Source organism: Uloborus diversus, unplaced genomic scaffold (genome assembly GCF_026930045.1).
Source record: "Uloborus diversus isolate 005 unplaced genomic scaffold, Udiv.v.3.1 scaffold_614, whole genome shotgun sequence".
In the NCBI taxonomy this organism is placed as follows: domain Eukaryota; kingdom Metazoa; phylum Arthropoda; class Arachnida; order Araneae; family Uloboridae; genus Uloborus; species Uloborus diversus.
Genome location: NW_026558807.1, coordinates 1 through 116,679, shown reverse-complemented (window position 1 = coordinate 116,679; position 116,679 = coordinate 1). Strand labels below are relative to the sequence as shown.

The following is a 116,679-nucleotide window of genomic DNA, read 5'->3' as shown; positions in this document are numbered from 1 at the left end:
ACAACTAGAGGTGATCGTCTGTCCCAAGAAATCGCTCCTTACACTGTCACACCTTGTGAAATTGCTGTATAACGCTCGACAACAAATGCAGGATCGAAGCGTTGGCCGGTGCGGCTTCACACACGTGTATGGTGATCATTAGCACTGAGATTGAATCGGGATTCAGCGCTGAAGATCACACACCTCCAGTCTGTCACGCTCCAAGCTGCCCGAGGTCGGCAAAAATCCAGTCGACACTGCCTGTGATCTGGGGTCAGTGGCAAGCGTCTTAATGGACGTCGGCTCCTTAAGCCAACTTCGGCCAGTCGCCTCCTAATGTTTTCCCTTGATACCACCGGATGCTTGGAAGGAGGTAAGTCGCGTTGAATCGATTCTAGCGACGTTGTCGGTCCCGACGTGGCCGCTTTTCTGATTGCGCGATACTCGCATTCATTTGTGTCCCTGGGACGCCCTGACCTTCCGCGACGGTAGACTCTCCCTTCCGTGATCCACTGTTGCCAATACCGAGCAACTACCATATCACTCCGACCGAGGTGGTGGCCGATACTCCTGTTTGACCAACCTGCTTCTCTGAAGCCTATTATACGGTCCCTATCAAACTCCGTCAGCTGTCCGTACTGCCGCCGGTTACGTCTTAGAGGCATCTTAAGTCACAATACAGTCTACCGAAGTCAACAGATTCGATTGCAAAGCACTACGGCACAAGTACTCATGCTTTTAAACTCTCCCACCTGTGAAACTCACATGCTCATAGCGCGCTTAGCCTTGTTTCATTGGCGCTGAAATTTAAATCATTTGCATATCAGCTACCAAACTGCATTTGTGCCGGGTTTCATGATTGTGGCTCCAATTCTTCTAGGTGCATATATTTTTTTGCGACAGAGTGTATATATATATATATATATATATATATATATATATATATATATATAGAGAGAGAGAGAGAGAGAGAGAGAGAGAGAGAGTATAAACCCGATTTAACAATTATCAAGGGACTGGAAAAAGTTATCTATCGTTAAATCGAGGAGCATATACATTCAATGCAGTTTAATCTGGACCAGTGAAATGTATCATTAAAATGAGAAAATCGTTAAATCGGGTATCGTTAAATTGAAGTTATTCTGCATATGTCTTAAAACAGTTTCAGTAAATTTTTTATGGTGTTAGGATAAGTAGGGGAGGGATGGTTTCATTCCCCTGGAGAAATTTTCAAAATTGACGTCAAAAGTTATAATTTTAGGCAATTTTTCGTCTCATTCTGGAAAAGAGAGAAGGGGGTGCCTTTCCAATTTTTTCCTCAACTGAAATCAATTTCAGACTACCTGTGGTGAAGTTAGGGGGTCTGGAGCTCTTCCCAGAAACTATCCGAAATAGAAGTTTTAAAGAAGCAATTTTAGGCCACCTTGAGAGACGTTATATGAGATAGCGGGTGGGAGGTAATGAAAGTTGTCTCTTGGAAAACTTTCGAAATTAAAATCTTAAAGACGCAATCTCGGGCTATCTTTTTGGTAGAAACGTTAAGGAATGGGTGGAGGTTCGATGACCTTTCCTTGTGAATTTATTGAAATTGACGTTCTAAAAACGCATTTTATTCTATCTTTGATGACGTTTGGTAGTAGGTCAGGGTTCGGGATATGTCTCTAGAATTTTTTTCAATCTTTATTGGTAAGTGTAACATTGTCCCACAATAAACCAATCGGTCTTTGGTCTACAAATGTTCAACACAGGATTAATAACAATATGCGTCGAGTCTTCTTCGAACTAGTACTTCTTGATATTGTTATTTTCACTCATTCCTTTTATCTTTCCTTATGAAATGCTCCGAGATTCCAGAAAATAATTCGTTTTAGGTCATAAAACCGGTTCTAGAGCCTTGAAAACGCAACGGGAAGCTGCACGGAACGCGATACAAGTCTTCTAATAACTTCCTAATTGTTTGATCAAATTGTTTTCAATTTAAGGAAACTTTGGCATAAATAGTATCAAAGATTTTAATTTTTATGTCTGCTCCTTTGTTATTATGCTAACGTATCTTTGATTGTAGAGCTCGAAAGAATTTTTATATAAAAATGGCAGTATGCTTGTTTATGTGTATGTGTAATCCTTATACAAATCTAGTTTACGATGGATCTTTGTCAAACTTGGCAAGAGGTCCTTGGATGATCAAGAATTGACTTAGGGAGGGGGGAGGGGGAGGTTCTTCCCCCATGGGAGCGAATAATTCTTCCCCTATGAAGGGTTTTCACCAAAAATCGGTGGAATGTGATGCTTACTCTTATAAGAAACAATGACTGAACTTCTGGAATCAAAAAATAAATAAAGAAAGAAGTCTCATCTTGAGTGATGATATTGCTCTTTTCAACACGTTGACGGGAAATTGTATGCTATTTTTTTTTCTTTTATTGAATCATAATTCTCAAACATTTGTTACTTGACACAATTTTCATTTTCAAGGTAGACCGTGCAACATCGGGTAACGCAGTAAATATATTATAAATCCTGGTCAGCCTGGAAAATAAAAGCGATGTCAAGTGATATATGTTCAATCCTCAGACTCGAATAAAAGAGGAGAAATTTAGGTTAAAATTTCCCTTCACAATAATAACACTTCCTATAAACCTTATTGCAGTAAGAACATTTTTCCATAAAACTTGCCATCGAATAAGAGCATCATTCCCTAAAAATTACCCGTCGAATACGGAGATTAGTCACTAAAAATTGCTCTTCGAATTAAGAAATTAGTCCCTAAAAATTGTCTGTCGAATTAGGTTATTAGTCACTAAAAGAATGAGGTCAACAGCTCTAAAATAAAATCACAGCTGTCTTTAAAGATCCCAATCCCTATCAAAAAATGCTCAGTACTGCGTGGCTACCTCAATTGTTACACCGTTTCTTGGTGGAGAATAGAACTGAAGTCGCGTGACGCATGTCTAGAGATGTAAAGTTTCCGGAAATTTTGAAGTGGTGGGGAAAAAAAACGTTTTTTTACCAGTTTTTTTCGGGAAAAATTGGAAAAATGGAAAATTTGATTTTTTTATGAATAAAAATAGGGTTTTAAAATAGCTCTCTGTTTTTTGGAACATTTCAAGGGTTAAGCATTAAAAATATATATGCAATCCACACATCTTATTTTTCTGCTTGACAGAAATACACATAAGGTAAGTTTAATTGGAAAAAAAAAACTTTTTTGTTTTGTAACTGAGAGCTTTCTTGGTCAAACACCAGAAATAAGTCAAGTTGTCGTTCAACCAATAATATTGGGTAAGGTGTGTCTAGTCATAACAATTACATTTTCTATTTTAGATTGCCTTTGAAACTTGAAATAATAATTGTAATTTTTGACTTTCAAACATGATTGATATTGTTTGAAAGAAAAATAAGCATGATTTCCCTTAATTACAATGTAACTTTACTGTCTGAAAATGAAAGCTATTGAGTTTTGATTTTTTTTCCAATCTAAGATTTTCGTCTAAGTCCAAATCAAAACTAAATTGGTTTTTCTTTTCCTAACAGAAACCTCAAATCAAAACTGCGTAATGGTTTCTAAAGCTGAAATAAAACCAAAACTGTAGTTTCAGTTTATTCATACAGCCGTGCTAAGCACAGAAATAAAAGTAGTCATATCTGCACTTTTGAACAAAACTGAGTTATTATAACCAAGTTTTTCTCTATTTTACTTAATGAATAAAATGCTTTAGGGTCATTTTATCAGAAACTATTTTATTTTTTAATTTTGAAAAAGAAAACGACATCTGAATCAAATAGCCAAACTTTAAACACAATATCTCAGCTTGAGTTCAACTGCAGATTTCACTTTTTTGCTTAGCGGGGTAGTATACAGGGAGCGGCAAAAAAAAAAAAAAACACCTCAGACAAAGATTACATCATCGAATCGAAGTAAAGTAGTTTCATTTTAATGTGTGTTGTATTTATTTTTGTTTCTCCCTCTTTATTAGAAAGTAATTCACTATATCTCTTAGTTTATGTATTGTTTTACGGTTTTCTTGCAATTTTAAGCAAAAGAACTGCTATTTTAAAGTTGTTCGATGTCCGGAAAGCGTACAAAAACGAACCGGGAACATTGCAGTTAATCGTCAGGTCATCCAAAAATGAGTTCAATGAATTCCTTGGTTTCCACGAGAAACGTCGTTTCGGGAATTTGCCCGATAAGTCCGACTAATGGCAAAAACAGCTTAAACAAAAGTTTTACGAGTTCCAAAAAGTTCAGAAATTCGTATGACTCCAAACAGGGCCGGCTCTAGTAGTTCTACCCCCCCTAGGTGATATTGACAAATGCCCCCCCTCCCCCATTGAATAATAATAATAAAAATAATGATATTTTAATAAAATAAAAATTATAGTAAAGTGTTCACAATTAGGGAGTGTCTAGTTAAATTCCAAACTGAGTTTTGAATATCCAAGCACTGGGACCCCCCCCCCCACACACTTTAAATAACATTTTTATCTATATACAGGGTGGTTATAAAATAATGTGAGGTGTTCTGAGTCCTCTAGCAAGTGAAGTATTGGACGAAACATCGCCAAATTTCATGGGCGTACATAGCAGAACATGGGATTTTGATTTCTACAATAAAAAAATAGTACCAAAAGTCACCACCAGGGGAATTTTGGTGCTTCAAAGTGTATTACTTGCGAATACTGAAGAATTAAATGCCAAAAAATGCCAATTAAAAGCACACATCAAGTGTTTGGCTACAAATAATTGTTGCTTACAAAATGAGGTTCAATAAAACCAACAAGAAATTTCAATTTGTAACAAGAGAAGAATTATAACCATAAGTCGCCAGGAAGAAATTTTGGCGTGGCAAGGATTTCTTTCTGAATAATAGTCATGTAAGATGGTGCACCACCTCATGTTGGGCTTTAGGTACTGAGTGTATGGCGGAAACATTTCTTTGATAGCAGTTTTATTAGTCATGCATTTCCTACGGTAGGGAGACCGTGGTCGCCCAATCTTTCACCTTGTAATTTTTAACCATGGGGATTTCGTAATTGCGTTGTGTATCTGCGACATGTTCCCGATATCTCAACTTTCAAAACTAGAAAATGTTACAGGTAAGCGAAATTAATCCCCCCCCCCCCAGAGGTGTGGAAAAAATTTTGCATTGTATGCAGTACCTGGAAAATCTCGATGTTGGTCATATTGAACCTCACTTGTTGGTAAAAATCATATTTTGTGAATAAAATTGATACATATTTTACCATTTAGCATTTAATGCTTCAACAGTCACAGTAATACACCTTTTCAACGCCAAAATTTCCCCCTGGTGGCGATTTTTGGTACTATCTTTTTTAATTTCAGAAATTGAAATCCCATGGTCTACTGTGTATGTCCATGAAATTTGGCAATGTTTCGTCCACTACTTCGCTGGCTAGAGGGCTCCGAACATCTCACGTTGTTTTATAACGACCCTGTATACAGGGTGTTTCGTTTTAACCTGCAAGACCTTTATTTTCGCTACCGTTTGGTCCTAGATGCATACTTCCAATTGCAAAAATGTTCAAAATCAGATGCGGAGTTCAGACATTGAAAGTTTGAAGCAAAAATAAAAATTAGTCAGGAAATAAAAAAAAATTAACTTTTTATTTGGGCCCCAGGTCCCCTAACTCATATTTAGGGAAATATTCTCCATTAAAAAATAATTCCAAAACAAAAAGGTTGAAATTAGTAAGACCAATAGTCACCGAGATATGAAACGCAGCGTTTTGTGACTTACACTACCTTTCACTCGCCGTCAATAATACCTTTTGGGGGAAAATATAGCAATTAACAAGTGTTTAAAATTATATGTGTGCATAGAGTGTGGATTTTCAAAATGTTCGAGGTTTTTCAGTGTGGTTTTGCGTATCACGGCATAACATTTGCGTTTATTGTTAAAAAATATAAATTTTTACTTTGACAACCTGTCATTCTTCTGAAAGGGCGATAAGTTCCAATGTCTTCTTCTGTATGGTCCCTTAAAATTTGAACTGGAATATCACCTTGAATTTTGGTCGCACAAATGTCAAGTTTTTGTGTCAGTTTTTAATGGAGATTATTTCTTTAAACATAAGTTAGGGGACCTGAGTCCCGTATAAAAAGTTATTATTTTATTTTTTGACTCATTTTAATTTTTGCTTTAAACTTTCAATATCTTAACCCCGCATCTGATTTTGAACATTTTTGCAATTGGAAGTATGCATCTAGGACTAACGGTTGCGAAAATAGATGCTTTTGCAGGTTAAAACGGAACACCCTTTATAAGAGTGACGGTGTTTCTTTCTTCGTTTTGTACTCGATTGCCAGAAGCCCCCATAGCACCTACAGCTCTGAAACTTGGCACAAAAATCGAACGTACACCGAGGGCGTGCAACTCGAACCAGAAATTCTTAATTTCTAATTAGTTTTTTCTTAATTCAATGTTTTATAACATTTTAGCTCTTTTTTTTTTGTGTTTTCAATTCGTCACAGATCCCCCAACCAATCGCGCCAGGAAAATATTTTTGTATCATAGTGCAGGGAATTTAATTTCAAGTATGACGACCAAAAAATTTGAAAATTGACCGATTTTTGAATTTTTTATGAATTTTTGAAGAAACCTTTATTTTGCGGTTTTTCCCCGGGTTTAACTTTTTTTATAAACCCATCCCCCAAAAAGTATTAGATATTTCTTTCTGAAAATTTAGTATGTTGTAGTCAAAACATGTGTCCCTCTTCAGATTTTTTTTTTTTTTTCAAAAATATGCGATGGGTTTTTTTTTTTTTTTTTTGAAAAATTTTTATGAAATTTTGAAAAACCTTTATTTTTCACTTTTTCCTGGGTTTAATTCTTTCTAATCTTATCCTACAAAATGTATGAGAACTTTCTTTCTGAAAATTTAGTATATAGTAAACAAGACATTTCAGCTTCTTCAGAAATATTTTTTTTAAATAAATATGCAATAGCTTTTTTTCACATTTTTTAAAAATTTAAAGTGACACATTTTTCCCGGTAGCGGGAAATTTTTTTTCTTCATTCTGTGACGTCATGATAGGGCTTCGGTTGCAGTTGAATAATAGAACCGGTGGTTTCTTGATTTGGGTATTGCGCCGTTGTCATATTTGCTTACGGATGTTCATTGTGCGAATGTTAATTGATTTTCTTTTTTATTTGAAAGTCGCTTGGTAAATTTGGCGATAAACATTTTTTTCTTTTTTTTTGTTATATGCGCTTGAGCAGCGATCACCACATCCATGTTTTTTAGTAACTTAATTATTACTTAAATATTCTAAAAACACCTTCTTGTGAAATTTATTTTGGAATATTTTATCATTATTAAAATAAAATTTAACAATTACAAAAATATCGCTAAATCTATAAAACTGCACTAATAAAAGAAAAACCCTTAATTTAATTTAGCCTTTTGCAGAGTAGTATTTAATTGACAAATTGTGGGAAAAAATGTTTCTTCATTGTGTTCCCGATTGCGTTTTCATTGGCTACTATTGACGCTATCGCAGTAAATTACGATGAGTGGAAATTATACATGTTAGCAATATTCGACTAAATTATTGCACCCCCACCCCTCTGTTGTCATAAAAAATTTCGATATTAATTATTGTAAACTCATAATTCACTTTTCAGTTGTCATGTCATTCTTTCTTTTATAGCGCAAACGGTCAAGGTAAAAGAAATTCAAAGAAAAAAATTGCCCTCATTGTGCGTTAATTGAATTTCATTTAAGCGTAATTCAGACATCGTCTGCACATCACGTTCGCCACGTAAAGCGGACGTTTTCCGAAAAAGGAGAAACATTCATACATTGCAAACGCGAGTAAAGCACATGTCAGTACTCTCACCCAATAGAGAGAGCGCGCTCATCTCATGGAGATCAATGAAATGCGACTCCCAACTCTACGGACGTTAGAGACGTCAGATATCTAGCTTCTCGTCACGTTGACAGATCCCGTACGATACGTCTTGCTGTCATGGTAACGCCGACCAAAAACTGGTTTTAGGGAAAAAAAACGGAGTTCACGTGCCGTACGGAAGACGTATGAATGTTGCTTGACTCTTAAATTAAAAACTACTTTTCATGAAATAAATATAAGCTTAGTTGTGCCCTGTTTGTCTTCAATTTATCTCACCTCCCCCCCCCCCCAAAAAAATAGTGATTAAGACCAGTTCTATCGAAGTTGTTCCTTTCTTTGCTCCGATAGGAATGTATTTTTTTCCTTTTACCATATTTAAAACGTACTAAACATTTCGGTTTTTCTGCCAGAGTTTCAATTATCTCGTGCAAAGGGAGAGATTAAACTTCCACGGAATTGGCCATTGAATAATGAACGTATTTTAGCTTTCTAGAACGGAAATACACGAGCAGGAGCGGATGCAGACTATTATTTTAGGGGGATCATGCTGAAATATATGGAGTTTTCGGAACGAAAAATTTGTCACTGTTTAAGTGTCAATAAAAAGAACCAAATAGGCGAGGAATAAGGCGCCTAGTATGCACAAGCGTTTTTAATTAATATCTAAAGCAATGAAACTAAGCAATAGTTTAAATATTTACTTAAACCAAAACCCATTAATATATCAAAAATTTTACGAAAACACTTATACTTTGTTCATAAAGTATTTAACACAATGTGTAATGATACATTTGCATGATATTTTACATTCATCCATCCTCGTATGCAATTCTTAAATTATGATCATATACAATAATGATGGATGGATAATATTGTCGACAGTTTAGGGGAGGGGGTTGTGACCCTCCCTCCTGTATCCGTTCCTGAATACGATAATATCTGTTCAACTATTCCTCTCTGTTTCAAGCGTATGTTGATCTAATTCAGGAATAACTCATTATTTTTAATAGTTTATAGAGAACTCAAAGACCTTCTCCACAATGCACCTGTGAATTTATTTATTTTAGCTTTAAGAAACCTGTTTCACCAAATTTTACACCCTGTGACCACATTATCATATTCTTTGATTTAAAAAATGTAAAGCATAGCCTGCAGTGTTTCCAAAAAGTTTATTATATAGCGACCGAGTTGAAAAGAAACATGAATGAACTGCAAAGTGCAACATTGATGATTATGGGGGAAAAGGTTTAAAAGAGTTTCCATGTAAATTATGTGGAATTCGTAGACAGAAAAATTTATGTCACGCAGATACTTAAGTCTAATTGCGTAGAAAAAGCTGTGTTGAACTACGTGAACGATAAAAACCTTCTTTTTCACTTAGTAAATCTCCGCTTAGTTTTAGTGAAAAAGATAACAAGATTAAAAAGTGTTCCCGTATTTTTTTTTTTTTTTTATTTTCAGCTCAAATGTTTAAGTTTTGGGGAAAATAAAAATCTGTACGTCACAAAAAAAACTGTCTTGAAATAAATTCCTACTACTTAGTATAAAACTATAAAACAGTGTTTTAATTCTGCTTAATATATTATGTCACTGAGTATGACCAAGATTTTTTTTTCTAGCAAATTCATGTTTGTCGGCTTTTCTTTCTTTCTTTTTTTTTTTTTTGCTGACTATTACCTTCCACCAAATCGTCTAATTTCGCTATTGCTTGGACCACTTATATCGAGTTTTTTCAAATTTGTATTTCTTTCTTTTTGTCTAACAAAATGACAACGAAACTAAGCAAAAAAGATTCGAAGGATAAAAATTTCTTCAACTTCACAATATTGGCGATTTTATGCAGTTTCTCACTCCAACCACATAATTTTGAGGATTTCATTCAACATCTCACTCCAATCCCACAATTTTGAGGATTGTACAAAGGCTGTTTAATCGGAGGAAAAATAACCGGCTCCGATTCCGACTCCGGAAATTTTAGAGCCTTCACGTCTGACTCCTTTACCCCAAAATCAGTCCAACTCCGCAAGCACTGGTAGAGTTCTGGACTTCGAGAGATAATGACCGACTCCGAAACTTCAAATTTTAAATTTTCGAATCTTGACTCCAGCTCCTTTACACCCCAAAGCAGCCCGACTCTGACTCATCGACTCCGACTCCGCAGCCCTATTTACAGCACCTCATCTCTTAGTATCTAAACTTTTTTGTTGTTGTTTATAACTTCAGGGGCCTGCCTCGAAGTTTGCACGACTGTCACTGAAATCAATCCGAAACCTCCTAAGCAATGAAGCCTTAGACCTTTTACGTCAAAAGAAAAAGAATTAAGTCACCATACTGTTATGCCTCACTTTTGGTTTTATTTATTGAGAAGGAAAAGCTTTTTCTTGTTTGTTCTTTCCTCGTTTTAGTGAGAAAATTTTAAAGTTTGGAATAATAAGTATTACAATTGATACTGTTTTTTTTTAAATAAAAAGACAAAAGTTTTTGCAGTGAAAGTCTATTGTCAATTACTTGTGTTTACACGATTGCAATAATGAAAAGCTAATTTCAGTTTTGCTCAGTTGCAGTCATAATTCGCTTCTTTGGAAGTTAAAAAAAAATGGTTGCCATAACAGCTTCAGATTTTATCAATCTCCATAATTTGCGTCAGTCTCTTTTGAAGTTAAGAAAATCACCGATGATCAAATAATTTTCTTAATATGGAGTATTTTCTTTCTTGTTTTTTCTTTTAAAGAGATTATATGAAGCTCAGAGAATTTGATTTTTTTATCATATTGGGAAGAAAGCAATGTTAATAATCAAGAAACTGGCAAAATTAAGAGTAGTTTTTTTTTCTTTCTTTTGATTCCTCAACAAAATAAAATGTGGTAGTAAAAACCTTGATTGTCTTTCTCGTTTTTACCTTTTCTATATCTCTCGTTTTTTACTTAAACCCTTTTAGGATACTGTTTAAATAAAAATAATGAAGTACATTTATCCTTCCAAAGCGGTGAAACTAAAGGAAATGTAGTATATTTCAGAGATGCTTTTATTATGATTGTGATATTGCTGAAGTCATGTAGAGAATATATAATATTCAAATGTTTTACTATAAATGTTTTACCTCAGAGAAATCTTTTCAAATCTAGAAATCTTCAGTTTGTTTGCATTTTCAGCATTTCGTGGTAGACATTAGAGGGTCTGACATATCGTAGGAGGCATTAACAATTTTTAGGAATCACTTGTGCCAGTTTTTCTCTCAATTAGAACAAAATTCAGTTTGACATGACTAGTTGCATGCATCATTTTGCAAAGAACAACTTAACATTCCTATTTTAAAAAAATGTCAAATTAGTATTATTTTATTAATTTCATATTTTGGTTAAAGCTAAAAATAAACACCAAAGCTGTAAATAATATTTCTTATCTAATTAAAATTATTTGGTATTTTCTGAAAGCTTAAATAATGAAAAACATATTTGATCTTAAACTTCAGAAAAAAAACTCTTATTCATTTAAATATTCTCCAGTCTTGCAATGTACGATTTTTTTATTCTTTCTCACGATGGTTTCCGCTGTATAAATGCATTTAGTGGAATTGAAACAAAGTCATGACATTCTACTTATGATAGTTGGTAGCCAAATTCCTGTGATACTTTGTGACAACTTACTTATTACCCACTGCTCATAGTAAAAGCTCTTTTGATCTTTTTCTGTAATAAAGTTGCCATAAAAAGCTTTGAAAAACATTTAATGTTTAACTGTTGAGTAAAATTCCAACCGATGCCTGAATATCTTTTTACGCGCAATAAAATGCAATGTTGTGTATTTCTTCCATAATAGCTGGGATATTTTTTATATGAATGAATTTTTACTCATTTTTCCTGCTGTTCAGAAGGGATTGTTTTGTCGGAGAATTATTTCTTCTAAAGTTGCAATTGCATACTGTTTAAATGCATTGCATCAACAATACCGGAAAAGATAACAAAATTATATTTTATGGTATTTTATTTTAAAAATACTAATTCCCTATTTCTGCGTGCATTGGGACATGACATTATTTACTGCATTTCACAAAAATATCGCTGGCGAAATATTTTCGGCGTAAATTCCAGCTGTTCCTTACATTGTTATCTGAGTATATATCGAATTTTGATAACTTAAAATTTTTCTCAAACAAATAGTGCTTAAATATATATTGATGTATTTCTCAGGGGGAGTAAAAGTTTGACTTGCCATTTCCATAATCGGTAAGCTGACTTTGTCACACAAGCAAAGAACTAAGTAAAATATTACACATTCGAAATAATATAAAATACAAAATTTATATGAATATGAAATTGGGATTAATTTATCATAAAATTCTCCGACAAAAGTATTTGACTACATTAAGAGAAAAGCTTAAAAAATGGAACTAAGCACTAGGGGAAATGAGTTACGAGTGATGTGTTTTGTTTCTAGCATCATCATTATTACCTTCGTAAACATCATTTTTATCAAAAATCGGGCTAAATTTCTCTTGTTCGAATGATCTTATCCTCGACATCTCAACTCCGTGTCTTATTTTTGTTTTGAACGTCTGAAGTTTTCTTATAGGTCGGTTAATAGGCATGCCCATATTTGGAGTATAAGAAATGTTTGTAATTTTAAACCGCTACAAAATAATCTTTATTGATAATTTGAATACGCTGCACCTGGGCAGTAAAAGCTGCTGATTTTTTTAAAAAAATCTGCAACCTTTGCTCTTTCAAACTTTTCAGCTACATTCAGCGTAATTTTTGACCAAATTGAAAATTGCTCGCTGAGTGGCTGGTGGAGCATAAGAAACATGATAACATTTCAAATTTCATCAAATTTCCTGTAAGACAAAGCAGTTCTATAAGAAGTATCAGAAAAATAATGTTTACTGTAAATGAATAATAATGATATTAAAGAGCTATTGAAACTGGAATGTTTAGCTTTCTGCCATTATTTATTGATTTAGTGCAAAAAAAAAATCATTTAAAAAAAATATTTGTAAATGCGCATTTTTCAGTTTCATCACTGAATATTTATAATATTTATTTTATTTTAGTTTTGAAACGCATGAGTTAATTTCTATTCCAGCTAGCCTATCAGTTGTTGATGTTTTGTTTTTTCTTTATTTCTTATTCATTTTTTTTTTTTTGTGATATGGTTTACATTTACTGTTTTTACTCTCATGACTGGAGAGTATATCTATTAAAACGTCTTGCATAGTTCGCCGTAACACGTTGATAATAAATAGTTAAAACCCATGGTTTAGCGTTAAAGAGATCATGAGCATCGACTGTTCAAAGCTTCAAACACAGACGGGGGAAAAACAGAAGAGGAAAAAGAAAGAAGAGAAAATAAATGAAAAATTGAAAAAGAAAGATAACGGAAAGAAAAGGGAAACAGAGACGTACATAAACAAAGAAAGAGAAAATACATAGAAGAAAAGAAAGTTAAAAAAAATAAGAACATACCAGCAAATTTTTGTTTTAATTTTAATTCGACAAAATTTTTTTGTTGTTTAAAGATCCAATTTTTGTACTATCCTTTCTTCATCTTAGCCGTGAATTTGAAGCCCCAACTTCCGAAAAATGAATGATCTCTTCAAATACTGAAATCATAAAACTACCGACTATTTTGTTGCGTAATTCAGATGAAAATTGAACTGGCAGTGAGGAACATTATTCCTAAATAGATACGAATACTAGATGCACATAATAAAAATAACAAATTAAACTCTATAGCTTCTCACTTCTTGTGAACGAACTGGTGTTGTACACATAGAATGAAAAAACCAAAGCTCAGTGGTTTCTTTTTTTTACACCCCTTCGGATCCCCTTTCCTCATTTTTATGGCTTTTAAAGAGGAAGGAGTGGTTGTTTCGACTTCTGAATTTTCTGTCGCATTTTTCATTTCTTTAAGTACGTTTTCCTCTTTCTTCTGATAGATATTTAGTACATTTTTGACGATAGGTTTCGATTTTATTAACTGCTCTAAATTTTCAGCCATTTTGGCTCGCATTTCTTTTCCCATGCATAAAGACGTGAAATTTGACTGAAATTCGTTTGCACCTTGAGGGTGTGCGCCTCACAACGGTTTTATTTATTTATTTCTTTTATTATTATTTAATTATTTTATTTATTTATTTTTTTATTTTGTAGCTTCACTTTTTTGAACTTTTTTGGCGAAATTTTCACCTTATTTCCCTATTTTGAGGGAAAAAATCTTTCTTTAAAAACTTAGATTAGCAGTAGTTGCAAAATTTTATCTATTATAAAATTTTTTATTCGTTGTTATTTCAAAATGTAAAATCCTGCATTTTTGTCTAAAAGTAAACAGAAAATATATTTGTAACGTTCTTTCAAGAAAAACGCGAGCGATTAAAAAAAAAAAAAACCGAGAGATTAGAGCCTGTAAACACACTTTGTTTTTTGCCGTTGTTCTTTTTAAATTGTGAAATCTTAGATTTTTGTCTAAAAGTAAACAGAAAATATATTTCTGCCGTTCCTTCAAAAAGAACACGACTGAATGGAAAAAAGATATGAGATTCTAACACACTTAGTCGAATTTCAATCATTTGCGACTTAAAAATATTCTTCTTGTGCATTGTACACTACGTTTGGATCCTCTCACTGCAAAAAAGAAAAGAAAAAGGAAAGGAGGCTTTATTTCAGCAACATTTAAACAATGTCTTTCTTTTTCCCTTTTTTTGCGGTTTTAATTAATCTCGAAACACAAAACTAAATCATAATTTAGATACCTGCGTTCGGAATATGGCACCAAGCAAGACTTTAAGAATGAAATCTCAAATCGGAGCATATTTTTTTTAGATTTCATAAGTTGTTCTCCACTTGCCAGTTGCCAACGCTTTCTTCTTAAATGAATTCTGTGCTTATTATCTGTGATTATAGAGCTTTAGTTTGTAAAATAGTAAACAATTGACTCTTGTCTTCATTCATGGATGCATCTGAAAGTAATACGATTTTCTTAAGTTATCACATTGACTGAACTCGACTGAAAGAAGTCGGAATTCATAAGTTATTTGATATGACACTATATATACTTCTGAAGAATTATTTTATTACGGATATATTATTATCCCTGATAAAGCAGTGAAAAACCTTAGAAACATGAAAATGATTTCATTCTTTTGAGTGTGTTGTGTTCTTAAACAGCTGAAAGATAATAGTGTTTTATAAATCGCTCGCAGCGTGTTTGCATTTTCAAGCTTCCTAAAATAGTGCTTTATGTGATACTAGTGCAATTAATGCCGATGTATCATTTCAGAGCAAGCATAAATTTAGTTTGCTTAAATATCTAAGATTGCACTTAGAAAATAATGATGAACGCTTATACTTGATTTCTTTTTCTCATCTTGATATATTTTCAAAAATGCAATTAAAATATCGTGTGCGAGCACAATATTTGCTCAGGTGTTTTCTTCCCCTGAATGCGTAGCGATTTACCATGTCGCAATTGTGAGCGACCTCTACGACACACTCCAGCCCAAAGGGGATCCAAAAAAGCGCAAGAAAAGTATTTTACGTGGTTCTGTTCATCTCTATAAGAGGCCCCCAAAGATGTATCACGAATGACTTCCAAATCTGTAAATCCTCTTTTTATAGTATTTTGAAATAAATAATGAAGCGTCTGTCATCCAACAACAGTCGTATGTAAAAGTTGTGTGCATCAAGACTCAATATTTTTTTTCAATCACGTTTTTTTTTTCTTTTCTTTTCTTTTTTTCAAACTATTCATTTGAAAAATGTCAACTTTCACCGGTGATTCACCGAAAATATTTGGTCTTTCGCTGATATCTTATTCATGTAAACTTTCATATTCATCGGCTAATGTCGACATTTTCCAGATTTCGGACTTTCTCAGTAACACACACACGGATTTTACTGTGCATTACAAAAATAAGCAAAGACTTTATTATGAGTTTCACGTTTTTCTGCTGAAAATTTATATTGATCTATGTTTCTTTATTATGCGATAGAAATAGTCTGATTAGTTTTGATTTTATTTTAGAGGTTCTTGAAAAGTTGGAAACAGCATTGCAAAATGAAGATGTCGTTAATAGGAATGTTCGACTTGCCTTGCATATTTGTGATACCGTGACAAATGTGAGTATGAAATGCTTCCTCTCACATTTTTGTGTATAAATGTTTTATTTTCCTTTTTAAAGCAATTTTATGTTTAAAAGATAATGGATTTGTTTCTGCCATAATTTTAGTGTAATTTTTAAATTGATCATGCGTGGGGGAACTATTGAAGTTTCGCAATCTCGCAGCAGACCGTTTTGCCTTGATCCCCTCCCCCACCCCCGCCATAAGTACAAACTTCAACATTGTATTGTAAAGTTAAGAATTTTTGCTTTTTCTTTTTTTATTAAGGTATTTTTTAAATAAGTTATTGGTTTAAGTATAGGTTTTTTTTTTTGGAATGGATGTTCTTGTTTAAAAATGTGAAATTAAGGAAATATTCAATTTTTCGTGTCCGTGTATTTGTTTAATTATTTTATTTTTAAAGTTATATTTAGAATTAAAATTTTAAAATTCACATTTGTTTTAACGATACTATACATTTAAGTCAATTGCATTAATTTAGATTAGTAAAATTTCGAAAATGTATAATTTTGTTTTTAAGTGACAAATATGTTGTGATATAGAATCAGAAAAATGAATGAGGAATTGGAAGTACTAAAACAAGTAAATTTTGAATTTAAGAAACCTTTAATAATCTTAATTGAAGCGTAAGTATTATTTTAAGTAGCTATTTTAACTTGTGGCGGGTTCTGTGTTGTTAACGTAATGAAATTTGATGGCATTACCAGTGAGAAGTTGCATAGTGCACGTTTATTGCGAAAAAGTGAAAGTGGATTATAAATAAACACTGCAATATACGAAAAAAAATATATATATATATGACGGGATTTAGTTAATTTCACGAAACTTGACAGCTTATGCGAGAACTGAAAACTGTTAAGGAATGTAAATAATTTTAAAGATTTGTGGAAAGAGTTTTATGAAAGAAATCGTTTAAAATATCTCAGAAAAAAAGGAATTATCTGTATTTTAATTTTAAATATTTGAAATGTACCCATTTTTTAACTTCTTTTTCCTCAAATTTTGAAGCTCATGCACGATCTGAAGACATAAATATTTTTTTATTTATTATTTTTTTCATAGTTCAGGTGCCAATGCATAACTTTTTTTTTTACTTTTAGAAGTCACATATCTAAAATATCCATTCTTTTCCCCAACCTAATATGTATGCTAACTTGCTAACCAATTAAATTCCGCTGCAGGCCGTAAGCAACTACTTCAAATTTTTTAACACGAATTGCTCGTGGTGGAAACAGCTAGTAGTACAGCAATATTCTTATTAATCCTACTGATAACAATTAATTGAATTTCTTTTTCTTTCTTTGTTGAACAGATTATGAACAAATTTTCTGTTTTAAATGTTATGTTTGAAGCATTAACTCAAAAGAACGTAAACTATAACTTTCCCTTGTTATTTCTTTTTAAATTCTTTCGCTACTTCAAGAACATGTATTCTCTGCAGCCATTTTTAAATGGCCGAATGGGATAATCAAGTGCGGGGTTTGTTTGAGTTCATGGTCGTCTAGTTTATCGCCAAATATTCCTTTTCCTCCAAGTGACATATTTCCCCCAATTTATGATCGTTATTTATTTTCTGATTTATTTTGAAGTTCGTATTTTCGTAGATTTCATTAAAGAGCTTTTTGACAGAAAAGATTAGTAGGGCGGGAGTTACTTTATTTATGCTTAGAATGATAAGATTCTCCAAGTCGCAGATAAAAATATCTTCGGTTGTTATGTAACGGTTAAGAGCTCACGAGATTTGAACACGTGAATTTTGCTTTTTTTTTTTTTTGTTTTTTAATCTCCGACTTCGTTTTTCTTATACGTTTTGTGAAGCAAAACTGATTTTCTAGTTTTTCTTTTTTTTTTATGAAACCGAATTCAATGAAGTGGTCAAGAAAATGTGTACATTTATGGGAAAAAAAAGTGCTTCAGGCAGCGTTAAATCTGTAGTGCATTTTCAAATTGCATTAATCTGATTTTCAAATTAAATTAATTTTTTAATAAAATTTTCAAAAAATGTAAAATGTTAACAAAAGTTCAAAAAAATTTTGACAGATTAAATACTTTTCAATTAAGGATTGCTTTCTAAAAAGAAAAAAAAGTTATCTTCCATTAACACGATTGGAATAAAAGAATCGACGCGGGGCGCAAAAGTCGTCTTATAAACATTCTATCCGCACACATAGAAAATATTTTTTATTTCAATTAATTTTTTTCCGATTCCCCAAGTGCTTAAATATTAGCCGAAAAAAAATCTATTTTTACGAATTTCGAATTTCAAATTGGAAATAAGTAATAAGTTGAAGAATCGATTTTACAGTGTAAGAAGAGACAGAGAATGAAAAGTTTTTAAAAAGTGCACAAACACTAATATTCAAATTTCTACAGCTCTTCTTTTTTACATTTACACTATTACACGGTTTTACCCTTCGAAGACGGTGTCTCTCAATCTCGACTCTTCGGAAACAAAAACGCATTATTGTAGGAAAATTAAACAAATGTGTATGATTTTATTTCGCCACACCTTATTGATTTAATCAGTTAAGTTTTGACTCTGACTATTCGGATAAGGTAATTTTTCCGTCATTGCACCAAGGCAAGAGAAACTTAGATTTTCCATAGCATGCTTTGCTTAAAGGAATATGGCGCTTTTTATTTCTGATATACCCCTAGAGGGTGTCCGAAAAGTTCTTGACACATTTTAATACTTTATAAATAAGCAACAAATTGTTGTATCAACATATGGTTTGTGCCATATAATACTTCACAGGTTCAAGACTTTTTTATGGCATCGTAAAAAAAAAAGAAAAAGAAAGTAATTATATTACATTAGTAACATTCACGGCTGTATCGCCACAGTTAGAAAAACAGTGAGTTTGTTTTTCTTACTATGACGATCAGGGCTGTGAAGTCGGAGTCGAAGGGTCGGACTAATTTTGGGGTAAAGGAGTCGGAGTGGTTGGAAAAACATGCCTACTCCGACTCTGGACTTTTTTTTTCTAATTTTCCTTACATTAAAAAAAAAACTGACTACGAATAGGTTCAATTTATGTATGAGCACTTACTAATAAGAAAATAAGTGTCATTGGTATTTAGCTGGCTTCTTTATTTATCGAACTTTCACTTTCTGTAATAGCTACCTCCGCCGATCCGCTAGTTTCCTTGTTTTAATAACATTCTTCGACTAATAGCAACTGTCAGCAAAGGTTTCGCTCCCTAATATTTTAAAGGTAGAAGCAGTTTTTGAATCGCAAGTAATTCACTTTTAAATAACATTTTTTTTTACTTTGATTTCAGCTATAAAATACTAAAAAAAATGTATCTCTGGAGCAAGGCGGGGCCAGTAGCCTGGGTGGAAACTTCTGAGGACGGCAAGTTCAAACGAGTTTTGGCACAAAATCATTAATCCAAAAGATCCAATAAAATACAACAAATGTTTTTTTTATTATTATTTTTTAATCTCAAGACTATTCTATAAACTTGGTTCTCATTAAAAGGCATGAAATTCAATCCGTGTATGATTTCTTGATTACAACGCTCAATACAAGTTAATCTTAAATATCTCTATATTAAGGTTATTCTAAAACAGCCAATGAAATTCAAATTCAAAAATCTAGCGAAGGTGAAATATAGGTATCGTTTCAAAGATATTTGTACAAAGCTGTATACCGCCGGATTTGATGTATAATTTGCTTCAGACGCATATATACCCATCCTCTTCCAGCAACACTATCGTTGAAATTTTATAGAAGAAATATTATATAAGATTTATTGGGGAAAACTCTCAGAATCAAAGTATTAAAATTTTTATAAATTCTTAAACTACCCGCCCCCCCCCCTCCCACCTCCGATGGGTGTCACCCGAGGGCTTTGCAAAAAAGCTTCTTTTTCTAAAGTTACAGCTTTCAAAAATTGAATTCACTTGACTTGATCAACATTAATTTGATAAACATTAAAAGGAGAGCAAATTAATCCTTCTCATTATTTCATAAAATGGGGGTTTTGAGTAATCTCTCTTTAAAAATCGCAACTATTGGAATATCCAACTTCGTATGCATCTAACGTTTGCAATAAAACATGACGCGAAAATTTCAGAAAAAGGAACTAATATTTCAATCACTAGGGTTCCCCCCCCCCTTCCCCTGAGAGAGAAAAATTGAAAAATATAAAGAAAAAAAGCCGGAGTCGGACGTTTCAAAATCCAGGAGTCGGAATCGGCGATTTTCCTTCCGACTCTGCAGCCCTGGTGATGATACAGCCGTCAGTGTAAATTACGCACAATTACTTTTTTCCCTTTTTCTTTACGATGTCATAAAAAAATCTTGAACCTGTGAAGTATTATGGCCCAAAACGCATGTTCATACAATTTGATGATTTTCTATGAATTTTTAAAATTTGTCAAGGACTTTTCAAAACACCCTGTATTTCAGCGCATTTCGTAAAACACACTCTATTACAAAAAAAAAAAAAAAAAAAAAAAAATCGACGCACCAAGAACCAATCATTCGATTGCTTTGAAATTTTGTATGCATGAGTGTTTTGAGCAGATATGCAAATGATTAAAATTTGGCGTCCAATGAATGAAAAGTTTGACCTCCAGCGCATCGAAACTGCGCATTCAACAGATGTATATAAAGAGCAGTTCTTCAACAGTTGTTAAAACTTTCGGTTTGATTGCGATTCAGATTACCTTTCAACAACTTAAAAATGTCTTGCCGCATGGTTCGTGCTCATTGCGAGCAACTGTCACAGTTTAAAAGAGGTCGTATCATTGGATTGAATGAGGCCGGTTGGTCTAATCGGATAATCGTTTATCATTTGAGTCGAAGCCATACGGCGATTCGAAGATGACGGCAAGGATGGGTGGAAAGTGGCTGATTTCAGCGTCAGGATGGTGGCGGTCGACCTAGGGTCAAAACTGATGTGATGACAGAGTGATTGTCCGATCAGCTGTCACAGCGCTTTCTTCATCTCTATGAAGCATCAGACGTTCAACCCAAACCCCAGTGTTCATCATGACCATTTACAGACGGTTGGGACAGCGAAATCTACGCTCGCGCCGACCGTTACTCCACCTGCCACTGACGCATACACACTGCTGAGCTAGATAACAGTGGCGCATGGCTCGATCAGGTTGAAATGATGCCGACTGGGGACGTATAGTCTTTAGCAAAAAATCCTGCTTCCAACTGTGTCTTGACGATCATCGAAGACGCGTTTAGGGACACCCAGGGTAGGTTTGACTTTTGCACGTCACACTGGCCCTCAACAAGGCATCAAGGTCTGGGGTGCCATTTCCTTTGGTAGCTGGACCCCTTTGGCCGTAATTAGAGGTACACTTACTGCACAGCGGTACGTCGACGACGTCTTAAGACCTGTTTTGCTGCCGTTCTTTTTGCAGTATTCTAGGTTCGTTTTCAGCAGGACAATGCCAGATAACATAAGGCACGTGTTGCTGTGAACTGTCTGCAAGCTTGTCAAACTCTTCCGTGGCCAGAACTCTCTCCCATCGAGCATGTCTGGGATATGTTGGGATGGCGATTGCATCTGGCAATGAATGTTGATAACCTCGTTTGACAATTGGAGCAAATTTGGCAGGAAATACAGCAGGACACACTCCGGGAGCTTTATCGATCTTTCCACGCCTTGATTCAGCTTGTATCCAGGCTAGAGGCAGGTCAACAACTTGTTGAATTTGTTAGTGTAACTCCGACATAAAATATTCAATTGTTCTGAGAATTTAATCATTTACTATTCTGTGCATTGTCTTCCTATCCACCAATTTTCGTCTCAATCGAACCACTCCTTCTTGGTGCGTCGATTTTTTTGTTATAAAGTGTAGTTAGTACTCACTAATATTTAGTTAAAAGAGCACATATCAAACATTAACTCCAGCGACCAAAAGAAACGTCCAAAAAAAAAATAGGAAATAGGGAACATTACAAGGCAGATGGCTACGTGTCCAATCTTTGGACCGAACCCGCACTTAGTTTACGTACTAAACGTCTGTTATTAACAGTTTCTGAAAGTATTAGATCTACTAATATAATATATATATATATATATATATATATATATATATATATATATATATATATATATATATATATATATATATATATATATTAATGTCCTCAAAAATGAAATGGACGGCGCTATGTGAAAAAACAATAGCTCCAATTTCTGAAATGTTTTTTTTAATTAATATTATTTGAATTAAAATGTCTATTCCCGTATAATAGAGTTATTGGTATTGAAAAAGTAAGAAAATGTTACGATAGCTATTGAAATATTTTAGAATCAAGAAATTATTTTTTGAAATACCATCCCGAAATGGAAAACTACTGTATTGAAACAGCTTTTTTTATATTTTTTAATCTTGCATTTTGTAAGTGCACGAATAATACATGTAAATATGCAGAAACTTTAAAATTTCACTTACTAATTAACTGCTAATGTAAAAATCAAAAGATTAGAGAAAAAATGCCCATAGACTTGATGTAATTTCGACCAAAACAGAAATGGAAAACAGAAAACAAATGAAAAACGAAAGTATAAAACGTGTATTGCCTTTAAAATAATGCGCATCCTGAAACTCACGAACAGTCACCTGCCTCAAGTAGCGTCCCTTTATACTCAGAGTCGCGACACAGGCTGAAATACAGTTGGCTCTCTGTTTAACGACGCTCTATTTAACGACTTTCTCAATTTAAGGACGGCTTTTCACGGTCCCTGATGGTGCACTACAGTGTTAAAAGCATTCTATTTAAAGACGCTTTCTACTTAAGAACGATTTTTTGTGGTCCCTTGAAAGTCGTTAAACAGAGAGCCAACTGTATCGTTTCTGCGCATACTTCCGAGTTCATGTTGAATTATTTGTAGTCTTCTCTACATAATCGGCTTCAAATACGGAAAGATGTAATTACAACGTAGAATTAATAAAAAATCGTTCAAATTAGTATACCTTATCAATGGAACGTGAAACGAATAGAATTTCAGACTGATTGATTGGCAATGTATTCAAGCGTGAATACAAAGAGTACGTCCTGAAACTGAGTTTTGGGGACTTCAGTTACAAGGAATGACCGAGGAAGAGACACAGAGCCCCTATTTTTTGCCTCGAATATAGGGGTGGGTGGTCCAAAGCGGGTAGGTCTTCGTATGGCCAACCATGGTGTGTAAGCGGCGATGCATACGTATGTCGTGTTTATATGAACACCCCCGAGTTTTAATCAGTCCCAGCGCAGCAGCAGTGACGCGGCATGGAACAACCAGGCTTAAAATTTAAAAAATAATACATTTCTAAAAAAAATAATGTTTTGTAACTAGTGATTAGTCAAAGACCAGCTTATTTTTTTGACTGTCAAAAAATATTACGTTATTTTAACAATAATATTACGTTATTTTGACACCATCCACCTACAAACTACGATAGTCATTTCGTTTGGTTCTTTTTTAAATTTAAGGTTATGGTTATTGAAATAAAAAACGTGCCTTCGGGCAAAGGCGGGTATAGGATTTAATTATATATATTTATTTACAATTTTTTGACTCGTGTGCTGACTTAGATTTTTCTATTTCAATAGGATAAGTACAACTTTAAAAAGTTATTTTTTAGGATGGCAATTAATTTGTCTATTAATTTAATCGGTTATTTCTTTATGTTTTATAAACAAATCTGATGACTTTAAATTATATAAGTACAACTTTTTTATATTTTTTTACAACTGCAGGTAGCTAGTCAATTATTTAAATCAATTATAACTTCGTGTTTGATTGACAAATGTACCAAATCACAATTAGTTAAGCTTACCCGCTTTGGGTTCCCTGGTATGGCAAAGCGGGTTTTTCAAATGTTTGTAAAGTTTGATAGTAAATAAATATTGGGTTTGAAATAATGCAAAAATCACTTTTTATTCTGAAGTTCAAGAGAGCCCTGCTAGGAAATAAAACCGAAATTTTTGCGATAAAAATCCAAAAACTACAATTTTCGAGCTTTCTTCGAAAACCAATCCGCTTTGGGCCACCCTACCCTAACACTTATAACCGCACTTCTGATTTGCTAGATGATACAATTTAACAATGACCGGCTCCAAAATCAGAAACTGGATCCCGGAATTTACCTCTTGTAGAATTAAACGAGGTAACACTAATAGAATGCGGCAGAACCAATGTCAATACTTAGTAATTCTGTCACATTTCATGAGTAGTTAAAATTAATTTACACGTCTATTAACGTTTTGATAAACATTAACATGCGGGGGGGGGGGGGGAGAAAGGAGACCGGAAGATATGAATGGATTTTTATTTTTAAAATTACATAAATTACCATACCTCTCATACTACTTTCCCACCCCGTGTCAAAATAATTTCCGATTTTTCATTTTCCTTTATTTTTCTTTCTTAATTTTATAAAATTATCAATTTTTAAGTGTGGAGCACTGGAAGATATTAATGGATCCCAACGGTAAAAAAATATGAAAACTTATATACACAACTTTCCCACCCGCGCAAAATGCAATTTTGGATTTTTTTTTTTTTTTGTAATTTGAAAAAAAAATGATAATTTTTAACTAAATTTGAGGCATTTGCGGTAATAGAAGTTATTAATGGATTTCAATGGGAAAAAAAGTGCAAAACATATACCTAAAACAGAACATGCCCTGCCGGCTCTTCGAGTGTTTCGAAAAAAAAAAAAAAAAAATCCTGTACTTTTCGCTCCACCCTATAGTACTTGTTAAACGGTTACAGTTCTGAAGCATTAGAGTCTGCTAAAATTGTTTCCAACTGAGGAAAATTAAAAAAAAAATTGGGCTTTTATATAAAAAGTTTTCTTTCAGCTCAGTTAAATTCTAAACGCAATTTCATTCAGCATCATTTTTCCTCGATGTTGTCATCTCGAAAATTCAGAGCGGTTGAAAAAACACGTTGCTAAAAATTATTTTGCTTTTCTAAACAATAAAATATGAAAATATGGAAAAAAGGAAGAATCCTTCAAGTTTTCAAATATTCTGAAAATCACTTGGACTAATAAGGCGTCTCAACTTACGCAGTATTAGAAATCTGAAAAGATCTTATTCAATATTTTCAACAAGACTTAGTATTTTTTTCATTTTTATTTTATTGAGTTTTTTCATTAAAATATTTATTTATTTATTTCTGTACTGAAAATTTATTTATTTTATTTATAGTTTTATTTTTATTTTTCATAATTTGTATTTATTTTATTTATTTATTTATCTATTTATTTATTTATTTATTTTGTTTACAGTTTTATTTTTCATCTTCATATTTTTTATTAATTTTTATTTATTTATATTTGTAGTTTTATTTTTTCATTTTCATATTTTTTTATTTATTTTTATTCATTTATTTATTTATATTTGTTTGTTATTTTTATTTATTTATTTACACTTTTTTATTTACTTACTTATGTATTTATTTTTTGTTCAATGGCTGGTTTATTGTTGAATTACATAAATGATATATTATTGACCCCCATAAATATTTGTAAAACCGTTTGTTCTTTTTTCTTCAACTTTTAGGATTTGGTTCCGATTATCATTTATGAAAAAGATCCCAAAATTCGTGCAATAGGTATTAGGTAAGTAAAGATTTTTGCTTTGTTATTCTTGGCCAAATCCATGTTGATAATGAACTGTTACTCTACTCTTTAATTCTATCGATCCTTTCTTCCAATTTAGTATTGAAATGGAAACTGATAGTTCTCTTACTTGTTTGGACGTCTTTATTATTAAAAATAATAACGAATTTATGACTAGGTGTTTCATAAGCCTTTTGCAGTTACACCACCTCCTCACAATTACTCTTCTCCCTCTTCCAAATCCTAAGTTGGCCTCATTTAAGGCTTTTGTGTTAGGTGCTTTGAACATCTGCTCTTCTTCCAATTCTTAAGATGCTAAGCATATCTTAAAGCAGTTACCTTCGATCGTGTTTACTCTCCTTGCATTATTGATTCGATTTATAATAAGCAAATTAAGCCATCTCATTCTGGCAAGGTTTCTGCTTTCAAAGCTGCCAACAATATTGTTTTGCCTTGTTATCCAAAAGTCAGTCATCAAGTTGCAAAGGTTTTGAAGAAGTTAGTTTCGATACTGCTTTTTCTCCTGTTAATAAGATTTAGTTTACAAACTTGCAGTATCCCATTGATTTCCATAACAACTGGGGTATTTATAGCATCTCCTATGTGGGGATGGTTACGTTGGAGTTGGTTACATAGTCTGAACTTACGTTGGTCAGACTGAACATGCTCTCAAGCACCGTCTGAAAAAGCATGAAAATTATGTTAAACGTAAAGAACTTGCTCGTTATTCCATCGCTTAGCATTGTTGGGCTTTTTGGTTTCTATTTTGATTTTTCATCTGCCAGAAATTTTTGTGAATGTTCTTCGGTCTATGACTTCAATTTTTAGGAAGTTTACTATACTTTTAAAAAAAATCTCATTCTCATTGTCTTTGTCTTTTCCAGAACTCATTTTTTTCTTGATATTTTGAAGCAATTTTTGTAATTGCTTTTTCGAGTTGTTCGTTTTCTAACACTCTTTTTGTTTCCTGGTTTCTGATTGGTTGTACGCGCCCCGGGATTCACTTGTAATTTTCTGATTGGTTGATTGTCGCCTCTAGTCGTGAACTCCATATTGGTTGACCCCTTTGGTATAAATACCGGTATCCACGTGATTGATGTACAGCTCTCTCACGACTTTCTGGTTGCATGGTGAGTTTTTGCACTGATGAAGATGCTCCATTGTAGCCTTTAAATAGCTATATGCTGTATTTTCTTGAGAATTAATGCTTTATTTGCGTTGCTTTATTCATTTATCATATTGAAGCACAAAGCTTATCTGATCATTTTTCATTTGGTATCCCTAATACGCATGAAGCTTGTCCACTTACAAGAATGGGTTACAACAAAATTCAGCAAATGTGAGTAAACAATAACTTAAAAAGTGAAGCAACACGGCCGCTAAGTTTCTTTTTTTTCTGTAGCTGTTGGATGAATTATTTAGTCCTTAAATGAGGTCGGTGAAGAAATTTAGTTCATAAAAAGAATTGTGATTTAGTTTGATTTTGTTTATGTCCACTGAAACAGCAAATGCAAAAACTACAAGAATTGTATGAAGAGTATTCTTAGATTTTTTCATTCTTTTATTGCTGCATAAATTTGATTTTTTAGATTTTCTTATTAATTTTACACTGATCTACATTATTTTAAGCATCATACTTTGAAATGACGAATTGTAGTAGATTATTATATTTTCGATTTGGCAATCTTGACGTCAGTGGGAAAGTAAAATAAGTATAAAAAGGCAGAAATGATGAAACTTTCTATAAATTCTTTTCATTTTCGCTTTGGAGAAACGAAGCACAACAAACAGGTAACAAAAGAGGAAAACTCTTAAACGAAGCTTTCACCGGAGGCAAGAGAAAGATTACAAAGAAACAGCTTTGCTTTAACGGCGAGTAATAAACATTGTGTTACGCAAAGGTCCCTGCGCATGCTCCTGTTTCGCAGTTTCTGTGTGCGAAACACGTGCTTTGCTGTCACGTGCAGAAACTGAATCCTTAAAAGTAGGATAGGCTATATCTTTGTCATGAATGATTCTTTTTCCCCCTGTTTTCGTATTGCTTTGATTTACAGCGCTTATAGTTTTTGTGATAAAATTAAAAGAAACCGATTGATCAATCCTATTCTTTAAAGAGGAACAGTTCACGTAGAATATGAAATAGAGAGAAAATTGTTGCTGCTTCATTTAAACTAGAAATGTGGCAGAAATTAATTCACACTTTTGACGCTGGTCCATTGTGCTTTACTAATATTTTCGAAATAAAATATGTACTGCAAAAAAGAATATGTGACATAATTTACTTCAGACTTTTAGCGATATTTTTTACAGTTTTTTTTATTTTTTTTTTTTTTTTGTAATTTATTTATTTGTTCATTTATTTATTTATTTATTTATTTATTTGTTTATTTGAAAATATTTTTTATTTTTTATTTTTATAGTTTCTGTTTTATTTATTTAGTTAGTTTTTATTTTATTTCTTATTTTACTTTATTTATTTATTTATTTTCCACCCAAAAAATATAACAAAAACCTTGAAACACCCTACTTTAAAATAGAACACTACCAAAATAATTGTAAATGAAAAAAAAAAAACTGATTTTCATACTTTTTTCAGATTAAGGAAGCCGAAATATTAAAATTTTGGAAACAAAAAATATAATGGAAAAAGAATATGCAACAAAATTAGCTTCAGACTTTTAGAGATAGTTATTATTTTTTTGTATATTTTATAATTATTTGTTTGTGTATTTATTATTATTTTTATTTGTTCATTCACATATATTTTTTTAAATTATTTTATTTTTGTTTCATTTTATTTTTATTTATTTATTTATTTTTCAAGTGAGACAATTAGCAAAAACCTTGAAATACCCTGCTTAAAAATGCAACACTACCAAAATGATTTTTAAAAAATAATGCTGATTTTGATAAATTTTTGCAGATTATTGTTAGAGTGGACAGGACTTTCGATTTGAAAGTACTTAGCTATACCCAAAACGATGAGGAGTAACCATTCTTACTTCAATAAATCTTAATGCTCTTCTCTCTCTCTCTCTCTCTCTCTCTCTCTATATATATATATATATATATATATATATATATATATATATATATATATATATATATATATATATATATATGCTCTACTGAAGGGGTGACCAACCGGCAGTTCTTGGAACAATTTCTGCTCGAATTGCGTTCTTACAGACCTACAGTCAAAAGTTTTGTGTTTGTGTTATTTTATATATCGTCACCTCAGAACAACAGTACGATATCTAATCCCAGAAATAACACTTAGATATCTTTTTGTAGCTCTGAGACGACTATATATATTCTAATATGTGTTATAGAACAAATAGACTGCATTAGATTAAAAATCTGTTTTTGTACTTAAAGAATCTAACTCTTCGTCTTATTAAAGCTGGGGTAGCCTACTTGTCAGCCATTACGATTGACTTTACATATAAACAATGCGTCGTAATCGAGCTTAAAAGTTTTTTGTTCCGTTGGCAAGAAGGAAATAGATTTAAAGCATTGTTTAACGTTGTTATTTCAATATTTAAAAAGTTCCCTAAATAGTTCAGTTTTTATGGCAACTAAAAAATATTTTATCTGAAAAGTGACACAGGCGAGAGAAGATCTTCACTTCGGCCTCCACTTAAATGTTACACTATTGTTTCGATAGTTTAATTAGTTACTGTTACTTGATCATAAATACGTATTTCATACTTGGTTTTAAAACTAATAACTTTTCGAATGTTTAAGTGCAAAGTTTAGACATCTTTAAGTCGTAGTAGCATCTCCTCCAGCCTCCAGCTTGGTTTTTATTTTTAAAAACGTCTAGTATTAAGAGCTGCTTAGTTGAAACAAAATGTATAGGTGTCAGAAAATGTTTCGGACGAAATTATATTTTTAAAAAAATTAGAAATAAACTGCACCAAAATTTAACATTTAGTGGATAAAGAAATATTTTTTTAATTCTCTGTCATGCAAAATGTCATTCCTAGTATTCTATAATAAGATGAGTATATCTAAAAAGTTGAAAACGTTCGATTTTAGTGCATTAATATTATAGCAAACTCAATAGATAAAAAAGAAGTGAATTATCTTTGATTTTCCAAAAATTTACAGTTTAAAAGCTAAGAGGAGGTTTTATTATTAAATTTATTTAAAGAAATTCATTCGCAAACTAGCTCTGGCATTTTCTGTTTCCCGCATGCATTGTGTTCAGCGAACGCGCTTCAACAATGAGAGCAGTAACGCTGAAACCATCTGTTGACAACAATTGAATTTCATTTATTTGCGTCGTCTAGAATGTAAGTAATCATTATTCAGTGAGATGTACAGCATACGGTGACACGTGAGCGCCTAGTTTTTCATTTTTCAAACTATTAGATATTGAATGACTCTCCATTGAAATCAGAAAACCGCACACCCACTTTGTCACACACAACCTTACCCTTTTCATTCAGTCAAGAAAATGCCAGTCAGTTATTGTATTTTGACTCAGAATGTGTGTGTCTTATTTTATTTATTTTGTTGTTTTTTTTCTTTTTTTTTTTAAATTATTTATTTAACTATTCAGTTAAATATACACTTTTTTCAAAAATGTTTAGTGTTTCTTATTTCAGTTATTTATTCATTTTTGTTACATTTTATTTCAGCTTTTTTATTAGTTTGTTTATTATTTTTAGTTATTTATTTTATTTGTATTTTTATTTTATTTCATTTCTTTTATTTCATTTCTTTTATTTATTTTGTTTATTTTAATTGTATTTTCATTTCATTTCATTTTATTTATTTATTTTATGACTTGATTATTTATTTATTTATTTATTATTTATTTATTTAATTTCGAAAAAAAAATTTCATTCATTTTCTGATAAATCAATTCAATTCAAAGAAACAAGTTAAATTTTGTTAAAATTATTTATATATTGTAGGTGTAAACACCGACTTTGAATGAAAGTAATGAAAACTAGAGATCTGGCTTTTTATGCGGAAAATTTTCAAAGTTTCTTACCCCAGAAGGATTTGTAAAGTAATAAAGCTCTCCTATACTAAAGGCTTCTCGTGAACAAAATGCAAGTGTTATCTATTCATCAACTTTTGATGAGCCTTTCTCTCAGAGCAAAATATGTTATATAATCAATTTAGCAAGTTGACTAAAAAATTAGCACTTGTATCAAACTAAAAAGTTAATGTTAAAATGTAATTGTAACTAAATATTATGCATACATGGATGCCCAAAGCATAGAACTTAAAAAAATGATATTTAGTCGAAATGTGTTCAAAAATAACTGCAAAGTTTTCTACTAAAGGTTAAAAAAAAAAACTTTATCCCTACACAAGTGTAATTTCTCGTACACTAGCATTGATTTTCTGATATCAGAAAAATATTCTCACAAGCATTTAGGCTGAAAATTATCTTAAATATGCTTTTTTAAAGCTTAAAACTGATACTGATTTACAGAAACAAAGTATGCCTCTTTTATGTTAAAAACGGGATAACAACTATTTTTAATAGAGAATAGATATATAATTCAATTTCTCAAACTGTTAGGCATTATATTTCTTTAAATTTTGACGATTAATAAACTATTTACTTGAAGCATTTCAAATTTAGAAATTTTGCACTCCATTTAGGCTAGCAAAGGTAGGCGAAAAAGATTGTAAATATAAACTGCAAAAAAAAAAAAAAAAAAAAAAAAAAAAAAAAACATTTCTGCTAATGTGAAAATTTGAGTCATAATAGGTAAAAGCATATAAATAAATTTTGTACGAACCATTTTTATGTATTAAAATGGTTGAAGTTAATTTTTCTTCGAAAATATTTATTTAGTCGTATTAAAAAAAAAGTAACAAATAAGTAAAACAGAAAGAAAGAAACCGTTTACGGCTCTTTTGGAAAGCACAAAGCGCCAAAGCTGTTTTTCTTTTTTCTTTCAGTTGTCAAAAATATAAGAATAATATTGAAACTTTGGGATGAAAATTTCTCACTGATCATTTATATACACAATAAAATCATTCGCCTTTGAATTAATTTCACTTTGTTATTACAGTCAATCAGTTAATCTTAAACGTACATTAACTGTTCAAACTTAGTTTAGTAGTTTAAAAAAAGTAGAAATTGTAACCTGAAACTTTTGATTGATTAAAGCAGAATTGATCAAGGAAGAAAAAAAAAGTTTTTTTTATATCCCACAAAAAAATTTCGAAAATATTGATGGTTTGACAATTTAAAATTTCTGCAAAAACTCCGTGAAAAAAATTCCTCATCACATCATTAATAAAAATATACATACAATAATATATGTGTGTGTGTGTAAATTTGTCTCCCATACTAATAAAGCTTTGGTGGTATTTATTCGGAAACGTGGGTGAAATTCCTGCTACAATATACAATTCTCAAATTTCCGTGTTTTTCTTTCTCATTCCAGAATTTTGGTGTCCTTATCAATGCCAGTGGAATGCTTATTGCCAATAGAAGACATCCGAAATGACACCAAGTCTCAAAATGTTCGAAAAAAGCTCATCCTTTGCACTTTTACCATTAAAAAAGCTTTTTTAGATGCATGTGCTACATTATCCCTGGTGTCTATGATGAGAGAAGCAATGATTAGAGCTGTAAGTATGATTTTGAAATTAATTACGTAAGATTTGACACCGAGGGAAAAGTCCCTCTTGGAAAATTTTAGAAGAGCATCTCTCTCCCAAGAAGTTTTTAAGATATCCTTTTACTTAAGATATCCTTTTACTATTATGCTTATAATAACTGGAATAATCCCTTTTTCTTTTACAAAAGTATGGAAATGCATTACATCAAAGCAGTACTTATAGTGTCAAATAGTTTGAAATTTTAAAAGATATTTCTTTACCAAAATTTAAAGAAAAAAATGTTTACTTTGAAAATCATTATGGTTTGGATACTTAAAGGTTTACTTTGGTAGAATTTCAAAAATATTTGCTAATGATTTACATATTTACAGCTGATTTTTGACATATTGTGCTATCAGGGTATCTGCTTAATGCTAGTGAAAAATATTCACTCTTTTTTATCCCATAGTTTTAAAACAAAAGTTAAAAGTCCAACAAGATTTTTTTTAATGAAATATTCAGCTTAAAATACTTTTGCTTGTACTCTTCGCAGGAAAAACATTCAAATGCTCTGGAGAAAGAAGAGTGTATCCATTTAAAGAACTGTCTTGTTCTTCTACGAAATCTGTTGCACATTCCCGAGGATGCAAAATCATCAAAAGAATCAAGACTCTGCTTAACTCATTGGCTGGCTGTACAGAAGAAACTGATTTGGTATTTATAATTATTTATATTCTGAAGATTTCTAAGATTTGAATGTTCTCGTTTTAATTCATAAGAGTCTTTATCATGTCAATTAAGTCATCATGTATAAGATGGTGTGATTGAGTTATTAAAATGCAATGGAAAAAGCTGAAGGAAAGTGCTAAAAGATGCTTTTCGAGAAGCAGTGCCAAAAAGTGCGTACCGAGTAGCAGGTTTTAAGAAGTAATAACAAATTAACTTGGGACATGTACTGGCGCAAAGATTTTCCAGACTAATCTGATTGTAACTCTGACAAATTCTTTATAAATTTACAGGATTACAGGTTAAAATCAAGCACTTGAGTACAACTTGTAACCAAATCAGAATGAGTATGAATTCAAATAATGCAAGCTTGATATGAGTTAATAATTTTTTTCAATACTAAACTTTTTCAGTAAATATTCAACCACTCACTTACGCAGTAACTCTCTTATACATTATTAAGTGTTCACGGTTTAAATTATAAATCTTTGTTACCTTAAGAGATAATTATAAAAAATAACTTCAAATAATAACTTCAATGTATCTTTTTTGACCAAACAATTATTAATGAATATAGCAAATGTGTTAATGCTAAAACACAATTATTTAAAAACTTTAAATTGTCAATGTAATATTTTCAACAGTATCATTTCCTTTATTTGACATTTCACATTAATGATGGCTCAAATGAAAGAGACTGAGCTCTGATAAGTTGCAGGCTGTATCTCTATCGATATTGATCCTTTGACAGCGAGAGTCTCGCTCAGTTTTATGGCACGTTTGCCTCTTTTAGATACAGTTTATTGCTAAGAATTCTTTCTCAGAAAAAAACAAAGATACTCTTGAGGGATACTCAAATTCACTGTACGGTTATTCATATTACTCTAGGCTTATTCAAATTTTCTTGAGACTTATTTTGAGCTTTCAAAGACTTCCTGTTCTGGAGGTCCTTCCAAAGGTTGGTGCTTCCCATCATTGAGAAAGTAATGTACAATGTGGTTTTAATTAAAGTTAACCTACTGGATCTAAGTGGAGCTCGATCTAATAGACGTAAGTCATTGAAAGTTGATATACGTAATATTACTCAGTGGAGGGAGAGGGAGATTTTAAAAAAAAAATTGTTAAAATTTTTACCACCAGATCAGAGAGGGGGTATGAAGAAAAAAAATACGAACTTGGAACCAAAAAATTAGATTTATCTCTCAATTTGTTCAGTGTTGAAAGCGTGTTATAGCGTATTCAACAGTAGCGTGAAAGGTTTCTCCAACAATAACAGCAACTTAGCGATGATTACTGCAATTGCTAGAAAAATCAAGAAGTAAAAAATTTGAACTAGTGTTTTTTCTGTAGCGTATCTCTTTTACTCTTGGTCCATTATAACATATATAGGGCTATATTGGCAGATAGGATGATCCTATTTACGTGACCAACCAAGATTCAAGTAAAAGACGATGATGTAGACTATAGAGTATTCTGTGGGTCAAAAACGTGTGTATGAAAAAATAGAGAAATATAGAACCTCAATGTGACTCGCGGAAACACGAAATGTGCCCCGTTGCGAACAACAAAAGAAAACTTAACGTAGTTGGGAAGGTAGAAATATTGATCTAACTATTGTTAGTTAAATATTTTGCACTGAAAGTGTACAATTTGTGATGTTTTTCCTCAATATCATTCTAAATCTGTACCTATTATTATTATTATTATTTGGTTTTTAATACGTTACTGCCTTTTTTACAAGGTATATTGGAAGGGGAATGAAAAATGGATAACAATTTTCAATTCTGGTAAAAGTAAATTAAAAAAAAAAAACTTTTTCAACGGTAAACAAATTGTTTTACATGCATTTAGCCTTATATATTATATATAGGCTTAGTTGGTGATGTTATATAATTTTATTTGAATTAATTGATCATATCATATGGTACCTAAAGACCAAAAACCTTAACAGGGACGAAATATGGCGCCTTTACCCTACCTAGTCTTCACTCTCCAACAGTTTGGTTTCAAAAATTATCACACATGGTCATAGTGTTCGTTTTCATTTACTCCATGGTTCCCTTTACCCCAACTGACCCGACCAAGAACAAACTTTTTCTAGAACGAGCTCCATGTAGGTCTAAGCAGGGTGACCTGAATAATAACCAATCTCTGTTTATATATATGCATATTTTTTAAAGACAATTTTAATACAATGTTGGGGAAAGTGGAGCAAATTGAAATTGTTAAGATAACTTACCTTTCTTAACATAAACAAATAACTAACACTAATAAACAAAAATGGAAATTTGTTTTCAAAATTAAAGTACATAAAGAAAGCAATGTATTTATGATAAAACTTATATTGAAACATATTTTTTTATTTTTGTTTGTCAATTTGTACATTCAAAAGGTGGAAAATGTTCACTTTTTTTTCAGTGAGCAAAGTGAGAAGCAAAATATTTTTCTATTGAAATATTTTCTATCTGATTATTAAGAATATTATGATCAAGTGAATGAGTAACTAAAATAATAAAAAAATAAATGAATAAATAAGAAGAAAATTGGTGAATGAATGTATAAATAAGTGAATTGTTCAATGAAGGAATGCAAAGGAATTGATTAGTAAATGAATACACAAGTGGTTTAATAAATAATTGAATAAGTAAACGAAATGAACTATTTCACTTTGCCCCGCATGCACTTGACTAATTAGACAAAACATTTTAAAAGAAAAATAATTGATAAATACTGCGCCGAGTATTAGTAGATCTCAATTAATATTAAAAAGGCTAATAATAAAAACTTTATTATTTTATAACAATAAAAATAATTTTTGACTTACTACAGAATGTTACAATATGAGTATCAATTTTTGAAAATTGCTTGTATTATCATATGCTTTGAAATTCAGAGATAACTTTCTCCTAACTGGAGTAGCCTACATGTGTTACTACACAGTTAAAATATTTCCAGATAGATGGTGCTAAAAACAGGATAAATATTTCACCATTGCACTTTGCTCCACTATTTCACTTTGCCCCAAATTCTTTACATTGAGTAGAAAACCTTTGAGCCCCTTTCCCTGGAAAAATCTACCTGCCTGTGTAACATTTTTCGTTTTCATGTATTGACTCATTTCAAACGTAAAAACAAAACAGTCATCATAAAAATGATACAACTTAAAGCGATTAAAAAAGAAGTTATGTTTTTTGTAGGAAATCTGAAGCAAGTTTTCAGATTCAAGTTTTAGACTTAAAAGTTTGATTTATTGAAAATGGAAAGGGAACACTAAGTTGTTTTCCTTGGATTCTAAGCCAACACAAATATTTGCATGATAGTTTCATGATATCTCGATGAGTAATAGACACTTAGTCTAATTCGTTGAAAAAAAATATTTTCAAAGCTTTGAAAATTTACTGATTTTTTTTTAGACGAAGCTCTGAAATTCATTTGCAATTTTCATTCATAGGAACATATTTGTTCAAGGCATTGATGGTGCCCTTTTGATGATGTTGAATAGCAAATACAGAGTAAGTTATAAGATGTATATTTAATTGAATGCATTTGTTGGTGCATGAATTTTGTAAGATGTATCAGGCTTCATTTGAATGCATTGCACAGCACAAGACTGCACAGTTATATGTTATTATAACAATTATAATTTTTTGAAATGTGAAACAAGTACTCCTTTCTATTTTTATGCTAATAATAGATGTTTTCATTTTCAATTTGACTGATTTTTCTCATGTTTATTTTAGACTCATTGGACTGAGCCTTTAGCCTTTATCATTGCTCAGATATACCGAAATCAGGTAACTTTTTGAACCCCGTTTTCAAATTATAATTCTTGATTTCTGAAATACAGTATAATTTCATGTTAACTATTGATAAAATATATTAACAGAAATGAGACTGGCGAAGCATAACCTTTGTATGTAACTTTTAGACACTTTTTACGGACTTAAAAAAATTCCTCGAATAATTTGTCCTTTCTTAAACTCTGGCTTGAAAAGGTTCTCACATCTCACGGAATCACATAGAGCTTCTTAAAGGAATTCAGTATCTTCTTCAGCTTAACGTAGCTGCGCGAAAAAACAAAAACATTTAACTGTAGATAAGAGCGTCTTTTTTGAGCTCGTTTTTACTTCCTTTTACAAAAAAGGAACTATTGTATTCGCGAAAAAATTTCACTCAAAAATCGGCCTTAATTTTTCTCACGACCGAATGAATGTTGAGTTTTTTTTTTTTTTTTTCGACCCGACCACACGTGGATATATGCCGAGGAACGTACACATACCCGAAATATCCATTTTGACGACCCCCGAGTTAATTACAACGAATTTTCTCGTGACGTCCGTATGTACGTGTGTATGTGTGTATGTATCTCGCATAACTCAAAAACAGTATGTCCTAGAAAGTTGAAATTCGGTACGTAGACTCTTAGTCGGGTCTACTTGTGCACCTTCTCTTTTAGTTGCATTCGGATGCTCCTAAGGGGGTCTTTTGCTTCTTTTTGGGGGGAAATCATTGTTAATTTCGATATAAACTCAAGTTGTGTTATAATTTGTCGGACACTTGGCGATATATCGCCAGTCTTTTGATCGCCAAGTTTTGTCGCCAACTTGGCGACAAGTATGGTGATTTTTTTTTTTTAATTTGGTTTCGATTTGGCCATTGTTGATGATATTCAGAGAGTAAACAATTGAATCACATTAAAATTGCCAATAATAGGGAAATGACATTAAATTGGAGTAAAAGGAAGTCATGTGATGCACACATCAGCTCGTTTGCTATTTTTTTACCTACGTCTATGTCTTTTTTCTAGAGAAAATGGTTGTTCGTATATCATAAGCTAGTGAATGCAGTTCTTACTGCAAAACTTGTGCTTCGTCATGATACGTTGATCATTATAAAATGAGCGCAAAGAGTCAGTTAAAATACATGATAAATGCGATGTTATTCTTAGCTAAAAGAGTTTGAAAATAGCGATGTTTTGTCTGGCAGAAAATATTCTATATTTATTTGAAGACATTTTATGCTTCTATTTAATATTTGGGTTGGAAAATATTGAACAAAACATTGCTCAAATGAAAATCCAACTTTTTTTTTAAAAAAATTTTATTTGTTTCAAATTAACGAAATACCTTTTTTAATTACTGACTGGGGTTGGGACTAGATAATTTATAGTCATCGTAAAGGTGTCTACGTGACCAAAATAGCTGGGCTGTGTAGTCACGATTTTTTAGCAATAGCAATAATTGAGTTAACTTTTAAAATTATTTCCTGAATCTTATGAACGCAAGCTAGTTAAAATTAAGATACCCGCACAAACTACATCTTTTATCTAAAATGGGTGATCGAATTAATACCAAATTTGGTATATTGGTTGTGTCAGAGATCCACTAGTAAATGTTAAAAGGAGAATAAGATCCACTAAATTTCTCTTTATGCAGAAAAACAGCAAATTTAGCTTTGGAAGTGACCAACACGGAATGACAAAGCAGCATGAATAATTGCTACCAGTTTCCATCAGCTCGAACTGTCGTTTGTCGAATACCTCAAACTGTCACTTCTTTTGATATAATTGTACTTGTTAAGCGCCCCCTTACTTACATTTATAAACAAAAAAAATCTCTTTTAATAGTCCATGTACCAAATTTGTCGATTATTCCAGCCTCCGTTTAGCTGCAACACAGCACCCGGTTCATAAGGATAGTTGAATAAAACCACCTTGTAGATGTAGATTGTAAATGAATCCAATCGCTCCCTGAGAAAAATTTTGTGTTGCGTTACTGCGCTAGTTTACTATGTATTAAATCTATTGTTTTCATATTATTTAATTTGAGGATTAAACTTCTTGTTGATACAATCTCAAGAATTTTACTAATACAATGTAATGCAATAGTAGTATCAGTTAGTGAGAAAAATATATTTTTTCATATCTTAATGATTTTTTTATAAAACTGTATTTACCTAAGTTAATATAGTTTGTAACCTCTCCTCTTATAGTTATAAATCTATGTTTGTTTTTTATTAATATTTTTTCATGCTTTATTAGAATGTCTCTAAGATTCATCAAGCATTAGGCACGATTTCTTCTCCATCTGATAGTTCTGAAGATGATGAAGGAAGTGATGGTTCAAAAAATTCATCAGCATCAATGAGCAGTGAACCAAGTAAAGTGATCAACACCAGCGATTCTGGATATCCAGTATCTGACAGTTCTTTAAATAATCCTGAAGATAATTCTGTAAATAATAATGAAATGGATTCTTCGGAGAAACTTACAGCTTGCTGTAATGACAGTACTATTTGTTATAATGGCATACAAACTAAACTACAAAAAGTGCAGTTGAGTGAAGAGGATGAAGCATCAACTAATCAAGTTTCTCCTCCCCCTGCACCTCCTAAAAATGTATTTTTTGGTAAAACAAAGCACCGTATTTCGTCAAAAAGCAATTATGATCAAAATGAAAATTACCCAGAAAGCTCAAGCAGCTCCGAATCACCTCTTCATAAAAAAATTAAAGGTAATTGTTTTTCAAAAGATTCTGCGAAGGTAGAGCTTACAGATGACGATACTGTCCTAAGTATGAGTCTGGGTGGCAGTTCAGCTGATTTTCGGGATAAATCATCAGAAGAAAATTTTCCTGATAGAAAAGCAAATAAAAACTCTAAACTTCATAAAATGAGAAGTGCTCAAAACCAACCTAAAATTCTCGAGAGTGATTCAAGTAATGAAGATCTTATAAAAAATACAAAGCACCGGAACCATCCTCCTGTCTTCTGGAGAGGTAAAAGTCCTAGGCGTAGTAATGGTTGTATTCCTTCTATTTGTTTGGATTCTGCAAATCTGGTATCCTCAAAAAGAAGATTTAGGTATCCACTATTGGAGAAAAGAAATAGTATGCTTACTTTACTTGATGAAACAGCACTTGCCCCATCTGATGATGATTTAAGGTAAGGTGTTTATTAGTTGCTAAAAATTATCCATTAGTCGATCTAGCATTTCATTTTAACCTCAGATTGCATGAGTAAAAAACAAATCTATATAAATAAAGCAAAGAATATATGTGTATGTATGTTCCCTATACAAATCCACAGTTTACGTCGAATATCGACCAAATTCTGCAGGGAGGTACTTGAGCACCCGAGAAGGAACGTAGTTGAGTTTTCGAACGCCAAAAAAGAACCGAACCGTTCGAATTTTAATTTTAGGGCCCAAAAATGGCATTTATGGCTCTTTCTACCCGAAATAAGTATCCAATCAGTTCAAATCTATCACGATTCGAAAACCAGCAAAAACTACCCTTAAAATGGATTCAATTCCTTCGAATTTCAAAAAAAAAAAAAAAACGAAGCTGCAAAATCACCGGCAAAATATTTAAAAGCATTTTTAAGTCTAATGAAACACTATTTCCATATCGGAAAACTGTCGTTTGCGCGCTCATTTTAGATTAGCGTTCAGAAGGTTGCCACTTTTTTTTCCTCGGCTGCGACTAAATAGCATTTGTTTTTATTTTGAGGTAAAAATTTCCCCTTTTGATTATTATTTGGCGATTTATCTTCTTCTTCTTTTTTTTAAATTTATTTATTTATTTTATTTATTTATTTATTTATTTATTTTTTGTCTGCCAGCAGAAGATAATCAAGGATTTTAGTTGTATAAATGGCAGGTTGCTTTTAATTTATTCGGGAATTTTTTATTTCCCGTTTTCTTTCTTTAAGAATGATTATTTTGACGGGAAATTTTACGGTATTTTTGTTTCTGTAATTGAAGCCTGATTGTTGAACATGTGTCACTTGACATAGCTTTTATTTTTGAGGTACACAGTGCAAAGCCTTGCGAAACAGCTAGTTAGATATATACTTAAATATTATAGAAAATCATTTCTTTCGTGTTATACTCCATACCTGTTCTTTATGAATATATATGTATATATACATATGTTTTACTTTAAAGGAATGTTTTGAAGGAATTTACAATGAGTTTCATGCACAGTGGTTTTTCTCAACTAATTATGGACATAAAGGTACGCAAAAGTTTACATCTTTTTATTTTGTAAATTTTTGAAATTGTATTTTCAATTTCTTCATGGAATTTTCAAGAATGAAATGTTGTGGCTGTTTTTAAGGAACCTAGTTCAAGATTTTATTTAATCTAGTGTTTCAGCTGGTTTAAAATAAGTTTTATTATAAAAATATGATTTTTTCTTTTTACTTTAGCATTGAAAGTAGCGAATAAAAGAGTGATTCAAAGTAATAAATTTTCCGAATTGAATGTTTCTTGACAATGTCACGTATTATATTTCAAAAGAAAAAAAATGGAACGTTATATCATTTTCTGTTCATAAATTTTGTTCATTTAAACAAAAATATAGTTGATGGAGATGTTGATTATCTTCTGGAATTTATCAATGGAATATTTCTTGATGTCCAAGTTGGTATAAATCGGTTTCGAATATTTTTTGACACATTAAATGTTTATAAATACATACTTCAAAACTTTTCGCTGCGAAAATGTTACAAAGTTTTAGAAGATTTTATTTGCGAGTAATATAACCCCGATTTAACGATTGTCAAGGAGCTCGAAAAAGTTATCGTTAAATCGAGGAGCATATACGTTCAATGCAGTTAAATACAGACCAGTGAAATGTATCATTGAATTGAGGAAATCGTTAAATCGAGGAGCATATACGTTCAATGCAGTTAAATACAGACCAGTGAAATGTATCATTGAATTGAGCAAATCGTTAAATCGAGGAGCATATACGTTCAATGCAGTTAAATACGGACTAGTGAAATGTATCATTGAATTGAAGAAATCGTTAAATCGAAGTTATAGTTATACTAGAAAATTTGTGTGAGTATGTTTGTGGTGACTAGGCGAAAGAGCAACAATGTTTAATGTAATTTGTGTCAGAAAAAAAATATATAGACTGGGAAACTTTTGAAACGTACTCTGATTAAATTGCTTTATATCACTTCAGCAATTGCACAATCATGCAACATTTCAGCAAACGTCTGAAAAGTCGTCAGTATATTATTGTAATGCAACAATTTAGTGATGAAAAATGTTATCCAAAATACCTTTTTGGTGTTTCACATTCTTGTTTTAATTTTTTCATCCTGTGTGCAGTCGCAGAATTTGCAAACGCGTTAATGCAGAGCTAAACATACATTTATTTCAAATGCTTGAGCTTTATAATTTTTTCACGTGAAGATTTTTATGAAGATAAAACATATGAATTCATCTCTTTCACAATATTTTGTTTTTTGAGACATTAAAATATTTTGTCTTATTGTAATTCAAATTTTTCCTGTTATATTTTATTCACTTAACTATTTTTATGTTTTTAGAAATTGATTATTGAAGAAAGTTTCGAGACTATTGATAAGTCGCTCTTTTTCTGGATATTCAATTATTTCGTGCACCTCGCTGCAGCTGTTCACCTAAACTATGATCATTTAAGGTGATACTTTAATTAAAAAATTTTGAAAATATTCATTTACGAAAATGCATTGAAAATTCACTTAATTATTAATTCAATATTTTACTTTTCAGTGATATTCTTTCTATTGATATCATCAGTTTTCTGGTACATGAATGTGTCGCAACTTCTGAAAATATGGAGCTGCACTCGAAAACAAATGTAAAATTAGCAAAGTATATAGCTGTTCAGTAAGTTATTTTCCTTTTGTGAATAATTTGCATTTTCCCCACATTAACATTGCGTTTTTTCCCAATAATACATTTTCAATAATGTTAATTAATTTAAACACTAAAAAAATATGTATTTAAATAATCTGAAGGATTTGGAAGCATTCAATAGCAACTTTATGTGAAGTTGATAAATAGTAATATATTTTATGAACAGAAATAGTTCTTTTCCAATTTTGTTGATTGATGAATATGAGAGTAATACAAAAGGAGCTTTTTGTTTGTTTGTTTTTTTTTTGGGGGGGGGAGGATTATTTGCATTGGTCCGAAGTAAATGCTTTAAATTATATAAGTAGAAGATACATGCTCTAGGATGGTAACTTTAAACAGTATAATAAAAATGCAGCCTGTACGAACTAACACAATTTTTCTTAAGAATATAGGAAGGAAAAGCATAAACAACAACGTTAAAAAAAAAAAAAAAAAACCCTCGAATTTGCAAAAAGAAAAAAATTGAAAAAAAAAAATTGCTCAACTGTTTCTACGATCACAATTTTTCTAAAGAGTTGAGTAAAACCTCTGCTTCCACTTCCTAGAAGAAAACATGACACATCTTCTAAACTGTAAAATGTATAACAACAGCAACAATCAAACCTTGTCCTGCCTGAAATAATTTTGAGAAATGTTCGGTTATAATTTTTAGAAACAGAATGTTATTGCCACACAAGTAAAACTTGTTTTGTTTACATACATTCAACAACTTTTTTTATTCCAAACAATTTTAGAAAATTTGTTAGTTACCGATTGCGATAAACCTACAATAGTAACATATACATTAGGGTGTGCCAAAAAAAGAAAACGGAGGTCTATTTTTCAAGTCGCACACCCTCTTATTTTGTTTTCCCTTTTAGGTCAAAACAATGGGGTCGTTTCCAAAATTTTGAAAGTCTTTTTTTTTCTGAAAGAGCGTGTTGTTTAAAAACATAGGATCTAACCATTTTTTAAATAATTTGACTACGTTTAATATTTTTTTAAAATTATTTTAATCGGTGCGTTTTTATTGTTTACGCTTTTGCCGATGACATAACAAATAATGAAATGCCATTCACTGATGCCATTCACGGAGTGTAATATTTAATTCTCATCTTTACTCACGAGTACTGGCAACGATATGGTTGATAGCAAGCGTAGAGCGCAATATTTAATTTGCTTCTTGATTATCATAACGTGGAACCGCGGTAGAAAGATGCAGAAAAGTACATCATTTGTGACATCATAAAGACCACGCCTTGTTTTCAAAATCGGATATTTTAAAAAATTAATTACAAATTAAGCATAGGGAAAATGTAAGTTTTTCTCCCTCCATGTCTTTTTTTTTTTTTTTTTTTTTTGCTTTTTCTATCAATTTTAGTAACTAAAAGTAGTATTTTTGACTGAAGGAAACAACCCTATTGCATAAAAAGTTTCATGTATTTGAACAACGGCAACCCGTGCCGACTTGCGCCTCAAAATGTAAACCAGCCATGTGTTCGAGGCCGAATAAAAAAAAGAGGGCGAGGGAGGAGTTCGAATTTTCATGCTGATAAAACGTTAGCCTCAAATGTACCACGAAAATATTTATCCAAATTAAAAACATACTTAGGCGTCCAGCAAGAGGCCTAAAATTTATAATTTTCTTCAAAAAATCGATTTTCTTGATTTATTTTTTAAAAATTTTCATATACATTTTAAAACAATATCAAGTTCAAAAATTATTAGGAAGTACATTTTCAAATCAACATTTGGAAATGAATGATAAAAAAGTAATATGTTTGAAATGAAAAATTTAGCTTAAAATTGAAAAAAATCTATATTTTGAGTACCATGTGGAAGATTTAAATATTGCAAGAGAGCAAAAATTTTCCTTCAACGCTAATTATCGACTTTACTGTGAATATTTTTCAGTTTGATAACTCCTTCAAATTTGCCTTACATTTTTTAAAATATATTTAAAAATAATAATTTTTTGAGGAAAATTACAAAATTTAGACCTCCTGTGGACACCTAAATACTTTTTGATCTGGATAACTATTTTTGTGGTACATGTGAGGCTATAGGCGTTTTATCAGCATGAAATTTCAAACTTCCAAAAAAAATTATTATTCAATTCGGCCTAGTACACAGTGCAGGTTCATAGGCGTCGGAACCGGGGGAGCTGGGGGAGCTTGAGCTCCCCCTGGAATATATCAAACCGGCTCAGCTCCCCCGAAAAATTCTAGCACTGCAGCTTATTGCCGTACATTGATTTCCTCAAGCCTGATTTCAAAAATGTGATCTGCCTTTTCTAGGAATTTCCACCTAATAAGCAACAATAGCAGGGAACAGACAGAGTGGTCAGTGCACTTGAATTCACCTTCACCCTTTTTTTACTAACATTTCTTGATTCCAGAAATGCGGAAAAGTGGGCTCCACCCCGCGGCCTGCGAAAATCAGTACCGGTACCAATATGGATTTGCTCCCCACCTTGAGCTCGTGTTTCGGCTTTCGAGAGCGGCATTGCAGTTCAGTTCATATTTATTAGTTTTGCATGCGGTTTTTTTGTCCAATGCGGTGACGAATCCAGAATTTTGTTCTGGGGGCGGCTGAGGTAGTTAAAATTCTTGCTGAGGTCTCCTTGTCATTACCAAAGTTTATCGATGTAAACGAAAGTGTTCTGTATCATTATCTGCTATCTAGGGGTGTTAATGACTAATGAATCTTTCTGAGTTACATTTGAAGTTATCTAAAATTTGGTATTCAGTGTTAAAATTCTAAATTTTAAATGTATATTCAAAGTTTTTTCATTCGTTTAGACATATTTGTAATGCAATTTGAAGGCAAAATTTTCAATTCTTGTTAAGGATGCAAAACAATTACTCTGACAAGGTGATGTAAATGAAATAGAAGAAAGAAAAGCTGAAAGATGTTAAACAAATAGTGAAAAACAGCGAGAAAGAAGACAAAATTTTAAGAATTGATATTAAACACGAAAATTAAAGAGAGAGAAAGAAAGAAAAACAAGTAGTTATTATATCTACGCTTTTTTCTCCTTTCCTTCTTTCAGTGAGTAAATGTATAAATATTTGGAACAGGTAAGGAAAACGTTCAGAAATTTGAAGGAAAATTTCGGAAAACTAACACTTCTGTTATTATCGCAAATTTGTGTATCAACCTTAAGAAGAGCGAAAACAAATTAATTGATAAAGATAGAATAGATGTAGGAAACTATATATATATATATATATTTTAACATTAAAATGCATAGACAGAGGGTGAAAGAATTTATTTCTGGTATGGGGGTACCTGCAGCCTCATATCCGTCCCCCCCCCCCTGGATTCGCCATTAGTCCAATGATCACAAAAAGAGATAATAATGAGCTAGTTTGGCATTTAAATATGAATAACATGGAAGGTGCTCCAGACATGACTGAAAAAAGGTTACTAAGGTTGTTTGTACTTGTTCAAATAATGTTGAACTTGTTCAAATAATGTTGAACTTGTTCAAATAATTTCAACTTTCCAAAAACTTACAGTGGTTCGCAAAAGTATTCGTACACTTACGATTTCCGATGAAATACGCCATTATCGATTCGTTAAAATTAATATTTTAGAACGGGTATTTAATTATAAGATCTATGATTCATTTTTTAACAAAACTACATGAAAATTGTTAATAACATAATAAAACTTGATTTTTAAGAAATCAATAATCAAAAAGTGCCAGAAACTTAATCTCACAAAAGTCTTCGTACACTTGGAAAAAATGTCAAAAAACTAGTAGGCTTTTTACTAAGTTATTATTTAGTAGAATATCATGCAGTATCAGCAACAGCTTTTAAACGTCTGGGAATAGATTTCATTGTTTTTTTTTTCTTTTTTTTTTTTTTTTTGAACAATTTCTGAGTAAGTGTTCAGCCGCACTTCGAGTCTTACTGTTTCTAATTCGTTTTCGTTTCAATAGTGTATTTTCGTAATATATCCACCAGATATCTCCAAATATGTTCTATTAAGTTTAAATCTGGCGATTGAGGAGATATTTCTAAGCTTAATGACAATATTTGAGGCACCAAACGCAAACGTGTGCTTGTTATCTTGATTAAAAAAAACGAAGTTGTTTCCGATTGCCAAATTTTTGGCTAATAATTTAATTGTTTTTAAAAATATTTCACTGAACAGCATGATTCATCGAAAAATTTCAAACTTCCAAGTCCTGCACCCTCACACAAGAACACCTTCACCGTCCTGATTAACTGATCCCAACTAAGTTCTTTAGATTTAATTTCTCTTTTTGTTTTCTATTTACAATTAGGCAAAAATTTAACCGAAAATGTTGAATTTATTTTTATTGTTAAGTAAGACGTTGTTCCAAAATGTTTTGAGCTTATTTATCATTGATTTTACGGCGGGAAACGTAAGCTTTCTGTTTTTTGCAAGAACAATAAAATTTCTGCAGGAAGAGATCCCATTTAATCCAGGTAATCAGAGAACTTGGCGAATAATTTTAGGGGAAAATTAAACGAAAATGTTTCATTCAATTCTGCAGAAATTTTTTCATCACTCAAAGGTGTATTTTTCATCATTTTTTTAACTGTAAATCTCCGATCACGATTTGTTAACTTTGCATTTGACATTTTCTTACCTTGTTTTTGATCCGATTCTTGTCTTTAAAGCATTTTATCAAGCACTTCGCTATAGAATGGTATAAATTAACTAATGTAGAGACATTACAAACCAATTTACGGCTATTGAGAGAGAAAAAAGATCAAATTTCGAATTGTGTTTTTGGTTTATGCGCATAGCTGCCATTTTAAAATAATAAGCAGAATATTAGGGCGTAAATAAACAAAAAAATAAAGCCAAATGACTTTACAGTGTCATCACAATGCAAAAATAATATAAAAAAAAAACAACTTATGATAATTTTAATCATGAATTTATTCGAAAATATTTCAGTGTGCGATGACTTTTGTGGCGTATTTTTTCCTCTGACCCTATGTCTTTTGACAAATTTCAAAAATAAAATCTGGCAATAATTTGAAAAAAACTACTGAATTTTATTCAGAATGGCATAGGAATGGTGAGAAAAAAAATGGACTTCAAATTCGAATTCAGTTTCACGTTATTCTGATTTTACTACAAAATTTCAAGGTGTACGCACACTTTTGGGAGCCACAGTATCTCATTTTAAGTTATCTGACCCCTCAGATTATACTTTACGAAGTTACAGTTATTCTTGTTTTTTGAGCAATCACGATCGCTTATTGCTTTCATTTGACTGTTTGGATGTGCTATCATTTTATTTTCCCACCAGCACCCTCTGCAGCACCACCGTCGACCGGTCTCACGATGCTGCTCCTCTAGCGAAAATCATCTCCAGGTAGCGTCAATATCCTACACTTACACGCATACATACACGCACGTACAAACAAACACATACACATACATACACCTACACACATGCACACACACGCATACATACGGACATATACACACACATACACCTACACACATGCACACACACGCATACATACGGACATATACACACACACCTACACACAACTACCAACACACTCATGCCTGCACACAGACACAAACGCATATTCCTACACACACATACACATTCCCCCCTACCACAAACACTCATACACACAACTACCCACACACTTATACCTACACACAGACACAAACACACACACTCGTGATTGCGAAAAATATAATTTGAATTCCAGATGTCAAAATTCAAATTATTTTTTTTTTTTTTTTGCTTTCTCAAAATTACTATTTTTTCATCACACACAGATACATTTTTGTGCCAAAATTGTTACCTTTCATCTATTATTGCAGAAAAAAAAGTCAACAATATTTTATAGTTTCTATCAAAGACTCAAAGACTTTAAACTAAAAATTTATCTGAACAATATAATATATAGTGAACAATTCATTTTAACACATATCCAACGTTCTGTTTTTCCGCCCTCCTGTTTCATCTATTCCCCTTTTTCTAGTTCTCAGAAAATAAGAAAGTCTTCTAAATGCTACGCTGTCGAAGCCTCCCCTTTCCTCCGAAATTATTACAGAGCGCCTCAAATTTTGTTTTCAATGCTCAATTCCCTGAAAATTTCCGGAAGAGAGTCCTTTGAATGCCTTGCCCTCCAACAACATGGGAGATTATGTAATATTTCGTTTTTGGGACTTCAATTTCAAAAAAATTGCTCAACCCCTAACGCCAACAAATATGATGCACAGTCGCGTTTTTCAGCAACTACAATTTCGAAAAAATTAAGAAGAAACCTCTGAACCTTTTCTGATTACATCACTGAAAAACGTTCTCTATTAGGACTTCAATTTTGAAAAATTTCCAGAGTAGAGTCCTAGTACAGCCGTTTCCCCTGCCATCATTGAAGGTTGTCTACAATTACGTTTTTAGGACTTCCAATTCGAAATATTGGGACGGAGATGTAAATCGTTCGAAAAATCGATCGAGGACAATCCTTCGAGTCATTTTCACTAAAGGCTACAAATATGGTATATAATCGCGTTTTAAGACATTAATTTCGACAATTTTTCAGGGAGGGTATTCGAACCTTTTCTCCCCTTAAGAGTGTCCCATTTTATGAAAAAAACTTCCTTTACCCAATAGATGGCGCAAAATGTTGCACCCTGGTTGTGACGAAAGCATCATGCTCGTTGTACGTTTTAGCCGCAAACTAGTTTTACAACTGACAGGATTTACGCGACATCCAGAAAAGGGGACAAACCGGAATTTGTGTGGAGGAGATATTGTTCTTCAGAGGAGTCAGTGAGGAATGTCATTCATTGTTCGAAACACACCCCTCAAGTGCCTTCAGGCATTGACAGCGCGAAGGAATCGGAAAAGCAAACAAAACCGCTGCAGAGAAATGAGATGAGAGCATTTTTACTTCGATTTGAAGTTTAGATCAGAAATGATTTCGTTATACCAATATATTCTTTTTAACCGCGGAAACTTCGGTAAATTTATCGCAACATATTTTAGAAATGTCTTCTTTTTGGCTATTAAATCTACTAATAAAAGTTGTCAATCTAATGTAGTTTCTTTTTTTTGTTTTTTCTTAATATTAATCTTTAGAAGCTTTGTTTCCTTTATGCTGCATTTATAGAAATTGCTAAATAGTAATAGAAAAGACTGGAAAGTTTGTTAAATCAGACTTGGACAGTTTAAAAGAAAATTGTCTTTGAAAGGTCACATTTTTTAAATCTTTACGAGGAATTTTACCTTTTGTTCATGACAAAGGTCCACAAAAATTACCATGGAATTACAGAAAAAACTTGGTGGTACGAATCTTTTAAAATTTTGAAGAAGAAAACATAGTTTTTTACGGCATTTAACAGGGCCCAGTCGTGCAAAGAGGGGGGAGGAACAGCTCCCCCCCCCCGAGATCGATCTTGGTTTTCGCCTAACTTGGAAATAGTCGGGGGGCTACGGGGGAAGAAACTGCAAATTGTGATAAAATTATGAAACTCGGCATGCTTGTAGACATTGTATAAACAAAAATTTTACAAAGGGGAGGCATTCCAAAATCCCCCCCCTGGCGGCCATTTTTGGTCCAGAACCAAAAACGGCGATTCTTTTTAAATTTTCGTTATTATAATTTTTTTAATCATTGGTTGTGTCATTCCATGGATGTTTATTACATTTTTTATTATTTAAAACTCCAAAAAAATCTAATTTCAGAAATAACTTCACAAAAAATGTTTTTTTTAAAATAAAATCAATATTTTTAAATTATGAGTTCTCTGAAGTAAATTTTTCCCCCATAACAGAATTACAGGTTTCTGAATTTGAAGATACATTACATTTGTGTTATATCAAAGTAGGATTCCAGTTATCCAAACTCTAATTGCCCGAACTGTCCAATTATCCGGTCATGATGCCCCTCGTTTTAAATGACTGAGCACGCATAATTGAAACTATTTGAGAAGGGTATAATAGAATAAGGACTTGAAGAAAAAAGAGAGAAAAAAAATTAATTTTCAGACAACATAATTCTAATAGAAAGAAATTTAAAGTTAATTTTAAATTTCTGTTCATTATTATTATCACTATTGTTGCTGTTTTTAATTCTCTGTCACCCAATTGATCATCAGTAAGCTTTTTCTCATTTTATAATTAAAAAAAAAAAAAAACATATATATATATAAACAAATTCAAGTTCTGGAGCACCGTATCAAAGCTGGTGCTTTTAAAATTAAAGTTTATTAGATCATAGATTTCAACTAACTTTAGTATCTTTACTGAAACTTTGAAGGAGTTGATTTTGTGTGTGTGTTATATACAAATATACGTGTACAATATACGAATTTTGTATTAACTTATCCAATTATTTAAGACATTTTTAAACACCCTTTAAACTGTTCCAGACCATTTCTTAACAATATATTACCGTTTCTTGCATAAACAGCTGAATTTTTACCGTATTTTTAAAAAAACAGCAGTATTCAAACGATGCACAATATCAATTATCAATGGGAGAGAGAGACATGAAAAAAAAAAAAAAAACAGTACGGTACATATACAGTATGCAGTAATAATAAAGCACTACACTGTAATAGTACTATACAGTATTGCTGTGCTATCTTCGATCAGTGGCGGATTTACATTCTTTTCAAGGGGGGTGGCGGTTGAAAAACGTGAAAGCCATATTCCTCCCCTCAACCCACTATGTAGGGGGGAGGGAATCAATTGCCCCCTTTTAGCCTGTATTTTAAATTTTAATCACGCCCTATCGCCCCTCACAAACTTATCGCCCCCTCAAGAGTTAAATCTCCCTTTTGGGGGCTATCACCCCCAGGGTTAGAAACCACTGTTCTAAATCATAGCAAAATGTATCATCATACCAGTATAGTGTAGTCCATGGAAGAAAAAGGTTGGAAGATACATATAGAAATATAAAAATTATTAATGTTCAAAAAAGAGGGGAGGGGCGAGCTTCGGTTTCAAATTAAAAAGTGGGTAATGCTGTCCATCTTCGACTACACTGTCTCAACTTAATTTAAAGCAAATTTGTGGAATGTACTTAATTGAAATTAATAGCGAAAGCTAGTAATTCCTTTAATTCTATATTATTGGTTTTCGAAAATGACAGTTATGGAGGGGGCGGTCGTCTCCACCACCCTCCTGGCAAATCCGCCACTGCCTTCGAACCATTTTTTAGAGTTTCAAGCGTTCAAGAATTCGTTATCTTGTCACAAATTTTCACTTTTTCCTTCTATCTTCACAAACATAGCATGAAACAGCGTGCTTTGGTGCAGAATATTTCATCGCCTTTCATATTTAGAATTTAAAATATTAAAAGAAAATTGTGGAGTTGTTATTTATACACACTAACAAAGCGATGTTTTGACTAGCGCTGGGTGGGAACTAGAGCAGTTAGTGATGCTAAAAGGATGAAAGTATATTCACGAAACTAATATTTAGTAGTAAATAGCGAAGCCGTCATTTTGCGCCACGATTCTTTTCCAAAAGTTTTCGTGTTGTGGGTGAGAAATTAGCGTTAGCTCTAACATTCGTTACTCGAGAAAAACTCGCGTTATAGGCATTTGGCGTAAGTTGAATCGCTTTGGAGCGGAAGCCGACTGTATATGAGAGTTATAAATATTCAATTTTGATTGGGGAAAATGTAAATTTATCATACATTTCACGACAGTATATTTTTGAGTATTATAGTTTAAAGTTGGTTGTATTCAAAACGTTGATCAGAATAAAACATGCGTCTTGTTTTTCCACAATGACTTGAGCAGAAAACGGACAACCAAGTTAGAAAAGTTACTTATTGGATTTAGTTCAAGCACTTCTCTGCTTCCCAAACGTGATGAAATTTTAACTAAATACTGTTTTTTTTTTCTTTTGTTTTAGCAAGATTAGTGAACTCCCCCCCCCCCCTTCGATGATGAGTAGTCATTTGATTGTCATCATTTTTATTTGGAGGAGAATGGAATATATACTATGATTACGAGCATTCTTCGGAAGGGCTAGAGAGGTGAAAACCAGGAAAATATGTAGCATGGAGATCCAATGGGGTATTCCCCCAAAAATATTTTAAAAATCAATAAAACGATCTATCCTTCCTGGATTTCGTTTCAAAGTTTATTTCAGGTCCGTCATTTGGGAAATCAGGGTGAGGAGGGGCCATTGGAACCCCCTGGATTTTAGAAATATTTTTTAAAAAAATAGTCTTTTTGTTCGTATTTTTTGTTTGTTCCTTTAAATATTAGGCAAATGTTTGGATAGGTAGCCTCTCCCCCGGAATTTTTCCGGAATTGAAGTCTCCAAAACGTATTTTAATCAAGTTTTAGTGATTGGGGGGGGGGGGGGAATGATTGGGGGTAATATGAAGGAAACTTTGGAAATTTAAGTTTCAGAAATTGAATAGTAGATTATCTTTGATGGCAAGGCGAAACGATCGGAGACCCTCACCCGGAATTTTTTTTTAAATTTAAATCCTGAAAAGGAATGTTTGTACGGTCTTTAATTATGCAAAAGGAATAGAAGGCACTCCTGTGAAATTTTTCCGAAATTGAAAGCTTAAAAATCCATTTCTTTGCTATTTTTAGGGAATGGGATAGGGTTCTAGGAACTTCTCGAAATATTTCCAAAATTAAGTCCTGAAAACGCAATTACATGACATCTTTCAGGATGAGGGTTGGGGTTAAGAGACTGTCTCACAAAAAAAAATTCGATATTGAAGTTCCAAAAACGAACTTTCAGACAATTTTAGATAATGTTATAGGGAGGTTTTTTTCGAGTCTTTCGCGGCAATTTGTAGGGATGCAAGTCCGTAAACCAAAATGTAATAATGCTGAGGGATCATCAGGCTCTTTAAATTCGCCACTACGCTCAAGTATTGATGCTTCTCTAAAATGATTTTTTTCCTCTACATATTTTAGTTTTTAAACTGTTTAATGATATGTTTTTGAATGTGTTCTCTTATAAGAAATTCTTCGCGACTCCCTTGGAAGTCACAACATGCTGGTTGGGAACCGCTGATCTGGAGCATTAGTAATTAACCAAGCTAGTCAATTAATGGTTAAAATATTTTTTTTCTCAATAAAAGTTGTACTATACACATTCATATCTTTAGCATAAAAATGTTTGTAATTACTTTGGTATAAAGAAAAAAGCTTTAAAACTAGCATTTAACTATGTCATTACTACAGGTAGATCGTATTTGTCAATTACTGGCGTTGAAGGCATTTTAGATCAATGCATGTAATCGACCAACCTTCAATAACAAATGGATAGTTATTAAATGCATTTTTTTTCCTTCACTGAGAATAAGCATTGATCAGCATATCTCAGTAAATGAACCTGTAAAATTAAATTTAACCTAGAAAAAGGTGATTCAACATTTTATCTGATAACAATTTGCACCAGTAAGAAAAGTGACTTCCTTGAAAACTTCTAGATGTCTCTGTAAGTATATCGTACGTAACCTTCATAATGGTCAAATCAAAACCTTTGTTACAAGTTAGTTCAACTTACTGAATGATGGTCAGTAACTCGCGGATCACACTATAATACTTCTTGTGCAATTTAAATAAACGCTTATCAATATAATGTTTACTTAATCTGTTACTTTTCCAAGTCTAAAACTTTAAAGTATAAAATTGAGATGAAGATTTACTTAATCCATTTGCACAAATTTGACATTTTTATTCTTGTATTTGCAATTTATTCCCAGAATTTTAAGCTTTGTCTTAAAATTTTGATACATTCAAATATAAAAACCATTAAACGTTACATAATGTACGAAGTACCTACTTTCTAAAAAAGTTTCGTGTCTACAAGGTAATGATTTGAGCCTATTACGCGTACGCACACAATATGTAAAAATCTTTCCTTTTCAAGTTCAATTTTTTTTTTTTTTTTTTTGAAAGTTCATATATTATCATGTTGTTGAAATAAAATATCACGAAATTTTAATGATCTCTGTTGCGTCAATTTAGAAAGATATTCATTGCGGATTAGGAAAGATTCTGTGGCGAGCACTCGTAGGCCAACCCTCCACTTCTTGTTCACCCACCTGTTTCTAACAACACGGAAAATACACACGGGGACGTCCTCCCTCCCCCCTTTCTCTTTCCTCGACTACAATCATTGCCGCCTCAAGCACAAGCTACAAGCACTGACATCCGATACCACTGGCCATCACTTCAGGCATACGCATGGAAAGCCTCACTTTTTCGCAAAAATCTAGTTCATCTGCAAAACTCACTGATGGCGATATTTGTCCGGCGGGATCCCCACGCGATCACGAACAATTGGTTTTAGAGAAAAAAAAATCTAGACTGATTTATGAAGAATATGAAGGAATGAAACTTGTTACAGAAAGTTTATGGTCCATATGGAATCATTTGTTAGCATAAAAGTGAGAAAAAAGCCGAACTATTAATAAAATAGACCTTAATTTCACGTATCCTTACTTATTCGAGTTTTTGACGCCATCTATTGGCACTTTAGGCAACTATAAGATTAGTGGACAGAATCGAGTAAGTTTCAGAACACGTGAGCATTGAAAATTTTTTTAATGATATTTACAAAATATTTCAATTGCAATGCGTCTACATTGTTTCTATGGTTCAGAGAAAAAAATCTCGAATCTCTGTGTTTAGATGATTTTTCATGAATGTGTTCAAGAGAAATATTTCATATTTGACAAAAAGTACTTTTTAATATCATTTTGTGATAAATGTAGGTAACTCAGCAGCAATTTACTTCATGCAATTTGTTTTTTACACATTCATCTGATATAGTAAAAAGTTTCATTGCAATCAGGCGATTAGATTTTTTTTTGTCGCTGTTCCCAAAGAGTCAAGTTTAGCATATTTTTCTACCGGAACAGCCTTAACATTATCAAATATCACCTATAAGTTCGATTTTAAAACAAGAATTTTGAGAATTTTCTGGGAGAGACCCCGAAACACCTCTATTTCTACGTGCTCATCTTTGAGTACTAACCGACTCCTTCTCAAAACCAGAAGTTTAATTTCCTCAATCTCTCCATAAACAATTGTATATATACAATATTCAATAAGAGATGGAAGCTTCGAAGCCAATTTTTTATGGGGAAAAACGTTTAAAAGCCTCCCTCCCTCCGCCACCCCCCCCCCCCAAAAAAAAAATTATTTTCTTGTTGCGCCTCTGCTTCTGCCCCTTAGATTCCAGACACTTCTTATACTGTGTCCCAGCTCCTCCTACTTCTACAAAGTTCCTACGCCTATGTGCAGGTTCACACTTTCAGGAGCAAGTCGGCTAGTCGGCACGGGTTGACGTTGTTCAAAAAATATGAAACTTTTTTTACAATAGTTTTGACTTAAAATAAAAAGTATAAAAGGGTGTGCGACTTGAAAAATCGACTTTTGTTTTATTATTTATTTTATTTTATTTTATTTCATTTATTTATTTATTTATTTATTTATTTTGGGACACAATACATGTGCTATTCTTTGAGTTTTTCTAAAAATTATTTCATTGTTTACTTTTATATTTTAGTTTGAGCTTAATTGTGGCAGCTTTAAAAGAGGTGCTTCATGTAATTGACATATACTCAAAAAAGATCACTTCACAGAGGGAAAAAATTTTCTTCAATTATTTGTGTGGTAAGTATTGCTGGTTCTGCACATAAAGTCATCATTACGCTGTAACTTCAAAAAATAATAAATAAATAAATAAATAAAAATAAGGTGTCAAAATAGACTAATAAAGTGTCTATACAAACGCTCATGTTTCCCTATAAAAATAATAGAAACATATTTAGCGAAAAAATACGTTTCTTTAAGATTCGCAAAAAAATTTCATATTAGTTTGAACTAAAGAAAAAAAATGATTGTCTTGCTGATATTGTTGAAATTAATTTTATTATTAAATATGAATGTGATACAAAAAACATTTGGATTAGACATTTTCTGTGTATAGACTCTAGCAAAAAGCATTCTATAACAGGGTTTCATCTCTCTCGAGCAATATTATAAGGAAACATCGGCAAATTATATTTTTTGCAGAAAACTTTTTTTTTTTTTTTCAAATTTGCCGAATAAAAATTAAAGTAAACTGTTTGAAAAAGATATGCTCCAAATTTTATTACTTTATCTTTATCAGCTCTTGACTTATAAGAGTTTGAATGCAAAAAATCGGAAAAATATTGCATCACAGAGAAAAACGCATTTAAAGTTTTAAAGTTAAGTACAATATTTAAATGCACATGCAACAAAAATAATTAAATATTTCGTTCTAATTAAGATAGAAGCAAGATTCGAACGTCCTTTTAAGCAGGAAAAAACGGAGAAGTTTCTTAAATGATTAAAAAATAAAAATAAAAAATGCAAAATTTGACGATTTTTGTGTCCCGGACCCCTTACTGACGCATTTTTTTTCTTAAACTTCTCAAATATTTTTACCTGCATTTTTCTCTTTATGCAGTGATTCTCTCTTGAAGTTTCAGGTTATGTTTTTGAATCGTTTTGGTTTTAAAAAAATCCTGATAAGATCTCTGATGGAGCGTCACTTTAAATTTCATCAGTGTTGTACGTTTTTCTCCTTCATTAATTTAGGGATGCTTGCTGGACTTAAAGATCTAAGACTTATCCCTCTTCTTTTGCTCCAAAATTGCCCAATAACTAACATGAAGAGGTATTTAGAAGATGTTGTGACTATCAATCATCAAATCATCACTTTATCAGAGAGAAATAACGAACTTTGCTGGGGGCCTAGAAGAGTTGATACGTTGGAACACTTGAAACTGTAAGTTATATTTCATTAAACTTCCTTAAATTTGCCCTCTATTCTCCTAACTTTTGTTCCTGAGCTGGTAGCAAGTTCTCTTCGCATCTAGATTCAGGTTAACATTTAATCTATATAAATATATGCTTGGATCATGTTGTGTTGTACAATTTGCGATACAGATAAAAGCAAAAATGTACTTACAATTTAGTTTCATAAATACCTATGATAATTAAATCTTCTTTTTGGTACGAAACATTCAAAAAAATGCATTGAAATTATGTCAACTTCCTGCTGAAGAAATAGGATCAGTTTATTTTCTTATATAAACCAACTGAGTACTAATCATAATAAAAGTTAGAGTTTGATTGTAGTGAACACTGTCCTACTAACTCAAAGTGATGCCCAAGGCCCTGAATAATTTGGAGGTCCCCTGATGACTATGGCAGAATGCAGTAGGATGCCCATCGGAATACATTTTTCGAGGACCCTTTGTCTATCATAGAACTATATCAATTATTTCTCATGTGCATTTATGAATCCTTTTTAGGGCCCCTTTGATCATGTGGGCCACTAACTATTGTGACTCGGTAAATCGGCTACTGGCAGAATTTATAAAAATTCCCCTTTGAGAATATTTTTTTCAAATTAATAACTAATTATTTTACAAAATATTACATGCATGGTAATTTGTTCGTATTCGTTTTAATACTATGCATAATTCTTTAAAAAATTTGGGGCCCCTTAGGGGGATAGGGGCCTAGGCCCAGTATGGGCCCGACCCGGAAGGGATCGCCCGATACGACCCGATAAGGATATCATCCAAAATTGAATTCTAAGTGCTTGGTACATACTTGTACGACAGTATCTTCCGCGAGAAATGTTTTGACCGCAATATATCTAGAGATGAAAAAATAGGCTTTTTAACTTTTTGTCGGGAAAGTTTATAAATGTAAGATCGCATTTTAAAACGTCTTTTCCGAAACGTCATAAAAATGTAAAAATAGGTCATTTTATAATGTTTTCCCCTATTGCGTTTAAAACTGAATTTTCTACACCTGGATCAAAAGTATTTTTCTGATGCAGTAAGATCGGAGTCTGTGAGGTAAAGAGTAAAAATTATATTCCACATTAAAGAACTCTTTTTTATTCGTGTAGCACAAAACCGCTCCGCGAAAACGAATCGCGTCGCACTGGTCGCAACAAGTGTGAGCAGCATGTCGCGACCAGTATTAAGTGCCATCTATACTCGACTGCAAACTTACTTGTCAATGGAGAAATACGCTGAGGCCAAGCGTAAGAAATAGTTCCTAGCGCCTTGTCTGATATTCTGGTGAAATTGCGCTCTTCACTTTAGAAATCGGACTAGTTAGTTAAACCCACGCATACATAACCTTTTTTTGTCATAATTTCTGTCAATCGTTAAATATTTAAAATTTTACCAGCAAAGCAGCAAGGAGCATTTCGCCCATTTGAATCAAACGCGCCAGCCAATAGCAGCTAATAGACAGGTAGCGACCTCTTCTTATTCGCGAAGAAGATAGGGGAGGTAGCTAGGAAATGTGTGACGTTTTATCTGTTATTCGATTTTTTCTTCCACGCGTCGTGACGTCATTGTCAACTTAAGTATATCAGTGCACTGCAAGCAAGTATATCAGTGTTAGCTACCTATGAGTGCGTCCTTGAGTGGATACGAACATTTTAAATTGTATTTTTGTTGTTTAGGTCTTATTATTCGACATGCTTTAATAACCGCATCTTCCTTAATTTATCAAAAATCAATTCTCCGTGGTGCACTCTGTTAGAAAAACTGTATTGCATAAATCTAATCAATCAATTTACATCACTCTAATTTATCTCTTTAACCATCCAATTTATCTATATGAATTTCAATTTTAAGAAAATATATTTTATAATTTATCTTCTCAAACGTAAGAAGCTTATATCTTCTTTGAAGTAACTGGGATGGATAATTGCGACTAACAATTCCTGCATCATTAAAGCGAAATTGTGTGATGCAACTGCAAGATTCTTGACGTCATACCGATTTAATAATAGAGATGAAAAAATTGACCTTCTAGTATTTTACTTTTTAACGATTCCCGGCGTTTGAAGATGTTTTAAATTTCTAAACCACCATAAAAAAAAATATATGAGTGCAATAACTTTTTCGAGAAAAATAACTATCGCAACAACCTAAGCACATGATATTTAGTTTTAATGGTTTTCCATCACAAACAACTTTATACACAGATCTAGAACTCTGGCGGTTCTAGATTTTAGGTCATAAAACAATTAATTTCACTTGTTTTATCTGTCAGAAGAACTAGTAACAAATTTAATTTTGTGTTAGAATTGGGGATTTTGTTTTTTAAATACTATTCAGAAATTGTAAAAATGAGAGAATATTTATTCCTATTTAATGGCTCCCAAATTAAAATTTGAGCTGATGAATTTCTGAAACTTTTTTATGACTATCTCCATATATCAAGTACTTTCGGGAAGAAATTTGTGAACACCTAACGAAAGGCGGAAAACCGTATAAGGAACATAGTTACACACACAGTTTCATTTGAATAGATTTCTTGTAATTATTTCGTTTTTTCTTTACTTTTTTAGTTATTAGGGGCCTCGTTTTCACTAAACATGGGCGCAACTCCCAAACTAATTTCTGTTGTGGCTTGGCGCTAATGTTAGTGATTAGAACTTAACCATTGTTGCATCAAGCAATCTGGGATTCAATTCTCTTAGAGCTTTGCACCACCTCGCTTATACTGGTTATAACCTCAAATAAGAACTGTTGTTTAAACTCCCGCTAAGAAATCACAGCGGTGACATCTATGGTTCTGTTTCTGCATGACAACGCTCAGTATCACAATACTTGGTGAACGCTAAACCTTTTCGCCAATTCAAATCGAACGTTTTTAATCATTCCCCTTACAGACAGAACTTCGCTCATTATCATCTGCTCACTCACACTAAGAAATTGCTAGGAAGTCAGAACTTTAAAAACACCAAAAGGTTGTGACCAAACTGATTTAATTTGCTGGTGGCTGACTTTCTGTGGAAGGAATCAGAGTTGGAAAAACGCTGACAAATGCTTGAATGCGCAAGATGACTATGTTAAAAATAGAGGACAGCTGTACGGTTTTTAAAAAAAAATGTATCCATGTGGATATTTTTATTTACAATGAAGAGGAGGTTGCTTACTGTATTGCCATTGTATTATTTGTTGAAGATAGAAATCTTTAATCCTTTTGTGTAAGAGTTCTTGAACATTAAAATATTTAAGAAAAATATTAAATCATGTAATGAGGAACAAAACACACTTTTAACTAAAACTATAAATAGCAATGTGAGATTATCATGCAAAGAATTATTAAATGCTGAAATGCTATTTATATTCTTGCAGATTTTCTACTCCTACAATTATGAAATGCTATGGGAAGCTTTTGCAGAATTTCAGAAACAACAGGTAAAAACTGTTTGGAAGTTATTATTATTAGATACTGAAATTGTCGACATATCTGAGTGAAGATATTAACCATTAGTTATACACGCAGTGTGGATTTTCATTACTTAACTGTCTAAATAATGGAGAGTTCTTTTGTACGGTGCGATTGGTATACAGTCGAACCTCATTATCACGACACACACTCTCAAAAATAATTCCTTCAATTGACGGAAATTCTCTTGGCAGCAGTCTGCCGGACTTTTCACGATTTTTAACGGACTTCCGTTTCTATTTTCTCCTGTCAAATGAAGGAACGTTCTTCAGCATTTATTTCGTTATAGGAGGAAAATTTTCCGTCATTTGAGGAATTTCCGTTTTTATTTTCTCCTGTCAAATGAAGAAAGTTTCGTCAATATTTTCCGTCATTTGACACTTTTCCGTTTCTTTTCTTCTCCGTTAAATGTGGGAAATTTTTCGTTGTTTAAAGAAACGTCCGTTATGGTCGTTTCTGTTACATGAAGTCAACTTTTCGTTATTTGAAGAAATGCTCGTTATTTTTGTTTGTTACATGAATGATTTATTTCGTTGTTTGAAGAACGTCCGTTATGATCGTTTCTGTCAGATGGAAGACATTTTGCGTTATTTGAAGAAACTTTTTTTTTTGCTTCTGATAAATGAGGTTTTTTACAAATCTTTTTTTCTGAATTTGAAGCTGTATTTTTTATTAGTCCGAAACGTGGATACATTAAACCACCAAAATTCCAAGTAAAATTTTAGACCCCACCTCCTCCCCCGCGAAAAAACTCTCCAAAAATCATTACAAACTTATTTAAAAACAACTTTTAATTTTTTAGTTTTAGAATATGTTGTCAGCCGAAAATTTTCGGAAACGGCAACCCAAAATTTTCGAGTCACAAATACGCTTCTGAAAATACCTTAAGAAAGTTCAAAAGTAGATTCCTTATTGCTAAATGTATTTATTAAAAATCTATTTTTGTCACCTGAAAGCAGGTATCTTGTTACATTGCAGTTTCAAAATGCAAGTTTCTTTCATGAAAGACGACAAATGGTGAAAGTTTCAAATTTTCATCAACTTCATAAAAATTTTAAGAATATGAAAATTTATTTGTGAAAAACACATTTCGCGTAATGAGATAACCACTTTCAGATGCAGAAAACAAAATTATGAAAAATTGATTGTATGCTGGTAAACTTGAGATTTACTCACTCTGGTATTTTTCTGAAGTTCTATTTAAATAAGAACATAAAAAATGCACGCTGTAAAACATATATAATGGATCTCAACAAAAAGTTGTGCTTAGTATTGGAAGAAGATAGATTCGTTTAGTATCACTCAGTAAAATACAAAAAGAATGGATTTACAATAAAAGAATGTAGAATGAACTTTATTTTTATAGGCATTTATACATACAGGTAATATTAACATCAGCAACAATTTCATTAAATTGGAAAATGAATCTTTTGCAAATGAATAAAAAGTAAAATCTCTTGAAAATTCAATTAATCTTATTTATATTCTTGCATCAACAACCATCTTTATGGATAAGAACAATTGATTAAAATAAAAAATTGAAATTGACATTATATGATAAAATTTAATTGATTTAATTATGTTAAACATAATTGAGACTAGATAATTTAGAAATGGGTTTACACCCCAAATAAGAACCTAGTTTCTTGACCTTTTTTTTTTAATTTGTTCAAAGAGTATATGATATTTTACAACAAAATATACAACAGTCATTTTACATAGTTTTCCGATCATAAAAATTACACTAACTAGATAAATAATAATGCTCAATTTAATTTTTGATATGATTAATTAAAAGTTTTATTTCTGAAATTAAGGTTTGCAACATAAATGTAAGCTTCTAAAAATAATAATATGAATACAGAAACGGGAGAATAGCCACAAATTTCAAATTAAGACATTCCGATGATTATGTAAAAATATTGCAATTTTGAAAAATAGACGAGAGCAAAGTATAAAAATGACCAGGCATTTTTTTTTTTTTGCTTGTTTGAGCAAATTATTTCTAGTAAGGTACCTTTGATCTATACTTCGGTTTTATATTGTTTCTAGCTTTATAGTGATATGACAACACTGCCCATATAGTTTGAATCTTTATAACCGTAGTTTTCGGTGCAGCTGAATTTCTTTTCGCGAAGCAACAAATTTGAGATAATACACGTTTAAGAGTAACTTAAAGTATTAAAAGTATTTTACATCCATTAACTTTGAAACAGCAATGCAGATTTAGTTGTAATAGCATGTAACTGAAAAAAAAAGCTGATCCCATAATAAACACAATTATCGGCAATAATTTCCAATGTAGCAAAATTAGCATTTAGATAGCGACTTCTGACATGAATATGTTTATTCAATCATATTTACTAATTCATTAGTATTTCTTAAATTAAAATTAGTAGTCTTTCTAAAATTTTTTAGTCTGTCTTTTAATTTTTAAATGACTATTTTTTTTTTAGCCGATCAATTTTTCTTCCAATTTTATTAGTTTCAGCAGGGAACAAAATGTTTTTCACAAATTGTTTAAGTAGGAAAAACCTATTCAAAAAAAAAAAAAAAACTTAGGGTCTTGACGACTAAAACCTCAAATATTTTTTTGTAAGTTCTGTAACACTAAGCATATTTTTTTAATGCAGTAATTAAAAAAAATTGACTTTAAATAAAAGCATAATTTGCAAGGATAATTGTATATCAAACCATTACTGAATGTGGGGCCGTTTCCTAAATTTGAAAGTATTTTTTTCTGAAAGAGCATGCTTAGAAACATAGTATTTGATCATTTTTAAAATAATTTGACAAAGTTTACTATTTTTTAAAAAATATTTAAATTGATGCGCAGACTCAGTTTAAATGTTTACTCTTCTGCCCATGACATCACATATGATGAACTGCCATTCACACAGAGCATAATATTTAATCGCTTCTTTACTCACATGTATGGCAAGTGGCAAGGATATGGTTGATAACAAGTGTAGAGCGCAATATTAAATTTGCTTTTTGATTATCATAACGTGGAATTGTGGTAAACAGCAAGTGTAAGCATTCAGAGTGCCAGTGAAGTATGCGCATAAGTTGATCATTTGTGACGTCATAAAGACCATGCCTTGTTTGAAAAATCGGACATTAAAAAAAAAAAAAAAATGAAATAAAAAATAACTGTTGGGAAAATGAAAGTATTTTCTGGGTCCATGTTATTATTATTATTTATTTTATTTATTTTGCTCATTCTATCAAGTGACTAAAAGTAGTACTTTTGACTGAAGAAAACAACCCCATTGTTTATTCAATTAAGAACAACATTCCTAATATCAGCTGGTCTTAAAACATAATTAAATTTGTGTTGATAAGTTTTTGTTCAATAATGATTAAGTTGAAGAACATTAATGAAGAAACTATTCTTTAAATGTCTCAAATACAGTATACTCTTGATATCACGAAGTCGAAGGGACGGTAAAAAAAAATTTTGAGACATTGAGTTTTTGATATAACAAGGGCATAGTTGAAAAATATTCTAAAAATTAGTCAAACTAGTTAAAAATTAGTGGAAACTCAATAAAAGTTGAAAAAAAGTCTTAATACAATAACAAAAATTTAATTTTTAAAATGAGCCAAAAATAATAAAGAAAAAAGAACACTCTAAAGAAGTAGCAAAATGTAGTGATTTACCACAACTAAACTCATCAAAGATTTGGATTACCAAGTTACAGAACGGTTTCAAACGAGTTTCGAGTGCTCTGGAACAAAAGAAGTTGGACAAAGGATTTCCTGCGTCTCTAAAGGGGTTTTCCGTTCATCTCCCTTTTCAAGGAGGTGAAAATAGGGTCAAAAGGTCCAACGAAATGGCATGAGAAGGGGGCGAAAAGTTTTAGGTACGTTTCTTGGACTTAAATTTTCTGAATCCCCCAGGCTGCACAATGAAAGTGACAGTAGATAAGTTTCTCCTAATCATTTGTAACCCCTGAGAGAAATAATGAAGGGAGTGTGAAATTTTTGGAAACATTCCTCGAGTGGCTTCAAGACAATAAACTGCGGTTTTTCAGAAAAAGTAATATTTGACTTTGAAAAATATTCCACATAACAAGGTTTTCTCTTGGTTCTTCTTTCCTGGTTTATTTCTGCAAAGACACTGAAAGAAAATAAAAGAAATTATCACTAGACAATAAAACTAAACTGAGAAAGAAGCAGCAGTATGCCTGCTGTTTGTTGAATAAATTCTTGCCCTTTTCCATACCTAGAGTCAATTAAAGGTGAGCATTCTTTTTGAAAATAAGAAGATAAAAATATTTGAAAAAATTGGCTTCTATTTTAAGTGACTTAAAAAACTTGAAGGTAAAAAATGTTAACATAGTTGCACCCCCCCCCCCCCCATCCATAAATAATCAACATTCTAAAAGTGACGTAATTTTGTTGCGTTTACCTATGCATTTTTAAAAAACACTTAAAGTATGTTACAGTAATATTAACATTATATGGGAACTGTTCACATTTGCCCTTAGATGTTGTTCATAGGATCCCCACCATTCACCTTAGAACAAATTGCAAAAGTGTAAAACCTAAATTTACTAAAAAAAAAAGGAAATATTGTCATTAATTTACTTGAACGTTCATGTGGTCAGATTGGTACTGAGATCACTCAAACAATTTTCTAAATTTTTTGCAAGTTAATTTGACACTGGCAAAGAATTTGAATTCTGAAGTCTCACATTTGAGGTTTCATATGCTAGTGATTACTCTTCTGATGTTACATCATACCACATACAACTTTCGACTGTAAACAAGACGAATAAAAAAGTTTGAACCAATTTAAGCAGGAAATTTTCCTTTTTTTTTTTTTTTAAAAAGTGAGGTGAAGTTATGAAAATTGTAGGATATTTAGTATAAATTTGAAGGTATTAGAAATTATAGGATTTTTTTAAAAAAATTACATTGGAGATTAAAAGCTAGGAGATTGAAAAACTGTTCCATAAGAGACAATGACAATGAAGGGCTGGAACAAATAGATAAAATTCTACTGGACAGAAGTCTCTTTTTTTTCTATTAACCTCTTTCAACAATACACGATTGCAAATTTCTTTTCTAAATAAATGTTAAATGCATACTTAGAGAATGCATTTCTTTTACTAGAAAGGTGTTTATTTTTGGATGGGTCTTGGTAAATACTTCCCAAACAAACATACCCAAATATTAACTATAACTTACTTAAGTTATTAAAATTAAGTCGCCACATGCATGACAATAACATACCGCTGAGTGAACTAATGCAGAAAATATATTACTTGCATGCTTTCCACCCAAAAATATTAAAAACTCTTCTGCATTTTAATATTGTCCCCTTTAAACAAACAAAAAATGCATTTTGCTAAAATTATGCAAGTGACGATTTCAAAAGTTTTAGGACACAATTTTTATAAAATTTTAGTACATTTTTAGGTCAACAAATATCAAGTTTTTTTGAAATTTATATGTAATTCATTAGCTTGATTTTTGTATTGGATGATTAAACATTTCAAATTCTTGAAAACTACAACAGAATGCATTCCATCTTTTGTTACTTAACACAGTGACACATTATGAAGTCAGGGTTGGCTTTTTGCTGGCAGAAACTGGTTTTTGCCCTGCCAGTGGCAGAAACTGGTTATAACCGGTAAAAACCAGCAGAAACTGGTAGAAACTGGCAAAAACTAGAAAACGCTTTGAATAGCTCTAGTAATTACTTAATGACAGGAAATTAAGTAAAATAAAAAATATAACTCCATTTTGTCATTGCAAAAACTTAATATAATAGTTATTTAATAATTAGTGTAAAAATATATTAAATAACAAAACTGACATTTCCAAAGCAAAGTAAAATTTATCATAGTTGAAATTGCTATGTGTTAGAAATTTTAGCCTTGTAATGTTGTAAGTAACAAATTTTTCAGTTTGTTGTTTATAATTATTTTGTTTGCATTTAATATAAAGTGTAATATATATATATATATATATATATATATATATATCTCAAATATTTAAATAAATACAGATTTGTTTTATTTCATTAAACTCTAAAATTCAAGAACTTCTCATTTTACAATTAATATAACTGAAAAAACTATTTTCAAAGAGCTTAATCAAGCAGTTACTGATAATCATTTACTCTCCTATATGCTCCATCCAAAGTATTTGGGAGTAAATTTATCATGTAATCAAGAAGAAAGTGCATGCACTTTACTCACAAATATTAACCCTGATTATGTACCTTATACCATTGCTTTACAAAACAAATCGGCCCCTTTTCCCAAAACCTATTTTTCCAATCACGTAACAACTACTCCAAATACCGCATGGTGGTCCAGTTTGAAAAAATGTGCTATAGATGAAAGTTATGTGAATCTTGCTTGTTCTTTGAGGATAATGCCAGCTAGTTCTGCTGGGATTGAAAGAATCTTCTCAAATTTCTCCTTTGTGCACAACAAATTGGGAAATTGGTTAGGTTTAGAAACAGCGTCAAAACTTTTATTTTGTTACAGGCTGCTGCAGTGGGAAAACAATGTAAAATTTGATTTTGAATGGTGATAGTGTTGTAAATAAATTGTATTTCGGTTAATATTTAATTATTTTTCTTATACATTTTCTATTGTATGTCAGGAGTTGCATTTATGTCATTTTTTGAGTTTCTGCCATAAATGTGGCAGAAAGGGGTTTTTGCCATGCCGGTTTTAACCGGTTTCTACCAGTGGTTTTTACCGCCTCGGCAGAAACCTGCCAACCCTGTATGAAGTAGAAACATATAGCAGTAGAATAAATGTCTGTTCAAGTGCTTCTTTACTTACCTTGTTATTGTTTCATCAAAGTGAATTCAAGAATGAGAAAGAAATATCCTTAATAAGGAAGGATTTAAAGTAGGCTGCAAGCCCAAAATTTACTGTGTACTTAACTTTTATCAGATATATCCCTGTAAATTACAGATAAATCATTTAAAGATGCAAATGAATAATTGTTTATTACCGCAACTAAAACTAAGAAAATCTCCGCTTTCAAAATTTTATCTTGGAGTGAATTTGGCGCAAAAGCTTTGGATTGCTTCATTACAACTAATTTGTTTTCAGTAGAGGACGAAGAACATGGAATTAAAAATACAGCTTGATTTTTCAAGCTACTTTCAACCTCTTATAAATCTTGCCACCAGTGGTGTTCCCATTGGGTATGCTCCACATACGCCATATAATCTCAAACATTTTAAAAACATATAGCTTATACCCTCAAACATCAAAAATTTTCACATTATGACATATTATGTATATGATCGCATACACATATTGTGCATAACTGATTACTGGGAGTATACCCTCAAAAAAATTAATGGGAATATCACTGCTCACCACATCAGCATGAGACAGTACCTGTAAAAATCCCTGATTATCAATACTGGAAAGATAGTGTATAAACAGAATAAAATGCTTTAAAGTGATTCTTTTCTGAACGGCACCATTTGCTGATCTTGCATACATTTTTGTCTGCTTTTTCTAACCACAAGAAAGATAAATTTATTTTCCGTGGCATTTAAATAAAACAAATTACTATTTACAATTTTTAAGCAAAAAGTTAGCGACTAAATTTAAAAATTATGAGTGCAAGAAATGATCCAACTTCACTGAAGAGAAACACAAAGCAAACTGACTCTTTGTACTGAAAGAACAAGGTAATGCTCAGACCACAACACAAGATAAGCAATATAAAAATAAAATTACTTCAAATTTGGGAACAACCTATTTACACTTTGATCTAAATATATTTTTTGATCCAAGTGTTTATAGTTGGGTTCTAACTCAACTCATTATATTTATTTTATTTCAATAAGCTATAATACTCTCCCATTTTTCATTTCTTTTGAAAAGAGAAAAATCAAAAATATCATATTCTATTCCTTTCCCTTAACTCTTTTTCTGCAACATTTGCTGCACAGCTGTTTTTATTTTCTTTACTATTTTGTTTTTATATATTTTTTGCAGAAGATAAATGAATGCAAGAGTTACAAAGTATATAGATAAAACAAACAGCTTTTTATATTGAGCATTTGTTTTGGTTAACTGCATCCCCCCCCCCACCAGAAAAAAGAAACAGCAGCAGCATAGTTTTCTCTCTTCTTTTTTTAGAGAAAATTTCTTAGCGTCTACCAAGTTTATTTTATCCTACAATTATAGGCATATCATCATGAAAAGTTTCAATTCTGGGTTGAATTTTTTTGTGTGCAAACAGGGAATAAAATGAAAATTTAGGATTTTTAGGAGAATTCCTACCCTTGCTTGCCTACCCTGTACTTGCAGAGCCAGAAAATAAGCAGAAAGTAGTATAGGTCCCTTCTACAAGTTAAGTGCGAGAATAAGATCATTTCTACTTAGTGATTTATTATCTGAACCTATCTAACAATAAGAATACTTTTTTTCTGAGTTATAGCAAACAGTATATATCTTTAAAAACTGAATGTCATGTAGACTGTCCAATTAGTGAGATTTTTGTTCAGCAGACTGCATATTACACATGTTCTATCCAGTTCATACAGGGTGTATGAGAGCAGCTTTAAAAAATTAAGATGCATTAGCAATTATCAGAAAAAAAAGAAAGAAAGAAAAGAAAATACATTCACATATTATTTCCTTCTTAAGTCTATCTCGTTTTGAACCGCCATATACATAGGATGAACTCACAACAATGTATATTTTTTTCTAACCCTGAATTGAATTCTTTCTTTCTTCTTTTTACTGATATTTAAAATTTTCTCCCCCTTAAATGTATTAAACGGTAAGTTTGTTGAAACTGAGAAAAAGGAGAAGGAAATTTTGTACCGGCAAAAGGTATGAAACACCGAATTCTTGGGGAAAGTTTCATTGTTAAAAGATTCTTAACAATTAGAAGGCTAATAAAATCGAGCTCAGGTTCTATTGGATAAAAACTTATAAAAAATCATGTATACCATTAAATTACCTTTTTCTCATTACAGTCAACTCTCAATAACTCAAAGTCCCTAGGGACCAGCTAAAACCTTTGAATACTCAGTAGTTTGAGTTATTGGAAGTTCCTTTCTCAGTCTTTTAAAGAATAATTTGTATTTTCTTTTTCAAGAACAGTGCATATTGGATAAACTATAACACTTATAGGTGGGACAAAATTAAATATAAGTACAACGTAGAAATATTTTTACAGAAAGGATAATTAAAAAGATACTCTGAAAAAGGAAGTTAGTTTCGACTGCTTAGGTTTTTTATCACATTTTAAAATGTCATTAAATTTGTATGCTGTGGGCTCAATTTTTTTTCTCTTGATCAATCTTATTTCTTCAAAAGTCTTTTTGTTCTAAAAGCAGATTCTTTGAGTCATCCAGAAAAAACTGTTTTCAATTTTGATTAAAATTTTAATTCTCTCAAAGACTAGCCAGCAATAAAATTTTGAACCGTCAGCCAGGGCAAAAAATATCAAAAAAATTTCTTACTTATAATGCATTTTTCCGCCTAAAATGAAAACTAATTTTTTGTAAAAAGTTCGACAGAAAAAGAGTACATTCGAGATACAAAGACAACTTTGTATTGAAAACATTAAATTATTTTGGGACCGAATGAAAACTTTGATATAAAGGAAGATTCGAGATACTGAGAATCGACTGTAGTTAATCAGAAATAGAATGACGAGACCAAATTTCATTTTTCTAAGCCATTAAGTTTTTCCAAGAAGCACTCACCAAAGATCCAAATGAAACATTTTATTTTAATTTCAGTATAGATTCGCTCATAGTGACATGCATTAGACCAATTTGAATTAAGTCAATGTTGTAACCAACTTTGAAATCCAACCATGTCCAAAAACATTGCTTATAACACAAATGGATGACTAACAAAGGCTCCAAGTCCGAAATTATACATCATTTCCCAATCGGTGTATTTGAATCTGATAAATTCGCGATCCGGAAAATGAGTGGTGATTCAAGTAGAATTTTACTCTTGGAAGATTGGCGAAACACCCAAATATTCATAATTGAGACAAGTTAATAGCGGAAGGGAAAATCAGTGTGGATAAGAGAAAAATAAGCAATCCCTCATCTTTAAGGACTCTAGAAGACAGAAAAGTATGAGGTATTAACTATTTGTGATATCAAAATTGAAATTAAAAAACAAGTTGTGACGCAACCCAGAAACACTTTTGATAAAACTACTAACAATTTTTTTTAAATTATTTATTGAGCTCATATGAATTCTAAACACAGAAGAATAAAATTAAGTCACATTAGAACAAATTTTTTCACTATGGACAATTGGACATGCTTTTCTTAATTGTAAACATTCAATAGACATCATTAAAGTGAAATTTTAACTCATTCCATTCATTTTCATAAGTTTAGTTAGTTAGAGCCTTAGAGTTAAAAATGACTTTTCTGATATCTATCTGGCTTAGTTAGAAATGTAAGGAGTATTTCACCCATCTTTTAAATATGAAGTCGGACTGGGTCACTATCAATTTGCCTGATTGCGAATTAATGGAATTTAAATGCACAAACTCCGAAAATAAATTTTGGAATGTGGTTGTTTCCATCAGTCAAAAGTACTATGTTTAGTCACTGAAGTTGATAGAATGAGCAAAAAAACAACTTTGGCACGTACTCCAGGGCTAATTGAATGCTGACGCTTACTGTCTACATTTCCAGGTTATGATAAATCAGAAGCGAATTGAATATTGCGCTCTATGCTTGCTATCAACCATATCAGTGCCAGTACATGTGCGTAAAGATGCAAACAAAATATTGCGCTCTACGCTAATGGAATCAGTGGATGGCATTTTATCATTTGTGGTGTCATGAGCAGAAGCGAAAAAATATATAATTGAATCTGTGCACTGATTAAAATAATTTTGTTTAAAAATTAAACCTTGAAATTATTTATTTAAAAAAGTGGTCAGATCCTATGTTTTTAAGCATGCTCTTTTAGAAGAAAATATTTTTAAAATTTTGGGAGCGACCCCATTGGCACATTTGCTTATGGTCCATTCATGTTGTGGGCATTTGTTTTCAGACATTATCCAACTTTGGTGCTGGGTTCCAACGTAAATATAATATGAACTTACCAAAACATCCTAAGAAAGGTGTTAACAGATCAAGAATTTTAGACATCATCAATGTCGGGAAAATCTAAAACATAGGTTATCAATATGTAAATAATCAACTTTTTAGCACAAATAGTTCTTGATAGTTTCATTTTAATATTAAATTATTTAAAAAATAATAGACTAATTTTTTCTAAGAAAATTTTGAGTTTTTAATAGAGACATACCGAGCACTTGGAAAAATTTTGATGAGGTTCTCGGCTCAGTAAAGTACATAGATTTCTTTGACCCCCTACCCGGTTCCATATGAATTTTTTAATTTTTTAACATTTTTTTTTGTTATTTTAGAACGTGTGCCATCCCCTTGCGAGGTTGCTATGTATGCCATTGACTCTGCCAATACCCGGTAGTTGTAAAAAATTAAATATATTGTTCAATACACATTTTTCAATTAATAAAAAAGTACAAGTATTTTGTAACAACAAATTAAAAAAAATCGATACAAGTCTTTAAATCTATAAGCTTACCTTTTGTGAATTGAAAAAAGCATTGCTTGTAACGCCCCAACAAGTGTCAGCAGTGCTCCTGAACATTTGTGTTTTTAACACTGTTTTATTTGCTTAAAAACATTATTCATGTTTGGCAGATGACTAGAACTGTAATAGATTCATATAATTCGTATTAGTTCCAACTTGATTAATCATATCTTTCATTTATTTGTTTTTAATTAAAAAAAACTTTTTTGTAAAATTTTTTACATAAACAAAATATTTTAAATAAAATTGAATTTTAGCTGGAATTAGTTTTAAAAACTATTATATGGAGATCTGTATAACTTTTCATATGAATTCAAAATTTATCACGTCGTATGTCAATGGTTCATTCAAAACATAATTGGTATTCTGAACTCTACCAAAACGATATTTGATACATCTCTACTTAATATTTCCTACGACTGTATAACTTCAAAAATTAAAACACTGCAAAATTTAAAACACTAAATGTTTCTTCCATATATCACCATTTCTACTATTTACGAAATGAAGTTTTTTTTCGGCAGCATATTTAATATAGACAAAATTAGCAGTTAAATTGACTTTTGAACAATTTTTAGTATAATATGAACTTATTTTTTCTGGTTAATGTTTCATATTCAAATGAATTAGTTACACACTGAAGAGCCAAAAAAACTGGTACACCTGCTTAATATCGTGTAGGGCCTCCGCGAGCACGCAGAAGTGTCGCAACACGACGTGACATGGACTCGATTAATGTCTGTAGTAGTGCTGGATCCAATTGACACCATGAATCCTGCAAGGCTGTCCATAATTCGCTAAGAGTACGAGGAGGGGGAGATCTCTTCTGAACATCACGTTGCAAAGCATCCCAAATATGCTCATTAATGTTCATGTCTGGAGATTTTGGTGGCCAGCGGAGCTGTTTAAAGTCAGAAGAATGTTCCTGGAGCCACTCTGCAGCAATTTTGGACGTGTGGGCTGTCGCACTGTCCTGCTGGAATAGCCCAAGTCCGTGCAAATGATTAGACAGGATGCTTACGTACGTGGCACCTGTCACAGACACATCAAGACGTATCAGTGGTCCCATATCAGCCCCACTGCACACACCCCATACCATCACAGAGCCTTCACCAGCTTGAACAGTCCCCTGTTGACATGCAGGGTCCATGGATTCATGGGGTTTTCTCCAAACCCGTACGCGTCCATCCGCTCGATACAGTTGAAAACGAGACTCATCAGACCAGGCAACGTGTTTCCAGTCTTCAACAGTCCAGTGCTGGTGTTCACGGGCCCAGGCGAGGCACAAAGCTAAGTGTCGAGCAGTCATCAAGGGTACACGAGTGGGTCTTCGGCTCCGAAATCCCATATTAATGATGTTTCGTTGAATTGTTCGCACGCTGACACTTGTTGATGGCCCAGCGTTGAAATCTGCAGCAATTTGCGGAAGGGTTGCTTTTCTGTCACGTTTAATGATGTTTCGCAATCTTCGTTGGTCCCGTTCATTCACAATCATTTTTCGGCCGCAGCGATGTCGAAGACTGGATGTTTTACCGGAATCTTTATATTCACGGTACACTCGTGAAATTGTCCTACGGGAAAATCCAAATTTCTCCTCTACCTCAGAGATGCTATGTCCCATTTCTCGTGCGCCGACTATAACACCACATTCAAACTCACTTAAATCGTGATAACCTGCCATTGTATCAGCAGTAACGGATCTAACAACTGTGTCAGACTCTTGTTGTCTTATATAATCGTTGCCAACCGCAGCACCGTATTCTGATTGGTTCCATATCAATTTATTTGCATACGCATGCCTATACCAGCTTTTTTGGCTCTTCAGTGTAGTAAGGTTAATATAATATCAATTTGTTGTAAGACTAGAATCGAGTTTTCGGTGCCTCCCTAGTTAAAAATCTATAATGATACTAAAATTCTAAATATTCAGTTAATGCTGTTTCAACATTACATTACCTGGTTTTTTCATAAATTTGAATATTAAAAAAGCTAGCAAAGTACTTCAATGCAAAAAGCAATAATCAACATATGGCGAAAAAGGGGTTTGGATATTAACCCCATAAAAATTTTCCCCAAACATTCTAAAAAGTATCACAACACAAAAAGTAATGTTTTATAACAGTGGAATTGTTGGCTGAAATGGATCTTTTCTAATTGTTTTAGCTAAAATTTGATTTTTATTTAAAATGCTATATAACTTTCTAACTAGTACTATTTCTATTCTAATTATTACTCCATTCGATTACATAAACAATTATTCCTAATTTGAACTTTCACCTACGTATGCATATTTGTTTTAACACGCAAATTTCTGAAACCAAGTTTTGAAACCAAAAATAATGCTACATGAAGTTTAATTCATTTGAACTGAATTCAATTTGTTTCAAATTAATATACTGTATGATTTCCAACTGCAATTTTACTATAACACGAAAAATTATTAGTTGTTATTGAGGCAAAGATATTTAAGTGTTGATGGCTTCTAGCTCTGAAATTAATGCACCAAAACAGAAATTATATTTATTCAATCCTTCATAAAAATATTAAAAACAGAAAGTTTCTCTTGTTAAAAGCCTTAATCACAAACAGTAAAAAGACATTTGTATTAGCTATATTCATTTTCAGCAAGTCTAATAGTTTAAAAAATAACACCCTTGCTTGAATTGCCAGGCCCGGATCTACCTATTTATAGATCCCACAGCAAGAGGGAAAGGGGGAGGGGCACGCCTCAGAGGGGACCACATCCCAAGAAGCCAAATAAATAATTACAAAATAAATTATTAAAATCTGCGATCAAGTCTTTTAACAGGTCAATATATTTTTCAATGCTTTGGTACAAATGTGAGAAAAATTTAAACTCATCACATACTACTAAAGCACATAAGCAAGAAAGGTGGGGGGGGGAGATAATTTAAAGTTACGAGACACTTGTTTTCTTGCTGATATAACTTATTAATATAATGAGTTTTTAAAAATCAGGATAAAAACTCCACACAGCTGCCCAGAAGCATTTAAACAAGTTAAAAACCTTTAAACAATAATAAGAAATAATAAATAAAACATTTAAATAAATGAAAATTTAAGTAGAAATATTGAAGCAGTTAAAAACATACATAACAATTACTCTTAGAGGGAGGGGGGAATAGATAGGCTTGCGAGACGTCCTGACCGGGACAGTCCCAGATTTCAGGCAAAATCCCAGTGTCCCGGCCTGTTTACTTCAGGTCCCGGAAAAACATAAATTTGATTAATGATCAAAAAAGTCTAAAAATAATATACCGTGAAGGATTATTTTGGATAATTATTTTGTCATTTGAAACATAAACTTGTAAAACAGCTATCGAATCAGCTTTTAACAACAGGGATTTTAACAACATTAAAATGAAAAAAAGAGTTTCTAAAAAAATTCCAAGCAAATGAAAAATACATGCGAATATTTTTCAAGTTTTTATTCCTCATTCAGAGTATTTTTTCTTACTAAAGTAAGCAACAAATATTAACATGTAAGAAATAAAATGTTTACATTTATCTGCTTGTGTCCTTCATTATTACCCCTGGTTTACGCCCATAATCATTATTTATTCATAGCATTGAGAATGAACTACCATCTAAAACACGCTAAAAACCAGCCAAGGGGTATGTTCCCTTCAGGGGTGTTTGTGATCCAAAGTTTCCAAAAATTTTGGGCTGACAACACATTCTAAAGCTAAAAAGTTATTTAAAAAAAAAACTTTTAAAATGTTTATTTTCAATAGTTTTTGCTAGCATATTTAAAAAAGTTTTTTTTTTTTTGGGGGGGGGGGGGGGGGAAGCATTCTTACACAAGTTTCTGAAAATTTCACTGTCTTCTTGACATTTTACTTGAGTCCACGATCACCCCCTGGTTCCCTTTTGAGTACTCGGGCCGGGGGGGGGGGGGGGGGGGGTATTCCGGTGTCCCGGTTGAACATTTCACAAATCTGGCAAGTCTAGGAATAGAGCAACTTAGTGGGCGGTTAGGGCCCTACTGATTTTTGGCATGGGGGTACCAAAATTTACATATCCGGGCCTGTGAATTAAAAATGAAAATAAGAATCAAATTCTATGATACAGAATATTTTAAATTTCATAACACAAGAAAAATATTTTTCATCGATAGAGAAATTTAAAAGGTTCGTTCAAATTTACTTATTAATTATTTCAAGTAATATAAACAAAGATTTCTTCTCTTAATAGCATAATACGAATTTGCATTATCAGTTTCAAAAAAGACTTCTTTTTATTAAAACGAAATTACACTGCTTTTATTGAAATTTTTCAACAAAAACCTTTTTCAAGGCTTATTGGAAAGTTTACAAATACAAATGTGACGACCAGCAACAGGCTCTGGGCCCAACTAGGCTGGTCCTAGTCAATTAATTAGTCCCCAATGAAGATCAATGGCCCTCTTAAAGCTATCCACTCCCTTGCTCATTACCGCCTCTTCCGGTAAGCTATTCCAAGTGCCCACGACCCTGCTAAAGTAGTAGTTTTTCCTGATTTCCAAGTTAGCCTGAGATTTAAATAGCTTAAAACAATGACCCCTTGTCCTGCTTTTCCCGCAAAAATTTAATCCATTTACATCTTTCATTTTGATAAATTTAAATAACTGAATCATGTCCCCTCTGACTCTCCTTTGCTCCAGGCTATACATGTTAAGCCTATTAAGTCTGGTATCATAATCTAAATCTGAGAGTCCCCTTACTAATTTAGTTACCCTTCTTTGAACCCTTTCCAATACAAAAATATCTTTCTTCAGATAAGGCGACCAAAACTGAACAGCATACTCCAAATGAGGTCTTACTAAACTCCTATATAAAGGCAGAAGAACTTTCTTAGATTTGTTTGAAATAGATCTATTGATGAACCCAAGCATTTTGTTGGCTTTGTTACTAGCAATAATGCACTGTTGACTAAACTTGAAGTCCTGATTTATAAAGACACCCAGATCCATAACATTTTCTGCCTGATTTATGACTGAACCCTGTAAACGATATCTCATTCGCTTATTTCCATGACCTAAGTGTAGCACTTGACATTTCCCTACATTAACTGCCATACCCCATTTATCTGCCCACTTAGTAATATGATCTAAATCCTCTTGCAGCTGTTTTACTTGTTCTTCATTTTCGACAATCCCCATAACTTTTACATCGTCAGCAAAACAATTCATACTTCCAGAAATATTTTCATTGATGTCATTCATAAATATAATAAACAAAAGAGGCCCTAAAACTGATCCCTGAGGAACCCCACTTAAAACATCGCTCCAATTAGAATGATTTCCTCTCACAACTACTCTTTGCTTCCTACCAGTAAGCCAATTTCTAACCCAAAGTAAAGTTTTTCCTCCTATTCCAATGTCAGCTAACTTGCTGAGAAGAGCAACATGCGGTACCTTGTCAAAAGCTTTTTGAAAATCAATATAAACAACATCCACACATTTTTTGTTATCTAAAGCTGAGGTAACCTTGTCGTAGAAATGCAATAAATTAGTAGTACAGGATTTACCTTTCCTGAAACCATACTGCAAACTAGTCAACAGACTATTAGTCTCTAAGAACATCATGATCTTAATTTTGATCAAAGTTTCGAAAATCTTACAAATCACTGAAGTCAAACTTACAGGTCTATAATTCCCAGCAATACCTTTAGACCCCTTCTTGAAGAGTGGCGTTATGTTAGCCAGCTTCCAGTCCTCTGGCACCGTCCCCGAGTTATAAGAAGCATTGAAAATATTCAAAATAACATCCACTAATTCCTCTGCACATTCAACTAAAATTTTTGGATAAATATTATCTGGTCCCGGAGCTTTAGTTGCTTTAATCTTTTTCAAATGAAATAATACCTCCTCCCTGGAAAATACAAAATCCTCAAGCTGTATAATAGCTTGTGTCTTGTTAGTGTCAACTGTTGAGATACAGTTATCGTTAAACACACTGGAAAAAAAGTTATTTAGAACATTTGCAATATCCCTATCGTTTTGGATTAAATTTCCATACTCATCAACCAAAGGCCCAATTTGACTGTTTCGAGCTTTCCCAGAATTAGCGTAAGCAAAAAACCTCTTAGGGTTCCCATCAATGTCATCTGCCAGCCTTTGCTCCAATTCCCTTTTCTGAATCCTTACCAAAAGGAACCTTTTCGTCTCGCTACTGTAAAATCAATTTCCGTAAAGATTTTTAATACGGAAATATCGTGGTCTCAACCCCGATTTGACTTCCAAAACAATCCTTAAGGTTTAATGCAAATCTTTTTCAGTAAGCCCAAATAAAAGTACGTTTTGAAGCTTCGCATAAGCCCTGTTATGTTCCTGCATAGAAGCTTTGTTTTAATACAAATTTAAATATGGCGGCGTAAACTCATCTTCGAATTTAAGAAACTTTTTTTTTTCATACTGCTTTCAAGTAAAGAGGAAGAATACATATTTATGGAATCAAATTCTAAAATAAGTACTCACCCAATAACCATACGAATAAATTGGTCCAGCTGACGATTATTTTTAAAGTCCCGAATTCATATAGACGTTATCAGCTCTTCGGCAGACGTTTGGCTTTGGCGGGCTCTCAAGTGAAGAACGATAAAAATGTCAACTAGGCATGCGCGCGCCGTAAATGACAGATAAATACCGTTTTTCGAAAGACAGATATTTCGCGTCGCAAAATGAGGGAAAATTTAGCGTATAAAAAGGGATTTTTTTGACAGTGCAATTTGGGACTGTCAACAAAGTGTCGTGATAGCCGGAGCGACGTCATAACCGAAATAGTTTAAAAAAGTCATAATTAAACGTTAGTTTACCATAAAATCAGATTTAATGAAGAAATTAATACTGTTTATATGTTTTTAATTAGATTTAACTAATGTAAATTTGAATTATTGGTAATATATAACGAAAATTATTTTAAAGAATAAAACCCTTCACCATTTTTTTTCAATTCCACAATACTTTCCAATAAAATATTTGATAAATTTTTGAATAACATTTGTCACACTCCTTCTTCCACAAAATTACCAGCAAGAAAGAAACCAATTGAAAACGCGCCAACGAATTTGTCCGCAATTTGATTAGATTTTGACGGCTAAGCCCCACCTGAAGGTGGAAAAACCCTTTTTGATCCTTTTATCCACTTTAAGAGTTGTATGTCCCTTTTCAATCTAATGAGGAGCCTCTTGTCTATTTTTCTCTCATGGGAAAAGCTTGTTGTGACTAAAGCCCTCGATCGTCCCCCGACGGATACAGGGCTTTAGTTGTGACCACCTACAGCTTAACGTACCTATGCTCTTTCTCTTCTCTTGCTGTTTCCCTCGTCCAGTACTACAATCCACCTGCTTTGAATTTCTTTCTTTTGTCCCTCTTGTCAAAGTCTGAAATCTGTATCTTTCAAAACTTATCTACTCGCCCCCCACCATTCTCGAGGCGTCATGCCTGGTCAAATCTCTTGTCAGAGTCAGAAGTTCCAAGATCCTAGAACAAACATTTTCAGATGTCTTCATTATTTTACTGAAAATTTTTCAATTGCAAAGAAATATTGGACCCAGTCTGCGCAGCTCGAAGCGTCGTCGTAACCGGAGTTGCACGAAAAAAAACTGTCGTAAAATCCGAAGCCATCACACTTAACATTAAAATTATATGGCATAAGTTCGGAACTTTGAAAAGGTGACGCGACATCCGGAGTGTCGTGAAATCCGGGTGTCACGATAACGAGGTTTGACTATATAGTACACTGGTGGACAATTGCTAAAGACAGATGGCAGTAGCAGCGTTAGCAACCACACAACGGAAGACAAGGAAATATGAAAATTAGCTTAAGTTCGGGATACAGTAAGACGTCTTGTGAGTATGCAAATTTTAGACTCATGACGTTACTCGTTCCGTGATAGTGCTGACAAGCGATCTAAAGGATTGGGCGCGTGATGACCATTGTTGTTCAAAAGCGAAGTTTGACAAGAAAGAATCAGTTGACGAACTTACATTTTTCGGTATGTCTTTCCCGACATCCTTTAGATGATTTTATGGTGGACGATACATCACCTTCGGCTGAAGGATCGAAGGAAGTGACGTTACGAGCTTTCCACCAGAGAAGTATCCCTACGCGAGCGGAAAAAGGGCTGTCACAATGAAAGTCAAAAATGGACGATAATGTTCAATGTTGGGAGAAAGTGTTTATCAAATGCGAATCTCCTTATTTTGGATATGTTTCATCTTATGACATCTAAATGGGGAGCGGGGCACCAAATGAGGGGGCGACGCGACGCAAGGCGTAGAACCTTTGTGTCTTTTGAAGTACTCGAGATAAAAACCCTGAGAGCATATACCTGTTTAGAATCTAACGAAAGTCACTTCTAATTTGATTAGTTCCTCTAAATTTCTTGGAATATAGCCCCTGCGTGGGCTTCCTGGGGAAGTGGGGAATCTAGCATTTAATTTTGCTGCTTATTTTAAATTCAAATGCATTCAAAATTATTACATGACACTAATTACAGTTAAATAAATTTTTCATCTCTAAATTATATTTTTTAGAAGATCTGCATATTAATTTGTCAAATTTCCTTTGACCTCCCCCCCCCCCCGAAATGAAAATCTCGCTACGCCATTGATTGGACCCCTCCGAAATAAAATCCTGGCTACGCCACTGCATACAATCCTTTACTGCTGCTTGACTCATAAAATATAACACTATGAAATACAAATGGTAAGAAAAGCTCCATATGTAAAGAGAGTGCAGGGTGAAGTTTATTACTATGCACTTATTTCTGAATATTTAGTTGCGAGTTTTAAAGATAGTAAAATGTAACATCTATTTTTATGCTGTACACATTGAGGGGAGGGAGTCTTGACAAGCCTATGCTTTACACATTTTTTAAAAAACAATAGTTAAACTCTGTAATTGCAAGTTGATTTTTGTTTTTTACATTATACAATAAATTTTTGAAATAAACAAAAATCATTTTTTTTTTTGCTATGAATGGCGCAAACCTAACCTGGTTAGTTTTTAATAGTGTGATCTGCTTGATAGGTCTGCAATGCCAATATCTTCTTCAGAACATAGGAAAATGTAAATTTACCTTGTCACCTTGTCTAATAATCGCACAAATTCTGAATTTGAAGTAAAGCACAGTGTCTTACTGTTTAGACACAAACTTGCTATGAAAATATAGTAGGCATGTGTTGAAATTTTCGGAACACCCTTGCCAATCAATGCCAGGAAATAAAAACTACCCGAAAATAAAATATTTTGGAGTTAAATGCAATGCCTTCAGTGCAAAAAAATTAAGTTACTCACCAGAAATGGTTATTTTGTCCGATTAAATTAAACTAATTACATGATCCATAAAAAAAAAAAAAAAAGAAGTGATAAGTTTCCACTTTTTTTATGGAGATACACAAATATACTATCAAAAATAAATGTTTCAATGCAAGTCATATATTATTCTTTCTTTATGAGCCACAATTTTCAGAACAAATTTTACACTTGTTCATTTTTTATAAAGTATAAGTTATGTTAACTATTTTACTTTGCCCCACATTCCCCCATATAGCGAAATAACACTTCCTCATTCTTCAGGAGTTAATACTTAAAAAAATTAAATATTGGTTCTTTAAAAATTCCAAATTATCATTAAAAATAAAGTATGTTCTTTTATTCCAATCAAAAAACGACTGAAAATACTTTTGGAAAATATAGAACAGAAAATATATTTTTTTACACTTGTATGTTAATCACTCCCGTCATTTCTAATGCTCCCATAAATTTTCTCGGATCAGGCTGGGGGGGGGGGGGGGAGGATAATAAAATAGTTCAACAATCATGCCCTTTTCCGTTTGTTATACCATTTTAAGGAATTCCTGTTATTAAGGCAGCGAAATACGGATAACTACTTCTGCCGCAAACATGGGAGGAAAAAAAGGCGGAGCTAAAATGACGTCACTTCCTTGGATCCTTCAGCCGAAGGAGACGTACCATCCACCTGATTTTATGGGTGACAGTGTGGTTGGCAACATGGAAAAAGGGCAGAAAAATTTTGAAGTTGCCAAGGAGTTTAACTTCTGCCACAGGGTTGTTTCGAGAGTTTGGAAATCATTTCAAACAAATGGAATGTGTAGCAAATGTCACGAGGGAGGTTGTGTACTCAATAAATCGTCAGCAGAAGATCAGTACTTAGCGCTAGCAGCGAAAAGGAACCAGCGCAACACAGCTACTGAGGTAGCAAAGCAGATTCCTGCTGCTACTAGCAAGAAAATATCCCGAAAAACTGTAGCCAGACGTTTGAAAGCAATAAGACTATACGCCTATCAGCTTGTTTTGTACATCCCATTGTCTACAAGTCAGTGTTTTGCTCGTTTGTAATGATGTCGTCAGTATCGCAATTAAAGAGAAGTCGACTGGGCTTGTGTGCTATTCTCAGATGAAAGCAGGTTCAGTGTGTCGTCTAATTGTGGACGACAACTAACCTGGCATGAGAGTGGTTGGTACAGCATACAAACCAGCAAACATAAAAGAAAAGGACTACTATCCTACAAGTTGTGTCATGGTTTGGGTAGGATTATGATCAATGGACGTACGTCGCTCGTGTGCCTCCAAACAGGACTATGACGGCTAGTGGTGCATTAATGTTGTTCTACTGCCTCATGTTCACGTGTTCTGAGGCGCTGTAAGCGATAAATTCGTTTTCTCGGATGGCAACGTAACATGTCATTAACAATCGCCGTCCAGGAGTGTCTAGCTCACTCAAAATATTCAACCCTTCAGATGGCCAACACGTTCTGTAGATCTAAATATATTGAAAATGTTTGGGATGCTTTGGGGAGCAGTCTATCTGGTCGACAACGTCCTCCAATAAGCAAGGACACCCTTATCCGTGACCCCAACAGCTGCTGGATAATATTGTGTAAAGCATCACAAGACGTGTGGAAGCTTGCATCGCCCTCCATGGTAGCCATATCTCCTATCGATATCTTACGCCGGAACGCCTAGGAGCGGTAATAACATTTATTCACTTTTACTTATTCAGCCCAAAATGACCGTTTCGTCCTTTGAACACTTTTCAACGCCTTCTGGATTTCAGAGCACAATAACTTATCTGCCATTGCAATGTTCTAGAGTTCTGGCAATAGTTTATTTCACTTGCCATCGAATTGCACTTACTTTTTTACGCGCGACATAGCCCATTGGAATCCGTCCTTAGCAACTGTCCACCAGTGTATATGGTGAAGTAAACTGCTGAAGAATAATAAAATTCCTACACTATATAATTCTGTCTACAAACTTGTCTAGATGACTTCTTAAACTTATCCAAGTATCAATATAAAAAATAAAACTATTTCGGCGCGGAAAAATGACAAAGTTTAACTTCTTGTACAATATTAAACACTAGTCGACACGACATTGAATGCAGGCCTACAAACGTGCATGCATTCTGTTCTATAGGAGTCTTATATCCTTTTGTGGTCTAGTTTCTGCTGCGAGTTACGGCTTGCTATGTATATGCAGAAATCAAAGCGATTTTCACTTTCACTGTCACTAGTGATCCATCCCAGACAAAATTTCAGTCATTTTGCAACAGTAGCTTCCCCTTCTATGTAATCCTTCAAGAAGAGTCAAATGCTGACTCTAACGGGTCTCCTTTAGGAGAACTCATAGCTGAAATGGGACTTAAAATGATCAATCCACAAAGCAATGAGTTCAAAAAAATTGTAATTTCTATTTAAAAAAAAAAAACATAACTTTTATGTAAACATTATGCCGCTGCTCTACTACCCTTAGGATCTTTGTCGCGTGACGTATAGACGGTAAAGAAACAATTTCATTCACAGAAATACGACGAAAGATAAAACCCAAAGCTGAAAAGAGCTAAGGAAAGCCCTGAAATTTACCCCCCTATCACAATACAATATTCCCTAACCTTTATAAAGCTCCATTTATTGACAGGCCCATTTTTTGTTTTCTGGGTCTTCTCTTCAGTGCATGGGTCATAAGTTTTGTTTATACCTAGTGCAAATCCTTCTTGCTTGTTAGGACTTATTTTCCTTCCATGTGTATTATTATTGCTACAAATTTTGTAAGTAGTTTTTTTTTTCTGTTCTTATGTGCATAATTTGTCGTAACCTTGCTAAATTTGGCATTTATTCCATTAGTTTTCACTTAAAATTACCTTACTTTTAAGGCATTACTTGTATGCTTTACCTACTTTGTAACTGTTTTAAAATGGAGTTCCATGAGATCGACAAGAATTCGAAGCTATATTGCCAAGATGGCTTCATTATGGTAACTAATTTGTGTGTCAATTTTCGGAAGGAATTGCCAAACGTCGACAAACTTGCCGACATTTCGAACCATGTAGATAACTTTAGAATTTACTGGAATATTGCCGTATATTCTTTAAAGGGTATAAATACAGCTGCACCGATATTAGTTACTCAGTAATAGCTATGGTTTTCAGTTGGATGCGAGTATTTTTTTTATTCTGTTGAGTGGCTCTGTTGCCTACATGGTGTTTTAGTTGGGATTTTTGTGTTTGTGTTTTATCATATTTGAAAGTAAATACGTGTTTACCATTGTATTCACGATATTTTAAAGGCATTTTCTTAATTGCTTCAGCAACTGCAACTTATTTGTAAGTAGTGTGAATAAATTTAATAAAAAAAGTTCTTAGTCCCTCTTTCAAGAACACCTGAAGTAAAAGCAGATGTCGCGAAACAACTTCTAACTCTCTTCTGCCACGCGGTTATAACATATACATGAAATCAATTAACTTAAAACATTTTATTGAAGAAAAATTATGAACTAAATGAACGAACATAAATTAAAATCATAACAGAACTAACAGAAGCACTTCAACATGAATTCACTGGGTATATATACACCAAACTGCTTGGCTAATACTGTTGCCATTTTAAAAAACTTAAAAGTTTTTCCACATACTCCCCACCTGTACTCTTTAATGAGTACACTAAAACTTAATATAAATTAAACAGATCTATCAATTTAAACTAAATTAGACATTTCAATCATCACTTAAATTAACAATCAACTTACTTCAGTCTGAAATTAAACTAATTTAAACATTCAATAAACAATACATTTCATTACAAAACAGTCACTTCGAATGGATAGAGTAGTTGAATTGCTCTTCTTAAGCAACCTTTAGACGTGCGGACTATGCATGCACGTACATTGCCATCTCTTCCTATGAGAACTTTATCGATCACACCCATGTCCCACAGTAACTTATTTTTCAAAGGTCCTTCAACAAGCACTACATCTCCAATTTTTAAGTTCTGTTGGGAGTGAGGAACTAAAAAATTATGAGCACTTCTCAATTGCAATAAATACTGTTCTTTCCATTGAGACCAAATTTGCTTGATTAAACGAGTCTGGAACAATTTACGTTTCTGTAAAGTCTTTTGGTTCGAGCTTTTGTCAAATACCTCAAGGAAATAATTTGGAAAGTTAATCTTGTCCTTTCCTGGAAATAAAAAACATGAAGGTGTTAATGCAATAGGTTCATTTAAATCGTTGAACTCATAGGTAATTGGTCTATTATTCAAAATAAACTCAATTTCTGTAAGGATGGTAGCAAGCTCTTCTAATGTCAATAGAGCTCTACCGAGTATTTTTCTCAGCGGGTCTTTAATACTTTTCATCAATCGTTCCCAGAAACCTCCCCACCATGGAGAACGTTCTGGAATAAATTTCCAAATGATGTTTTCCGACGCTACAAAATTCTGCAGCTCTGGATGCTTTATTATTTTACGAAAAGATTTCAGTATTTCACAAGATGAACGGAAAGTCTTTGCATTATCAGAAAATATTATTTTTGTATTTCCTCTTCTTGCTAGGAAACGTCTCAAAGCTAAGATAAAACTTTTTACGGACATATCTTGCACTACTTCAATATGAACCGCTCTAGTTACGGCACATGTAAATAATACAATGTACACTTTCTCACAACTGGTTAATTTAGATTTAACAGTTATTGCACCACCAAAGTCAGTTCCCACATTAGTAAACGGTGGACTTTCAGCAATACGTTCCAAGGGTAATTGACCAGTTAACTGCTCAGCTGGTTTTAACGAATATTTTTTGCAGATTAAACAAGTAGAAATAACTCTTTTCACAGTCTGTCTTCCTTTCGGTATCCAGAATTTCTTACGCACTTGAGCTAAAGTTGATGATACACCCGAATGAAAGACACGAAGATGTTCATGAAAAATCACCAATTCCGCAAATTTTGATTTCGGAAGTAAAACTGGATGTTTTTCATTTTCAGTCAATGGAGCCTCCTTTAGACGTCCTCTTACCCTAAGAACACCAGTCTTGTCCAGATATGGAGATAAGGAATAAATCTTAGAAGATTTACTAATCTGCTGATTCTTTTGAAGCCTTTGAATTTCCTCGCGGAACAATTCCCACTGCACAGTTTTTATCCACATCTCTTCAGCTTCTTGTAATTCTATAGCACTCAGTGGACCCTTTTCAATTGATAATTTTCTGGACTTCAAAATAAATCTCAACACCCATGCAGTCACTCTCGGTAATTTTTTGAAATTACTAAAGTCGTTAACTTTTAATACAGGACTGTACGATGAAACAACCGTGTTAACACTAACTTTCAAAAGTTCAACTTTCGCCGCGTCATTCGTACAGTATTGTTTCTGCAACGGCCACTCATCACTAGGACTAGCCAATCACTTTGGTCCGCGCCACCACACGCTGTCATTTTTCAACAAACTCAATGATTCACCTCTTGTCAGTTTATCTGCTGGATTCATTAAACCTGGACAAAATTTCCACATACTAGGCGAAGTCAAATCTTGAATAAGACAAATACGATTTGCAACAAATTGTTTCCACTCCCTAAATGAACCTCTAATCCAACACAAACAGATTTCTGAATCCGTCCATAATATTACTCTATCAGACAAATTATTAAATAAACCAGACAAATATTTGCACAATTTTGCAGCCACTAACACTCCTAACAATTCCAGTCTCGGAAGCGTTAACTTTTTCAACGGTGCCACTCTGACCTTTGACATTATAAAGGATGTCGAAACTTCATTCTTCTTATTACTATACCTAAAGTATGCAACCGCACCATAAGCCACTAATGACGCGTCCGAAAATATGTGTATTTCAACAGAATCCCTAAGGTTACTCACATTTAAAAAGAAGTATCTTTCTACCGTTAATGAATCTAAATCTTTAATCTCCCCATACCACTTCCTCCACTTCAAAGTCAAATTCTCTGGCAATTCATCATCCCAATCTGCACCTATTTTCCAAATATCTTGCATTAAACATCTAATTCTTACAACAAAAGGAGACAAAAAACCCATTGGATCAAATATCATTGCGGCTGTCTGCAGCACACAACGCTTAGTATTTTTCAACGAAGATAAATTAATCAACAAAGATTTTACATCTAATGACAAACTGTCCTCCTTAGTATTCCAATTCAACCCCAACACCTTTAACTGACAATTTTCGAAGCACTCACTAGTACTCAGACCCTGGTCAACCCATAAAGATTCCAATTCAACTGAATTAGATCTGAGCTTTCTTAAGTTGAAACCCCCATCTTTCAAAACTGATACGGCATCAGACGACAACTGAAATGCTTCTTCCACGCTTTCAGCTCCAAAATACAAATCATCGACGTACAATGAACTTTTCAACATTTCAACAGTTGTACGCCTATTATCTTCATATTTTTTTATGTGAGTTTTAATTGTAGCACTGAGAACAAAATTTGACATTGTACAACCGAATGGTAATCGATTCATTTGCATAATTTTATATCCCTCAGAGTTATTTGAAGCCCAAATAAATTTCAAATAGTTACGATCATTTTTTGCAATACTAATCATAAGGAAAGCCTTTTCAATGTCTGCATTGAATGCAATTTTAAACTTCCTAAAGTTTAACATAATATCAAGAATGTTAGCGTTTAAATTTGGACCACATTCTAACGCATCATTTAACGAAATATTTTGCTTTAATTTTGAACTACAATTAAAAACGAGTCTCACTTTAGTCGTATCGTATCCTTATCAATCCTAACAACAGGACGATGTGGCATAAAGTATTCGTTTTCAGTTCTAATACATTCCTGAACTATACCTAGCCGTTCTTGTTCCTCAATAATTTTATTATATTCTTTAGCCAACCATTCATCCTTCCGAAGAATTATTTGCAATTCATCAAATCTTTTCTTTGCATTACAAAAGTTATTCCCTAACTCAATCGGGGAAAATTTCCATAGCAATCGTGTTTCATATCTACCCTGAATGAATTTTAAATTTGATTGAAATCTATCTATTATACGCTTATCTGTTAAAGTTAATTCTTCCTTATCTGTGATACCTAAAACATCAAGATCCCAAAGAACCTGAACATCCTTTGCAATTACGCAATCCGTAGCCAAAACTCCTACGAAGCTTGAATTGCAATTTTGTTGGACCCCCTGAATAGCTAACCCAAACATCGTTGGTACGCAACTTAATGTTTCATTTATTTTGAACACTTTTGAATCGCAAATTATACCCCAAAACACATCCCCTCCAATTAAAACTTCAATTTCATTTTCACTATTACACATATCTGCAAGGAACAAGCCTTTCTGTTGCAATGCATTTTGAACGTTGACATTAGGTACCGCTAAGGATGCTGAAGTTATTGTTTGCGTTACTAAAACTTCAATTTCAATTGATGATTCAGAATTATTTCTATTTGATAGTTTAAGTTTTGCAACCTCATAAATTCTTTCCGATGTTTTTACCGAACCGAAAGAATAAACTGAAAGCCTTTCCCTTCTAACTATATTTAATTTTAAACGACTTGCTAAAGATTTTGTGATCCAAGACCTTTCAGAACCGTTATCTAAAAGTACTCGAGCAATTTCTACAGAATTTGAATCTTTACCTGCACTTGCAATCACTGAACATGTAAGCAATAAAATATTTGATTTTAAAGCCGACGAATTACATTGCGTCACAACAGAGTTATTTTGTTCATTAACTTTGTCATTACTTAAAGGTTTATTCTTAGCATTTTCACATAAAACGTAACTGTGAAATTTACTTTTACAAAATTTGCATTCAACTTTTAACCTGCACATGCGACTATAATGAATTTTCGAAAAACATTTAAAGCAACGGTTTTCATTTTTTAAACTTATTTCTACGATCTTCGATAGTTTTATACTCACAAAACTCATGATCTGGACTATTACAAAATACACAATGCTTTTTTGTACTAGCCACATAGTTTGCTGTTGCAGCATAGTTTTTATAACTCTTACTGTTACTTGACCCATTTTTACAATCATTCTTATCCGAATTTTCTGAACCAGATTTAAACGATTCCGACCTTAATTGCACAAGTAATGCACGTTCACGCGATTGAATTTCACTTTCTAAGAAAGTAAGAACGTCCTGAAATTTATACCCTTCCGAATATTTTCTATTGAATTCCAAAACAAGATCTCTAGGAACACGATCAAGTATGATTGGTGTTAACAAATTACAGTATGAATCTATTTCAATGCCTAAACTTTTCAAATTCCTAATTTGAACTTCCACTTTCTCAAAAAAATTTCGCAACCTATTTAAATCCCTTGAATTATACACAGCAGGAATTTTCAATAAATTATTCATGTGTAACTGAATCAAAGTATGTGTATTACCAAAACGCTTTTTTAGTAATTCAATAGCCGAATCGTAATTTTCTTCTGATAAAGTAAAACCTTTAATGCAATTCGCTGCAGCACCTCCCAAAAATGTCTTTAAATAATTAAACTTGTCAATTTTGCTTAAATTTGTATTTTTATCAATTGCATTATTAAACTGATTCATAAACTCCAAATATCCCACTGGATCCCCATAGTAAGTTTTAATGTTTAATCGAGGCAATTTTACAGTCCTAACATTCTGAACATTTAATTCTGAGGAATTAACTGAACTGGAATTGTTAGTTTTAGTCTCTAAAAGTTCTATTTTATTTTTTATTCGTTGCTTCCAAAGTACTATATTTTCCGAATATTCTTCGGAAGTAGTACAATCCTTTTCAATTTCATCTAGCGGTAAATACGCTTCAATATCCAAATTCACAAATTTCAGACTTTCTTTCTCAAGTAATTGCTCATGAAACTCTTTCAAAATACTCGACTTAGTATCATTATCCTCGCTGCAAGTTTCAATCTTCACCAAAAAGTCATCTATTTTTTTAATTAGTTTAGTTGTCGTCATTCTAATAGCTGCTCTTTTAACTTTTAACTTTTCAATATCTGCCATTTCAATCCTTATTTACTTCAATTACCAACTAACGTATATAAAAGCACAATTTCTATAATTCTCAATTCACGAGCCAAATTTCATACTATTCAACAACAGTACAGTTCACAACAACACAGTAGAAATAACACAAACTTCAGTCAAAATAGAAATGAAAAACCACTCACAACCTTTGCACGTGCCACAAAATTTCCAACAACTTCCACAAGCAACTTCAAACACAACTCTCACAATTTCCACCTTTCACGACTTCGCGGCCCGATGCACCAAAAATGATGTCGCGAAACAACTTCTAACTCTCTTCTGCCACGCGGTTATAACAGATACATGAAACCAATTAACTTAAAACATTTTATTGAAGAAAAATTATGAACTAAATGAACGAACATAAATTAAAATCATAACAGAACTAACAGAAGCACTTCAACATGAATTCACTGGGTATATATACACCAAACTGCTTGGCTAATACTGTTGTCATTTTAAAAAACATAAAAGTTTTTCCACAGCAGATTCAACACTATTGTGCTAGCAAAGTTATTCAACTGTTGCATCTAAAGTGAGAAAATTATACCAACCGTATAACTTTGTGCAGTACTTTCTGTAATAAAACTTACAACTCTTAAATTCTGGAAATTATTTACACTGCTGGACAAAATTATGTACTTTTTTTTTTTTTGTATTATTTTGTTTTAATCAGAACTTAACTAAATTTGATTTCACTGTGTTAAAATAGATGTGAATAATTTTAAAGAAAACTCTGACTCAATATAGCACAAAGATAAAATAAAACAATTAATGTTATTTCAAAAATGTCTTCCTTTAACATTATGGATAAAAAAAATGTGGATTGCAGTAAATATTGCTCGAATCAGTTCAATTAAAAACATAACATAATCAATTTTGCCATTAGTTGCTTTATTTTTCAAAATCAATCGCAAACAATGAAAATATCAGTTCAAATAAAAAAAATTACTTATGAAATTCTTAATTTCTGGTTTTCTTCCTATTAATGCGGAGTTTTTTTTTTTTTTTTTTTTTAAAGTAATTTTTACAAAATCTTGTCATTAGTTGTTAATATTTTCGATTCTTAAAAATCATTTCAAATGAGAAAATAGGAATTAACACAAAAAAATTAGCGAACTTCTATTTTCTCCACAAACGTTCCCATATTTTCCTTTTTTTTTCATTGTTCAAGGAAAACTTATTTATTATCTACCTTTATGACCAGACTAGACTGGTTTAGGGTTTCTAAATTCATGCATCATATTCTGTTTAGTTATTAAATACTGAGTTTCTTACATTGAAATTCGTGATTTTGAAATTCCGTGAAGTTTAGCTCGTGCAGAACGACAAGTGGTGTAAATTATGGCCTTCGGCTGTGTTAAAAGAACCCAACGCCAAATTGCTTCTTACGTATGTTACAAGTAGCGTTAAAACGTGAACAGAAGATCCATTTCCTTATGGGGGGGGGGGGAGGTGAGGTCGGCATTCGAAAATAAAAGAGCAAGATTGAAGATGTACTTCAAGCATAGTGTCAAACGCTAGAGCATGTTCTAACTGAATTTTTAAATTTTTGAAGCTAAAAATGAGCTGCAGAACTGCTAGATCATTCAGCAACCTCGGTAGCATATAAATAACCTTTACTCGGCTAGAGACTTTGTAATAATTTTGGTACTATTGATTGGCCATTCGACCTAAATGCGTCGGCCATGTTTTTTCCCCATCCAAAGAAATGTGAGCAGATTTCGTTCTTCAGAAATTCTGAATTCAGGTCTGAATGTTCTTAATTTGTTCCCCTTTCGAACAACATCTAGAAAATCTTGTTGTGAAATGAAACAATAATTAGAGCATGCAAAACAAGCTATAAAGGAGATAGATGACGTTTTTACGTGATAGCCAATCAGCAGTCTTCAAATTTTAACGTGGTCTCTGCCAGTCTCTGGCAGAGGTTGTTTATATGCATCCCGGTACCTCCTCCGAAGTTCAAGATGATTTTTTTTTTTTTGGTAACTTTGTTTTATTTAATGTCTGTTAAAATGGCTTTTGTGCAGGAAAATAAAGTTGCTTTCTTTGTATCAAGTCGTATTTTATCGTTTTACATAATTTTAAATAAAAGTAAGCAATGTCTAATGGTGATATTTTTTTTCTATTCCAGCAATAAAATGTATTAAGGAAGCGAAAACCAAGAGTTTAGAATTTCATGCATAAGAATTTTTAGTTTTTGGGATTTTTATTGTTTGTCATTGATTTTAAAGAATGAAGCAAGTAACAATTACTAATGGCAACATTGGTTCATGACATGGCTTTAAATGGACTTACGTGAGCAAAATTTTACTATATTCCAGGGGTTTTTTTTGCATTTAAGTTTATACTTTTGTTTGTAAAGATAAAACGTTGATATTGGACACTTATAAATTAAATTAACTATTTATCAATTATTCATCTTTATTTTAAAAAAAGTTTTTTTTTAATTAAATTTCATTAAGTTATGATGAAAACAAATTCAACAATTTTGAGTTTACTTGCAAACTTTTGTTCCGCAGCTGTAAAGGACCGAAATTGGAGAGTGCTGTCTTTTATCGGTGATTCACTGAAAATATTAGGTTCTTCACAGGCGTCTTTGTTATGTGAATGTCGAAATTCACCGGTGAATGTCGACATTTATCAGATTTTATTTACAATACATACTTGTGTTCAGCTGCAGTCCTCATATATTTAATAGTAACACTATATTAGTAACGCTGACATCATCAAGAATGAAACTCGCGCCACAGCATGATAATTTGATAATATTTTTTGGTAATGTTTGACATGCAGGGGAAATGCTTTATTTTACAAATCTGAACGGGATCCAGTAACTTAATTTTAAGAGAATGAAGAAACGAAGAAGTGGTCAACAATGAACGCTATCTACTGGAATTTAGGGTTAATCCACTGGAGTTAGGGTTAAAATTTCAACTACCAAAATATCATCGAACAGGCAATTGCTTTGTACAAACGTAGAAAGAATTTTCACCCGTCATAACTTGATGGGCGATTTCCAATTTTTATAATTAATATGCATAAATGGAAGGTACATGAACTGACGTTCCCTCGTATGTGTATTATCTAACTTTGTTTTATGTTTCTATTAACGACCCAATTTCGTGCATAGTTTTAAGCTAAACTGTAAATATTTTGATTGCATTTTGTTTTTCTTTGTCAATTGAAACCTACTGTGAAAATTTAAATAATATATGATCCTTTGCATAAATATGTATGTATAGTTTTTTTTTCCTTTTTTTAATAGTTCAATGGTGAATGAATGCATATTTACCATGTTTCACCACATAGCAGGGGATGTTAATTCTTCTCATTTACTACTTGATCCTTCAATATTAAAGTCATTTTCCGATCTTCTCCAGAATGATGTAGAGTTGGACCACGTGAGTTATTTTCAAAATTACTAAGAATTACTGAAGCGTTTAATGTTACTCTGGGATCAGAAAATTTAAACTGATTATGTAGAAGCTAAAACAGAAAAAAAAAATTTTTTTGAACTGTATAATATATTTATTACTAAGTTTAAGATATATTTTCAAACTGCAAAAGGGCTGAGTAAGGAAGCTAAAAATGTTGCTAAGAACACACTATAATTTGATAATTACAAAAACGCAATAATTTTGTAAGGACAAAAGCTCTTTTTTGTTTTTGCTGTTTTCAAAAAAAAAAAAAGAAAACACTCATATATCCAGTTCTCTTAGTTTTTTAATATGTAATCGGGGTTAATAGGCACAGTTTTAAGTTCTTAATTTATCTTGATTTTTTCATCAGGTTTAAAGAAAACTTAACGCAGACGATGAAGGAAAAAAAATGCTATGCCATTTTTTAAAAATTAAGTTTAACCTACTTAAAAGTAAGATAAATAAATACCTTTGTTATGAAAAGTAAAGTCAGAAATGACAATGTCAAAAAGCACAAATTGCAGATTACTGCAGACACGTGTTTCGGTGTTACAAGGAATGCCTTTTTCAATGCAAAAGAAATGAGCTTATGGATGAAAAAAAAAACATCCGACAAAAGCTAACTACTTAAAAGTTGATGAAAATCAAGGCTACTTAAAAGTACTTCATCTCTTCTCCTAGTTAATTTAGGCCCTTCGATTTTCTGCGCCGATTTGAAAATATACGTCAGGGGTATTTTTTACGGCTTTCTAATAGTGCCAAATTCGAAGTGATACAATTACTTCTGCGTATAGAAAGAGTGCTTTTAAGCAACTTTTTGGTTTGAAATTGGGATGAAAAAAGAATAAATTCGAAATTTCAGAAAACTGTTGTATCAGAACCTGACCAAAGAAAACGCGACCTACACGCAAACAAACTCACAAACTCTATTTTATTTGTATTGAAATTATTTTCAAATATTCGTTCTTTTTCTTCAATCTCCTGATAAAAAGTAGGAGAGACCGGGTCCAGTTGATACAAGGGCTTTAACTTTCGAGTGCGTGTGTGCCGAGAACTGAGAGCCATTAAAATCATCTATCATCATTAAAACAAATTGATGAGAGAAACGTTTCTGTATCAAAATCAGTTTAATCCTAAAGAATATTTGACGGTTTTTAGGCTAACATTTTTGTCACACTGTAACCTAACCTGGTTTCTGCAACATTAATCTACAAATTTTAAAAAAGATCGTCAACTTCCTTCAGAGATTGCATCTAAAAAAAATCCAAACAGAAAAACTGCGAGATGTTTATCAAATGCGGTATGAATTTAATACATTGAAAAATCAGTATCAGATCAAAAATCCTTTACTATTTGCGCTGATATGTATCCTTATTTGTGTAAATTTTGCAATGTATGCCATTACTGGAATATTTTTAACGGAAACTAAATTTAAAGATATAGGATATAGTCAAAGCGCTATAGATTTTCTCCTCAAAGATTATTATCCAAATGATACTTTACTTTAACTTGCGCATTATTTGCTACACATAATCTCATATTCAAAAAATAAGGAAAGATTTTAGCAATTTTTAAAGTAGGAACTACTGAAAAAAGAGTAAAGACTATTTTAAAGACTTAAAAAGGCTAATAGAGAAAGAAATTATTCTTTGTAGCTTTCCTTCGTGGTTTATGAAAGCGCTGAAGACACTTACAGGGTGCGATTGCAAAGTCACAGAACTTTTGCCGCCGCGCGGCTTCCAGGCGTCAAAAAAAAAAAAAGCATGTTGGCAGAAAATGTGCGTCTGACCTTGCTCTTTGCAGTCTTTTGCAGTCGGTTACGTTTTCTGAGTGGTGGTGAAAATGCAACAAACGATTGATTTGCGCAAGTTTTGTTCAACGTTACGCAACCAAGCTTTGTGTTGAAGTGAAAAAGACCTTTACCTAGACTCCGAACCTGCTTTAAGAAGCCTTCGGAAATGATGTTCTGTCCCGGACACATATTTATTAATGGCACAAGGCGTTCAAAGACGGCCGGGAGGTCGCCGAAGACGAACAACGTGCAGGGAGGCCTTCAACGTCAAAAACTGACCAAAAAGTCAATAGGGTTCGTGAATTCTTGAACACCGACCATCGGACAACCATCCGGGAGATGAGTGAAGAATTGAATCTAACTTACTACAGCGCTCAAAAAATTGTGAGAGAGGAATTGATCCTGCGCAAGGTGTGCGCGAAACTGGTTCCTAAGGTTTTGACCTATCATGGCATTGGCGTGCTTCCCCCAACCCCGTACAGCCCAGACATGTCTCCCCCAGACTTCTATTTGTTCCTGCTCATCAAAAGGAACCTGAAGGGAAGGCATTTCCCGTCGATAGTGGACTTTCAAAAAGTGTAACCAGCAATCTAAATGCCATCCCGGACGACACGTTGCAAAAAATGCTTTGAATAGTGAAAGGACCGCTACCGCCTGTGTATCGGAGCCAAGGAATGTATTTCGAAGAATATTAAGTTCATCTGGCGAACAGTTCAATAAAGCTGTTGTTCCAGCAAAAGTTCGGTTACTTTTCAATCGCACCCTGTATACCATGCTTAAAGTTGTCATGCATTGGAGAGGAACATCGATAAATTGTAATTATTTTTATTTATGTGTTGTAACTATTAAAAGTGATGTCCAGAAAACTCTTTTGCCTTCTATATTCTTTTCATTTTCTGTACTTTCTCTTGTTTCAGTATCAGGAAGACTTGATTATATACATATTGAACAAATTTGCTTTGCAAAAGAAGAGACTAATGGTTGGGGAAACTATTGATGAACCTGGAAATACTGAAGAACGCGAACCAAGGTATTGAAAATTAGGAACTGGTTAAGTATTTTTGCTTTGCCTCCTCAAACACGTCGCCTCCATTTATAAATTTAGAAATGAGATAGTTTTCTTACTAATTTTTCATCAATTTAGTTAAATTTGTGGTTAAAATGTCTCTCAATAAAAACTTAATGCTAGAAGTTTTCGTCATTAATATTTGTTTTGAAAATTTACTCTGTTTTCTGACCGTATCACACAATGCTAGTAGCCATAATCTAAAAACATGGAAACGCTAGTAAACGCAGAATTAGTTCTGTTTTGCTGAGTTTTTCTTCACGTACTAATGTCATATAATTTATCAAGGTTTCTACCGGTCACGAAAATCCCGAAAAAGTCAGGAAATTGGGAATCGGTCATGAAAGTAGCGAAAAAGTCCCGAATATAGGACTGGTTCACGAAAAAATTTGCCATTCAATCCTCTCAAAGTCTCTTAAATCGCGCTCAGGGTGTTTTTGCCCTCTCTTTCCTCCACTCAATAATGTATTAGTGATTAAATTGCAGTGGAATCATGCCTAAAGTCGCTTTCTGTCTTTATTATACTTTTTTTAAGTATTGTTCCCGTTTTGAATGAATGGTCATAATATTAAAATGTCCTACGTCAGCGATTCTCGAAATTTGTAGAGCTGCAAAAAACATATCAATTTGATACAAAACATTTCTCACCAAAAAAAGCGATGAATAGCTTTTCCACTCCATCGACATTCGCTGGAGTGACGGAGTGTCACATGACAATCAAACAACAACCTATTTTATGATGGCGACTTTGAAGCAACCGTTTCCTCAGTATAATTATCTACTTGACGACTGTCCAAAGATCAGGTCTGATCCTTCCACCGGCCTCAAAGCCGGGGAAATGATTCTAAAGAATGAATTGATCGTGTTTCGCCTAGTAACAAAAATACTTCAACATGGGATTTATTTCTATGAATAAAAAATATAGTACACTTTCTTATTTAAGACTAACTTTCTTGTAAACTTATGACTCCACAAGAATACCAAGTTTGAAGATTTAAATAAATTTTATTGCATTAAAAGCATTTCTTGTGTTAGAGGTTTTTTCCCAAATTCTTACTGTCCACAATTGTGTCAGCATTATATAATAATTAGTATTATATTATATAAAGAATTTGTAATGAGATTTTATTCTTTTGATGTCTTAAGTGAATCATCAAGCAGTTCTAGTTGTGATGACAGTGACGACTTATTAAACGAAGATGATGATGAACTGCTTTGGTGGTTCCTGCAATTTGAGCAAGATAAAGATCCTGTTTCTAGGATTTCGGAGCATACTTCAATCTCAAAGCAAGATGCAAGTACCAACTACTGCTTTGTGATATTTTTCCTTTCAATTTTCCCAATATTCGGCAGTTGATGATGATATTTATTTTTTAAATTAAAAATATTATGCTTATGTGATGATCTGCTATATAAGTTACTTTTCTTTTTGGAATAAATTAAGTTGCTGTTAGAAGCCCATTCGCCAGATCTTACTCGCAATTAATTCATACTTTGTTATATTTCTAGATGTATCCAGTCGTGATTAACTCCTATTCTTAAATACGTAATTATAACTGTTAACTTATTAACCTTGCACATAAAAATTGTCTAACGTTAACCGTTCTATCTTTCAATATAAATTGTAACTCTAAATCAAAAAAAAGAAAAAAAAAATCAGATAAATTTACAGATGATTTTTTTTTTTTATATTTTAATTCTTTTGAGTCCAGCTAATTTAAAAGACTTTAATTAATAAGGCATATGTGGGCGACCTAGAATTGAAGCAGTTAAACAAAATTTAAAGATTATTTAATTTCTAATGCTGAAAAAATCAATTTATTCAATCAATCAAGTTTTTGTATGCACTTTTTTTAGATTTCGGCTTTGAGTTCCTGTGGCTAACTTGGTATGGTTGGTAAGATTGTTGAAGTTTGTAAAAATATATAAATTTCAATAAAACCCTAGTCGTAATTCTTACGTAATTACCAATAATATTTAATTGAAGTGCTTGAAGCATGTGTATGTGTCTGTCTGTGTGTACAGGGTCTTTATAGTTGAAGTTTCAGTTATAAATGAGGCCTAGAAAACCTTTAGGAATTTGTGAGATTTAACTAAGGAAAAAGTAACAAAATGAACACACAAATTCAAAAATTTACTAACGGCGCACAGTGGGGCGAAAACGCCAAAAAGCGCTTTAAATGGGGGTTTTTTCCTATCTTAAACCAATTGAGGATTAATAAATTTGCACAGGCCTACCTTTTACGCAATCAGAACTGGAATTTTAGAGCCCTTCGTTCACTGCAAAACTGAAGGGAGCCTTTAGAAAGTTGAAGAACCATGAGTGCGGGAATTTACAAAAATTGCTTTTAAGCAGTCTGTATTTTTTTTTCCTATTGAAGGCGGGTATATTTAATTTCTCTCGTGTCCAACGATAGTAATAGGACGAAAAAATGAGTAATCGAATTCTCAAACCAAAAATCGGTTTTGATCAGCACCAAAAACTTCGGAATTCAAGGTTATTTTTTTCAAAACACTCTATAAAAAATGTCCTCTTATGTCCTCTTAGAAATGAATATTAATTAGTCATAAATGGTCTGTAGAAAGACCCTGAAATAGAATTAGCTGCGTAAACCTGCGAACTTTGGAACCCTGTGCTCAAGCAAATCGAGAAAAATCCATTATAACATGCCTGCGTAAACAAACAAGCGAGAGAGGTTTAAAAACACTTTTAAGCGCTTTTTGGCGTTTTCGCCCCACTGTGCGGCGGGGAATGGTACTGTATGTAATATTTGAAAACGAAATATAAGAAAAAAAACACAATTGTTTAAAACTGTTTTAATAGTTTCTTAAACGTGTTCAATGAGGATTACCAATATCTGAAATTAAGTTTAATCTTGTTAATGCGTTCTCAACACATAAATACTTCGCATATTAGAAGGAAACCTACGTACATTTTGGAATTTTGCATCTGTCGGTACCACCGAAGTCACTGGGTATGTTCAATTCTTGGGACCTGGATGTCTATTTTTCAAGACATATTTCGTTTGCCAATATTGCGCGCAACGATGTTCCCCGCTGGCGATAGGTTTTTAAGTATTTCCTCCTTTCTTTTTGCGAAAAATAAAGTTTAATTACTTCCTGTACACTGCTACCGAATTTGATAGTATTTAGACCAGTCGTGATCAGTTTTCCAGTAAAAAAAAAAAATTTACTGGAGCTTCATAATAGCAATCATACTTTAAAATGTATGAAAAATTGAGGACGTGTAATTATTTCTGTATACAACTCAGCGCTTTCAAATTTACTTTTAAAAAAGTAATGAAAACATCTATAAAAAAAACGTAAATTTGCATGAAAAAATACATAACAGCATTTATCGCATGCTTCTTGTACCTTGCGGTTGAGCCGTGCGTTAATGCCAGATATAAGTTACGGTGCTCGTGCAAACCTAAGTTTCAATGTATTTTGAACTAAAAATGTCATGTTTTTGTGCGAAAATAAATTTTGAGTATTTCATATAACTTTATAACTTGCCATAATCCCTTTTGACTACGATCTGAATGATCAATTAATGCCAGAGGAAGTTCTTTCTTGGTTTTTAGATATTAATAATTAAAGTAATAGTAAAGTATTAAAAGAACCAGTGAAAGCATGGAATCTACCATATTTCATAAGCTTTAATTTAAATATATTTTTAAAACTTCACTGTGTGAGTATAAAAAATAATGCATCACAGATTTTTTTCTTTTTTTTGTGCGTATAAATTTTTGGTTCTGAAAACAGTTGCTCTACATTTTTTAAAATCTCGTTTTAGATTCTTTCAAAACTGCAATTTAAAGGGATTATAACGTCTGAAAAGCGCAAGAAGTTTGAAGAAACAATGGTAAGTCTGTTACGATGGTTAAAACTAATATGAAAGTTAAGAGTTTTTTTTTCTGAGCTTATAGTTTCAATTGAGAAGCGATGCAATGGATTTAAATTAAAAAAAAAAAAAAACATTATTCAGATGCGCTTTTTAATTTACGACATTTTTATAGTGACTGTTCATACAAAACATATACAACTGAGTTAACCAACAACAGACTGTTCCACTACCTTCCAGACGAGGAAAGCCGATATGTGACGTTGATAGCATACCTAACGAATTATTCAGAAATAGATACTATCTAAATGCATGTAGATTGTTAAAAACAACACATAAATCTCTTTAAAAGTAATAAAGCCATTTGTTGAAGGCTAAAAGTGGATATCAAGTTAAAAACAGGTAAAGAACACGAGAAATGACTGGACCTTAGGGTAAACAACATAACTATTTTCTAACAAGCAAGTCAAAAACAACCTGAGAAACTTAAAACCACGAACCAAATCACCTCTACGAATCCATCACCACTGACATAGCTGAACCAGCAGCCAAAAACTAATACTCAGCACTAATACTGCATGACTGAGATCCTATAACACTACCCAAGACAGCCATCCAAGGCTAATTTCGCCTACAAGCCAGCGATCTTAAATGTGTGCATCAACGTACGTGTGCAAACCTGATTGGTTAAAGGTGGCGATCGTTTGCTACACAGCAAAAATGCCCCCAACCAGTGGTTGGAAGTAGCGCGCTACAAGTAGCGACGCTACTGTAGTAACTAAATTTTTTAGTAATTTGTAATGTAGCTCACTACTTTAAAAAAAAAGTAGAGTAGCTAGTAGTTCGATACAAAAAAAAAAAAATAGTTTGCTGCGATTTCTGGAAACTACTTTTTAATGAAGTTTAAAAAAAAAAGGAAAAGGAGCCGAGGTTTCAAATAAACCTGACTGGTGCAAGTCTTACGAGAGTAAAACTTACACAAATGAGATTCGTAAGACTCTGAAGAATACTAGCTGACCTCAGACAGAATATTTTAACGCCATATGTTCTAGACGCCATTACTTTGTTTGGCATCGACATTTTCACATTTCCCCAATCTTCGCCTAGAATAGAGCATGGCTTAGAAAGAAAACAATAAGCGATAACTGGCACTTCAGTACCGCGTTTGTGTTTTTCGACAGCAGAAAATGTCCTGTGGAAAATCATTTTGGACGTCAATTGAGATTATTTGTACCGATATCCACTAGGGTGTCCCAAAAAAATTAAAGTCGTTTTTTTTAAACGCATACCCTCTTATTTTTTTCCTTTTACATCAAAACCGTTGTAAAAAAAGTTTCATGCAATTTGAAGCACGGTAACCCGTGCCGACTTGAGCTTAAAGGCCAAAATGTGCAAATAGCACGTGTATTCATAAGCAAGCAAACGCTCGCGACGCGATACTTTGCGAATCTCAAAACAGCTGTAAATAGTGCACAGAAAACAAATGAAAGCAGAAAAAAACATATGTTGGGGGGGGGGGACTTTTCCGTGGCAATTTGCAAACCGTCAAACGTGTCAGTACGAATACATTGCGGTCAGCGAGTGCAGAATAGTCGATCCATAGGGAACGAAACATGGCACTAGAATTGCGAAGTTCGAAAAAAGAGATATTTTTAATAAGAGTCGTAAAACACCGAATTACGGGTTTGAAACTTCCCTCTAACGGACAAGTTCTGTTTGTTTTGTTTTATAACATTCGAGAAGTAAATTTAACCATCAGTGAAAGTGCAAATCTCGCTATTGGGGAATGCATCATCTTTTGGGAAAAGGCACTCATTCCCACCAAATCGTTGCCAAACTGTGTGAATAAACTTAAAAAGCTGTATCAAATTTGGAGAAACTTACAAAAAAAATCCAAAAAAACTGCAAGAAGTATTCTGGCAAAGCCAACATGAATTTGAGAGTAATTTAAACAATTTTTTCAATATTGCACATGCTGATGCACTTCGGTTAATCAAAATAGAGGAAGACGGGATTTTCTTGCAACTCCAAAGAGAGCCCGGCCGACGTGGTCACTTTAGGTGGAGTGGATAAAAAAACTGGCCGACAAAGAGGAAAGGGCTCGATTTTGAGCTGTCAAAGAAGGAAACAGGCGCATGAAATACGATTTCGCTTCAACATCTTCGGAATTGTATGAACCTGTGCAAGAAAATGCCTCTTCGAGCTTTAGTGAAAATATTAATTCAGAAGATTTCCCTGAAACATATAAAGCAGTACCTGGAACAAGTTTATCAGAACCTGGAACAAGTATATTAGAACCTGGAAGAAGTATATCAGAACCTGGAACAAGTATTTCAGTACCTTGAACAAGTATTCCAGAACCTGGAACAAGAATTGTCAGAACCTGGAACAAGTAAATATGTAATGAGGAGCGATTTTATTACTCCAAAGTCAGTTGCTGCATTGGACAGGTGTCCAAGTATACGAGATTATGTGTTGATTCTTGAAGCTACTATTGACGCACTTGAGTGTAACATTGATGAATTTCCCATAGGTATCTTCAATTCAAAGAATTCGAACCGAAAAGCGGAAGGAGCACGAGGAAAGAATAAAAATTGGTTTTTAGTACGAGGTACCACATGTAGTGAATTTACCTTGGGATATGAAACTGTTGCCTGCTTTGAGTGCTCAATAATCAAAAGAATATCGCTTATCTATAGTTATTTCATAAGAATGTGACAAACAACTCATTGCTAAGTCTAAACTGGATAATTCTACAGGAAAAGAACAAATACAGGCTGTTTGAAAGGCAGTTTTAGATTGGAATCTCGAAGACAAAGTTCAAAACTCTTTGTTGTGATACTACAGCTTCCAAAACAGGTCCTTTAAGTGGTTCTTGCGCTATTCTTGAGCAAATATTTGATAGAGAAATGCTTTCCTTTGCTTGCCGCCATCATATATATGAACTGATCTATCCCACTAAAATACAGTGCTATGGAGAAGCTGCGGAGTTGTTCCTAACTGTACCCTAACTTAAAAATTTACTTGACTTTTACCGTGCTGAAACTCACTAATATAACGGTCAGGGATGACTATCAAGGGTTGATAGAACTACCTATCATATTTTTAGGTGGAGATACAGAAAATGAATTTAAAATAAGACCACCGGGAGCCATGCACCAAGCTCGATGGACGGCTTGAGCCATTTACTCCTTAAAACTATTACTATTTAGTTCACAACTAAAATTAGATACGAAGGAAAATGAAACATTGTTTGAGGTCTGCTTGTTTGTAGTAACAATATACGTGAAACCATGCCTTCAATGCATTTTGACAATCAAAGCACCCAACAAAGAGTTGTGCTTTTTGAAAAGGTGTACGAAAATGAGGACCCAATTATCTCAAAAGCTGCTCTACAAAAATTCATCCAGCTTTTATGGTATGGTCAATAATATTTCAGTCTTTGATGTGAAAAAGACTGTCTCAATGTTTAAAGCAGTAAACGATGCAGCTAAAAAAGCGGTAAAAATGATGCTTGGTTTGCTTACAGCTGATGAGGAACAAAAACAATTTGTGTTACGTTGCGTTCAAGAGCACCAGAAGCTCTATCCTGACTGCAAAAAGCAAACGTTGAAATAAAAATATGTGCAGTAATGTTTCTTGTAGTTTAATATTGTTGTAAATATCTGCTTTAAATAAATTGATGTCACGTGTAGTAAGGAATTATACAGTTAGCAATATTTCCGCTATAGTCGCTGTACATGATTTCAGGTCCAACTTTTACCTCAAGTCGGCACGGGTTCCTGTTATTTTATTGCAATAAAACTTTTTTCTCATGTTTCTGAGGGTGAAAAGGAAAAAATTTGGAGGGTATGCGTATTCGATTTCACAAATTTATTTTTCGCCATTATATCTTGGGACACCCTAATATCCACCTAATATGGAACCTACTGTAAATGTTAGAGAAGACGATGATATTGAACTGCCCTGTTGAAAACACCCCTCAAATTGTTTTAAGCCATTTCTTAGCTTCATTTATACCGAAATTAAGCATAGAGAACTGAAATTTTACTGTATTTTAAACAAAGCTGTGTTACTGAATAAAAATACTGTTAGGATGAACAAAATCAATCGGAGAGAATGACATAAAATGAAGAAACAAGTCCGGTACCAAAAGTATGTAGCAATAATAAAATGCAGAACTGCAGTAATACTGTACAGTAGATACAGTAATTATATTCCACGCACTTTTTAGTTGTTTAAGCATATCGAAAATCTTTACATTCCTTTAGTTGTCAGAAACTTTATATTCTTCCTTCCATTTTCAAACTTTCGATAAACAACCTGCTTTTGTGATCATCAAATGTGAAGATGATGTTTCATCAACTTCACATTTAGAATGCAAAAGACGCGGAGTGGCGTTTTTGTACGTTAACAAAGCGATGTTTCGGCTGGTATGGCGTGGGTAACTTTTCCTCATTTAGTGTTGCTATGGGAAAGTCCACTCACGAAACTAATATTTAGTACCCAATAAAGATTGGTTTTTAAGCCCCGCGATTCCATTCCAAAAATTTCGCGTTGCGGGTGAGGAATTCGCTTTAGCTCCAAAATTCGTTACTCGAGAAAAACTCGCTATATATATAGTTGGCTCTCTGTTTAACGACTTTCAAGGGACCACAAAAAATCGTCCTTAAATAGAATGCTTTTAACACTGTAGTGGACCATCTAGGACCGTGAAAAGCCGTCGTTAAATAGAGAATGTCGTTAAATAGAGAATGTCGTTAAATAGAGCATCGTTAAACAGAGAGCCAATTGTAATCATTTCGCGTCAATCGAATCGCGTTGTAGCATGAGTTCACTAATTTAAAATTGCACATTGAGAGTAAGCATTCTAAGTTATGTTTTATATTTCGGATATTTATTCATATTTGATTATAAATACTTAAACCGTTTGGGATATTTTTCCTATTTCTTTATTTTTTCTTTGTTACTGATTGAGTTTTGATATATTAACACAGGGGTGCCCACCTGGAGGGGGGGGGGGGGTCATGGCACAAACTGTGCCATTGAAATTTTTAGGGGGGGTTTGAAGGGTATTTTTCACTTTTTTGCGGGGCTCTTGATTTGGGTGGGGGTCCTTACTAGATTTAAGGCGGGGAGGAAGATGCGCCCCTAAATGCGATAGCAAAAAGTGATTGAAAATATCTTCAAAAAACCGTAAGTAAAAACCCTTCTATTTGACTTAATAAAGTACACTAGTAAACTTGTATATTATTAAAGCATAATGTTTCAAGTAAGCAATCATAATAAACTTAACAACTTTAAGTAACAATGCTTCCCCCCCCCCCCTTTTTGTTGGCTTACGAGACTTCTAAACATTCCTAAAAGATATAGGTTCTTGATGAACAAAAACATACTTAATCTAAACTACCTAAAAACCCAATCTTTGAAACACGTAAAAATACAAATAGAACAATTTTTTAAACAGATAACATTTTCAAATCCAGATCACAAAAACACAGTCTTTCATTAGTTTTGTCCGCAAAGCACAATCGAAAGTTCAAATTCATAAGTTCAAGTTCCACAATTCAGAAATTCAGTTCAGAAGAAACCAATTAATACTGACATCATTGAAGACAATCTATAACAAAAAATATTCTGCGAGACAACAAGTTCTACAAATATTATCTGTAACAAATATAACCTCATGTAACATAATAAAATTGACTAGATTTACAAAAAATTATACACCAACAATGGTTACAACAGGACTTCCCCCAATCTTTTTCATAAAAACTTTATAGAAAAATATTTTCATTGAATCTGACCAGCTCAGCACGAGATCAGGGCTTGGTGAAAATGTCAGACTTATTGTGTTTACTTCTAACATGATTTATCACAAACAAATTTTTATAAACCAAATCCCGGATAAAGAATAATTTAACATTAATATGCTTAGTGCGATAATTTTCTGTGGGTAACTTTACAAATTCTATAGCGGTCTGGTTATCAACTAACAGGATGGGTTTAATTTCATTTTCATTTATAATTTTCATTACACTACATTGATCTAACAGTCTGTGGAACAATACTAGCTCTTTGACGGCTTCCGTCATGGCAACGAACTCTGCCTCCATAGTGGAGAGATTAATGCTCTTCTCCTTAAAAGGACGCCAAGTAATAAGTGATTCGTCAAGTATTATTAATTGTCCCCCCACTGATGTCCTATCATCCCGGTTAGTAGGAAAATCGGCGTTTAAGTATGCAATTAACTGCAAATCCTTAGTGTATGAAACATACCCTAGAAGTTTAAGTAAACCTTCCCAATGAGAAAAACCCGGGGTTATTTTGGAACTGACTAAAGATGTTTACTGCATAACTTATATCAGGCCTTGTTCTATTAGCCAAAAATGACAAGCAACCCAACAAATTTCTATAAGAAATATTTGCCATATCTTTTATCTCTTGGTCATTACTAGGACAGTTAGTTTTGGAATATACAACACCTTTGCTTATAGGTAGGGAAGAAATGGGGAATTTTTGAAATCTTTAAATTTCTCAGATTTCATGAACATAAGTCCTTTTTAATGTAGCACTAAACAGTCTTTCTTATTTTCAAATTCTATAACTAATAATTCTTTAGTATTCCCTAAAACTTTTAAATCAAAGTGATTTTTAAGCAATGATAAAACTTCTTGTATAAGTTTGGTACTTTTTTCTTAACAGAAAAATCAAATAAATTTGGATTGTACTTTATACCATTTTTCATGCAATATCTGTTAACATCTTGATGTGACCTCAATCTTTTAAAACTGTTTTCCTCATAAAAATATATGTCATTTCGAGATCCATCTTTTCTCTTAAAACTTTACGAAAAAATTTAGCATCTCTTAAATTATACGAACTATCATCACTGGAGGAATCATAATTATCATTCGTTTTTGAACTATTTGGGTCAACTTGCTCAGTCTCAATATTAGGGGTTACATTAATTTTTACTTGGTTTGGTTCTATTTTTTCCTCATCTATTAAAATCTGACTTGGGATTAATTCAAAATTGCCCATCACAGCTCTACTGCGTGAATTAAAATGTTCATCCTTAAAAAATTTCCCTTACCTAAAATTTACATTTATTGTTTTTATTATTTTGTCCTCATCTGGTAGCCATATGCGATATCCTTTGGTAAGAAGAGCATAACCCATTAATATGCCCTTGCGGGCCTTTAAATCTAACTTTCTTCTTTTCTGTTTGGGAATGCCTGCATACGAAATTACGCCAAATGGCTTCAAATGCCTTACCGACGGAGTTGAGCCTCCATAAAGTTCAAATGGAGTTTTCTTTTAGCCACTATGACAGACTCTGTTCCTGGTATACACAAAATGCAGCATGACATCAGACCAAAAACTTTGATCCAATCCACTTTCTATCAATAGTACACTGGCACCATTTACGACCGTTCGGTCAAATACTTCGGCAACACCATTCATTTCAGGACTATAACTGTTAGTTAATTCATGTTTGATGCCCAACTTCCTAATGGAACCATCTAAATTGTCGTTCACGAATTCACCCCCATTGTCAGTTCTTACAGCTTTTACTTTATTCCATGAACCTCTCCGCTCTATTGATGTGATTTTTCAGAATTTCTGCAACTTGACTTTTCTCCTCTATAGGATACAAAGAACTTCTTCGTGAAAAATCATCAATCACTGAGAGAAAATACTTTTCACCCTTTCTACCCAGGTATGTTACTTGGGCCCCAAATAGCCAATGTAATAATTCCAAAGGTTTGGTTGAACGAATTTTATCTATTGACTTAATATATACTCTCTTAAATTTACTTAATTTACATTCTTCACAATCTAAATTCTTATTTTTTAAAACAGGAAGGCCTCTAGTACTATGTAATTCACCGGTTGCTTAATACACTTAGTATCTACATGAGCCAACCTCCTGTGCCAAACATCTATACTTTCAGTGTTATTATTCTCAAAAGTTTCATTTTTAGGTAAATGACTAGATATTTTTGGGTTCGCATTACAAACACCATCTCTAAGAGTAGCCTTGAGAATACATTTTCCTTCATCAAAAACCTTTAGAAAACCTCTACCCCCCCCTCCTTTATGGTAGCACCTCCTTGGTCAAATTTTGGACCAGATAACAGGTTATGTCTTAAATTTGGAGAATACAAAACATTTGCCAACTTGATTTTTTGGACCCCCCAAAATTTGAAATTATGTCTCCCACTCCTTCAATAGGAAATGTGTGGGACTGAACAGCAACTGCCATTTTTCTATCATTTACAGATGAAAAAGTAGAGAACAAGTCACTTGATAAAAGTGCACTTAAGAAGACGTCCAAGATATTTTTTAGAGGTTAGACACCAGCCAGGGGGGCAGGGGAGCGAAAACCAAATCTTTAAAACCTTCAAAACAGGAAAATTTAACCCATTTATGAATGGGGGATTCATCATCACACTCATTAGACAAACAGTGACCCTCTCCTTGTGAACAGCGATGATGATATCAAACTAGATATCGTCGCCTCAGAGCAACAGTATAATATCCTACTGTTATTCCTAGGATTAGATGTCCTACTGTCGGTCTAGGAAGATTGGACGCCGGGAACATTGGACGCCGAGCAGTTGGGCGTCGGGAACATTGGGTGCCGAGCATTTTGGGCGCCGGGAACATTGCCGCAATCATGAGCTGCAAAAAATATTTGAAAACGAGACATTTATTATGTGTACTTCCTGCTCTTTCCTAATTCAATTAAGAAGGTATTTTGCTTAGTCCCCATTTAAGCACCTGTGTACTCCTCGAGGGGATTTTTACAGCTTCACATGGCTCGAATCACAAAAACGGAAACGTTAACACATCCATTCGATAAGAAAACAATCTTTCTTCATGATGTGTTTTTTTGCCCCGGGGTTTTTTTCATCTGACATAAGACACCAAATCAATTTAAGCAATCAGTTAAGCTCTTATCTCACAGTTGAAACACTTTGAAATTCCGACATCTACACTATGAAATTTTAATGATATCCCACTATTGATTATATTGTTTATGTAACACTACGCACCTGTATGTAAGCCACCTTTTTGCTAGTTTTGTACAATGAAAGTGCATAAAATTTTAGATTTTGAATCGAAAACCAGTACCGCTTTTTTCAAATTTTGAGTTGTGCCACTTGCCGGGGTGTGAAACGATGACGACGGTTGGCAGTGGCTGCTATTCGGGGGGGGGGGGCAACCGTCCCCGCACTTTTTTCGTCATCAACGATTGCCTCAACGTTAAGATTTTAATTTCAAAACATTGTGACATTACCCGAACGTCACCAAATATAGTTTAAAATTTCAGTTTTAAAGCATCAATTTTGAAAAATTTCCGGGAGAAAATCTCCGAGCGCATTCCTCCTTCCTTTAAATTCAAGGATGACCTAAATTTGCATTATAAAGACTCCAGTTTTAGGGGGGGGGGAAATCAGGAAAAGAATCCCTCAAGATAGCGTAAAACTGCGTTTTTAAGACTCGAATTTAGAAAGAAAAAATAATCCCGAGATCTTTTTCTGAAGTCCCCAAAGGATGTTCAAAACTGAGTTTTTTAGGATTTCATCAGTGGAAAAAAGAAAAAAAAAACTAGGAGAACCTCCGAACTCTTTCGTTCCTCCTTCAGTTAATAAAAGAGAAGTCTGAAAGAACGTGTAAAGGTTGCAAAATTTCAGGGAGCGAACCTTAAACCCTTTGCTCATAATTTGCTAAAGATGGTTTTAATTTGCTTCTTTAACACATAATTTTAAGATTTTTTTCCTGGGAAGAGCCTTTCTTACCCTTACATTACCAAAGACAGTCCAAACTTCTTCGATTTTGTTATTATTATTAGTAATTAGACTTTATTTTAAAAAAAATGTATGGGAACAACCCTGGAAATTCCTTTTCGTTTCTCAAACGTTGACAAAACATTACTAAAAGGACGTATTTAAAACTACAATTCCAAAACATTTTACACGAGAGAAAATCAGAAGCCCCCCCCCCCCCCCCTAGTCACTCAAGAAAGCCTAAAATAGTCTTCAACTTCCTAAAACAAATTTGCCCCCGCATTTATAAGCCCTACTCGCCGCCTCTGATGGTTGGTGTCACGTTTACTGAAGACTTCGCAGTTTTGCTTTTGGTTTGATGAACGGGCTCCACACATTTTTCGTTTTTAAGTTAATTTATTCACAGTACGTTTTTTCTTATTTCTTCTGCAGAAAGAAATTTTACCTTTAAAATGATGCTAATCTACATTTGACTCGCCTTATATTTTATTACTTGCATTTCAGAAGGTGTGCAATGAACTGAATCAGGAGAAAGAACTAACTCAAGTTCCTGATTTTGATGAAAACATACCAACTCTTCTGCGAACATTGGTGCAGGCTGGATCACGTAAGCACTTGATATGGCTTCAAGATATACTATTAGAAACATGCTACGCTAAACTAGGTGAATATTTTATACGTATTTAAGTAAATTGATTGTATGATTGAAATTGAATGTCTAAATGTTTCATTAACCTTAAACAATTATTATATTTACAAAAAAAAAAAAAAAAAAAAAGAGTGAATTCTTTAAAATCTGATTTAGAGATCCTCGGTTTTAACCACAGTACTGGGAATTAACCATCTTCAGCTTTGTGCTATTGTTGGTTCTGTGAGAGATCAAGTAGTACAATATGTGTGTGGTGTGTGTGTGGATGCAATTATATAAAATGTATTCTAACTACCTGCCAGCAAAGTAACTGTCATGATTTTACTGCATTACTTTAGATACAGGGCTTGAAACAATGCAATATTAAAATGCCGCAAAATTTTGAATCTGACTATGAAAAAAGCCAACTAGAGTGTGTTGTTTTTCATAAATATTTTATGAATGTTATCTGAAAAATAATTCATACTTAATATTTTGCTGTTGATCCTATAGCTTTAATGGTGGCTTCACATCTGCGAAGCATTAGATCGATTAAGTCCTGGAATATATTTTCACTCAATTCACCATACCGTATACGAAAAAGGACTTCCGCAGTAGTCACAGTAATGCTGGCTTGCTTTTTTTTTACTTCTATGTCCGTCCGACAGATTTTGTAGCGATTCAGGTCCAGACTGTTTCCAGGCCAAGTGAAATGCATGATTCCATCAGTGAACTTTTAATTATAATAAGTTTATTGCTTAGCACTTTACAATACAGTGCAATCCTGTTTTAGCAAAGTTGAATGGTCCAGAGAAACCGTTTTGTTGCAGGGAAATTTCTTCATACCAAAATTAATTTGATCCTATGTCATTATAAGTAGGGATCTTAGGAGTCTTTGTGATAGTGGAATTTTTACTAAAACAGGGTTCGACTGTATTAATGTTGGAAAGTGGCCAAAACTGGTCTCGGATCGTAAGAAGCAGTATCCTTTTCTCCAGATAAATGCGGGGCTGAATTTGGACTGCGAATGGCTTTTTAAAAATTGTAACAGAGATTTGTTAGTACCGTATAAATTGCAGTATTTTTTTTTCTGAGAAATACTTCAAAAGAAATAAAGCAAAACTGCTGTAGAAAGATTTTTTTCTCCTTTTTTTCCATTGTATAATTATTAGGTGTGAATTTTTTAAGCAGTAAACTATCCTGATTTGAAGATTTGTTTTGTATTATTAGGATTTGATTACCTAGTTCCTGACTGTATAGTTTGCTGTTCAACCAGTAAGTTTTTATTTTTATTACATTTACAACTATTTATATGTTTATTGTATGCATTTATACTTGATTGAACGTGAAAACAAATAAATTTTCAATTTACTGAAAATAAATTTCTTGGTTCACACATTTAATATTTTCTTTGTTTTTTACTAATTGAATCCACTACGTAGTTTCCAAAAGTTTTCAATCATTTAAAATTTAATCTGGGCTGCAATCAGCTTTTTTTTTTTTTTTTTTTTCAGAATAAAACTAAAAAATGCATTCCGTTGAGAAGAAAATTCTACTAATTTTAAGGATATCCCCCCCCCCCCCCCCATTTTTTCTTCTAGCTTAAGTGCGAGCTAATTTTCTCATCCTAAGATTGTATGTTTAAAAATTAACATAGAATTTTTAGCCTTCATGCCTCTATGTCCCCAAGTTTATTCTTGTGTTACAAATTACTTATTAAGAGAAAAGTTTCGACTAAGTAGAAGGAAGAAACATAGTTTTTCATTTTATTGCTTCACTATTTGATGCTTGTATTTTTGAAATTACTTATTTTGAGCATGGGGAGTAAAATTTCAGCATGCAACGGAAATCTCGATTGGAGCGCATCATAAGTTGGAACTGTCGGAAAGGCTTTTCAATTGTAATACGTTGTAAAACAAAATAATAGAAGGTAAAAAAATCATAGTAAAAATGATTTGACCAAGTTTGGAAATTATTAATATTTTGGTACACCAAAGAATTGACATACCAGCGCATCAAAACTGCATCCAGGAGTTACATGCTAGGAGCAATGCCTTACCTCATAATCAAAATATATGCAGCCCTATTGTAGCCTATCTCTTATGTCGACCTATAGGTATGCTTCATCGAAATATTGGTGCACATTAGGAGCATAAATGTCAAAATTTGAAAAATGTTTTTTAAACTGATTGAGCATACTTTGAATCACTTGACATCTAAGTGGGAGCGATGCGGTGATTAGACGATGCTGCTAATTGTCTACAACTGCAGATTTTTGCATCACGACGGTAAGATCGACAAAAGCTATACTCAACAAACTATACTCAATAAAACAACAATTTTCAGAACAGCTGCCACAAGATCAAATTCGTTGTTATCAATACCGACTTGATGTTGATACATATGTGCCCAAAATGAACATTGACAGAACATTGAGAAAGCGGAATCCATAGCTTATGCCAAAATTTATACGGCTCGCACTTCGTGCTCACATGCCGTCTTTAGTGGTAAGGAAATTTTCTCTAGTCTGAATAAATTTCTCAAGTTTTGTGAGCATGCCAATACAAACTTTCATACATACTTCAGTCAATACCTCATCCTTAAGTATTTAGCAGAGTTTTCATGAAGTTAATGTAAAACGTAGTTATTGAAGATGAAAGACAACTTTTTAAAACTATGTCAATATTCAAATATATAGTTAAGAAAAATTGAAGCAAAAGTAAAACAAGTGATAAATAGTAGACCAAATGAATACAATATGCACGTACTAACTTATAACTTTCCGAGTCTTGCAACAAGAACTCGAACTAAACTTTCTGAACTAAGTCAAGAATAGGTATTGGCTTGAGTCGAGGCCTTCGAGATAGGAAGGTCATCCAACTAGCAAATGACATCATCGTTCATCGATCCACAATGATATTGGGAAGTGAGCACTTCGATTAGTATTTTGGTTTAATTAAACTATTTGGTTTATTTATTATTGTCTTCTATTATTTTAGTAGCATTAAAAGTTCTACTTTTTCATTTGAAAACATAAAAAGGAACCGATAATCTACATTAAAAAATACACTGAGCTTAAGTCATAGTATTTTACATAAAAACATTTATAAGTCTTACAAAGTATTCAAATAACTAAACACGATTTTATTTTACAATCATATTAAAACGAAGCGATAAATAAACAGTTTTATTTTTCATTTGAAATTTTTTTAAAAACTAATCGCATTTTAACTACTTGTATATTGTATTGAAACATTAAGTCTTAAGAAGTATTCAAATAAATAAATGAACTTTCATTTTATAATTACATCAAAACAAAAAATAATTTTACCATTGTATTTGAATAAGAATTAAATGAAATTTAAAAAAATAAATATACATTTTTACTTAAGTAAACGGGAAACATGACTGCAATATGTTTCAAAGATATAACATCAAATTAAAGTACATAATACCAGATTATTAATGTTAACTTAGCTGAGCAAATTTGTGCTTTAAAAAGACATGATTGCTTGGGTGCCATCCCTCAAAGTAGACGGTGCCCTACCCCCTTCAATTATGAAAACTTCAAGAAAAATACCCCAAAAACATCTCCTCCATCTCCCTTAAAATTTCAAGGGCACAGTTATTTATAACTATAGCCGTTGAAAAGCTATCATTACTATGAGACTATGATTCCGACCCCCCCCCCCCCTTCGGTGGACACTCTCGAAAAATTACACAGGAATTCAACTTGAAAAACGTTAATTAAAGAATGAATTATACAACATCATGAATACTGTATGTTGTACATCAAAAAAATGTATTCAATATCGAAGCAGCCCCCCCCCCCCTTTTTTTTGGAATTTGGCTATTTTTCCATTTTTAGCTTTTTCAGCTGCTAATGATTCTTGTGTGTGGGGGGGGGGGCTTTAATAGTTCATCATTTTAGGCTTTTGAAAAATTATTTTAAAAAGCATTAATTGATGACAAAGAGTAACCTTTTTCCAAAAACTTTTCATAGAATGACCATTTTAGCAACTTTCTTCAATACTTAAAACCTCATATATGTTAAATTTAGATCAACAATTTGCTGAGTATGCTCTTTTAGGAATTCATTGTGACAGTTTTGTGACAGGTGGAAGGGAGGGGATAGCAAGAAGTGTGACATCACGCGTTGTTTATAACAATATGCTCAGGTTGAACAGCGTTACATGTAACAAGGAGGGGGGGATTTGTTCAAACTTACATACATGCAACATACTTTATGGACAGCTCCTTAATTTAATTTATGTTAGTTTCAGAGTTCCTGAAAGCTTATTAACAGAAAACCCAAGGAGTTCAAAAAATATGTAGTTCAAGACATTTTGCCTTTTTTAAGCATAAACAAACAAGCATAGAGCATTTGGCAAAAACACGTTGTGTATCCGCTGCTCAAAAGTAATCTTTTGCAAGCCCAGAAATTATGAATACCGTTAACTCAACCACAATTTGTGCATAAATATCATAAAACTTAAAGACAACAGTGAAAAAAAAACATATATTTTTTTTAAATTTACGCACAGAACCAGTTTGTTTGAATAACATTGCAGGGGCGTAGTTGGGGGGAAATGTTTGAGTATCGAATCCACGACCTCCGACGTTCAAATCTAATCTTCTACCTCAGAACTATGGAAGCTCATCAAGGAATGTTTTTTGATCAAAATAACACATGCTAGCATATGAAACAATTTAATCGAAACCGAAAATATAAGATTAAAAGCCTATTTCAACAAACTTGTGTACATATTAACTGAATATCATCACCAAGTTACGTTGCTTCTGATAGCAACAAGTATATTTTCAGAAAATTTTGACATATGTATATTGTCAACTTGGAAAATCCATTGCGAATAAATGCGTGTGCAAAGTTGAAAAAATAAAGAAATAAAAAGTTGCAAGTTAACCGTTTCAAATATTAAAGCAGTATACTGAAATTACAAATTACAGACAATGATATCAGAAAGGAAACTGACAATTGTTTGTGTAATGGAGGAAAAGTTAAGTAACCTTAACTGCATGAACTCAAATGCATAAAATGTAAATTTGTTTATCTGAGAAAAGTACTTACCTCCGAACTTTAAAATTTATTCCATGAGGCGCCCAACTTTTTTCTTCACATGCAGGTTGTCGGAAGCGGAAATCGCTGACTCACTTTCACTCAGCAGACACTTAAGACTTATATTATATATATATATATATATTTTTAATTGCCTCTACATTCCGGTACGTGGAAAGGATGAAATAAATCCAACAGTATTGTATTCAAAAATGTGCATCCAAAGTTACATATTTCCTATTTCATCTATTTCAACCAGAGCAAGCAGCACTACTGTTTACTGGTAAACTGCACTGCTTTCAAAGTTTCGCGCCAAGTTCATAGA

General features: G+C 32.8%; 1 protein-coding gene across 1 annotated transcript; it reads left to right on the top strand.

Moving 5' to 3' along the window:
* Positions 1–15,341: 15,341 nt before the first annotated feature.
* Positions 15,342–112,552, top strand: LOC129233676 (protein timeless-like; the record flags this gene model as incomplete). Its single annotated transcript, XM_054867656.1, has 20 exons — positions 15,342–15,446; positions 15,872–15,966; positions 25,500–25,558; positions 31,981–32,167; positions 32,691–32,851; positions 36,315–36,375; positions 36,604–36,657; positions 38,904–39,805; positions 40,809–40,878; positions 42,206–42,318; positions 42,411–42,527; positions 56,056–56,162; positions 57,114–57,303; positions 60,695–60,757; positions 93,997–94,132; positions 96,860–96,972; positions 98,155–98,302; positions 100,805–100,873; positions 111,154–111,313; positions 112,508–112,552. Coding segments are annotated over exons 4-20 (2,677 nt in total), but the record flags the coding sequence as incomplete, so codon positions are not given.
* Between the last annotated feature and the right edge of the window lie 4,127 nt (positions 112,553–116,679).